We start from the raw sequence: 144,179 nt of genomic DNA on the forward strand, positions 1-144,179 counted from the left end.
GAAACGAGTTTGAGAAGAAATACCACTTCAAGATGGGGATGGGAGGCAAAAATGCTTCAGCCAACTAGGAGGTGGGCAAAAATGCTCTGATTCCCTTTGTTTTCATATATCATTTCGTTGAAGGTAATGGGAGGGATTTAATAGAAAATATGCTGATGACAAATCAAGTCAATATTAAAGGAATACTCTAGGCCGAGCACGGTGTTTCACGCCTGTAATCCCAGCACTTTGGGAGGCTGAGGTGAGCGGATCACCTGAGGTTGGGAGTTCGAGACCAGCCTGACCAACAAAAGAAACCCGTCTCTACTACAAATACAAGATTAGTCAGGCGTAGTGGCGGGCGCCTGTAATCCCAGCTATTTGGGAGTCTGAGGCAGGAGAATCACTTGAACCCGGGAGGCGGAGGTTGCAGTGAGCCAAGATCGCACCATTGCACTCCAGCCTGGCCAACAAGAGTGAAACTCCATCTCAAAAAAAAAAAAAGAATACTCTATTATTCTGAATATTCTGAATGACTTTCGTCATTTCTTGAGTTCTGACTCAGCCAAAACATGCGAGTGAGATTTCTAACAGTAAAAACTGCATCTCTAGGCCACTGACCACACTGCAGCCCTCTGACAGTGTCACACTGGCATTATTTTGCTGCTTATGGACAAAAGAATGAGCAATTTCCTGTTAGCTGGCTCTGAATACCTTTTTCACTAGAGGCTGAGATGGAGTCAGTACCGCTGCTACAGGAATACGAGTCAACATCTCTTAAATGTTGTGTGCCAGACTATGCGAAGAAAGGGCCTTAAAAACATTCTCTCATGTAATCACCATAAGCCTTCGAAGTAGACGCTATTATTATCCCCACTTCATAGATAACTGAGGAGTAGAGAGGTCAGACACTTGCTTCAAGTCACAGATCTTGTAAGTGGCAAAGTGAGATAGCTGGTTGATTCGACTTCAAAAGCCGAGCCCCCGCCTGCTTCTATCTGCTTGATGCCAATTTCCAAAAGTCAAAGGCTTCTGAATTCGCACTAATTCCTCAAATCCCTCCTCTCTTATCCTGGTGCAGTCTCAGTTGGAGTGACAGCAAGTTTAGATATGAGTAAGAAAACAGAACCTGACACTCAATTAACAGGACAATTGCTTCCTTCAGAGACAATCTTACTTTATATTAAACTTCATTTCTGAAGCTCTCTGATTCTCTAAAATAATCAAAATGTTCAGCCCAAGATATGTCAAAATGGTGAAGAAATATCTTAAAATCCACTTTTTATCCCTCTAACAATAAAGTTAAATCCTCCCCTTTAATGGGTCTAGTCAGTGAAAGAACATTTCTCTCATTTTAATCATTTTTCTCCTGATATTTTCTCTCCTTTTAATCATTTCTTCACAAACATCTGAATGTTTACAATGCTCCAGGGAAGAGGAGAGAAAATGAGAATATCCTTATCCCCAGGTGTGAGGAGTAATTACTCCATTGCCCTTTTAAATACCTCTGAGGTTTATTTCTTAATTTTTTCCCTCCAACTTCAGTTTCACAACTTCTTCATGAAACAAGGAGCTTGGTAAAGGAGGCCAGCGAGTAACAGGTTGGCTGTGAGCGTGACATGAATGCTCAGGCTGTCTTCCTCAGAGAGCAGTGACTCCAATGGTCAGTGACATGCAGGAGGGAATGCAGGATTAGGACCGACTTTCCTTAGGTGTAGACTCACTTGTTTTAATCCCTGAGGTATGTTGTAAATGGGCAGTGCATGAACAGGTGATCAACTCAGAAGACGAGCTTCAGAAAGGTTGCCATAGAACTTTAGAATATGCCTAGGGATGGCCAAGTTACAACCAGAATTGAGTCCTTAATCACTGACCCCATGTGTGTTTCTATGGAAGAGATATGGACTATGTGCTCCAAAAGTTCTGAAAAACTGTGTGTGAGTCTCCTGACTGTGTAGCAAGCATTATTTTGTTGCTTATAGACAAAATTTCTCTCCTCTATCCAAATCAGTAGGCTATAGGCCATTATTTAAGAAAAATTTTTGAGTACAAAAAAATTCGTCTTTTATATACACACATGCACACATATATAGGGTTTGGGACAGACTCCACACCCCTAAAACTAGAGGAAAAACAAGGCCCTCTAGCTGGTCTGAACATGATGTAATCGCTTTTTCCTTTACTTATGTAAAAGGTACCCTTTGTCAAATCAGCACACTTCTGGCAATAATTCTGGCCCCAAATAAATAGAAACTCTAAGGTGAAACTTAGCAATTGTGAAATTTCCAAATAATTAAAAGGTAAATTTTACAGTAAAGAGATTTTTTTCTAATTCCATATGGCCATAGGCTATAAAATATATATATAAGTTCCCTTAGGTGTTACCAAATGTGTGTTGAGGTCCTCAGCTAGGGTTGAGGGACCCTAACTAGGGTTAATACATCATGCAAAGTTTTCCACGTATTGGAAGAAACATCAGAAGTCAGCTTTTGTGTGCTCCTTAAGCCAGTTTTAAAATAGCTTTTAAAATACTCACCTTCCAGCTGATTAGCATGAAAGGTTTGAAAAAAATACAAAAGCAGAGTGCTATGGATTGAATGTTTATGTCCTCCCAAAATTCCTATGTTGAAACCCTAATCTCCAAAGCAATGGTATTAGGAGGCAGGGCTAATATAGTGGGCCTTTGGGAGGGGAGTAGGTCCTGAGGGTGGAGCCCTCATGAATATTAGTGCTTTTACAAGAAGGGAAAGGAGAGCTTGCTTGCTTCCTTTCTCTCTCTCTCTGCCATGTGAGGATGCAATGGGAAGACAGCTATCTGCAAACCAGGATAAGGGTGCTCACCAGGAACTCACCTTGATCTTGGACTTCCCAGCCTCCAGAATGGTGAGAAGTTTCATTTAAGCTACCCAGAGTATGGTATTTTGTTATTGCATCCTGAGCTGACTAAGACACAGAGTAACTTACAAAATCAATAACATCAAGTATCATTGGCCAAGCCAATGAGCGGCCATACCAAAAGTAGTTTACTTTTAAGATGTCTATCTTCCACAGAATCTCCAAGGAAGTAGCTTGCAGTAGTCTCATCCCCACAGAAATGATGCAGTGATTTTATGAACAAGGGTAGGAGCAAAACGTGAACTAATGGTCTACAAAACTAATCTCATCTACAATAGGAGAAAACAAGTCAGGCCTACTTCTCCATACCATTCATGCCTATGGTAGCAAAAAGGCAGCATGAGTCTCATGTTTTGCTGGTGACATTCAAGTGTCAGACGGATTTACTTACTCGAGCTCTTTGGGGGATGAAAAGTTTTGTGTCAACACCTCAGGGTTTGCTGCAATACTACAACCTAAAAGTGAATGCTGATGGTCTTCCAGGGAAAAAATTTTAAAAAGCAAGCCCACAAAATAGATTCTACAATTTCAGGTTTGGTGTAGAAACAACTGAGAGAGAAATAGAGATAGAAAATGGACAAATATATAGACTGAAACACTACTTAAGGAGGATACAGGATTTCTTTTAAAATACTTCTTCTGAAAGAGATGGTACCCCCCCCGACCCACCCCATCAACAAGAGGCAGTTTTGGAAATGTGAGCACGTTAGGGGTGCCACTGATGGGCGGCCACTACTGAGATTTAATGTGTTGGAGCATGCATACTCCACAAGCCCTGCAGCCTACAGCCCTCACAACAAAGAACTGACCCCATCAACACAACTTTCAGCTGCCCCACCAAATATTCATATAGATGGAAACTCAGTTTACCATAACAAATCTATGATCTCATTTCTTTCTATATGTAAACACACAGAGAATTTTTAGCCCAGTTTTAATATGCTTTGGATTTTTCAAGAATGCAATGAGAGGATTCTGTAAATGGAAGGAAGCCTGTACAGCCAAGTGATTATGAGCAAGGAAGCCAGAGCCAGGCTGCTTTCATTTTAATCCCAGCTCTACCATTATTAGCAGATAACCAGGATAACCAGCAATAACCTGGATAATTCCCTCATATGTAAAATGGGACTAACAGCAGTACTCACCTCATAAATTTATTAGAAAGGTATTAGAATAATGCCAGGCATACCACAAGCACTGTATGAGCGAAGCCATTACAGACTTGGTATGCCTCGAACTTTATCAAGAATTGGCCACATTTTAGAAAATCATACTGCTGACATCAACCCCGTTCCTGGTATTGAACTGCCAATGCAGCAGGTCTGAGTTGATAACTACCACATTCATGGTGATTTTTCATCTATTTATATTTATACACACACATAGGAAGTATGTGCCCTGCTTAGTAATTTAATTACGTCTTATAATATAACCATGCTAGAGCATTTACATATGAAAATAATTATTTCATTATAAAATATTTTATCTGTTTCAGTTAGAACATCACTGATGTGTATATTTTAGAGGCTGGTTGTATTACCTGCTAGTTTCATTTCAGAATAGTAAATGGAGCGATGTTTTTATGAGTGAAGGTAAGCTTTATCATCCACGATTTTCATCTGAAGATTGAAAAGTGATGCTATAAAATATTATAATAGGGGTAAGGTGTTGAGTTGTGTCTGGTAGAGTTTTAAAAATCACTCTTTTAAAGTATCCTGTCAAGGAGTTCAAGATCAGCCTGGCCAACATGGTGAAACTCCATCTCTACTAAAAATACAAAAATTAGCCAGGTGTGGTGGTGCATGAGCCTGTAATCCCACCTACTTGGGAGGCTGAGGCAGGAGAATTGCCTGAACCTGGGAGGCAGAGGCTGCAGTGAGTCGAGATTGTACCACTGCATTCCAGCCTGGGCGACAGGGTGAGACTCCATCTCAGAAAAAAAAAATTTTTTAAAGAAATAAAAATAAAAAATCTTGTCAAAAAGCATCATCAAGCAACTTCACATGTCAACACATGTCCACAATTAAACCTGGATTACTACTGAGGCAAGCAGTTTCCATTAATTTCTAAGAAATCTTATTTATATATGTACATACGTAGAGGTGTACAAAGGTTTTTTTTGTTTTCGTTTTTGTTTTGTTTTTTTAGCAGCAATATATTTTTCAAACACAATTCAGGAGAAAACCTCAAATAAAAAGAAAGCCAAAGCTGTGGAGGGTGGCTGAAGGTAGAGGAGCCAGAAACTTCTCTCACGGGTCCTGGGACTCCAGGGAACAAAGGCTGAAAAGCACCGATCTGGTTGGCCACTGCCTATAATGAAGACTGCCTGCCGAACATTCGTTTAAAGGATGGCTATTCAACTCACAAGTGGCATTTTCCCCACAGAAAAAGAGCTCACCAGCCAGCTAAGGCCTCCAAAGCGATTGAACTCAGTTATGCAGCAGAACTACAGCTCGGAGTTCTCCCCACAATCTGGGGAGTAAGAGGAGATGTTGCCACCCACTTCCTCGGCATAAAGCCAGCTCAAGACAAGAGTAAAACAGGCAGGGCTGGCTCGCCCCTGGTACACAGCTCCCTCCTCAGCACCAGCGCCCTACATGAGATCTCCCCAGCCCATACCCCACCCTCCTAGTGTGCTGAACACCCTGTGGTCACACAGCGCAAGGCTCTTCCCTCCGTCTGCCAAACACCCTTGGGTCTCCATGAAATACCAGACATTTTTTTCTTTCTTTTTTTTTTTTTTTTTTTTTTGACGTGGAGTCTCCTTCTGTCACCCAGGCTGGAGTGCAGTGGCCTGATCTCGGCTCACAACCTCTGCCTCCAGGGGTCAAGTGATTCTCCTGCCTCAGCCTCCTAAGTAGCTGGGACTACAGGTGCCCACCACCACGCCCAGTTAATTTTTAGTAGAGACGGGGTTTCACCATGTTGGCCAGGCTGGTCTTGAACTCCTGACCCCAGGTGATCCACTCACCTTGGCCTCCAAAAGTGCCGGAATTACAGGCATCAGCCACTGCTCCAGGCTGAAATACTAGATCTTCATGGAAGTTCTCTTAAGAGGTAGAGAGGAAAACAGCCTGACTGAGCCGGGCGTGGTGGCTCATGCCTGTAATCCTAGCACTTTGGGAGGCTAAGGCCGGCAGATCACTTGAGGTCAGGAGTTCGAGACCAGCCTGGCCAACATGGTGAAACCTGATCTCCACTAAAAATACAAAAATTAGCCAGGCACGGTGGCAGGTACCTGTAATCCCAGCTACATGGGAGGCTGAGGCAGGAGAATCACTTGAACCTGGAAGGTGGAGGTTGCAGTGAGCTGAGATTGTGCCACTGCACTCAAACCTGGGTGAAAAAGATTGAGACTCCATCTCAAAAAAAAAAAAAAAAAAAAAAAAAAAAATCCTGACTGAATTCAGTCACAGTAGTAATACATGAGTGGTTGCTAGTTCCTTTAACCACACCAGAGGCATTTTAAAGGGAAGACGTTTCCTAACTCCAGTGATTTTCATGGGCTGAATTCCAGGCAGTTCAGCAAACTCGACAATTCGGTGGTGTGAGAAAGGGCATTTTGGAGTAGGGTATTTCAGCTCTGCCTAGGAAGATACCTCGGAAAATTCCCCTCGTGCAATTTCACTTCGCACATGCTTCTCCTGTTCTTCCATTTCTAATCCATAAAATCCCAAAATGCTTGGGAGGGTTTATTTTGATTTTTTTTTTTTTTTTTTTTTTTTTTTTTTTGAGACGGAGTCTCGCTCTGTCGCCCAGGCTGGAGTGCAGTGGCCGGATCTCAGCTCACTGCAAGCTCCGCCTCCCGGGTTCACGCCATTCTCCTGCCTCAGCCTCCCGAGTAGCTGGGACTACAGGCGCCCGCCACCTCGCCCGGCTAGTTTTTTGTATTTTTTAGTAGAGACGGAGTTTCACCGGGTTAGCCAGGATGGTCTCGATCTCCTGACCTCATGATCCGCCCGTCTCGGCCTCCCAAAGTGCTGGGATTACAGGCTTGAGCCACCGCGCCCGGCCCATTTTGATTTTTTTTTTAAACAATAGTGCCCTGCTGGTAACAGCCACAGTCACTTGCTAATCTGAAGATACCTCGCACTTTCTCTTTCACTAGCTTCGTGTATGACGCGAAACAGAAATATTTCAATTACAGGTGACTAAGAGTAAGAAAAATATACAACTATATTTAAAATACTTAAATTAACAAGATAGTACTTTTCCATTCTAACAAAATATCATACATTCAGTTTAAACAAGAGTTAATATCCAGACACACGTTTTCAAAATACCTGATGCTAGTTGAAAATTAGTGACCATGAGGCTTTCCAAGATATTTCTAATTAGCAAACTGCGTACAATTTTGAAGAACTGTACACACTGTGCTGGAAGACAGACACTGAACAGGTCAAAATGCAAACTGATGTATCTTTCATCAACCTAAATCTTGTTGCTTCACTTTTCTAAATGATACTTTGGCTGTCAGCGAATCTTATCGCTTCTTTTCCTTAAAGACAATAATATATAACAACACCCCACACAAATCACCATAAACTTCTTTGTGTGAAATAAGCCCTATCAAAATGTGTTCATGTGTTTCTGTACCAACTGATCTATACTGAGACTGTCATGAAAAAGGTATCAAACAAGTGTAACAGGCCTATACTTAAACTTCTGCCTCAAAGGAGAAATCGGATACTTGCCACGTTATTGCAAAGTCAAAGCTGCTACACTTACAAATATGGTACATAGTTTAGAAAAATCAAATCAAGGCTGGGCACGGTGGCTCAAGCCTGTAATCCCAGCACTTTGGGAGGCCGAGACGGGCGGATCACAAGGTCAGGAGATGGAGACCATCCTGGCGAACATGGTGAAACCCCGTCTCTACTAAAAAAATACAAAAAACTAGCCGGGCGAGGTGGCGGGCGCCTGCAGTCCCAGCTACTCGGGAGACTGAGGCAGGAGAATGGCGTAAACCTGGGAGGCGGAGCTTGCAGTGAGCTGAGATCCGGCCACTGCACCCCAGCCTGGGCAACAGAGTGAGACTCCGTCTCAAAAAAAAAGAAAAATCAAATCAAAAATATTTTCTCACTGGCTTTTTCAGATAAAGAAGTTGGACCACAAACCAACATATCTGTGTGAAAATAGCCACCAATTTTAGTCCCCCCAGCCCCTCAAAGAGGAACAATGTCACCAGTCCCTCACAATGATCATAGTATCTCTGGCCAGGGCTGCGATTTCTAGTGTGTGTCTCCACATTTTGTCTCTGGGGAAGCAAGACAAACAGGCTCTACCCGTTTTCCTCCTTTTGTCTCCACAAGCCAGCACCTAAGATCCTCTGAATTTGTTCCCATCCAATTCTGCAAACTTCCAAGAAGGGCAGTAGGTAACTTTTCAAAAAAAAAAAAAAAAAGAAATGACATAAGGTCACTACATAATACTGAGGCTGAAACGGGAAGAGGCTGTCCACTGTAAAAGCAAGGCACTTGGGGAGGAGCCAGGCAGGTGGCCTGAGCAGGGTCCCTCTCAGTGAGTCAACAGTTTCAGGCGCGTAAACCAGCTGACCAGGAGGGACGGTTCTGTGGACGAGGACTTCGTAGCTGAGGAGCCCGATTTCTTTTTGGTCCCTTCCTCCTGGAACGGAATCGTGGCGCTGCTGTGGAGATCTGAGTTGACGTAGCACCTGCTTCCTCGGATGTAGTCCGCACCCCGGACCAGATGCCGCTCGGTCGTGGGTCTGGAGAACCGGTATGGGTGAGAGGAGCTCTCTTTGATGATCGGGGGAATCCGCTCGTTACTGAAATACCGACAAAGGGCGTCCTCCCCTGTTGACGGACAAAGTCCATTAAAATCACAATCCCGGTGGGGCGCGGTGGCTCACGCCTCTAATCTCAGCACTTTGGGAGGTCGAGGCAGGTAGATCACAAGGTCAAGAGATCAAGACCATCCTGGCCAACATGGTGAACCCTCATCTCTACTAAAAATACAAGAATTAGCCGGTGTGGTGGCGGGCGCCTGCAGTCCCAGCTATTCAAAGAATCATTTGAACCCAGGAGGCAGAGGTTGCAGTGAGCCGAGATCGCGCCACTGCACTGCAGCCTGGCAACAGAGCGAGACTGGGTCTCAAAATAAAGAAAAAAAAGTCACAATCCCCTGCACAGTGCTCTTTAGAGGGCCCTCAGCCTGCCCAGACTTCTGCCACCACCCTGAATGTGGACACCGTACCCTGCTCTCCTCCCTGGATTGGCCACAAGGTCCCACATGTGGCTGAGCCCACCAATGGGTGCTCTGGAAGCAGAAATGGGAAAGGTCCCTCCCACTTCAGGCTGCTTTAGCACCTGAGAGGTAACACACGGGGCTCCTTTAATGGGTGGGGATCAGAGACTGTAGTGCCCTGCGATGGCTGAACAAGAACTGCTCATGCACTGTTTAATGCAGGGCATTCAGGGACATTCCTGAACAAGGAAAAGAGTAGTCCTGCCCTAACTGCCAGCAGACCCCCTGGGATGGCGATGGAATGTTAAGAAACTTAATACAAAGTTAAAATACAGGACACTTTGGTAACATGTAGCATCCTTGTGAAGCACAAATTCTACACCCCAAAATATCAAAGATCTATGGGCATGGATGCTCACTGAAACATTTATTTTTATGCTTATTTTTACTTTTTGAAACAAGGTCTCACACTGTCATTCAGGCTGGAGTGCAGTGGTGCCATCTCAGCTAGTTGCAGCCTCTATCTCCCAGGCTCAAGAGATCCTCCCACCTCAGCCTCCCAAGTAGCTGGGACTACAGGTGCACACAACCACACCCAGCTGGTCTCGAAAATCCTGAGCTTAAATGATCCGCCCGCCTCAGCATCCTAAAGTGTTGGGATTATAGGCATGAGCCACGACACCTAGCCTGAAACATTTAGAATTTGAAAAAAACAAACAAAAATAACCTAAATTTCTAACAGTGGCACGTTGAATAAATAGGCGCTAGAGCCATAAGATGTCTTACTAATACGGCTATATTCTTTTAAAATATGTCTAGATAATATTCATTTTTACATAGTATTATTGAATATTTACTTCTCCATTTTTTTTTTTTTTTTGAGACGGAGTCTTACTCTGTTGCCCAGTCTTGAATGCAATGGTGCGGTCTGGGCTCACTGCAACCTCCACCTCCCAGGTTCCAGTGATTCTCCTGCCTCAGCCTCCCAAACAGCTGAGATTACAGGCACCCACCACCACACCTGGCTAATTTTTGTATTTTTAGTACGATGGGGTTTCACCATGTTGGCCAGGTTGGTCTCGAATTGCTGACCTCATGATCCACCTGCCTCGGCCTCCCAAAGTGCTGGGATTACAGGTGTGAATCACTGTGCCCGGCCAACTTCTCCCATTTTGCACTTTTTTCTAAGTATATAAATGTGAATACAGGAACAACTGGAAATCACACGAAACATTCACAGTGATTATTTCTTAGGTTGGAGAAACAGATTCCAGCTGAGTTTTATTTTCTCATGCCTTCCACGTTTTTCAATGTACTTGCTTTGCTTTTGTAATGAAAGGGGAACAGTCACATCTAAAACGTGCCCATTTTCAAAAAGCCACATGTTGTGTAAGTCTATTTATATGAAATGTCCAGAACAGGCAAATCCACAAAGTAGATGAATGCCTGTCAGGGGCTGAAGGAGGATGGAATTGGGAGTGACTGCTAAAAGGCACAAGGTTTCTTTTTGGGGCGACAAAAATGTTCTGGAATAGTGGCAAGTGGTGCACAAGTCTGTGAATATACTAAAACCCACCTGATTGTATATTTTAAAAGGCTGAACCTTATGCAATGAGTTATATCCCAATAAAGCTGTTATTTTTAAAGTGGCTGTGTATAGATAGATACCTTTATTCCAAAACAATCATGCAAGAAAAATATGGGAGGAGGTGTGGAGGGAACAAGTATTTTTCCACTTCCCAATTTCACACCCTCTAACCCCGACACTTCATCTCTCCATGTATAAAATAAATTAAAGGCTCAACCCGGGCTCAGAAGAACGGTAAGGAAGATGTTAACGTGTCTAAATCTAAACAAAGGACAGCCCTGCCACCTGCTGACTGCTCCACAGATACACGTTAACTAAGGGGATCTTGAATGGTACCCAGGCATCTCTCCCTTTTTCACTTTAGCATAATACAGGCGATCTGCGTACTTAGGTGACAAACTTTACCAAGTCCCTAGAAAGGGTCAGGGGTCAATCAATCCCTTTGGAAGGTTAGGCCTCCAGAATTTTTTCTTCTTCCCTTTACTATCTAAAGCCTATTGTACTTAACTTTTCAACTGCCCTTTGTTTCAACAACTGCAAAAACAATGTTATAGTGTTCTGCCAATGATGATGATCAAATGCAATCTGGCAATCAAATGAGAATGTTTTAAAACATTTCACTCAAGACTAGTATAATAACCAGTGACTTTGATTACAGGGTGAATTAAACACAAATTTCTTTTCAAGTAGTAATTACCTTCTAACACAAGAAGGACTTGGAAGAAAACAAATCCATGTTTGTTAATCAGAAATCAGAGAGACTCAAAAAATAAAAGTAACAAAATTTAGAATAAGATTGTTTAATGAAAGCTGGGCGGCCGGGCGCAGTGGCTCACGCCTGTAATCCCAGCACTTTGGGAGGCCGAGGCGGGCGGATCACAAGGTCAGGAGATCGAGACCACGGTGAAACCCCGTCTCTACTAAAAATACAAAAAATTAGCCGGGCGTGGTGGCGGGCGCCTGTAGTCCCAGCTACTCAGGAGGCTGAGGCAGGAGAATGGCGTAAACCCAGGAGGCGGAGCTTGCAGTGAGCCGAGATCGCGCCACTGCACTCCAGCCTGGGCGACAGAGCGAGACTCCGTCTCAAAAAACAAAAAACAAAAAACAAAAAAAAAAAAAAAAAGAAAGCTGGGCATGGCGGCACAGGTCTATAACACCAGCTATCTCAGGAAGCTGAAGTGGGAGGATCACTTGAACCCAGGAGTTCAAGGCCAGCTTGGGCAACATAGTAAGAACCCATCTCAATTTTTAAAAATAAATTTTAAAAAAGATTGTTTAATGAATAATTTATTTCTATTTATTAAAAAATTAGACCACTGGCTGGGTATGGTAGCATATGCCTGTAATTCCAGCACTTTGGGAGGCTGAGGCAGGAAGACCACTTATGGTTAGGAGTTTGAGACCAGCCTGGACAACATATTGAGACCCTGTCTCTACCAAAAAAAAGAAAAAATAGCCAGAAGTGGCAGCGTGGACCTGTAGCCCCTGCTACTCGGGAGGCTGAGGCAGGAGGATTGCTTGAGTCCAGGAGCTCAAGGCTACAGTGAGGTGTGATCATACCACTGCACTCCAGCCTGTGCAACAGAGCAAGACCCTGTCTCTAAAATAAATGGAAAAATAAAAATTAGACCATTAAAGTCTACAGCCTTTTTACAGCACTCAATGCTAATTAGGATATTTACAATCACTAACTAGGATGACATAATTTTGCTATTCTAGAAATAAGTAGGATCTTAAAGATCTTCTGCAGTCCTGATTTTATAGACGAGAAAATGAGGCTCAGAGAGGCCAAATATTCAGTCTACTTATTATAACACATTTACAAATAGAAGTGAAACCAGGGCCTGGGTCTGTTCACTCCCCATTTGCTGCTCCTTGGTTCGCTTGGCTTAAACGTACCTTTCCTGCCATGACCTCGAGGTCTGGCAAAAGGGTCCACAATCCCCATCCAGTTCCCATCAGCAGGCATGGACAAAGGCCGCGGCTTGCCTTCAGAGGGACGAGAGAGAAGGTGACAAGTTTGACGAGTTCTGGAACTTTAGTGAATCCTTGCCTTTATTTATAACGTAGACCCCACAATATCGCACCCACTTAGACAGAAGCAATAACAAATTTTAAAATAAGAAAAGTATTTTAAAGCACTGTATTTCCATAGCAGGCAATTAAGATAGAGGCACATTAAACTTGAGCCCGTGAGTCTACAGAGCAAAGCAACTCCAAAGCTAAAACCCAGGCACTGAAAGTTGAAACTGTAACATGATCTCACCCAGTTGGGCTTTGATGCCAGGCAGAGTAATGACTCAACAAGGATCCGCTTGAGAGAGATGAATAAAGGTCTCATACTTAGAATTTCATTGAGGTTTATGTTTTCCTCAGATTACTCTTAAAGTCTGCCAAATTCATCCAACAGTTCCAACTAAGGCAGGGGGCGGGGAGGAGAAGTCAAGGCCGACGGCAGAACAAAACAAACACTCGAAACTTACCATAAGATGGTGTTTTCTCTCTCATTTTTGTGGGCAGAATGTTGGTTTCCACCGAATACCCAGGCAACTGATCCGAGTCGGCAATGGTAAATCTTCGTCTCCGGCTTTCCTGGTCCAAGAAGGAATTCGGGGACTCTGAACCCTTAGAACCAGGCAGTGGTTGTTTGCACTTACTGGACCCTCCATACACAAAACTGCCATTCTCATCCCTGGAAGATAATATGCGCAATACTTAAGTTGTTTACAAAGATGTTCTCCTACTGAAGAATTCCAGCAGTCCTGCTACCTCCGCACACAGAAGGTAACTTAAATTCTCCTTTTCCACTGGAGAAGCGTTCCTTTTGTCAACCCCAGTTGCCACTCAAATACATACAGATCCTATTACACAAGAGCCAAATACCATGATGTGATGAAATATAAGAATAAATGCAGGCCGGACATGGCAGCTCCTGCCTATAATCCCAGCACTTAGGGAGGCCAAGGCAGGTGGATCACCTGAAGTCAGGAGTTCAAGACCAGCCTGACAAACAAGGTGAAACCCCCATCTCTACTAAAAATACAAAAATTAGCGGGGCATGGTGGCGGGCACCTGTAGTCCCAGCTACTCGGGAGGCTGAGACAGGAGAATTGCTTGAACCCAGGAGGCGGAGGTTATGGGCAATGGAGCGCCAACCTGGGCAATGGAGTGAAACTCCACCTCAAAAAAAAAGAAAAAAAAAAGAGTAAATGCAGGGTTTTAAAAATATATATATATCTAAACAAATATACCTTTGAAAAGACAGCTCTAGTTTTCCTGTGCTTCTGTGTGTAGCTGAATATCCTATTTACTACAGCAATCACATGTTAAGGTGTGCTCTAGCAAACCATGTTGCTCACGCCAAGAGCTGTATCTTTGCCAAAATCCAGCAAAAAAGACTCTTGATATATAATGAAGTTATTATATTTGAAAACCATGTCAAAAGATACCAAGGAACCTTTTCTTTTTTTTTTTTTTTTTTTTGAGACGGAGTCTTGCTCTGCTGCCCAGGCTGGAGTGCAGTGGCATGATCTCGGCTCACTGCAAGCTCCGCCTTCCGGGTTCACACCATTCTCCTGCCTCAGCCTCCCGAGTAGCTGGGACTACAGGCGCCCGCCACCACGCCCGGCTAATTTTTTTGTATTTTTTGGTGGAGATGGGGTTTCACCGTGTTAGCCAGGATGGTCTCAATCTCCTGACCTCATGATCTGCCTGCCTCGGCCTCCTAAAGTGCTGGGATTACAGGCGTGAGCCACTGTGCCTGGCCAAAGGAACCCTTATATTAACCAATGGAGAGTGATTCTTCTCTGAACCAAATACTACAAAACCAGCAAAAGTTGGATCACCGATTCCATCCTAATTCTATCTACCTGTCAGTTTAAAGTGTAGGATTAATTTGAGTCCAAGTTACCAGCTGATTAGACTTTTTTGCACTTGGTAAATTCCATTAGGCAAATCAGGACAAAAACTGCTAGACAAAATACAGAATCAGCTGAGTCCCAAAGCCATCTACTAATCAGCCATGCCTGTGTGTGGTATTCCCAGGTGGGATGGCACCCACCTACCCCTCCCACCCACAAATATATCCCTTTCCATACCTTTAAACCTGGCATATAACTCCCCATTCACAAAGTTTCCATGACTCATGACTGGTTTCTCGGTAATCCATTCACGTTTTTCATTCCTCGGAAAATCCTTCATGAGTGGTGTGTTTGTGCACTCTCAAAAGCGTCCTCCCAAGCAGTTTAATCCAGTTCTCTTTCTAGCCCCAGGTTCCTTTATCTCTCACTATGTACACACCACTCCTTTTCTTGCTCCCGCAACCCAGACAAGAACATTCTGGATCAAGGGAGGGCATCCTCCTCCAGTTTCTGATAAAACAATCCACACATTAGTCATCGTGGAATGCTGTGCTCTCTATATGCAGAGGCAAATACTACCTGTAACTTTAAACACACTTAAGATCTCATGAACCAGAATGCCCCGATCACCTGAGGTACATTCGTACATGCTGTAATAAGTTCTGAGTAAACCAAGACTCAAGGAAACAAAAAACATCTCTGCACCCAAAACAGAAGAAATACAAGGAAGCAAATACCTCAGCTTCAAATGAAAACCAGTAAACAACAAATTCTGATATACAGTAAAATGTCACTGTAATAAAATCCAGCCCGAACTTTGTTTTATGAAATATTATAGCCTAATCATATATTTCTCAATATATGCTTGAATTGCTGAATAAGACCCTGGTAGTTCTGTAGGGTCAAGGACTGAGTCTGTTTTGTGTCAGATGGTAACCCAGACCCAATACTCAGGAAAGATATGCTGAATAAATGAGCCAGACTTTCTAGTTTTATCAACATATATAAATATGTGAGTTGATTAAAATAAGCCTAGATCACACCTAAATCATCCTGTACACTCTATATACCACCCTCATTATGCCATATAGTATTTAAGTTAGCCATGAAGAAAGCAACTATCTTTTAAGAATTTATATCGAGACCATCCTGGCTAACACGGTGAAACCCCGTCTCTACTAAAAAATACAAAAAATTAGCCGGGCGCGGTGGTGGGCGCCTGTAGTCCCAGCTACTCGGGAGGCTGACGCAGGAGAATGGCGTGAACCCGGGAGGCGGAGCTTGCAGTGAGCTGAGATCCGGCCACTGTACTCCAGCCTGGGCGACAGAGCAAGACTCTGTCTCAAAAAAAATAAATTAATTAATTAAAATAAAAAGAATTTATGGTACACACACACACACACACACACACACAAATATGAAATGTTCATACCTACAGTCACATGGGTTTGCGTTTTCTTGTTTTTGAGAGTAGGTCTCACTGTGTTGTCCAGGCTGGAGTGCAGTGGCGTGATCAAGGTGTACTGCAGCCTCAACCTCCTGGGCTCAAGTGATCCTACCACCTCAGCCTCCTAAGTAGCTAAGACCACAGGTGCACACAACCACACCCAGCTAATTTTTAAAATTTTTTGTAGAGATGGGGCCTTACTATATTCCCCAGGCTGGTCTTGAACTTCTGGGCTCAAGCAATCCTCCTGAACCGTCCTTCCAAAGTGTGGAAATATCGGTGTGAGCCACCATACCTGGCCACATAGGTTTTTTTTCAAGTTCTATGAAGAACACATCTCTCTCAGCAAAATCAAGCTGCAACTCTCATTAATCTCACAGAAATACTTATTATCTACCCCCTCAAGATGAATTTACCATGGAGTTAATGAAACTTAACCTGCAAGGCCTCCAACAGACCCTTCCAAGGTCCCAGGAGAGCACATTTTCATTCATTTTTCAAAAGTAAGGTATTGCTATATCCTTTTCTTTGTTTCTTTTTTGAGACAGGGTCTCGCTCTGTCACCCAGGCTGGAGTGCAATGGCACAAACTCTGCTCACTGCAACCTCCACCTCCTGGGCTCAAACGATTTTTCTGCCTCAGCCTCCTGAGCTAGGACTACAGGCATCTGCCACCACACTCGGTTAATTTTTGTATTTTTTTGTAGAGATGAGGTTTCACCATGTTGCCCAGCCTGGTCTTGAACTCCTGAGCTCAAGTCATCTGTCCGCTTCAGCCACCCAAAGTGCTAGGATTACAGGTGTGAGCCACCACACCTGGCCAATATTGCCATATTCTTTTCTCAAAAGGGCCCTCCCCACCAAACTGTATAGCTTCAAGCCCCACAGAACCTAGATCTGTCCCTACACTCCTATAAAGTAAGGCTGATCATACTTTTAATGGTAGTTCAAGATTCAGCCCTGTCATACTGTGGCTCAGCAACTTCCTCTCTCAAGATCCTCTTTTCACACCACCATTTACAAATACCACCAACAGGAGACGAGCATACCATGACAATGGATAGCAACATACCGGGGAGAGTAGGGAACAGCTGGTGGAGGAGGAATATAAAGATCCAGGATGGCTGACTTCTCCTTCTTCAGGGAGGTATCCATAGTGCTTTCAGGGGACTGGGTTGTCGTAGGTGGAGGTGAGGTCTGAAACATGAGTAACACAGCAATGCAAAGAGTGGAGATCAATTCAGAGATGATTCTTGGTGTTCATTTCCCTTTCCCCAAACCAACACCAACCCCGTGTCTGAACAGGGACTGAGGTCATTCATGTGTTTACAGATATTTGCAATATTTAACTTACATTCTTCTTTGAAACCCTTAGAATTAGCTGAGGGATTTGAAAGACGATGCATGGTGGCAAGAAGCAGAGGCTTAGGAGCCAGGTGCCAGGGTTATGATTCTAGCTCTGAGGAAATCACTTAAACATCTGTGGCCTCCCTTTCCTCCTCTGTAAAGGAGTGATACTGATAATATCTCTTGCATAGAGCTGCAGTGAGAATTAGATGAGTTCGTTCATGAAAATTACTAGCAAGGTCAGGTATGGTGGTTCACGCCTGTTATCCCAGCACTTTGGGAGGCCAAGGTGGATGGATTGCTTGAGCTCAGGACTTCGAGACCAGCCTGGGCAACGTGGCAACCCATCCCTAAAAAAAATATAAAAATCAGCCAGGTGTGGTGACACATGCCTGTAGTTCCAGCTACTTGGGAGGATGAAATGGGAGGGCTGCTTGAGCCCAGGAGGGAGAAGCTGCAGCGAGCCAAGAGTGTACCACTGCACTCCAGCCTGGGTAACAGAGCAAGACTCTGTCTCAAAAAAAAAAAAAAAAAAAAGAAAGAAAGGAAAGAAAAGAAAAAGAAATCAAATCAGTAGCAGCGCTACTATTGACTAGAAGTATTGCTTGGAACTCTGGATGTGACCCTGGCTAGACTTACTAGCTGTTTTTTTTGTTTGTTTTGTATTTTTTTTCAAATGGAGCCTCACTCTGTCTCCCAGGCTGGAGCGCAGTGGCGCGACCTCAGCTCACTGCAACCTGTGCCTCCTGGGTTCAAGTGATTCTCCTACCTCAGCCTCCCAAGTAGCTGGGATTACAGGTGTGCACCACCACACCCAGCTAATTTTTGTATTTTTAGTAGAGACAGGGTTTTGCCATGTTGGCCAGGTTGGTCTCAAACTTCTGACCACAGGTGATCCGCCCACCTCGGCCTCGCAAAGTGCTGGGATTACAGGTGTGAGCCACCACGCTTGGCCCTTATTAGCTGTTTATTGTTGGGCAAGTCACACAATATCTCTGTGCCCCATCTATAAAATGAGAATAAATAGGGACAAGAATAGTACCAACATCGGGTGCCTGTGAGAATTAAGATCACACATGTAAACAACTTAGGACACTGCTTTCCCATAGTAAATACACAACCTTATACCGTTTGTTTTAGTACTATATATACATATATGCATTCATATATAATCTTAATTTCAAATCCACATGGCTGAATTTGAACTATGATACTGGTCTCAAAGGGCATGGTTTTTAATGTTTCACATGAGACCTTCAATCTTACCTTTCTACAGTCTAACAATGACAACAATGATTTTTCTGGTTGGTAAAGAACAGCAAGGAAATCTTGGAGTCAAGGCAGGGAAATATTTGGTGATGGCCAGTGAGACTGTGCTAAGCCCTGGGCAGACATAAAAAGCTACCCTGGCATGTGGGCGCACACCTGTAAAATCCCAGCACTTTGGGAGGCGGAGGCAGGTGGATCACTTGAGCTCGAGAGTTCAAGATCAGCCTGGAGAAAATAATGAAGCCCTGTTTCTACTAAAAAAAAAAAAAAGCTACCCTTCAACACTGGTTGTGATGGAAGAGCTCCCTGAAGTGAAACTGTGACCTGATTCTAAGGATTGAAAGGACTGACTGGCCAGTGTGACGGAGCTAGACATGGCCACCAGGAGGTTCACAGAGGACAGCTCATTTTCAGGAGAGATAGCAAGTCACAGGGGCAAGGACTGAGCTTTCGGTCTTCCAGAGTAGAACCCCATATTTTAAACGTTGGTCATTAATGCATAATCTATCAATTCTATTCAATTTATAATTGAAATCTCAACATGTCAATCTTGGATCATATCTGAAAACATGAGGCCAGGATCCAGATTCTACAAATCTTAGAAGCAAAAGTAAACTAGAACATTTCCACAAAATTGATACTCACTGAAAATACATATATGGATCATTACTTCTATATCAGTAACTCTCATTTACCAGGAGTGTGGCATCAAAACAGAATGGTGAATGCCTTTTCTATGACAGGTCAACAGAAATGATGTTGAAAAACTTAAGAGCTCTCTTCTGGGAAGGGTGGGTGTCCAGGCACAAAGAATAATGAAGAATGGAACACAGAGAAACCCCCAGGGCTGGGGGCTAACTCTACAGAGTATTTGTCTACCAGAGCTTATATTCTGAAAATATCCTGGGCACAAGAACACTTGGTAGCTAAGCTATAAAATGGTGTCTGCATTTTGATGGTCATTATCTCCCTGGGTCACAGGGAAAATTAGGTGTCTCTATCTCTTACCACCACCTCTTCCCCAAACTGCACAGTTAGTGGGACTTGGCAGGAAAGTAGGCAAAACCAGAGAACATCGCAGAGTGTCCCTTCTTAAGTGAACTTCCAGGGACCAACACTAGCCTGTACTTAAAAATTATTTTCACTCATGTTCTGAACAGATCCATGTGAATTTTCCTCTATTGCCTCAAACTCAATTATGCTCAAAATACCCAACATCTCTTCCTTCCAAATGGCCTCTTTTTTGATTTTCCAATTTTTGTCACCACCCAGGTTCCCTGTCACATTGGACACTTGCTTCTCCCTGGCCTTTCTCACCCTTACCCCAAAACTTTTTCTAATAGTCAACACTATTAAAGAGCAGAGCATGGCTTAGAAAGATTACATACCTTGACTAAGGGTCCCACAACAGCTAGTAAGTGGCAGAGCTGGGACCTGAACTCAAGTGGTTCAACTCAGAGGCCACATTTATAACCACCAGGCTGTGCTGCTTCCTGAGCCCTTCTGATGTGCTTCCCAGTGGCCTCTGGCATTCTTAGTCTTTCACTAAATCACCCGTCACCAGCCTTGCCCAGGACCACATCGTATCTACCCTTATACAGTAGCCTCCCTTCTGGTGGTTCTTATGTTTAGATGTTGTTATGTGCTGAAACTGTGTTCCCTAAAATTCCTGTGTTCAAATTCTCACCCCCAGTACCCAGAAAGTGACAGTATTTGGAGATAGGGTCTTTAAAGAGGTGGTTAAGTTAAAATGGAGGTCATCAGGGTGGGCTCAATCTGACATGAATGCTGTCCCATAAGATTAAGACACAGACACATTGTAATCCCAGCACTTTGGGAGGCCGAGACGGGTGGATCACGAGGTCAGGAGATCGAGACCATCCTGGCTAACACAGTGAAACCCCGTCTCTACTAAAAAATACAAAAAACTAGCCGGGCGAGGTGGTGGGCGCCTGTAGTCCCAGCTACTCGGGAGGCTGAGGCAGGAGAATGGCGTGAACCTGGGAGGCGGAGCTTGCAGTGAGCTGAGATCCGGCCACTGCACTCCAGCCTGGGCGACAGAGCAAGACTCTGTCTCAAAAAAAAAAAAAAAAAAAAAGACACAGACACATATGGAGGGAAGACCACATGAGGACAGAGGAAGAAGACTACCATTTGCATGCCAAGGAGGGTCCTCAGAATGAAGCCAACTCCACTGACACCTTGACTTTGACCTTCTACCACCTTGTACGGCAGCCCTAGCAGAGTAATAGAGGTATTAATGTCAAAGCAGCTGTCAACCTGTCACCTGTGGGAGAAAGCCCATGCTCCTCAGCCTGACACTCCATACCTGCCATGATAGTCTCAGGCAACCAGTCCAACTTTATCTCCCAGCCCCGGCTCCAGAGTCTGAGCCACTCATTCCTTCTGGTAGAAGCTCTGGAGCCCACCCAGAGTCTCACTGCCACCGCTACCACCCCCCGCTGCTGGGAGTGCCAGCCGCTAAGGCTCACGGCTTAGCGTGAGCCTTCTTGGAAGAATGGCCCTCAGCTGACAGAGCTGCCTCGCCCGAGCAGGGCCACCAGAGCCCGGAGCTGTGTGGCTCCACCAGGATGCTTCATCCTGCATAGTAGGTCAAGGCTACGCTGCCCCTGAGAGGCATCCTTGCTGCTTCCCCGTCATCATTCTGCCTTCCTCTCTCCCTTACCAGTTTTATTTGGAGCACATACCCTCAAAAATTGCTCTCACAAGGTTGTGCATCTCAGACTCTGCTCTAGGAAACCTTATCTAAGACACTGCCCTTCTCCGATGGTGGTCTATCTATGTTTTGTGGGTGAGTGCGTTTAAACAAAAGCATTCATCTCCTCTGTGATACACGCTCCCATCTGCCAATGCAAATCCCACCTACCCTCCCAGGCTCCCACCTCCCAGTCCATACCTCTCTCTCCTTCAGAACCCAACATTTATCTCATGCAACTATGAGCAGGCAGAGCAAGCATTTGGCAGGAATCCATCAATTACCTATGTGGAATTAGCACCTTTGTAATGTTAAGTATCATATTCTGAGAAATCCAAAAAAGTCTAAGCACGTTTAAATTTTACACTGACCAATGCAAACAGAAGCAGCTGGGATATAATCAATAGGCTCGGTTATGGGCAATGATTTTTTGGCTCTGACCGCAAAAGCACAGGCAACAAAAGCAAAAACAGACAAGTGGGATTACATCAAATTAAAAAGCTTCTACATAGCAAAGGAAATAACTGACAAGACAAAGCGTCAATCTAGAAAGTATCTGCAAACCATACATCAGATAAGGGGTTAATATCCAAACTATATAAGGAACTCAAAGAACTCAATAACAAAAAAAAAAAAACCCACAAAGAACCTGATTTAAAAATGGGTAAAGGACCTGAAATGACATCACTCTCTTGCTTTTTTTTTTTTTTTTTTGGAGACAGGGTCTCTACTCTGTCACTCAGGGCGGATGTAGTGGTAAAATCAAGGCTCACAGCAGCCTCCCAGTCTCAAGCAATCCTCCCACCTCAGCCTCCCAAGTAGCTGGGATTACAGGTATGTGCCACCATACCCAACTAGTTGGTTTAAAAAAAAAATTGTTGTAGAGACAGGATCTTGCTTTGTTGCCCAGGTTGGTCTTGAACTCCTGGGCTCAAACGATCCTGCTGCCTTGGCCTCTCAAAGCGCTATGATTACAGACGTGAGCCTCAGCAGCCAGCCCCGACTAGACATTTCTCAAGAGGAGATATACAAATGGCCGACAGAGATATGAAAAAATGTTCAACGTCACTAGTCATCAGGGAAATGCAAATCAAAGCCACAGTGAGATGACTGCGGGCACCTGTTGGAATGGCTACTATCAAAAAACAAAAGGTAAGGGTGATAAGGACGTGGAGATGTAGAAATCCTAGCACATGGCTGGTGGGAATGTAAATTAGCAGAGCCATTATGGAAAACATTATGGAGGTTCCCTGAAAAATGAAAAAGCAGCCTCACTAGTGGATACACATCTAAAGGAAATGAAATCAGTATGCTGAGGAGGTATCTGCACCCTCATGTTCACTGCAGCATTTTTCAAAATAGCCCAGGCATGGAGTCAACCCAAGAGTCCATCAACAGATGAATGGATAAGGAAAACATGGTGTATATACATAGGGGAATGCTACTCACCCTTAAAAAAGAAGGAAATCCTGGCCAGGCGCGGTTGGCTCACGCCTGTAATCCTAGCACTTTGGGAGGCCAAGGCGGGCGGAACACCTGAGGTCAGGAGTTTGAGGCCAGCCTGGCCAACATGGTGAAACTCCGTCTCTGCTAAAAATATAAAATTTAGCCGGGCATGGTGGCGGGCACTTGTAATTCCAGCTACTTAGAAGGAGGCTAAGACAGGAGAATCGCCTGAACCCAGGAGGCAGAGGTTGCAGTGAGTGAGCCAAGATCGCGGCACTGCACTCCAGTCTAGGCAACAAGAGCGAAACTCCATCTCAAAACAAAACAAAAAAAAGAAGAAAAGAAGGAAATCCTATCATGTGTGACAACAGGGAAGAACGTGGAGGACACTGTGTTAAGTGAAATAAGCCAGGTACATATAGACAAATACCACATGATCTCACTTATATGTGGAATCTAAGAAAAAAAATCTAACTCTTAGAAGCAGAGAGTAGACTGGTGGCTGCCAGAGGTTGGAAGGAGTGGGATTGGGGAATCCTGGTCAAAGGGTACAAAGTTTCAGTTAGCCAGGAAGAATAAGTTCAAGAGATCTATTGTATAGCATGGTGACTATAGCTAATAAAAATGCATTGCATGCTAGAAAATTGCTAAGTTGCTATAACACGTGTAGATTTTGAGTGTTCTTGCCACAAATAAATGTAAATGGTAAGCATGTGAGGTAATAAATGTATTAATGACCTTGATTTAGCCATTCCAAAATGTAAACATATTTTGAAACACTGTGTTGCACAATATAAATATACACAATTTGTATCTGTCAATTAAAAAGTGAATTGTAAAATATGTTCGGTTATTATTTATAAACTGTAATTATGGTCCCCTCTTGCCCTACCTTTATTTCTGCGAGTTTTTGTTTGTTGGTTGGTTTTTGTTTTTGTTTTCAGACAGGGTCTCACTCTGTCACCCAGGCTGAAGTGCGGTGGCGTGATCTCGGCTCACTGCCACCTCTGCCTCCTGGGTTCAAGCAATTCTCCTGCCTCAACCTCCCGAGTAGCTGGGATTATAGGCACATGCCACCACACTCAACTACTTTTTGTATTTTTAGTACAGACGGGGTTTTGCCATGTTGGCCAGGCTGGTCTCGAACTCCTAACCTCAAGTGATCCACCCACCTCAGCTTCCCAAGATGCTGGGATTACAGGCGTGAGCCACCACACTCGGCCTCTGAGTTATTTATTTTTAACCTCTCCTCTGTGACACCATAATCTTTCCATAATCTCTCCAGTACCTTGCCTCAGAAAGTTTCAAAACTGATGGTTTAAGACTATTGTTCTTCCATGGGAAGACATACAATAACATCAAATAGTTACAAACAAACCATAATCTCAATCTTATAAAAGGGCACTATAAGGTTATTGCTTTTCATTCTCAGTTTATGAAACAAACACTAAGGACCAATGGCACAACAAGGAGTGTGACCAGTGAGTGTGATCCACCCAGGTGTCAGCAATAAGGGGGTATATTGTTTGAAAAGAATTTAAATAAAACTCAGTCAGTTTGTCTTCTATTATCAGCACAGACTGGCAATACTACATAATGCCTAAATAACGGTGTGATACGGCTCCCCATGGGGTGGGCTGCACTCACCGCCCCCAACCCTGCCTTGGTAAAGCGCTGCTGAAGACTCAACCCCACGTGGTCTCTCCAGCATTAGTGTTCAAACTGTATACAGTTATGTAGGTATGTGTTTGAAACGAGAGAGGAGAATGACTAAAAGGAGCTTTTGGCAGTGATGGAAATGTCTGTATCCACCTATCTGATATGGGAGTTACTAGCCGTATGTGAATATTCTGCACCTGAAATGTAGCCAGCGATCCTGCAGAGATTAACTTTTAATGTCATATCATTCTTTTTTTTTCTTTTCTTTTCTTTTCTTTTTGAGAACGGACTCTTGTTCTGTCGCCCAGGATGGAGTGCAGTGGCGCGATCTCGGCTCACTGCAAGCTCCGCCTCCCAGGTTCACGCCATTCTCCTGCCTCAGCCTCCTGAGCAGCTGGGACTACAGGTGCCCGCCACCATACCCGGCTAATTTTTTGTATTTTTAGTAGAGACGGGGTTTCACCATGTTAACCAGGATGGTCTCGATCTCCTGACCTCATGTTCTGCCTATTTCAGCCTCCCAAAGTGCTGGGATTACAGGCATGAGCCACCGCGCCTGGCCTTATTCTTTAAATAGTCATATATGGTTACTGGCTACTATACTGTTCCATGTAGATCTAGAATTTATATTTTCACATAGGCAGGATTATAGGATAATTACATACAAACTCCCGAAACCAATCAATCACCTTCAAATTTCTATCTCTTTTTGTTTGGAGACTAATGAGATACTCGACATTGTTCAGGTGCTGATGCTAGACGGAGGCTTACAGTCAATCCCAGATACCTGTACAAGAGGTGGCTTCCAACGTAGGTTTTTCAAGGGAGCAGGAGTAAAGTTGAAAGACCCAGTGGGGCGCTTCTTAAGCAGTAACACAACTCCTGTGGGATTCTCTCTCAATTTCTTCACCAGATTTTTCAGCTGCCATCCCACCTTCAAATAAAGAAAATGGAGAGGGAGGACTTGAAACTTCCTCATGAATAATGAAAAACTGAACCTATGAATTTATCTCGAGGCAATCTGAGTTGTGAGCAAATACCTAGAAACAAAATAGGCAGGCACAAGTATGTTCATGTTAGCACAACCTAAAATAATGAAAAATGGGATGTAAGCAGAAAATTTTAAAACTTTAAACAGAACGGTTTTAGATTTAATTAAAAGTTCTAAAGAGGAAAATTGAGTCTCAATAAACAAACTCACCACAGTTTGCTGATTAACTTGAATGACTTCATCACCAGCATGAATCTTCTGAGATCTGTCTGCAGGAGACTGTACAGAAACAAAATAACCTGCCTTAATTTTTTTAAACCTTCTATTTCTTTCTGTTTTTATTTATTCTTTCTTCTGTAGACAATTAGCAACTGAAATAACATTTTCTCAGGAAAAATAAACAATGCACTTTATTTCCCCGAGACTACACAGTCTATAGGACCTTCCCCATGAATCCTGTGTTATCCATTTTATTAGTGTCTGTTATAACTGATAATTTGTCTGTTAGAATAGCCAGGTTCATCTAATCTATCGGGAAGAGACTGGACATACTGTCTTTTGTTTTGTTTTGCTTTTAAGACAAAGTCTCACTCTGTCACCCAGGCTGGAAGGTAATGGTGGATCTCAGCTCACTGCAACTTCTGCTTCTCGGGTTCAAGCAGATCTCCCAACCTCAGCCTCTCAAGTAGCTGGGATTACAGGCACCTGCCACCACGCCCAGCTAATTTTTTAGTAGGGATGACGTTTCACCATGTTGGCCAGGCTGGTCTCAGACTCCCAACCTCAGGTGATCTGCCTGCCTCAGCCTCCCAAAGTGCTGGGATTACAGGCGTGAGCCACTGCGCCCAACCTGGACATATTGTCAAAATGATTGGCTGATAGAAGCTATTGGCTCACTAAAAAATTCTTACACATATCCTTATCAAAATTAATCCCATAAAAGCTGACCAACTGTTCAACACGGAAAATCATCCTTGTAACTCTGTCATCTCGTTTCCTTATTAAAACTAAATGTCATTCTTATTCTACTTTTCCATATTATTGCAATGCTGCTAAAATAGAAAGTTGGTGGGAATAGAAATTGCTTTAAAGAAAATGAATTTAGTTTTCTTTTCATTTTCAGATTACATTCAAAAATGAGTTTTCAGTGTCAAAACAAAACCCGAACTTTTTTTCCTTCAAATAATGCCTGGTTATTAATTTACCATTGCTGCAACAAAAATATATATAAAGGGATATAATCCATTTGTCAAATATTTTGCTCACGGTGTTCTTGTTCATATAAGCCATCTAGAACTCCTATGTTGAAGGTATCTCACATATGACTAAGAGAAGAAGAAAGGACAAACCTTGGATTTCAAATTCTAATCAAACTTTATCTAGAACAGAGTATTTAATTTTCTAACTTACATCACTGGCTGAATCTTCAAACAATTTCCAACTATCCAAAAAATAGCACTTTTGAACACGGGGAGAGGGATAGCAAGACCCAAGACACACTGGCTGAAGTTTCTCTAAATTGTTGTGACAGGCTCAACGGGAAATTAACAAGCAGCCCTAAACTGTAGAAATATTCCCTTTGATTTTATCTAGGTCCATACAAGGCCCTGGTAACTGTGACAGTTATTTGTGAAAACATTTAAACTCCTATAGTACCCCGCAGTGCTCACCTGAGAGACCAGCCCATGTTCATCTCAAGTTTCTGGTTTTTTGTTTTGTTTTGTTTTGTTTGAGACTAACTCATGCTCAGTCGCCCAGGCTGGAGTACAGTGGTGCAACCTCAGCCCACAGTAACCTCTGCCTCTGAGGCTTAGCCATTCTCCTGCCTCAACCTCCTGAGTAGTTGGGATTATAGGCACCTGCCACCACACCCAGCTAATTTTTGTATTTTTAGTAGAGACAGGGTTTCACCACATTGGCCAAGCTGATCTTGAACTACTGACTTCAGGTGATCCGCCCGCCTCGGCCTCCCAAAGTGCTGAGATTACAGGCGTGAGCCACTGTGCCTGGCCCATCTCACGTTTCTCACATCACTTAAAAAATGAATTTATCTATGCTCCTTTTAGTTCCGTGTGTCAGATGCTGAACCCACAGTTACAGGCCTACTTTAGTAATTCTGATCTTAATCGGTCGACTCCAGTTAATCTTCCTGGGCAAGGAATTCATTTAAGATAAGCTTAACTTTACAAAAGTTAGCCCAAAGGCCAGGAAGTCCCTGTCTCTACATGTGCAATCTTAAAAAACATGCTCTGATGTCCTGAATTGACTTCCCTTCCTAAGGACCCTTTTGCATTCATTTCTCAAATGTCCAATCAAGTGATTAAGAGTTGTGTTTGGCAGAACACTGGTAAAGAGAGAGTTCGGTACCAAAATTCTGCCCAGGGCAGTAGCTCTTGCCTATCTTCACCATGAGGAGGACAACTGAAAAATGATGCTTGTGTTGGTTTGCTGCAGAAGGGTCATGACCTAGAGAATAATGCACCCATTCTTCAGAGGCTAATCTAACTCCCATTTGATCTGAGGAGTGGAGGACAGAAGTATGGATGAGGTTGTGTCAAGACTCTTGTCAAGGTCTAAAATAACATCAAAAAAAGAATTAAGATAGAGAAACATCAGACACGGTTGGGTCTGACTTTGGAATGATCCTGGCCTCTCGGGTAACTTACCTCAAAGAAAGGGACTGAAGGCCTTGCTTGCTTGCTTCAGCCTCAAGCAAGCATTGCTTCAGCCTCAAGTCCAAGATTGAAGAATATGAACATAATTCACTTGTGAAAACAATGGGTGATTTTCATCCACTGCTACCTACCATACTAGGCTTCTATTAAAACATTCTGACAGTGAAGTCATAGCAACCTTAAGTGACAGCCAAAAGCTGACCTGGAGCTGGCACTTTCCACTGCCATTTAAGTATATAATACCCAACATTAAGAATAAAATATCCAGGGGCCAGGCGCGGGGGCTCACGACTGTAACCCCAACACTTTGGGAGGCCGAGGCGGGAGGTCAGGAGATCAAGACCACCCTGGCTAACACGGTGAAACCCCATCCCTACTAAAAAATACAGAAAATTAGTGGGGCGTGGTGGTGGGCGCCTGTAGTCCCAGCTACTTGGGAGGCTGAGGCAGGAGAATGGCATGAACCCAGGAGGCGGAGCTTGCAGTGAGCCGAGATAGTGCCACTGCACTCCAGCCTGGGGGACAGAGCGAGACTCCGTCTCAAAAAAAAAAAAAAAAGAATAAAATATCCAGATTGAGTCGGGGAGAAGTGGGCTCTCACCTAACTTCCCACGCTTGTCTAGAAGACTTAGACTTACTTAGCCTAGTGTCTAGCACATTCCAGGTCCTCAATAAATGCAAACTGAATGACTAAAGGAATGAGTGACATTTTCAAGTGGATTACCAGATGGAAGAAGACAAGTTTTCTTTTTTGATCTCTAACAAGATGGTAGCCACCACTCCCTGAAATGACTTCCATACAGTCTTACATGGGAACACCAGGGCCGACCCTGAGTCTGTCAGCCAGTGTTACAATTCTGGTAGGAATTCAGGGAATATATCATTAATGACATATGACATTTCATTTAATTCAAGAGCAGCTTTGTTTAGTCTGTCATTGAACTCTTTTCTTTTTTTTCTTTTTTATTTTTTTTGAAATGGAGTCTTGCTCTGTCGCCCAGGTTGGACTGTGCAGTGGCTCGATCTCGGCTCACTGCAACCTCCTGGGTTCAAGCAATTCTCCTGCCTCAGCCTCCCAGGTAGCTGGGATTACAGATGTGTGCCACCACGCCTGGCTAATATTTTGTATTTTTAGAAGAGACGGGGTTTCATCGTGTTAGCCATGATGGTCTTGATCTCCTGATCTCGTGATCTGCCCACCTCAGCCTCCCAAAGTGCTGGGATTACAGGCGTGAGCCACTACGCCGGGTCCGAATTCTTTTCTTTAAAAAGGGGGGTGGTACAAGAGGAAGGAAAACTATGCCTTCCAGTAGTAATTCTGTAGTGCTCCAGATCCAAGATAGCAATTGCTTCAAGACTCAATAGAGTTGGAAAACACACTGGTCTGATTAAGAGAGACAATGCAATCATCAAATTGCTAGACTGCAGAACTTCAACTCTAAAAACTGAAATGACATTCACCATGTTTCTCATCTATACAGACATGACTGTGTTCTTATCACGGCTAAGCTGCAACGTACTGAGTCTCACACAAGAATGAAGGAAGAATCGTGTGTTGCATCTTGTGTCTTTTCTTCAGCACCATCCCCAGCCTAAAAGCAGAGCTTCCTGTGCTGTTATTATCTAGGAGGTGACACGGTATAAAAACTCCTAGTGACTCTTAGGGCTTCCTCGCTGTAGCTCAACAGAGAATCCTGAAAGACACTACCATTTCCTACCCATTCATCTACCAGAACCATGCAATGCATTTATAATTCATTGACTGCCTTAAGCAGTATCATTTTGTCAGTACAAAAATCAAGTGCTTATCACAGACACTCAAAGATCATGCCATTTTCCTTTATCGAAAGATCTAGGGGGCGGAGCAAGATGGCCGAATAGGAACAGCTCCAGTCTCCAACTCCCAGCGCGAGCGACACAGAAGACTGGTGATTTCTGCATTTTCAACTGAGGTACTGGGTTCATCTCACTGGGGAGTGCTGGACCATCGGTGCTGGTCAGCTGCTGCAGCCCGACCAGCGAGAGCTGAAGCAGGGCGAGGCATTGCCTCACCTGGGAAGCCCAAGGGGAAAGGGAATCCCTTTTCCTAGCCAGGGGAACTGAGACACACAACACCTGGAAAATCGGGTAACTCCCACCCCAATACTGTGCTTTAAGCAAACAGGCACACCAGGAGATCATATCCCACACCTGGCCGGGAGGGTCCCACACCCATGGAGCCTCCCTCATTGCTAGCACAGCAGTCTGTGATCTACCGGCAAGGCAGCAGCGAGGCTGGGGGAGGGGCGCCCGCCATTGCTGAGGCTTAAGTAGGTAAACAAAGCTGCTGGGAAGCTCGAACTGAGTGGAGCTCACAGCAGCTCAAGGAAACCTGCCTGTCTCTGTAGACTCCACCTCTGGGGACAGGGCAATAACAAACGCAGCCGAAACCTCTGCAGACGCAAACGACTCTGTCTGACAGCTTTGAAGAGAGCAGTGGATCTCCCAACACGGAGGTTGAGATCTCAGAAGGGACAGACTCCCTGCTCAAGTGGGTCCCTGACCCCTGAGTAGCCTAACTGGGAGACATCCCCCACTAGGGGCAGTCTGACACCCCACACCTCACAGGGTGGAGTACACCCCTGAGAGGAAGCTTCCAAAGCAAGAATCAGACAGGTACACTCGCTGTTCAGAAATACTCTATCTTCTGCAGCCTCTGCTGCTGATACCCAGGCAAACAGGGTCTGGAGTGGACCTCAAGCAATCTCCAACAGACCTACAGCTGAGGGTCCTGACTGTTAGAAGGAAAACTATCAAACAGGAAGGACACCTACACCAAAACCCCATCAGTACATCACCATCATCAAAGACCAGAGGCAGATAAAACCACAAAGATGGGGAAAAAGCAGGGCAGAAAAGCTGGAAATTCAAAAAATAAGAGCGCATCTCCCCCGGCAAAGGAGCGCAGCTCATCACCAGCAACGGATCAAAGCTGGACGGAGAATGACTTTGACGAGATGAGAGAAGAAGGCTTCAGTCCATCAAATTTCTCAGAGCTAAAGGAGGAATTACCTACCCAGCGCAAAGAAACTAAAAATCTTGAAAAAAAAGTGGAAGAATTGATGGCTAGAGTAATTAATGCAGAGAAGGTCATAAACGAAATGAAAGAGATGAAAACCATGACACGAGAAATACGTGACAAATGCACAAGCTTCAGTAACCGACTCGATCAACTGGAAGAAAGAGTATCTGCGATTGAGGATCAAGTGAATGAAATGAAGCGAGAAGAGAAACCAAAAGAAAAAAGAAGAAAAAGAAATGAAGAAAGCCTGCAAGAAGTATGGGATTATGTAAAAAGACCAAATCTATGTCTGATTGGGGTGCCTGAAAGTGAGGGGGAAAATGGAACCAAGTTGGAAAACACTCTTCAAGATATCATCCAGGAGAACTTCCCCAACCTAGTAGGGCAGGCCAACATTCAAATCCAGGAAATACAGAGAACGCCACAAAGATACTCCTCGAGAAGAGCAACTCCAAGACACATAATTGCCAGATTCACCAAAGTTGAAATGAAGGAAAAAATCTTAAGGGCAGCCAGAGAGAAAGGTCGGGTTACCCACAAAGGGAAGCCCATCAGACTAACAGCAGATCTCTCGGCAGAAACTCTCCAAGCCAGAAGAGAGTGGGGGCCAATATTCAACATTCTAAAAGAAAAGAATTTTAAACCAAGAATTTCATATCCAGCCAAACTAAGTTTCATAAGTGAAGGAGAAATAAAATCCTTTACAGATAAGCAAATGCTTAGAGATTTTGTCACCACTAGGCCTGCCTTACAAGAGACCCTGAAGGAAGCACTAAACATAGAAAGGAACAACCGGTACCAGCCATTGCAAAAACATGCCAAAATGTAAAGACCATCAAGGCTAGGAAGAAACTGCATCAACTAACGAGCAAAATAACCAGTTAATATCATAATGGCAGGATCAAGTTCACACATAACAATCTTAACCTTAAATGTAAATGGACTAAATGCTCCAATTAAAAGACACAGACTGGCAAACTGGATAAAGAGTCAAGACCCATCAGTCTGCTGTATTCAGGAGACCCATCTCACACGCAGAGACATACATAGGCTCAAAATAAAGGGATGGAGGAAGATTTACCAAGCAAATGGAGAACAAAAAAAAGCGGGGGTTGCAATCCTAGTCTCTGATAAAACAGACTTTAAACCATCAAAGATCAAAAGAGACAAAGAAGGCCATTACATAATGGTAAAGGGATCAATTCAACAGGAAGAGCTAACTATCCTAAATATATATGCACCCAATACAGGAGCACCCAGATTCATAAAGCAAGTCCTTAGAGACTTACAAAGAGACTTAGACTCCCATACAATAATAATGGGAGACTTCAACACTCCACTGTCAACATTAGACAGATCAACGAGACAGAAAGTTAACAAGGATATCCAGGAATTGAACTCATCTCTGCAGCAAGCAGACCTAATAGACATCTATAGAACTCTCCACCCCAAATCAATAGAATATACATTCTTCTCAGCACCACATCATACTTACTCCAAAATCGACCACGTAATTGGAAGTAAAGCACTCCTCAGCAAATGTACAAGAACAGAAATTATAACAAACTGTCTCTCAGACCACAGTGCAATCAAACTAGAACTCAGGACTAAGAAACTCAATCAAAACCGCTCAACTACATGGAAACTGAACAACCTGCTCCTGAATGACTACTGGGTACATAACGAAATGAAGGCAGAAATAAAGATGTTCTTTGAAACCAATGAGAACAAAGATACAACATACCAGAATCTCTGGGACACATTTAAAGCAGTGTGTAGAGGGAAATTTATAGCACTAAATGCCCACAAGAGAAAGCAGGAAAGATCTAAAATTGACACTCTAACATCGCAATTAAAAGAACTAGAGAAGCAAGAGCAAACACATTCGAAAGCTAGCAGAAGGCAAGAAATAACTAAGATCAGAGCAGAACTGAAGGAGATAGAGACACAAAAAACTCTCCAAAAAATCAATGAATCCAGGAGTTGGTTTTTTGAAAAGATCAACAAAATTGACAGACCACTAGCAAGACTAATAAAGAAGAAAAGAGAGAAGAATCAAATCGACACAATGAAAAATGATAAAGGGGATATCACCACCGACCCCACAGAAATACAAACTACCATCAGAGAATACTATAAACACCTCTACGCAAATAAACTGGAAAATCTAGAAGAAATGGATAATTTCCTGGACACTTACACTCTTCCAAGACTAAACCAGGAAGAAGTTGAATCCCTGAATAGACCAATAGTAGGCTCTGAAATTGAGGCAATAATTAATAGCCTACCAACCAAAAAAAGTCCAGGACCAGATGGATTCACAGCTGAATTCTACCAGAGGTACAAGGAGGAGTTGGTACCATTCCTTCTGAAACTATTCCAATCAATAGAAAAAGAGGGAATCCTCCCTAACTCATTTTATGAGGCCAACATCATCCTGATACCAAAGCCTGGCAGAGACACAACAAAAAAAGAGAATTTTAGACCAATATCCCTGATGAACATTGATGCAAAAATCCTCAATAAAATACTGGCAAACCGGATTCAGCAACACATCAAAAAGCTTATCCACCATGATCAAGTGGGCTTCATCCCTGGGATGCAAGGCTGGTTCAACATTCGCAAATCAATAAACATAATCCAGCATATAAACAGAACCAAAGACAAGAACCACATGATTATCTCAATAGATGCAGAAAAGGCTTTTGACAAAATTCAACAGCCCCTCATGCTAAAAACGCTCAATAAATTCGGTATTGATGGAACGTACCTCAAAATAATAAGAGCTATTTATGACAAACCCACAGCCAATATCATACTGAATGGGCAAAAACTGGAAAAATTCCCTTTGAAAACTGGCACAAGACAGGGATGCCCTCTCTCACCACTCCTATTCAACATAGTGTTGGAAGTTCTGGCTAGGGCAATCAGGCAAGAGAAAGAAATCAAGGGTATTCAGTTAGGAAAAGAAGAAGTCAAATTGTCCCTGTTTGCAGATGACATGATTGTATATTGAGAAAACCCCATTGTCTCAGCCCAAAATCTCCTTAAGCTGATAAGCAACTTCAGCAAAGTCTCAGGATACAAAATTAATGTGCAAAAATCACAAGCATTCTTATACACCAGTAACAGACAAACAGAGAGCCAAATCAGGAATGAACTTCCATTCACAATTGCTTCAAAGAGAATAAAATACCTAGGAATCCAACTTACAAGGGATGTAAAGGACCTCTTCAAGGAGAACTACAAACCACTGCTCAGTGAAATAAAAGAGGACACAAACAAATGGAAGAACATACCATGCTCATGGATAGGAAGAATCAATATCGTGAAAATGGCCATACTGCCCAAGGTTATTTATAGATTCAATGCCATCCCCATCAAGCTACCAATGAGCTTCTTCACAGAATTGGAAAAAACTGCTTTAAAGTTCATATGGAACCAAAAAAGAGCCTGCATCTCCAAGACAATCCTAAGTCAAAAGAACAAAGCTGGAGGCATCACGCTACCTGACTTCAAACTATACTACAAGGCTACAGTAACCAAAACAGCATGGTACTGGTACCAAAACAGAGATATAGACCAATGGAACAGAACAGAGTCCTCAGAAATAATACCACACATCTACAGCCATCTGATCTTTGACAAACCTGAGAGAAACAAGAAATGGGGAAAGGATTCCCTATTTAATAAACGGTGCTGGGAAAATTGGCTAGCCATAAGTAGAAAGCTGAAACTGGATCCTTTCCTTACTCCTTATACGAAAATTAATTCAAGATGGATTAGAGACTTAAATGTTAGACCTAATACCATAAAAATCCTAGAGGAAAACCTAGGTAGTACCATTCAGGACATAGGCATGGGCAAAGACTTCATGTCTAAAACACCAAAAGCAATGGCAGCAAAAGCCAAAATTGACAAATGGGATCTCATTAAACTAAAGAGCTTCTGCACAGCAAAAGAAACTACTATCAGAGTGAACAGGCAACCTACAGAATGGGAGAAAATTTTTGCAATCTACTCATCTGACAAAGGGCTAATATCCAGAACCTACAAAGAACTCAAACAAATTTACAAGAAAAAAACAAACAACCCCATCAAAAAGTGGGCAAAGGATATGAACAGACATTTCTCAAAAGAAGACATACAGCCAACAGACACATGAAAAAATGCTCATCATCACTGGCCATCAGAGAAATGCAAATCAAAACCACAATGAGATACCATCTCACACCAGTTAGAATGGCGATCATTAAAAAGTCAGGAAACAACAGGTGCTGGAGAGGATGTGGAGAAATAGGAACACTTTTACACTGTTGGTGGGATTGTAAACTAGTTCAACCATTATGGAAAACAGTATGGCGATTCCTCAAGGATCTAGAACTAGATGTACCATATGACCCAGCCATCCCATTACTGGGTATATGCCCAAAGGATTATAAATTATGCTGCTATAAAGATACATGCACACGTATGTTTATTGCAGCACTATTCACAATAGCAAAGACTTGGAATCAACCCAAATGTCCATCAGTGACAGATTGGATTAAGAAAATGTGGCACATATACACCATGGAATACTATGCAGCCATAAAAAAGGATGAGTTTGTGTCCTTTGTAGGGACATGGATGCAGCTGGAAACCATCATTCTTAGCAAACTATCACAAGAACAGAAAACCAAACACCGCATGTTCTCACTCATAGGTGGGAACTGAATAATGAGATCACTTGGACTCAGGAAGGGGAACATCACACACCGGGGCCTATCATGGGGAGGGGGGAGGGGAGAGGGATTGCACTGGGAGTTATACCTGATGTAAATGACAAGTTGATGGGTGCAGCACACCAACATGGCACAAGTATACATATGTAACAAACCTGCACGTTATGCACATGTACCCTACAACTTAAAGTATAATAATAATAAATAAATTAATTAATTAATTTAAAAAAAAAAGAAAGATCTAGCAGCTGAAGCTCAAAATTAGACACATATTTCTACCAAACAGATTAGAAAAGCAGCTACTAAAATTTCCCCTAATTTTAGGAATTATCTCCTCTTGTCTTAGCTGATTAAATAGGTTAATTCCCCCAAATCCATGGTTCTTTTACACAGACCCAGGGAAGCTATTCAAACATTTTTAGTTTCATATCAATGTCTTTCAAAAGCACGCCATATTGTAGGCTGCAAGAAGAAAGCATTCAACTAGCTCTACTTCTCACAAATTCAAAATGTTGAGGGGCTAAAGACAACCCTACACATAGCAGAATTTCCAGAAGGAAGTACACAGTGTACACAAGTCTCTCACAGTAGAAAACAGACCTGCTTTTCCTATTCAAAGGGCGGGGAGAGAGGACTAAATTTCAGTATCATGCCAAATGTTATGAAACACAACTATAAAAATATGTTGTAAAAAAAATCCTGAAATAGCTGCTTTGGAGACATAAAAATTCCATTAAATCAAAAAATATATATTTTATACACATGGCTACCAATCCCAGTTCTTATAAGAGTGATTCTCAAAAACAAAAAGATCATTGCTTTTGTATTTATGGCTTCACACTTCCAGGGTGCAAAAGCAGTAATTAACACAAGGGTAGCATAAAAACTGGGCAAGGTGTATGAACAAGAGCAATAAAGGACGATTTAAATAATAAATTGACAACAGTTGGTGACAAGCAGTACTCTGTCAACAGAAATAAACAAAGCAGGCACCCATGCTCTCATAATAATCAAATAGCATGCACACATTTAAATTCAAAGTATAGAGACTGTGGATCAAATTTGTTTAAACACACAACAGCTTTTACACTTAATGAATATACACTTACATTTTCTGTGGTTCCAGTAATCACGTGTAACCCATCGTAGGTTGATTTGATGTACATGCCCTGGAGTGAGTCACAAACAGATTAACTCATTACTCCAACATTTACAGACATCACCCCAAGCAAGACTTAAACTTATAAAACATTAACAACAGTCCCTTCAGAACAATACTCGTTTTTCAGCCTCCCGAAACATCGAGAAACAAGATCCAAAGGGTGGTGAAGGGGAGCTAAGCAAACTGAAATACTGGTGAAAGCAGTAAAACGTGTGATCTCTTTGATGCTATAATCTGTGTACCAGGCACACAGAATTATGCCACAACTCCGAGGATGTGGGCTTTTTCTTAGACCTACAGAATGAGTGAATGAGAGAGGCACTTCAAACAAGAACGGTTCTATTATGTTGACGATGAGACGGGGTCTTGCTATGTTGCCTAGACTGGAGTGTAGCGATGCCAACACAGCTCACTGTTACCTTGAACTCCTGGGCTCAAGTGATCCTCTCACCTCAGCCTCCCCAAGTAGCCAGGACTACAGGTGTGTGCCACCACACCCAGCTAATTATTTTATTTTTTTAATAGAGAAAGGACCTCGCTACGTTACCCGGGCTGGTTTCAAACTCCTGGGCTCAAGTGATCCTCCCACCTCGGCCTCCCAAAGTGCTGGGATTATAGGAGTAAGCCACCACACCCAGCCAAAGAACGGTTCTTTCTTGACCATTTCTTGGTCTAGGGACACAATATATTCATTTAAATTTGGTAACCGAAATAACCTCAGAGTGACTATTAAAGCTACTAATAATCAGACAAAGATACATGAACAAAGATTATTAAATAACAAAGCATAGGTAGCAAATTAGTAACAGACATCCTTCCTTTTAAGGGAAATGTAAAGATGAATGAATATTCTCTCTCCTAAGAGGCCTGAGAGGCAAACTCAGAGGCCATGCCTCACTGAGTGATACACCGAATATATCATTGAGGAATTATTTCTGCAGTTGGACTCACCACATTTAATGTTGTTTAATTAAACGGCTACAAGATGGGAAAAGAGAGCAAAAAGTAGAACAGGCAAAACGTAGTTGCTCACCCTGGTATCTATGCTGTAATAATGTGGACCCTCCTCAGACATTATGCTGCACCCAGCCTGCTCATTAACCTACACCAATTTATGATGAGAGACCCATCAAACACCAACGCCTTCAGGTTCTCCCCATTCCTCTCCTATCCTGTTACTTTCACTCACAGATTATATCAGCTTCTCCCCTACACATGGTACTCCCCTTCCCAGGGCACTGCTTGTATAACTCTACCATCTGAAATGACAACTCCATTTCTGCCTGCTCAGGGCATTTATCTGCTTAAATATTTGACTATAAACCTACCTCCAGGAAGTCCTCCCTGTTTAAACTTAATCTGTTATAATCCATCATTTGCCTTGAAGTCAAGCAGTACCAATATGCAAATTTCTGCTCACTAAGAATGTGGGCCTAAAACAGTAGGTTGATTTTTGTTTTTTTCTATCTAAGAGCAGAGACTACCTTAATAGCTCCCAACAGCTACCTATACATTAGATACTTCTCCCCCTCCACCTTCTCCTCCTCCTTTTTCACCTCCTCATCATCAATACCAGCAACAGTAGCTGCAGCCACATTAATGCACACGTACTATGTGCTTGGGGCCTGGCACTTGGCACTCACAATCTAATACAATACTTTCAACAACCCTATGAGGAAACTGACACGTAAAGAGGTTAAGTCCCTAAAGAGCTGGGACTTAAACCCAGCTCTCTCTGACTCAAAGCCTCTAAGCTAACTAATGGGCTTCACAGCTTCTTCATGAAAATTTCAGCAAATTAATCCCACAGGATGCACGCTAGGTACTAGGAGACTACCTGTATGTAGTCCCACAGCCTGTTATGATATAGCTCGTATATTACTCATGAAACGTTTCTAAACCCTTCTTAAGAATCACTGCCTTCAGCCAGTCTCTTCTGACATTCTTCTAAGTGCTAATAGAGACTTTCAGACAAATGTTGTTTTTGTAGCCAGAGACCATATTTCCTTTGTGTAAATGTTTTATATTTCCTTGCATTGCTAAGTCCTAAAAATAAAGTGTTATCTTCAAAATATGAGTATACAGTTTTAAAATTGTATTTATTTTTATACTTTGAAGGTAGAAAACATATCAACAGGATTCAAGATAGCACATTCCTAACTACATCACGGAAGGCGGTCTAACTTAATTCTACTTTTCAGAATTACAGTGAAAGCAATAAGGAATTTTTTTTAAAAAATTTAGTAAATGATGATATATGTTATCTGAAAATAAAACAAGTGTTATTAGAACTTACCAGGCCTTCCCCAGGTTTAATGTTTGGTAAGTGAACTTCCTCCAGACATGCACATTGGCTCATCACAGGATCTGTGGTAGATCGGATTGTTTTGTCACAGATGCCATTTAAAACCTTGACCTAGAATTGGAAAAGCAAATAGTCAGGAAAGTTCAATCATTAACCAAGTTTATCTCAAGCTGATTTTTAGAGAAATGCATTTCACCTATAATCTTTAGTTCTGGTCGGCAATCATTCTGATAATTCTGCTCAATGAATGCATGGCATTTAGACTCCATGTTTACCATCCGTGGGAATAGTGCCACTATTTCAGCTTTGTTTACAAAGGGCAGTTTTTATATTCACTCCTCCATGACCACCGAAGAGCACAGGCCAGGCAGAAATCCCCTTTCAGCAATGAAGTGGAATCATCTCTCCAAGGCCACGTACCTGACTTTTCAATGATTGCTCACAGTCTCTGAACACCAAATATTGACAAGGCAAAAAAAAAAAAAAAAAAAAAAAAAATTGTTTTGGGCCTAAACCATTTTTTTAATGGACTTTACTTTTTAAAGCTGTTTTAGGTTTATTTAAAAAATTGAGCAAAAAGTCCATTGAGTTCCCATATATCCCCTCCACCACCACCCTCCATTCCCAGCTTCCTCTATTATTAACATCTTGTCCTAGTGCAATGCATTTGTTACAAATGATGAACTAGGCTGGGCACAGTGGCTCACGACTGTAATCTCAGCACTTTGGGAGGCCAAGGTGGGTGGATCACCTGAAGTCAGCAGTTCAAGACCAGCCTGACCAATATGGCAAAATCCCATCTCTACTAAAAATAGAAAAATTAGATGGGCATGGTGGCGGGTGCCTGTAACCCCAGCTACTTGGGAGGCTGAGGTTGCAGAATTGCTTGAACCTCGGAGGCAGAGGCTGAGGCTGCAGTGAGCCGAGTCACACCACTCTACTTCAGCTTGGGTGACAGAGGGAGACTCTGTCTCCAAAAAAACAAAACAAAACAAAACAAAAACAAATGATGAACTAATATTCAGACATTAACTAAAATCTTTAATTTATATTAGGGTTCACTTTTTGTGGTGTACATTCTACGAGTTCTGACAAATGCCTAATGTCATGTATCCATCATTACAGTCTCATACAGGATAGTTTCAATGTCCTAAATATCCCCTGTGCGCAACCTAATTATCCACCACCCCATCCCTCACCATGAACCCCTGGCAAACATAGATCTTTTTACTATCTCTGTGGTTTTGATTTTCTAGAATGCCAAATAGTCAGAATTTTGCAGCATGTAGCCTTTTCAGACTGCCTTATTTCAATTAACAATATGCTTGTAAGTTTCCTCCATATATTTTCAGGACTTAATAGCTTATTTCTTTTTTATTGCTGAATAATATTCTATTTTATAGATGTACAACAGTTTCTTTATCCATTTACCTATTGAGAGACATTAAGGTTGCTTCCAATATTTTTGGCAATTTTGAGTAAACCTGCTATAAACATCCTGTGCACATTTTTTGATGTAAATTTTCAACTCCTTTGGGTAAATATTTAGGAGCACAACTGTTGGATCATATGGTAAGAATATGTTTCATTTTGTAAGAAACTTCCAAATTGTCCTCCAAACTGCCTGCACCATTTTGCATTTCTACCAGCAATTAATGAGCATTCCTGTTGCTCCACATCCTCAGCAGCGTTTGGTGTTGTCAGTATTTTATATTTTAGCCTATATAATAGGTGCATAGTGGTATCTCGTTGTTTTAATTTGCAATTCCCTAATTACAGATGACATTGAACATCTTTTCATAGGCTTATTTGCCATGTGTATGTAAGTACCTGTTCAGATCTTTTGCCTCCTTTATAATTGGGTTGTTTGTCTTCTTATTCTTATTTTAAGAGTTCTTTGTACATTTTGGATACAAGTTCTTTATCTGATAGGTGTTTTGAAAACATTTTCTCCCAGTCTGTGGCTTGTCTTTTCATTCTCTTACCAGTGCATTTCACACAGCGGTTTTTAATTTTAATGAAGTCCACGTTATCAATTTTTCCAAAAGCATGAATTATGCTTTTGGTATTCTATCTGAAAACTCATTGCAAAACTGACTGACAGTCACCTACATTTTCTCCTATGTTATCTTTTAGATGGTTTATAGTTTTGCATTTTACATTTAGGTCTATCATCTTTTTAGTGATCACTCACATTCTTTGAATGCCAAACACCGACGAGGTAAAACTAAAGAGACAATGAGAGGATCCCTATTAAGTAGTCTCCTTGTAGAAGTAACAGTGGTTACGTGTGCTATTTCCCCAATCAGACTCATCTAACCTTTCAAAATTAAACCACCAAAGAAATCAGGAAATTCCAAAGAGTGATTTTTCTTTCCAAGGGGGAGAATCCAAGAAGTGATACTTTTTACATTCCTCCAATTTGTTTGGCCTCCCTATTTATGGAAAATATATTTATAGCAGTTTCATTGCTAAATTCCTCAACATCAGTAGGAGGAAGGTCTTATCAAAAGAGCACAGGCTGGCTTATGTCAAAAGGAGGAAGTGATGATGAATAGTTACAAAATGCTCCTTAAACAGTTACAGCACATCCCCCCTCCATCATAAGGTTGTTGCCAAGAATTTTTTTCTTAAATCAAAACAGTCCTAAAGTGAAATTTGCACATCAGTTCAATCATGATTAGCAGGCTAGCTAGCAATGTACGTATAACTGTATCCTGATATAATGTTCAGAAAAAGTAATAATAAAACAGAGACTCAATGTAGCTAATTTAAGCACAGGAATTTTCACAGTAGTTGGTCTTGTTAAGTAACTTTTGTGCTTTCCCTTCCACCTAAATTTAAAAACTCATGTCCCAAAAGCCAATATTTCAGAGTATCTCCTGAAGTAATTAGCCACGGTGCATTTACTTAATGTGATTCCCACTGCCTTTGGAAAAGGAATTTTACAATAACTTTTAGAACGCATACTTACCACAGTCAAAACTTTATCCTCCATTTCTGCTACAAAGCAATCCTAAAGAAGGGGATGGAGAAAATGAACACTGAGTACAAGAGTTAAAAACCTTCAGAACTGTTGGCTTAGCTTTCTAGATATTTTCTGCAGCTCAAGGTGGTCCCTGACACAGCCCTTAGCCTGCACAGTCCTGCGGGACTGGGATGGGAAAGGGAGGGCACAGTGAGAACAGAGCTGACATTCTCACCTTCTGAAGGTCCCGCTCTCCCCTGACCCAAGGAGTTCTCATCCAAGGAACCCATTTGGCCAATTACTTAATTTGAAAACTTACAAAAATCATTGCACTGAAATCCACCTACTCTCCAGACTGTCCAGAGAGTAGTAAGTCAGAAATCCAAGTCAAGAAACCTGACGATGGCTCCCAGTGTGCCCCCAGGAACAGATAGCAGTGGGCCAACAAGCTGGCAGTCTTTAGCTCTGGACCTGCCTACAAGAATAGCTTTCAAATAAGGGCTTGAGTAAACTCAGCCACAAACGTTTATTTTAAGCACCACTGAGATTAAATCAGATATTTCAGTCCTTGATAGATGAAAAGAGTTCAACAAAACATTCATTAACACACTGCCAAAAAAGTGGTCTTGAGGTATGCTATTGATGACACGAAATAAAGGGCTGGAATGCAAAGCATTATTTATTCAGCTTAAGAACAAAAGGCTTGGAACACTGTATGAACTGGGTTAGCTGATTATAGGAACCACCATTGTCCTGTCTCAAAGCTGCCAAAGTGAAATTGCCAATGTGAAACTTTCACAGTTAACCTTCTAGAACTCATCCGTAGCAAAGGATTTCAACCTATACTGCAGAATGCATGCAGAAAAAAAAAGTCAATACAACTAGATTCTATAGAGTTTATTCAGCACTATTAACTGTAATCCCAAGCTAGGACAATCTTAAAGATAATGCTAATTCTTTTATGTACATGAAAAAATGTTAATCAACTGTGTTGGAATTGTCAGGCGAAGATTTTTCACTTCAATCAAAAAGTCATTTTTAGGTTATGTTTTACTACTTCTGAAGGAGGAAGATGACTACCAGTTTCTACTCTATATGATTTAATAATCAGACTTTTATTGTCTTCTTAAATTTGTTTAAACTTTTTTCTACTAGATAAAAATGTAGGAAACGATAATAAGGACTGCTCCTAAAATTTATACTGACTCTCAGGAAAAGAGCAGCCCAGGGAGAAAAGACTTAAAAAAAATAAATTTAGAGATGTATTTTTACATGTGTGAAGTTGATATTAACTTAAACTACAGGAGCAACCTCTGTAAATAGGAATAATTATAGCTAAAATGTGCTTTTCCAATTCTATCTTATAGATAAAACTAAACTGTCAACTACCGTTATGGCTCATCCCCCATTAATACTATCTGACAGATTTGTTAAATAAATTTCAACCTTGGAAACACCGTATACATATGTGACTGTGTGCTAGAAATAAAACTAATACTTTGTCTTTGTGTTTATCTTTCATCACAAATTTCTTTTTTTTTTTTTTTTTTAGACAGGGTCTCACTCTGTCGCCCGAGTGGGAATGCAGTGGTGCCATGTCAGCTTACTGGCAGCCTTGACCTCCCGGGCTCAACTGATCCTCCCATCTCAGCCTCTCAAGCAACTGGGACCACAGGTGCACGCCACCACGCCTGGCTAATTTTTGTATTCTTTGTAGAGACGGGGTTTCGCCATGTTGCCCAGGCTGATCTTGAATTCCTAGACTCAAGCCATCCACCCGCTTCGGCCTCCCAAAATGCTAGGATTACAGGTGTGGGTCACCACGCCCGGCCCACAAATCTCTAAATTAATACAAGCACTGTCACTCCGGGGAGACCATCACCTAGAGGCAGAGAGCAATTCTCAATACACCAGAGCTCAAGAACAAGGTAGACTTGTGACCGCATGGTTCCTACAACTTGATTCCTTGAGGGATCCAAGAGGTCACCAAGAATTTCGGCTCCCTGCGGTGGTGACTGCAGTGGTGATGGAGCCAGCAGCACGAGGAGCTTTCCGCCTCCCAAACTGTTCCAGCTGGCGTGTGAAAGGGCTCCCTCTCACCTCCCGCCACCGAGATCGTGGTTCTCACACCCATTCCTGCCGAGAGGAAGCAGCTGCAGGCATGACTTCACATTGTTTTCTGGCATGAAGGCAATGGAATGGAAAAATGAGTGCTGAAACCAAGTCACCCCCTCAGAGACTGGACAGTGAGCTGAGCTTCTCACAGCCCCGGGTCACCTGGCAGCAGAGGCCCAGCCTGGGTGGCTCTCAGCACCCCCCAGCCTCTCCTCCTATTCTGCCTTCTCAGGAACTGAGCAGCCTTGCGCAGCAGGTTCAACTTCTCTGAGCCTTAGTTGCCTTCTTTCTAAAATGGGGTGATAACAAAGCCTACCTCTGAGACCTGCTGAGAATTCGGTGTGATGATGACACACATCAAGTGTGGATGCACACCTGCTGAGAATTCGGTGTGATGACACGCGTCAAGCGTGGATATACACCTGAGACGCAGTCAGCACTCAGCAGTGGTCTTTTCCTCTTCTGCTTCCATGGCTTGCTTCCTTTTCATGTACGTGACACAGGGTCTCGCTCTGTCACCCAGGCCTCAGGGCAATGGCACGAACATGGCTCACTGCAGCCTCCGCTTCCAAAGCTCAAGCAATCCTCCCACCTCAGCCTCCCAAATAGCTGGGACTATAGGCACACACCACCATGCTTGCCTAGCTTTTTAATTTTTTTTTTTAATATAGCGTTCTCACTATATTGCTCAGGCAGGTCTCAAGCAATCCTCCCGATTTGGCCTCCCAAAGTGCTGGGATTAAAGGCGTGAGACATTCAGCCTGGCAGGCTTGCTTTCTTTCCATTCAGTTTTCTCAGGGACAAATATTGCTCATTTTCCTAATTCTTTTTTATTGTTGTTGTTAAGATAGTATCTTGTTATGTTGTCCAGGCTGGTTTCAAACTCCTGGGCTCAAGAGATCCTCCCATCTCAGCCTCTAGTAGCTGGGCCTCGAGGCGTGCACCACCACACCTGGCCTCATTCTCTATTTCTTTCCAGACTGAAACTCAGCACCTGCCAGTGCCATTGTGTCTCTCTTGCTGTCCCTATTTCAGTTTTCATGGCATCACGACATGAGGAGACTACAATGGAAATGCAGATCTCAATCCCTTCCCACCTTGGGGTCCTTCATCTCAAATTACAGCCTCAACACTGAATGGGAAGCTCTATCCTTATACTTGGTATAGGATGACAGCTAAACAAATGTTAAGAAATGAAGAAACTTCTTAAAAGAAATGTGCGATTTCCTTGCAGGAGAAAAGAAGCAGCAATATGTATCCTTCAAATTAGAGGACTCATAAATTATTATTGGAAGAAAGGATGCAGAGATGGATGGAAGGAAAAGGATGTCACCACAAAAGAAGAAGGGGGGACGGCAAGATGTAGAAGAGAGACGGGACAAGCAGATGTCTCTTCACAGGGACACCAAGAATAAAGGCTCAGGCAGAACATGTTCTTTGTCTGGAAAGAAATACAACTTTTATTTCTCCAATTCCCCAGTTAAAAGGAGTAAATGGCAAAGACAGATGTCTTCCCAGTCAACAGATCTTCTGTCAAGCAGCTGCAAGAGAATGTGAACTTCCCTGGCACGTTCAGTCTCATTGCTACCACCACAATGCACCTGGGGTAAGCCACACTCAAATCATTCATCGAGTTTGTGATTTCCAATTCGTGTATCTGAGCGCACATGTGCGCAAACATCACCATTTGCCAAAGCACCTATGTTCTTTCTTTGTTTTGTTTTGTTTGAGACGGAGTTTCATTCTTTCGCCCAGGCTGGAGTGAAGTAGAACAATCTTGGCTGACTACAACCTCCACCTCCCGGGTTCAAGTGATTCTCCTGCCTTAGCCTCCCAAGTAGCTGGGACATATAGGTGCCTGCCACCATGCCCAGCTAATTTTTGTATTTTTAGTGCAGATGGGGTTTCGCCATATTGGCCAGGCTAGTCTCGAACTCCTGACCTCAGGTGATCTACCTGCCCCGGCCTCCCAAAGTTCTGGGATTACAGACGTGAGCCACCACGCCCGGCTATGCACTTCAATTACTAGAGAACATGTGCTTGTCAACAGCACTTGTTAAGAAACATATTTTTCAATCTAAGTTCAGAAAATGATATCCTGATATGTATTTATGTATCAGTCTTACTGCTTCAAAACTGTTCAAATTTAAAATAAAAAAATACCAGAGGATGAGGGCAATATATTTGTCCAGTTCTTCACCTCAAACTATCAAATTTGATTTCAGAAAATAAGTACAAGGCAAGATTTTTGTATTTCCTCCCACAGTCTACTCCTTCTGAAGCAGGCACTGTGCTTTTCACATGTTATATCTCGATCTCCTGACCTCGTGATCCGCCCGCCTCGGCCTCCCAAAGTGCTGGGATTACAGGCGTGAGCCACTGCGCCCGGCCCACATGTTTATCTCATTTAATCTGCATAACAATCTTTTGGAGTAGGTATTATTTTAAGTATTTTATATTATTTATCTCTATCTCATTTTACATAAATGTGGTCATATACATGATTTTTGTAAATAAAAAACTTTTGTTCTCTTTTTTTGGCTTGGCTCCTACATTCCCTCCCTATTTCTCCCCCTGCCAGAGTAAATACAACTTTTTTTCCAAACTGTCCACTGTATTTACATATTAACTTGTATACAAGTTTGCATAGGATGTATGTTTTATACATACACACACAAACACACACACACGTGCATTTTAGGTATTTATGGTAACCATTTATCTTCATGCCACACTTACTTTTTTGCCTTTTTTTTTTTTTTACTCAACATTAACTTGTAGAAATCCCACCAAATTATCTGATAAGGTAAATATCTGTATTCCCATTTTGCAAATGAGAAAATTGAGGTTCAAAACTTGTAAGTGACTTGTCCAAGGCCCCAGGGCTAATTAATGTGTAGAGGTAGGATTTGAACCTATAGCTGTCTGTGAAGAATATGCTCTTAACCACTAGACTAACCTCCCTCGGTGAGCACCACGGGAAAAAGAGAAACTGAAAATGAACGTAGAAACAAAACTAATACCTCTTGTGTCCCTTGAGTTCTGATAAAAGCCATTCTCAGCAGCCTAACTTTCCAAAGCATTATTTCATTCATACAACACACATTTTAAAAATCACCATTCATCATGTCCCAGGCATTCTTAAGCCTCAATAAGCTGGGCAGGCGCAATGAGGATGCTCACAGGTACCCTTGTGATGTGACCAGATCAGGACGTGTACTTCCTATGGGGAGATTTTTTTTTTTTTTTTTTTGTCATCATCAGTTCCTAACGATCGACCCCTCTCTCCAATTACCAGGGAAAGTAGCACTTGAGATGATGCATAAGCCCATCCCATCAGACAAGCATAGACTTCTCCTGGCTGAATTACTCAAGTGTCACCTTCTCAAGGAGGTGACTCCAGGCACATATCTCAAACTGTATCCTCACTCCTTCCTGTGCACCTTCCCTCCCTAGCATTGCTTTACCTTTATATAACCACATATATTCATATATAAAAGTTTGCTTATCAATCCATTTTCTCTCTCCCAGAGACTGTAAGATCCAGAAGGTCAGGGACTTTTCATCTGTTTATTCACTCTGGTATCCCAGGGCAGCAGACACAGAGTAAGTGCTAAACAAAAATGTATTGAAAGAAGTGTCCAAATACCTAGAAAGCCAACATCAACTTGCTTAGACAGAAGTTCACCCCATGAAACAAACACGACCCCCTCTGCCTTTACTTTCATCCCTTTCTCTCCTCTCCCTACACTGCAGTGGGGACAGCCTCAATCAGCCACACAGTCAAGGACCCTTCACAATAAAACACAAGTGTACCAACAAGCAAAACTTTCCCATTTGCTAATCACAATATTTACCTCTTTCATTTAATTGATTGCTAGTAAACTCGGTTAAAAATCAAAACAGGGCCAGGTGCAGTGGGCTTATGCCTCTCAGTGCTTTGGGAGGTCGAGGCAGGAGAATTACTTGAGGCCAGGAATTTGAGACCAGCCTGGGCAACATAGCAAGACCCCGTTTCTACAAAAAATTTAAAAACAAGCTGGGCATGGTGGCATGCACCTGTAGTCCCAGCTATCCAGGAGGCTAAGGTGGAAGGATTGCTTGAGCCAGGAGGCTGAGGCTACAGTGAATCATGATTACACCCCTGCACTTCAACCCAAGCAACAGAGTAAGACCCTGTCTCTTAAAAATTAAAAAAAATCAAAATATGAGCAAAATATTATGGGAAGAGGGAAGCAAGGGAAAAAAAGGACACTCAAGGTAGGTATCAGGGATATGCCTTCAACCACAAATGCCATGCCTTCATAGCTGTATGACTAACGCATCACAACTGGTATCAGACTCTTTTTTGTCAAAATTACTTTATGCATCATAAAAAAGAGCAAAAACTCAGAAGCTACTTTAGTTGCTCTGAGCACCTTTCTAAGATCACGACCTCAAAAATCCATGTGCCTGGAGAACAATGGCTGCTCAGGACGAGAGCAAACAACTGCCACGTGCAGAGACAAAGTTCACAATTCACATTCCAGAAACAACCAGAAAACGCACGGCTTTTCAGAACTGCATCTCTGTAATGGCACGGTCAGGACAGAAGGGAGGATGTTCTTTGCTTTGCCAAATCAGCAGTAGAAACAAATGTGGAAACACAGAATTTTAGAACCAAGTGGGACATGAAAAAACAAGCAGCTCTTCCTTACATTTCATAGCCTCAGTTCATTTCAGAAATATTTGACAAGCATCTGCTGCATGCCAAGTAACAGGACAGAAGGTAGTCCTAAGAGCTGATGGTAGAAGAAGAATTTTTTTTTTAAAGTTAAGATCACAGAAGCTCAATCAGTTACAGACTGGCTAATATAAAACTTCCTGAGCCTTTACTAAGATACCTAGGTCTGGGCAATGAGCCATGAGTGAAACTGACATGTGTCACTTGCAATTCAGAACATCAGTCAGTGTGTGGACCTTCACGATTTTTACTTCTCTGCCTTGGGGACAAGCAACATGATATAACAGTGATTCTGTCAATCTATGTCCTATACATTTTGAAATGAGGAAAGTCAGAGCTGACTGTCCCCTGCCCCTGACCCATTTAGATGTAAATAATCAAGGAATAAACTGCCGAGGTTTGAGGTTTGGGGGGGTGTTTGCTACTGCACCACAACCTAGCCCATCCTGACTGGTAAATCCAAAAACGAGAGGCCAAAATGAAAAGAAAATTAAGAAGCAGATACAGTAAAGTACTCAGAACAAAGACTATCATGCAACTTAGTTACTCCAGAAATTTCATTAAAAAAAATTAAGTGTTCTAACATTTTAGGGGAAATACAGGAATTATTAGTTTGACTATTTTAAAACACACAAAAAGGTAATCTTTAATTCAAAGGCCACTGGTCAGTCTTCACAGAAACCATCTTTACAATGGATCTAATTTAAAGCCTTTCATCTCTCCCCAATTCTGATGGGAAAAAAACTGAGGTGGGGAGAGGAGAGTTGTACTTCGCACCTGCATGAAAATCCTTTCAAGAAGAGGAAGAGCAGAAAAAAAAAAAATTAGAAAGCGAAAATGACATACTACTGACCTTCTGGACTGTAGTGGTCAGGTCCAAGCAAAGCTGGATAATTTTGTTCTTCGTGACTGAGAAATCAGTGATCCCTGTAAAGGGAGCCCTGGAAGGTAACAACAATCCTCTTAAAAGGCGTAGGGAGAATCCACTGGGATCCCACTGTATGTTGGTAAGTATAGCTACCCCATGGGCTACTCTAAATTCTTTTCTGTTTTGTTTTGTTTTGTTTGAGACTGTTGCCAAGGCTAGAGTGCAGTGGAATAATCTTGGCTCACTGCAACCTTCGCCTTCTGGGTTCAAGCAACTCTCCTGCCTCAACCTTCCGAGTAACTGAGATTACAGGCATGCGCCACCACGCCTGGCTAAGTTTTGTATTAAATTGCTTTTTATTTAACTGGTTTCTCTCAAGTAACACATAATATAGGAATCTGAATAGAAAGAGAGGACTAGATAAAAAAAACAAATCAAAAATGACAGTTAACATCCCTTCTGAAGTCAACTAACAGCTTTCATACCAATCAAATCCTCAGCCATTAATATTTAATCTCAGTAAAACACAACCTTTAGCACAATTTCACTCTTCTCTAAGCTGAAGTTAATTTGTTCCTGCTATTAACCGTTTAAGTAACTGGCAAAGGAATCCTAAAATCTACCACCGATCAAGGACTCCTTAAGAGTTGGTAAAAGGCTGGGCGCGGTGGCTCACGCCTGTAATGCCAGCACTTTGGGAGGCCGAGACGGGCAGATCATGAGGTCAGGGGATCGAGACCATCCCAGCTAACATGGTGAAACCCCATCTCTACTAAAAATATTAAAAAATTAGCCGGGCGAGGCGGCGGGCGCCTGTAGTCCCAGCTACTCGGGAGGCTGAGGCAGGAGAATGGCGTGAACCCGGGAGGCGGAGCTTGCAGTGAGCGGAGATCCAGCCACTGCACTCCAGCCTGGGCGACACAGCCAGACTCCGTCTCAAAAAAAAAAAAAAAAAAAAAGAGCCGGCAAAAATCATACGGAAACAACAATGGTTCCTTTCCCTAACACAAAGCACAGCTACCATGCAGCTTGGACGCTACTCTTGCAGGGCAGTGAAAGGCACATCTCCAACTTACCGGTCCAGCCAGGCCAGCAGGGCCTTGGCGGCGCCGATGAGCTCCACCACAGAGGTCAGGAACTCATTGGGGGCCTTGCGGGAGGTGTTTCCATCGTAAGCGGGACTTTTCCGCCGGCTACTTATGTAATTCTGTAAATTGTGGGAGGATGCTCTCAGTTTCAGAACCAAGTTCTTCATGTTATCAGTTTCAAGGCCATAATTCTGTGGAAAATAAAATCAAAGGGAAAAAATTCAAAACAATTAACAATATTCAGCGGGGCGCAGTGGCTCACGCCTGTAATGCCAGCACTTTGGGAGGCTGAGGTGGGTGGATCTCGAGGTCAGGAGATCGAGACCATCCTGGCTAACACGGTGAAACCCCGTCTCTACTGAAAATACAAAAAATTAGCCAGGCGTGATGGGTGCCTGTAGTCCCAGCTACTCGGGAGGCTGAGGCAGGAGAATGGCATGAACCAGTGAGCCAAGATTGCTCCAATGCTCTCCAGCCTGGGCAACAGAGCCAGACTCTGTCTCACAATAAAAACAAACAAACAAACAAAAAACAATATTCAAACTCTCTGATAACACAAAAGCCCAGTTAGTCACTTGAAAAACTCTTACAACAACCACAAAACCCTGTGTGATCTATCCCCAGCACACTTCACTCATCCCAGCCATACCAGCCTTCTCTCTGCTCCTTCCACAGCCACTCGGGCCTCAGGGACTTTGTTCTTCATAGTTCTTCTTCCCCAAATGCTCCTCCTACAAATCTTGTCGTGGACAGCTCATTCTTTTTTTATTTTTATTTTATTTTTTCAGATGGAGTATCACTGTGTCACCCAGGCTGGAGTGCAGTGGCGCCATCTCAGCTCACTGCAACCTCTTCCTCCCTGGTTCATGGGTTCAAGAGATTCTCCTGCCTCAGTCTCCTGAATAGCTGGGATTACAGGCGCACACCATCACGCCGGGCTAATTTTTGTATTTTTAGTAGAGACGGGATTTCACCGTGTTGCCCAGGCTAGTCTTGAACTTGTGAGCTCAGGCAATCTGCCCGCCTCAGCCTCCCAAAGAACTGGGATTGGCTGGGCGCAGTGGCTCAAGCCTGTAATCCCAGCACTTTGGGAGGCCGAGACAGGCGGATCACGAGGTCAAGAGATGGAGACCATCCTGGCGAACACAGTGAAACCCCGTCTCTACTAAAAATATACAAAAAACTAGCTGGGCGAGGTGGCCGGCGCCTGTAGTCCCAGCTACTTGGGAGGCTGAGGCAGGAGAACGGCGTAAACCCGGGAGGCGGAGCTTGCAGTGAGCTGAGATCCAGCCACAGCACTCCAGCCTGGGCGACAGAGCAAGACTCCGTCTCAACAACAACAACAAAAAACAAAAAAAAACAAAGTACTGGGATTACAGGCGTCAGCCACCGAGCCCAGCCAATAACTCATTGCTATCACTCAGGTGCTGACCCAAATGTCCCTTCCCCTGCAAGGCTTCCCTGATCACTTACTTAATCTAGAACAAGGTTTCTCAATCTCAGTCCTACTGACATTTGGGGCCAGATAATGCTTGTGGGGTTGGGGGTCTCCATGTATTACAGGATGTTTATCAGCATCCCTGCTCTCTACCCATCAGATGGCAGTAGCACCTCCTCCCCCGGTGTAACAATCAAAAATGTCTCCCAATATCGCCCTGTGTCCCCTGGTGGCAGAATCGCCCCTTCGATTCACTCTCTAGCCCATCACCCACTTCTGCCCCATCTGAAGCACCGTGTTTGCGGCCTTCTTCCTCCACTGGAATGTGAGGACTACAGAAGCAGGGCTCTGTGAGTATGCCCACTATGGTATTTCCAGCACAGCGGACAATCATATAGTCATGGAGTGCGTGGATTTCCACCAGGCAAGATACTCACAAAAAAGAAAAAAACAAAAAAACAAAAAAAACACAGCAGCACTAACTAAACACCAATTCACTAAGCGTGATCTCCTGAGCTTGAAGATGTGGCTCCTGTCTGTACTCCCAGCTACTCAAGAGGTAGGAGGATCGCTTGAGCCCAGGAGGTTGAGGCTGCAGTGAGCTATGATCGTGCCACTGTACTCCAGCCTGGGTGACAGAGAGAGACCCTGTCTCAATCAATCATAAAATTAATTTCTTGCTCTTGTGCTTCTAACCTGTGTTCTTTTTGAACAACGTTCAGCTTACATGGGTGCTTCAAAAAAATCAATTTCATAAGCTAATACTGTCCTAGACTCCCTTTCAGAGAAAAGAGCCAATCCTGGGAAATAACACATAAGTCTGTGACATTAGAGGTGGGGTACAAATTTCTGTATTCAATTGCCTCTGTGTGTCCTAAATTGTTTTATCATTTTAAAAAAAAAAAACACCATATTTCTTGAGATAGATTATGCTGTCTCAATAGCATCCCAAGGCAAGAATCTGGTACCATTTAAAAACCGAGACTAACAGAATACTTAACATTATTGAACACTTTATGCGAGGAATTGGACTCAGTGTTTGACGTGTATTATCTCAGGAAAACAGCCCAAGAAGGTAGAAATGTTTTTATCTCTAATTTACCACTAAGGAAACTGAGGCATGAAAACAGTAAATAAATTCTCTGAAGTTACAAAGCTAATCAGCGGTAGTGCTGGGCTTCTGACCAAGGCAATCTGCATCTAGGGCACAAGCTTTTGATTACTCTCTCTGCTGTGTATGTCCCCTTCCACACAACCTGCCCAAAAAAGGGCCACATGATAAGACAGATGACAAGATGGACATTAGACAAGGATAAGGAAAACTGTCCAGCGATCCTGGATCCAGCACAAGCTGAATAGCTATTCTGCTTCTCAAAATTCTACACATCCCCTCTGAAGTGGAGAAACTTTTTTTTTTTTTTTTTTTTTTTGAGACGGAGTTTCACTCTGTCACCAGGCTGGAGTGCAGTGGCATGATCTCGACTCACTGCAACCTCTGACTCCCTGGTTCAAGCCATTCTCCTGCCTCAGCCTCCCAAATAGCTGGGATTACAGGCAAGTACCACCATGCTCAGTTAATCTTTGAATATTTTAGTAGAGATGGGGTTTCACCATGTTGGCCAGGATAGTCTCCATCTCCTGACCTCATGATCTGCCCGCCACAGCCTTCCAAAGTGCTGGGATTACAGGCATGAACCACTGCACCCGGCTGTGGAGAAACTTCTCTCAGCTGGCTTTAGCCATGTGGGCCAGAAAGAGGCAAGTCATGTGTCAAAATCAAGATACATAAAGCATAAATATACTCGGAAGTATGTAAGAAACTTTTTTTTTTTTGCAAGATGAACAATGGTAAGTTAAAAACCACAACAAAAGGCATTGACTTTAACAAAACAATTCTAATTTTAAATAGATTTTACTTGAAGTTTAAATTTATGTTACCTCCTAGTAAAATAAAAAATAATATTTAAAAGATTAGAAATTTTGAAAGAAGCAAAAATTAGCTGAAAAGTTTCTCTTCCAAGCTTTTGAAAAAAACTGAATTTCAAAATATAAATAAATATTCTATATTGGCAGTATTTTTCTATCTAAATGTGATATTCATTTTTTATGTTATTTTCTAGAGACTAAAATATAATCTTGTCCTCCAATAGAGAGACAAAAATAAGATGGATCTCCATCATAGCTTTTTAAATTCAAAGAATCAAAGACTCACAATTCAATGGATAAAGAGGCCACAAGACAGAGCTTGTTTTGAAGGACTTGTAACTATGATGAAAGGGAAGGACCCCCTCATTCAGTCAGTTTCTCAGCCTGCCAACTTACATGAAGCGTTTCGAACTAAAAGCAGGAAACCCAGCTTTCAATAACCAATGTCACCGTAAATTACTTGGAACTTTTATGACCATATACATAATGTTTACTTGTTGAACTCAAAGAGGATTAAGTGCATTTTATTGTTGCAAGAAACTTTAAACCTCCATCTTCTAAAAATGTACCACTTTTAATACTGAAATAAAGGGGGAGAGTGGCTTCTTGTAACTGGTTCTCTTCATTTTCCACTCAGTTTGCTCTTTTTTTCCCCCAAAACAAATAATGGACCTAGAAAGATGAATAAATATAGCTAGAATAGAATTTTTAAAAGAAGGAAAGAGGAAAAGGAAAGTTCCTTCCCTTCGACCCCATTCCACATTAAAGAGAGAACAAGAAACTGATTATATTAGCTCAAAAGAACCTCTACTGTAGAAGCATAATCAGGAAGGGATTATTGACTTAAGTGCCCCACAAAGAAACACCAAAAATAAATAATTTCTCAGACCAGATTAATTATTTTCACCAGTCTTTTCCCCAAAACCTGTCTCCTTCAGAAACTGCTTCGAGATAAGGCATCAAAAAGATACAGATTAAGATACAAAGTGAGTTTCTGAAAATCTATTCACATACTAAAACCCTTCCACAGAGATCTCACTTCCTAGGGTTCACCATCAGGGATCCTTTCCTGATCTGGCTAGAGGAATCATACACTAAATGAGAGAAAAGGAAAGCAAAAAGAGTCTTAAAATTATACACATTTAGCTAAGGACAAACCTTATACAACTTCTCTACCATCTTATCCGTTCCTACTAGCTCTGTTTGTGATCTAACATGTGTGATTAAGGTGTGCCAGAGACACAAAATCAAAGTCATCTTATTGACTTGGGTCAATTAAGAGACAGCCTAAGAAATATAGTTCACAGTCTTCCTAAGGCATTTTTAAATAAGCTCATAAGCAAGATCAAGTTAAATATAATTTGCCAGCAAAAATTCCTGTTCCTGCATTTCTTCTCATAAAAAAGATAACACGTTTAAATGATTTGCCATGGGTAAACAATAAGCAACGAATAATCTCAGAGGTATGCCAGTGTGCATATGCACTCTAGGCCCATAGATTCATTACAGGCACTTCATTTAACCCCAAGTCTAGGTAGCATCATTTAACACATGTATCAATTCCAACTGTTCACTTCTCAACCTCCTTCAACCTTCAAAACACAGCTGCCCATGCCTTGGTGTTCAGTAAACTGGGCCTCACTGACTTGGCAAAGAACACAGGTTATAGTCATACTTATCCTTTTTTTTTTTTTTTTGAGACGAAGTCTCGCTCTGTCACCCAGACTGGAGAACAGTGGCGTGATCTCAGCAAGCTCCACCTCCTGGGTTCACACCATTCTCCTGCCTCAGCCTCCCGAGTAGCTGGGACTACAGGTGCCCGCCACCATGCCCAGCTAATTTTTTGCATTTTTAGTAGAGACAGTGTTTCACACCGTGTTAGCCAGGATGGTCTCGATCTCCTGACGTTGTGATCCACCCGCCTCGGCCTCCCGAAGTTCTGGGATTACAGGCGTGAGCCACCGTGCCTGGCCACAGTCACACTTACCCTCATTGGTTATTCTTACTGGTTATTCTCAATCACATCCTCTCAACCAGTACTGGCCAACAGAACTCTATGCAAAGATGAAAATGTTCTTTTTCTGTGCTGTCCAATATCGTAGCCACTAGCCACATGGAGCTTCTGAGCACTTGGAGTGTTGCTAGTACAACCGAGGAACTGAATTTTATTTTACTTTAGTTGATTTTCATTTAGACAGTCACATTGGATAACAGCTATCCTACTGAAAAGAGCAGCTCTATAATCGGTCTCAGGTACCCTCTACCCAGAGAGAGGAAGAAAAACTGGATACAGATTCTAATTCAATCCTGGAAGGTGGTCCTGGTCTCATCGTATGATACAAATCACTCTCCTAAGCCACGACTGCCAGTCAAAGACAATATTCATGAAGGGCGGTTTCTCTCATTGCTCTCTATCCACGACCAGCTAATTTGTGAGCCACTGCTCACCAGTTTTGGAATCTTCATTAATATTTTATATTAATGTTTATAAGATTGTTTCCTATTTATTATTATTATATAATAATGTTTCCTATTTTAGGTTCCTGTCCATCTATCTGCCCCCTCTTTGCATTGATACTTTCCAGTGGTTTTGTTTCTCCCCTCCCCCTTCCTTACCTTTAATTCTATTCATTTCCTGTCTATCATAAAATCAACATCCACTAAACTAAGTTTACATAGAAACCTCTTTTATAACACCAAGGCCAACTGCATTTATACATCGACTGCCCTGGAGATGGTCTGTTCAAAGCAGCACCAATTTATACATCCAAAGATCTATATGCTACAAATGGATTAAAAAGATAGTATAATTAGTATATGAATTATAAGAATATTCAAAAAGGAGATTATATCAAGACTAAAGACATTTTAGTAAAACTCACTAAAATAATCCACACACTTTTGTGAACCCCTACGTGACCCCCCTGTCCAATGCAGTCACTGGTACAGAGCAGGTCCACAGTGAGTCTGAGGTCAAAGCTTGGTCTGCAAAGGAAATTAGAAGGAAATTGTAGGAGATAAAACACAGCTTTAGGTTCTGGCATTTGTCCAGCTTTGTTCATTTTAGTCTAATGCTCTAAGAGGTAGACAAGAGGAAAAAGCAGAGAGAATGCCCAGGGGCACCTGTTATATTTGTCATCCCACCCGATGTACATGATGCATCTCTAGCTGACCCTTCTGCCCTGCCTCTCTTACTTTGGATTTCCAAGTAAATTTACCTGTCCTCCAAGTATTACTGCAAAGTGAAAGAGACAATTTGCAAAACATCAAGCAGAAAAGACGGAAAAGCCATGCTCCCAGAAAGTATAATAAAAGTAAACTCAAACATGTTTGTACAAAAAAAAAAAAAAATACAGTTTCAGTAATAAACAGGATGCTTAGATGTCTGGGCAGTGCAAAGCACTTACACAATAGTGCACAGCCACATCTAAGGTGAGCGTTACTGTACAGATGGGAAAAACAGACACCACCATTTCCCCGGAGGTCACAGAGGGAGAAGGATGTAGCAGAGCCGGGATTAGAATGCAAATTCCTGCTTCCCAGACCCGTGCTCAGACTATTTGGCTGTAGCGTCTCCCAGACGGCGGCTCATTTATCAACTACAAATAATTTCCCCATTACTTTCCTAAACAAGAGCAGTGCATCTCAGAGCAGAAGACAAGGCTCTGTCCATTTTAAGAAGAAGAATACACACAATGCAGCAAGTGTTATATAATCAACAGTACGCAGACCAGCGATGGCAAAATCATCAGCAGCACATTCTTTCCCACCATTCTCAGTGATGTAATTGTATATACCCCTGGCTAGGGTTCAGGGCATTACTAACCCAGCCTGAATGCTGTCGAGTTTGTCCAAATCCTGACAGTTAAGTAAACTGCATCTTTAGCCTGGCACCGGGGCAGGCAGACTTGAATCCCACCCACACTAACCAATGTATAAACAAAATGTCCTTACAGGTGTTTTTGGCCCACACCTAACAAAGCTACCCATGTGATTCTAGTGTCAGGACCCAGCAGGATTTTACTCATTCGTGTTAAAGCCAAAATCCATCACCTACAAAATGTAATGAAGGCCACGTTTTTTTCCCATTTCATAGGTCATGTCAAGTGCAAATATCAGTTATTTAAATATCATAAATATCTGTGAAACTCAACCGCTTTTTATAGTAACAAAACCAGACATGAAAATCAGAACCTATTTCTCACTTCAATTTAGAAGATGACATTTTCTTTTCTTTTTTGAGACAGGGTCTCACTCTGTCGCCCAGGCTGGAGTGCTGTGGTGCGATCTCTGCTCACTGCAGCCTCCACCTCCCAGGCTCACGTGATTCTCTGAACTCAGCCTCCTGAATATCTGGGACTATAGGTGCATGCTAGCCACACCCAGCTAACTTTTTGTATTTCTAATAGAGACAGGGTTTTGCTACGTTGCCCAGGCTAGTCTCAAACTTCCGGACTCAAGCAATCCACCCGCCTCGGCCTCCCAGAGTGCTGGGATTATAGGCATGAGCCATTGCGCCTGACCAGAAGGTGACATTTTCATTCAGGACTATTTCCAACGTTTTTTCCTTATAAAAGAAAACTAGACTAACTTAGACTAATACAGAGATTTTCTGAAAAAGACAAACTCTTTCTGTAAAGGAAAAGTTAATAAATATTTTAGGCTTTGGGGGAACCATGTGATTCTGTTACAACTACTCAATTCTCACTGTAGCAAGAAAGCAGCCACAAACACATAAGTGAATGGACATGGCTGTGTTCCAATAAAACTTTATTTACAAAAATAGATAGCGGGCCAGATTTAACTCACAGGTCATAGTTTGCCAACCCTTAATGTAGAAAATAATTCATTTTTTCCCCTTCCTATAGTATCTTCGGCTCATGTTTTATTTCAATGGAACATTAAGAAAACAGTGATATGCTAAATCACAAACAATGAGAGCTTAAGAGAACAAGGCTCTAAAGAATGTCATCACGGTACAGATCACCTTCTCCTGAACTAACCAGTGCACAGAGAAGGTCCACAGCCTCCAACACAAGCTCCTGGTGTCCGATCCGCGTGACCCCCAGTTCCTCCAGATCCTGATGGGAAATCTGCAGCAGCTGCTCGCCATTGATCTTCTCCCGTTCAAACTTGTGGACATATTGTTGCAGGCAGTCATCCAACCCTGCCGAAAACAACCAGAAGTCCCATTATTGTCATTCTGTTCCTTTACCCCCACCAAACTGCCCGCATGTCACATCAATCTCAGCAATCACCAATTGTGATGCTACTATCTGATTATCCATGTGAGGCCTACTCCACCTAATGGGCACCTTTGCGTGACATCTCAAACAGATTTTCAAGTGCAGCTTAACATTCTCAAGTGATCCAGCAGACTTTTATGATAGTTACCTTTTCATTCCCTGTAAACTAAAGGAATAAACGCCAAACCCCTGCTGACTTAAAACTCTAATTATCTAGACCAGACATGTTGTCTGTTTGCTAAGCAACCCTTCTTTTGGGACATCATCCCTCCCATCCCATGTAATCCCAGGGAGCTTGCCACTCAAGACGCCTTGCCACAGTGGGTGGCACATGGCCAGGTCTCCTGTAGGGCTCTATACACCAGCCAGTCATAGGTTTAGGGATGGACGTGTGACTCAAGCAGAACCAATCAAAATCTTCCTTGATATTTGATATATGGCCACAAGAACTGAGAAGCTCTTTTTTACCTTCCAATCAGAAGTCAAAAGATAAACCTTGGCAATGCTGGCAGTCATTTTTCTCATCAGTTTTCTGAGAATAAATTCATTTGAGAAAGAGAGAGAGAAAATACCCCAATAATATCCTATATACCCCTGGATATAACTTTGCTTAATAAAGATACTTCTAGCCCTAGAATCTTTCACTTAAGTTTAAATAAGTTTTCTTTTTAGATTAAGCTTGTTTGTATCGAATCTCTGTCCCTCACAACTGAAAAAGACTCTAAAGGAGACGGATACCAGCAGTAGAACCATATAAAAAGGCATGGTAAATGGGTTCGCTTATGGCAATTTTTCCAGGTCAAACATTATGGCCAAAAGTGCCATATTTTAATGCTTGTATATATTGACTAAAATGAGTAAGCCAAACAGAACTTGAGAATTATGATTCCTGTACAGAGAACTTGTTTTAATAGTTTTACTGGAATAACATTTTACCCTGAATCAATTGATCTATTCAAGCCTAATAATAAAAGTCACCTTGGTGTTTTAAAAGACCCGAGTTATATAAACTCAATCCCAACACAAAGAATGAACACTCAATTTAACTGGAAAAGTATGTAGAAAGCATGCTGCTGCCCCCTCCCCACCAAACGCACGCACATGCACACACACACACACGTGCACACACACACATGCCCATACATGCACACACGCACACACACACGCACACATTTATTTCATTTCACCCTCACAAAACCTGTGTCATGTGGGTATCTCTGTGAGCTAGCACTTACTTTTTGGATTACTAAAGTCTGTGGATATTAAAATCTGATGTGTGAGGCTAAACTACATCTCTGCCCTACAAATGTTCACCATTTTCCTCCTAATAAGACAGGAAAAACAGTAGTTTTCTGATAACCATTTGGGGCTATTAAATATAGGAAGAGGAAGTAATAAAAAAAAAATCTATGGTAACCATTTGGAACCCAACTCATCCTCCCTGAAATGACATCTGTCTAGCCCAGGGGCTAGACATTACACAGCAAGCGAGGTTGGGAATATTGATATAAACCCAGCTCCGCTCTGACAGCCTTGAGCTACAGGTGGCCTTCACGGCATGTGAGTCGGGCAGGCAGTGGAGGCCAGGCAAGTCAGCAGGTGTTGAGACCGACACCCTACCTGGGCTGCAAATGCAACCTCAGCACCAGGACACTCAGAATCAATCATCTGCAGGGGGGGCGGTATCTATCTGTAGCAGGCAACCATGCCAAGGGACAAGATTGAAGGACAGCCTCCTAACTATTTTGTTCCCATCTTGTGGATGAAAGAATTAAGGCTCACCGAGGATACATAACCTGTCCACAGTCATATAGCTGGTCAGATGCCAAGAAAAGGGCTGATGCAGAAGAAAAGAGGTCAAATGCAAGTTAGGGTCTGTTGGACACAGCCTCGTTCTTCTGCATTTTCTCGCAAACATGACATAATAACCCAGGATTATAAAAATTCTTCTCCAGCAACTTCTTAAATGAGCAGTAAAGTCTAACCACAAGACAGTTATTAAAATAGAATTACAGAATCTTAGAGTCACTTAAAAGGCACTTCAGATCCCAATGAGTACAAAAAACTGAGAAAACACAGACAAAACAGAAATTACTGTGAAGTTTACCCAGAATCACTTAGCCAGTTCTAAGCCTGATCATGATCTTCTCCTCTCTCTCAGGACGCTGTCCTCCCTAGCCTACTTTTAAGCTTTAAAAAGAATTTTTTTGTTTTAGTTTGTCATACAAGTTTAGGACAACTATGTTATATATTTAAAGCCTGTTATGGCTAAACTGTGTCCCCACAAAATTCGTATGTTACAATCCTAACCCTCAGTACCCTGGAATGCATTTGGAGAGAGAATCCTTAAAGAAGGATTAAGTTCAAATGACATCGTTAAGGTGGGCTCCATCCATATGACTTGTGTCCTTATTGGAAGAGGAGATTACAACACAGACACACACAGAAGAAAGATATGTGAAGACACGGAAAAGACGGTCATCGTAAACCAAGGAGAGAGGCCTCAGAAGAAATCTACCCTGCTGACACCTCGATCTCAGACTTCCAGCCTCCAGAATGGTGATGAGACAAATTTCTGTTGTTCCAGCCTCCCAGTCTATGGAGCTTTGTTATGGCAGTCCAAGCAACCAAATACAAATGTATTAACATTTTCTTTCATATTAATCCACACGTGATGGACTCTCTTAAACAAGGCCCAGTGACCAATGGAACAGGTGATGCTTACTGTGCTAAACAAGCTCACTGCTCATAATACAAAGCATAACACTGAGAGATTCACATTCGTTTTCATGTACAGAATAAATCAGTCCATTAAAACTACAGTGAAAAAGTATATTGGATGTTCCTTAAGCTTCATTCCTGAATGCTAAGGAGAAATAAAGATGAGGCCAGATCATTTCTCTGTTAATGAACTGAAAAATTCACAGAAGAAGTGGGATTTCAGAAGTAGCTTTAGAATAGTAAGGAAATGTTTGGAGCACTGAAAAGGTTGAGATGGAAGGAATGGTGAGGGTTCTAGACAGTGTGCAGGCTACAAATGACTAGACATTGAGAATTGAAGAATACAGAGCATTTCTCTGAGAAACTAACCAGAATCTCCTTGAGGATTATGAGAGAAAATAAGCATTGTAACCTCAAATAATCACAAGTTCCCTGAGATGTAGAATTATCAAGCAGAAACATCACGTTACTACCCCTATAAGAATAGAATCTATTGTAGCCTCAAGACTTTGTCCTCAAGGCACACATATATTGAATATGCTAGGTTTTAAATAGTGTTGCCTCCCAGAGTTTTATTATTCCAATACATTATGACCTATTGTTCGGCAGTCCTATTGTTTAGAATACAATTAAACATTTATAAACAGCTAAATTAAACTATTACGCAGTCCCACAAAGGAGGGAAAAGCCTCAATTTCTAGTAAACTGATCTAATAGTCTTAGAATTTGCAATAAACCATACTCTTTTACTTATTTGTCAGATGGATCTATCTGCCAGTTTCTTGCTTCAAGCAATTTACAGAAAGTCTAGCAGGACCAAGAGAAACACATAATTCAGTAAAATTAGATTAAACACATTCCATTTATACAAATTAAACACGCAATTAAATGTGAAGGAAAAAGAGAAGAAATTCTCACAGAAGGGAGCCACAGGTCCCAGGCCTACTCTATTGTCATGAAATCTGGCTGTATATAATCCTAAACCTCCAAGGAAATCCCAAATGCAAGATGAAAACACAAACACACACACACACACACACACACACACACACACACACACACACACACACACAAGGATAAGAGCCCACAATCCAATAACAGTCTCCCTTCTCACTGACTGGATAACCTGGGGCAAGTTACTCGGCTGTCTCATTTGTAAAATGAGAATACTAATACTACCCACTACAGAGAACTGTAATGAAAATTTAATGTTAATGTTTATAAAGAGCTTAAAACACCATAGAACACATAGTAAATACTCTGTAAATTTGGTTAAATTTTAAAATGTGATTTATTCAGGTCCTCAGTTTTCTAAATGTTCAGAATAAAAGTTGCTGGCTGGGCATGCTGGCTTACTCCTATAATCCTAGCATTTTGGGAGGCCAAGGCAAAAGGACTGCCTGAGGCCAGAAGTTTGAGACCAGCCTGGACAACATAGCAAGACCCCATCTCCATTAACAGAAAAAAAAAATTGTTTGTTTGTTTGAGACAGGGTCTCACTCTGTAACCCAGGCTGCAGGACAGTGGCACGATCATAGCTCATTGCAGCCTTGAATCCCTGGGCTCAAGTGATGCTCCTGCCTTAGCCTCCCAAGTAGCTGGGACCACAGGTGTGTGCCACCACACCCAACTAAAATTTTTTATTTTTTGTAGAAACATGGTCTCCCTATTTGCCCAGGCTGGTCTCGAACTCCTGGGCTCAAGCTGTTCTCCTGCCTTAGCCTCCCAAAGTGCTAGGATTACAAGTGTGAGCTGCTATACCTGGCAGAAAAAATAAATAAATAAATTTTTTGAAACAGAATAAAAGTTGCTAAAGAGACACAGAAACTCCCAAATGCTTAGGTGGCCATGTATTACCTTCCCCAGAAAGTGTTCCCAAATGTGAGAACCTGCAATCATCATTGGTTTCACCTACAAAAATTTTATGATTTATATCAGAACATAAGCACCATAAAAGTAGTAACTTTGGCCGGGCACAGTGGCTCACGTCTGTAATTCCAGCACTTTGGGAGTCCAAGGCGGGCGGATCGCCTGAGGTCGGGAGTTCAAGACCAGCCTGGCAAGCAAGTTCAAGACCACTGTCTCTACTAAAAATACAAAAAAAAAAAAAAAAAAAAAAAAATTAGCCAGGCTTGGTGTCGGATGCCTGTAATCCCAGCTACTCGGGAAGCTGAGGCAGAAGAATCACTTTAACCCAGGAGACAGAGGTTACACTGAGCCGAGATCATGCCATTGCACTCCAGCCTGGGCAACAGAACAAGACGCCATCTCAAAAAACCAGAAAAAAAAAAAAAAAAAAAAAAAGCAGTGACTTTGTTTTGTTCACTACTCCCTCCACTGGCGTGGAGAACATTGCTGGTGTTCAATAAATATTTGTAAAATAAACACATGATGCATGAAGAAAGACAAAGCACTCCACATAAAAATTAATATCACACCAATGCACAAAAGTCATCTGCTTTTATTTTCTTTCTTTCCTTTTTTTTTTTTTTTCCCCAGTTTCACTCTTGTCAATTCTCCTGCCTCAGCCTCCCAAGTAGCTGGGATTATAGGCACCCACCAACACACCCCGCTAATTTTTGTATTTTTAGATGGGGTTTCACCATGTTGGCCAGGCTGGTCTCAAAATCCTGACCTCAAGCAATCCACCTGCCTCGACCTCCCAAAGTGCCAGGATTATAGGCATGAGCCACCATGCCTGGCCTGCTTTTATTTTCTTATACAAATAAGCAACTAAAGATAAACTGTTGATTGTGGTATCAGTTACAGATATTTGCTACACATCTCAACATTTCAAGATTAAAGGAGGTCATTTCTACACAAAGAGAAATATCATAAACAAAATAAAACTCCAAGCCTCTCAGTATCAGTCTTTGACAAGATACCTGCCTCGTACTAAGAATTTTTTTTGTTTGTTTGTTTTGTTTTTTTTTGTTTTGTTTTTTGAGACGGAGTCTCGCTCTGTTGCCCAGGCTGGAGTGCAGTGGCGCGATCTCGGCTCACTGCAAGCTCCGCCTCCTGGGTTTACGCCATTCTCCTGCCTCAGCCTCCTGAGTAGCTGGGACTACAGGCGCCCGCCACCGTGCCCGGCTAATTTTTTGTATTTTTAGTAGAGACGTGGTCTCACCGTGGTCTCGATCTCCTGACCTTGTGATCCGCCCGCCTCAGCCTCCCAAAGTGCTGGGATTACAGGCGTGAGCCACCGCGCCCGGCCAAGAATTTTTATTAATTAATTAATCTCCCCTAAGTGGAGAAAAGATTATATACCTGAAGACTAAGAAATTAAAGTAAATGCCCCAATGCAAAAAAAAAAAAACCAGAAACAAAACAAAACAATAACAACAACAACAAAAACCTATGGCTATTCTCATTTTCTGTAAAATAGTAAAATCAGATCATGAAGTAGGTCCCAAAAAACAAATGGTCATCAAGACTTTAGTGGAAAGTGTCCCACAGACCATACCCTTTGTGGCTTTGCTTCCAAGAGCTTGGCAAGCTCAAGTTGGCAGAAGCTACAGTTCTTCAAATACAGGAGCCCAGAGTGGTTCTTCCAGCATTTGCATTGAGTACTTCCACTTGAGTTGGGTTTTGTGCTTTTAGATTGCTTTTTGCTTTCTGTTTTTTTTTTTTTTTAATGATTAAATTCAGAAATCAGTTTAGCTAAAGCTTGCAGACTCTCATCTCACTCAAGACTTTTAAGAACCACAAGTGACATGTGCCGGGCGCGGTGGTTCATGTGTGTAATCCCAGCACTTTGGGAGGCCAAGGAGGGTGGATCACTTGAGGTCAGGAGTTCAAGACTAGCCTGGCCAACATGGTGAAATTCCGTCTCTACTAAAAATACAAAAAAAAAAAAAGCTGGGTGTGGTGGTGGGCCCCTGTATTCCCAGCTACTCGGGAGGCTGAGGCAGGAGAATCAGTTGAACCCAGGAGGCGGAGGTTGCAGTGAGCCGAGATCGCGCCATTGCACTCCAGCCTAGGTGACAAGGATGAAACTGTCTCAAAATAAATAAATAAATAAAGTGACATGTGATACAGAAATTTGCTCCCACAGGATTTTGGTAGACTATGTTCTTCCATGAGGAGAATCATCACAGACTCACACAAATTCAATTTAATTCAACAAACTTTATGAAGCAACTACTACATGTGAGATGTTCTCTACTGGGAATCAACCTCCACTACAAAGGAGATGGGGTTCAGGGGAAGGTCACTTTATTATTATCTGAACCAGAGGGAAGGAAACAAGATTTGGGTGGTACATGTACACCTGACCACAATATTCTCAGAATTCCCAATACTTTGAAAACCATTAAATGGTAAAGACCTGACACAAAGCTCCTTAGCCTTCCCGACTTACTGATACCACTGTCCAGTATATTATAACTTCCCCCATACACGACATGTTGCTAAGAACAAAAAGACAGTTTTCAAACAGAAGTGTGACATGGTTTGGCTTCTATGTGAGCACAGTAGGATTAATGGAGCGAGCAAGGCTGATGTCAGGGCACGCCAAAAGCCAGAAAGGTGGCTACTGGTAGGCCTCCGAGTGCCCTTTTGTGAGATGAGTCACCCAATGACATCACTTGGAAATGCCTTTCTTCTGTCACTCGTTTTGTTGATATCTTTAGGCCTTAATTTTCAGAACCAGTTGATAAAGAGTTGATTTAAATATAGCAATTTGAGGTTGTTCAATAATACTCTGTTTGAAACCCAGGAGTGGGCCAGATGCAGTGGCTCACACATGTAATTCCAGCACTTTGGGAGGCCAGGGTGGGGGGATCACCTGAGCTCAGGAGTTCGAGACCAGCCTGGCCAACATAGTGAAACCCTGTCTCTACTAAACATACAAACAGCAGAGCGTGGTGGCCTGTAATCCCAGCTACAGGCATTCTCTGCCTTCTGTTCTGTCATTTGTCTCTGCAGAGGATCCCTTCACCATGTCCCCTTCTGCTCGTGGTCACTGTCACGGCTGAACTTATCTCTTTCCCGGATTTCTGCAATAACCTAGAAAGTGGTGGCCATGCTCACTCCCTTTTTCCTCTTAATTCATTCTCTATCATTCCATCTGAGCAAAACCATCCTGTCCTTTACAGATCCCAGTCCATTAGCTCAACACAGCATCTCAAGCCCTTTGGGACCCGTCCTCTTCCAAACCTCCCTGCAGTCCCATCATGCTGTAACTCACCCTACTGGTGAGGACACAGTAAGTGCACCTGTTCCACTGAGTTTCTCCAAAAGTAACAAAAATGTCACTCACAAATTGGCAAAAACAGCACCCAGGCCAAATCCCGCTGGCTGCCTGTTTCTGCAAACAAAGTCTGAATGGAACACGGCCATAACTCCTTGGTTTACATATTGCCTCTGGCTGCTTTTGTACTACAATGGCAGAATTGAATAGCTGTGATAGAGACCTTGTAGCCCACAGAGCCTAAAATATTTACTACCTGGCCCAGGTTTACAGGCCCTTCGTAGAACTGACAGCAGCGATGAGTACAGAGTGATGATGACCTCTGCTGACCAGAAAAACAGACTCCACCAGTCCAGTCTGGAATTAAGGGAACGTGAGTTTTTCTTCTTTTGTTGTATTTTTTAAGGAATCATTTCATACAGTTACACTGAATTTAAAAGCATAGAAAATGTTACCTCCCCTCCCCCAATGAAAGACCTGAATGTTTTAGGAGGTTCCTTACAACTTTTTAGCCACTTTATTATTTTCTTTTTGTCAGTTCTCTTGAGGCATTATTCATAGACATTAAAAGTCACCAATTTCCAGTGTACAACTCTATGAGCTTTGACAAATAGGCAGTCATGCAACCACCCTATGATCATGATAGAAACATTCCTATTGCCCCCCAAAAGAGTTCCCTTGGGCCCCTTTGCTGCCCACTCCCTCCCCACAGCCCCATTCCCAGCTGCCACTAATCTGATTTCTACCTAAATGAGCCCAATTTCTCCTTCTGGCTGTACTCCCTGTCCTGCCTGGGTAACACTGGCTAACCCACTTAGTTCTGGTTCTCAGGCTTCCCATCCGTGGATTAGCAGGCTTCCATTAGAACTGACACCCACGCACACTACTAATTGCAGCTCTGACTTTATCAGCCATCCTTCGAGGTTTGTGGTTAAATTTAATTTGAAGAATGGGGACCATGATGAAACATAATGTCTGAAAACTGGATTGGAAAGCTGCAGTGTTTCTTACAGGTCTAAAGATCCATGGTCCAACATATGTCTGAGCTACTCAGAAGTTATCTTTACTTATAAGAGCAGAGTATGAAAAAGGAAATAAACTGCCCAGAAACTTAAATCCTAAATATCCTCAAAGCTACAAAAGAAAAAGAAAGAAGAGAGAAAAAGAAAGTGATAAAGAGAAAGAAAGAGAGAGAAAGAAAGAAAGAAAGAAAGAGAGAGAGAGAGAGAAAGAAAGAAAGAAAGAAAGAAAGAAAGAAAGAAAGAAAGAAAGAAAGAAAGAAAGAGGAAGGAAGGAAGGAAGGAAGGAAGGAAGGAAGGAAGGAAGGAAGGAAGGAAGGAAGGAAGGAAGGAAGGACAGACAGACTAGCAAATGAATGAACTTGGTGTTGAGAAAAACCATATAAAAACGATGCATTTTAAGTGAGGGTTTTGACCCTGATCAGAGCTGTGAGCTGGGACTGCTGTTCCCTTGGAAGCAGTGGCCACATGAAATCCAAACACATAATAAAGATCCAGCCACCAAGAACTCTGGAAGCCCAATTTAGAACCAGCAAAGTTCTTTCACTTTGTTTCTGAAATGGAATGACTGATTTTGAGGACAAGGGACACCCCACTGGCCATTTTTGGGGGTACCAAGCTGAAAGAACAGTAATGTAGAAGAGAGAATAAAAGTTTAGACTCTTACCCGTTTGAAAAAGCTGATCTACACATTGCTGAAGAGCTACCAAATATGTAGTAACGAACCCACAGCTTCAATTTCTTACAAAAGGCAAAAACAGGCGGAATGGAAGGACAGTCGACGCTAAAGCACTTTCTTATTCCCAAAGCAAACTCAACTTTCTTGCTAGTAACCAAAGTCCTCTGAGACTTAGGTCACCCTGAAGACATCAGAAGACGTAACCAAGGAACAACCACACTTTGAATTTCATGACATAAGTAGAAGACATATTATTTAAACAAAATTTGGAGCTAGCAAACACATCCATGCCAGGATAATTTAAGAAAGTAAAAATAGAAGGACTACCTTAGCTCAAGGATTCAAGTTAACCAGAAAACAACAGTCAGATGGGCTGCCCTCATTTGAGGTTTCTGAATGGGTAAGTAATGTGTCCCAAATGAAAACTTTAACCTGGAACCTCTGGCTCTCAAGTTGCAGGGCTCCCAAGCCTACGCTGCCCCAACCCCAACAGATTCTGTACAACTTCCGACCACTGTGAAAGGGACGCAGCCTGGCCCCCTCCCAGGACCCTGAGCTGCTGAACAAAGTCTAGCCATGGCGGGAGAAGTGCCCAGAGAAGGGACAGGCGAAAGAATAGAAGTTGGTGTTGTCTGAAAGCATTTTTGGAGGGAGGAGTTTACGCTGATCTAAATCACAAAAAAAGAACCGATATGCAAATCTTAAGTAAACTGAAGAGATCATCAGAATTCAGAATATAATGGCAGCCCTCAATATTCTCCTTTGAGTCCTCCTTCCTTGCTCCTCCATCGAAAAACAATGTATGAGGAGCTTGAAAGATACTACTAAGGGCAGGGAAGAAATACAACACTGACTTACGTGTGTGTGCGTGCATATGTGTGTATAAGCATATACCTGTATCTCACAGCAGACATTAAAAATGCAAAATGAGAGATTCTAAAGACAAAAACACAATTGTAGGGATGAATACAAAGCCTACACAACACTCTGGTAAACGTGTACTTTCCAAGGTTGTTTGTTGTAATTCAGTAACTAAACCATTGTATCCAATTTTGTAACAGACCTTGGACCAAACAAGGGGAGCGGAGGGGAAGAGAGAAGCCACATGTGAAACAGAAGGAATGCAACTTTACCCAGGAAGCTGTACTTTTTGCCTCATCTAGTGCAGCCTACTTTTGCCAAAACTGTAAATTTGATTTGGTCTAAAAGCCAAACACCGGCAAAACGATTGTCAGTTCATGCTTACACGGAACGACGGGTAGAATTAACTAGTTCCCCTGCCACACAGCAAGTTTACGTTTACAGCACTGGGGAGAACCAACTCAGCACAGATAAGAGACATACAGTGGCCGTGATGCTGCACCCACTGCTTGAGGGTCAAGTTGGGCAAGTTCTACCGTACGGAGGTGAGCGCATCCATCGCTTCTGCTCCATCTGAGCCGTCAGGATTTCCATGGAAAAACCATTCAGCCAACCCTCTCCCAACCCTGCCATCATCATTTCAAAGTGCATGGTCCAAATAGCCAGGTCTTGTATCAAATTAAACCCCTGCAGGAATAGGGGGCGGCTTGATTTAGTGGCTCATGGATCCCTGCAGTGACCCCACGGAGGGTCAGGTTATCATCATCTCCAGTTTATTGGTGAGGAAAGCAAATCTCAGAGACTATCAGGAAAAAGGCAAAGGTAAGACAGAATCCGGACCACAACTGGGCAAACGTACATCCCTGTGGGTTCTGAGGTGGTCAATGAAGAAATAAGTGGAGGGGAAGACAATTAAGTATGTTAATGTGCAGACCTTCTATTACTGAGTACTTACTATGTTTTTGGCACCATGCAATGCATTGTGGAAATGGCATAATTTACAGTTGCTGTTCAAGTAGCTGAAGATTAAACAATCGTAAACCAAGCAAGAAGAAGCTCTACGCCAGCTATACAGGCCAGGAGAAACAGTATGGCCTGTGGAGCCAGACGGCCTGGATTCAGCTCTACCACTTCCCAGCTGTGTGACCTTGTGCAAGTTACTTAACCTCTCTGTGCCTCACTTTCCTTATCTACAAAATGGAGAGGAGAGCAGTCCCCACACCTCATGGGATTAACTGGATGATTAAATGTGTTAAAATGTGTAAATGAGTTAATATTCTTAAAGCACTTATAAAAATTGCCAGGTATACCGTAAGCGCTATTATTTAAAAAATGAAAGAAACTGGGGCTCAGCTTGTAAGTAACTGGCCTAAAGTCGCACAACCAATAATAGGCAGAGTCACGATTTAAAGTCATTTCCCAGAACTGTGAAAGGAGAGCATGAACCCAGCATGGGCTTGGGAGATTTGGAGCTTTGATGGCAGGAATCTGACATTATCCTCAACCGATGCCTTTTACTTCCTGAAGTGGCAGGAGTTGGAGCAGGAGGGGGTGCTCCAATACAAGGAGGCTGGAAAAGGGCCGAAACAGCTGGGGACAGCTGCCTGGGACAATGGAGCAGGTTTGCCAGGCAGCATTAAAGTCTTTCTAAAATGTTTTAATAGCAGCTTTATTGAGACATAATGCATATACCATACAATTCACCTATTTAAAGTAACAATTCAGTGGATTTTAGAATATCCACAGAGCTGTGCAACCCTAACCACAATCAATTTTAGAATTTTTAACACCCCCCACCAAAGAAAATTCTGTACTCATTAGAAGTCCCTCCCCCCGAAATTATACAATAAAGTTGTATAATTTCCCCCCACCCTCTCAGTATTCTCTTGGGTAAACCTGTCTGACACTCAGCCCTGAACAACTATTCATCTATTTTCTGTCTCTATGGATTTGCCTGGATGTTTCACATAATGGATTCTGCACATTTCACATAAACAGAATCATATAGCATGTGGTTTTGCGTAATTGGCTTCTTTCACTTAGTATCATGTTTTTGAGGTTCCTTAAAGCCTTCTTAACACACAACTTCAATGCCCTTCCCTTGCTCCAAGCCCCGCTGGCTTCCCACTGCACTTGGGATCAAATCTACAGCCAAAAAAGTCCAGTGTAATCTTCCTGGACGCATCTCTGGCCACATGCTCCCCTAACCACTATGCTGGATGCTGGCCAAGCACCTCGAGCTCCTATCTCGAGGCCTTTCCCTGTGAGGTTCTGTCTACCTCGAATGTTCTCACCTCCTATGGCTCAGTGTCAGCTCCCTTCACATCCGCAGGGAGGCTTCAGATGACCACTGTATCTGAAGGAACCCAGCACTCCATTATTCGCTGTGCCCTCCACAAGCCTTTCCAAACCTGTGACTATTTCTGTGTTTGTTATGCTGCCGCGAGCCCCCTGCCTCCTGCCACAGAGGGCCGGGACCATGCATGGCCACATTATTTACCATTTCGCCACCTGCATTGCCCAGCACAAAGGAAGCACTTCGGGATTCGTTGAATGAAAGAGAAAAAAATGAAGGAAAAGTTCAGCTGAGGTTGAAGACAGCAGTTTGGAAACGTGTAAATCAATAAAGTTGTGTAATTTCCCCCCACCCTGTCAGTATTCTTTCGGGTGAACCTGTCTGACCCTCACCTTCTCACCTTTCTTTCATACACACATCACCAAATATTTATGCAACTCCCTGGCACATGGGCTGGGGGTATTCACCGTGGGACATGAGAAAGAGAAGATCCCAATCCTACAGCCTGCAGTACAGCAGGGGAAGGACGAATCCTTCAAGTTCTTCAATACAAAATTCCCACAAGTTTGCTATGCTCGTGGCTTCATGGGATATCAGCCCTGGTTACCAGAATGACTTAACTGAAGCTTTCTCTTGTTCTCCAGAAAACCCAGGTTTTACTACACTCCAGGGGCCAAGACAACATTCCCCAGATCCTATGCTGCGTGACATGAATCTCTAGGGCCCTCTCATCTTACAGAGTCACCTTTTTGCTGTGCTGGAGGAAGAGTATCTAGGCCCGTAGCTCTGGCTCTCCTGAGCTAAGTGACCTCAATCGGATCACTTGGCCTCTTCACCGCTGGGTAAAATGCAGGGGCTGGAAAGGTGACCCTGTGGTTCCCACTGGCCCTGCGTTGCTATGAATCTGTATGTCTTAAAGTGCTATCTTTTTTCCCATCTTCAAACTAATCAGGCACCACCTTCATGACAAACCCCTGACAGCAGAAAGTTCTCTAATAGCAAAGCCAGCTCCCATCAACAGGGCAGGAATTGGCACTATTTGTGTACAGTTAACTGACATGTGCAAAAGTCGTGTTTCCGAGGTTAATATATTATAAGATCATACAAGGCCAGAATTAGAGAAGAAGTGTAAAGCACTGTTACACTTCTTGATTTTGTTTCATGCTTAATAAAACAGAGTTGTGTGCATCGTGCATCTGATACACAGAAAACCAGATCCTGGATTGGCTCAGCTGGGACTGAACGTTAGGGTGGAGGGTAAAAGCCTCCCTGTGATCACTGCACGTTGTCACAGCAGGGACAGCAGTGCCCCCTCTGCTGTCCTTCCCACAGACGGCAAGAGCAGGCAATGCCACTGAGGTTCTCAAAAGAAAAAAAATTCTACTCTCGGAAACATTCACACTAACATACAATATACATCGTGGATTTAAGAAGCACACTAAAGAAAGTCAAAGGCCTGGGCTGGGCGCAGTGACTCACGCCTGTAATTCCAGCACTTTGGGAGGCCGAAGTGGGTGGATCATGAGGTCAGGAGACCGTCCTGACCAACATGGTGAAACCCCGTCTCTACTAAAATACAAAAAATTAGCCATGCGTGGTGGTGCGCACCTGTAATCCCAGCTACTCGGGAGGCTGAGGCAGGGGAATCGCTTGAACCCAGGAGGCGAAGGTTGCAGTGAGCCGAGATCACACCGCTGCACTCCAGCCTGGTGACAGAGCAAGACTCTGTCTATTAAAAAAAAAAAAAAAAAAAGAAAAGAAAAGAAAAAAAGAAAGTCAAAGGCCTCAGTGAGCCATAAAGCCCAGGCTACCAGTTGCACTCTCAAGAGTGACGTCATGGCACGGGAGGGAGAGGGCAGGGGAAAACTTCAAAGTGGTCTGTGGGCCAGGCGCTGTGGCTCACACCTGTAATCCCAGCACTTTGGGAAGCCAAGGTGGGCAGATCAAGAGGTCAGGAGTTTGAGACCAGCCTGGTCAACATGGTGAAACCCCGTCTCTACTAAAGATACAAAAAATTAGCCGGGATGGTGGCAGGCGCCTGTAATGGTGACAGGCGCCTGTAATCACAGCTACTTGGGAGGCTGAGGCAGGAGAATCGCTTGAACCTGGGAGGCGGAGGTTGCAGTGAGCCAAGATTGTGCCACTGCACTCCAGCCTGGGAGACCGGGTGAGACTCCGTCTCAAAAAAAAAAAAAAAAGTGGTCTGTATTTGGTGAATAAATACAAGAGTTTCCATCTTCAGATCTGCAAAATTGACAGCTTAAATAAAATTCTAAAGTCTTTAATGCAAAAGACAATAGGGTCGATCTATGTTACCAAATATGGTTAAGAAGAACTCAAATTTCCTCTAATATTCAAAAGGATCAACAAAAATTTGGGAAAATGAACATATAAAATTACACATCTAATTACAGAAAACAGGTACTGCTTTCTGTATGGCAGGTACTCTAAGACTTAATATATATATAACCCCTTAAGTCTCCTAGCATCCCCTCATATGTGTACTATAACTGTCTCACCTGGAGCTGAGGAACTGAGGCACCCAGAAGGAGGTAACTTGCTCACAGCCTCACCGAGCCCGGCTCACACCGGGGGACTCACATCCTCACTGCCAGATGCTACCCCCATCCTCCAACACAGAAACGTTCACAGATGTCTCTTTAGCTGATCTCTGGAAAGTACAGTTTTATATAACAGGAAATTATACACATCATTTAAGCTAACTTAGCTTACTGTCTGTGACTGCCATCAGAAATTTTCATGGCCATGTAAATATAAATGGCTCTCCCACCTGAATGGGTCAGACGAGAAAATACTTTTAACTTAAAGACATTATCAAAAGCCAGTATGTGATGAGTTGGGTAGCCCAAGTTTCTAAATAACACTCAACAATACAGCTGAGAGGGATTCTGTAGATTTTTTCCAGGAAATCTGGATGGAATTCTTTCCTAGCTCTTTCGTATTTGAATGTATCTCTAGAAACTGGCCCCCCAGGCCAGTAGGGACCTAAGCGGCCATATGCAATCGACTGTCTCCAAAGGATGAAACACTTGTGGAATTCACAAACTCTCTACCTATATGTTCCAATTTATTTTGAAAAAACTTTAGAAAAGGGCAAGTTACCGCTTTCTGGGACCAAATAAAAATATGGTACTTTAGGCTGTGTACTTCAAGTTTTCTGGGCGCCATTCACATTTCAGAAATAGACAAAAGCAGAGAGAGAGAAACAGTACTAGAGAAAGAGAATGTCAAGTAGTTGTCACCACAGGTCACCATGTACCTGTATATCCTAAGGGCTCCAGAAACAAAATACCTGACTAGTGGCTCGTAAGTAGAGAAAGGCCAGTTCCCTCGGCTCATGTACTGACTTGTGTTTCACCACGCAAACAAAAACAAAGGAAGTGCCTGCCCCACAGAACACGCACATGCATGAGCAGCAATACCGGCAAAATTTTGGAAATATTGCAAAACCTGAGGGTTCATACTCCCAGAGTCCAGGACCCAGCCTTGGCCCTTACGGAAACAGCTAGGTGATCCCTTACAGAAAACATGTTGGGGATGGGGGGATGGGGGGAACGGAAGGATGAGTTAAAAAGACCTCTTGAGCTATTGTCCTCCAATTGCTTTTTCAGTGTTTGTTTTGTTTTTGAGACAGGGTCTAGCTCTCTCACTCAGGCTAGAGTGCAGTGGCGCAATCATGGCTCACTGCAGCCTCCACCTCCCAGGCTCAAACGATCCTTCTGCCTCAACTTCCCAAGTAGCTGGGACTACAGGTACACACCATCATATCCAGATAATTTTTTTTGCATTTTTCTGTAGAGACAGGGATTCGATATGTTGCCCAGGCTGGCTCAAACTCCTGGGCTCAAGTGATCCACCCACCTCAGCCTCCCATAGTGCTGGGATTACAGGAGTGAGCCCGGCCTACTTGTATTTTTTTTATGGAAGAGAAGAAAATATGGGAGTGCCACTCCAAGGGAAAGAGCTAAGCAAAGAGAAAACAAACAGGACAGGCAGGCACGAGGCAGCAAAGAGGAAGGTCAAACTTTGGGGAAGATGAAAAGCAGATTAGAAGGCCACTCTGTTTCCAGTTAGAGCCCTCAAATGGCTTCCACAGCCATTCCCAAGAGCAGTCTTTAAGTGAAACAACAGTTACTGAGACCTTTCCCATGGAACCACCCACCGCATCCTCCCCAGATACCCGCCGGGAGTCAGGGATACTTAAATCACCTCCATCCCTCGTGACCCGTTTCATGTTTTGGAGAGGCACAGCGCTGCCAACTATATAAAAGCTTTCTGCTTGGGAGTCCTAAAAGAATGACATTTTCCCCAAAACAAAGAATTCATTCCATCTGAACCAACTTGTATTTATTTAGCCAGGACATATGCATCTACTAGATGCTACAACTATGTAACACTCCCCCATGTAGGGCTTACAGATGCCTTCAGGGGTTCTCATGATACACACTGTCAACAGGTGGTCCTGAAGAGCATCAACAACTGGAGATGCCATCTTCTCCTTACGATCGTCACAGCTGTTTAGTGACTTAAGCAAGAAGCAGAGGTCATATTCCTAAGAGGTAACTCCTTGAAGTGATTTTGCACGAGGCTTATGCCTTGATGGGAAAATCACACATTGGAATGACAGTCTTCTATTGAAAAAGAAGTATTTCATTTCAAGTTTGTTTTCATATGTTACTTATATACATATACCATATAAGTATGTAAAGTATGTGGTTAGGCCCATTATAAATATATATGCATGCATATATATATGTATATATATGTATATATTTGATTGTTTTGAGATGGAAACTCGCTCGTGTTGCCCAGGGTTGAGTGCAATGGCGCGATCTCGGCTCCCTGCAACCTCCGCCTCCCAGGTTCAAGCAAGTATCCTGCCTCAGCCTCCTAAGTAGCTGGGATTACAGGCGCCTGCCACCACACCTGGCTAATTTTTGCACTCTTAGTAGAGATGAGGTTTTGCCATGTTGGCCAGGCTGGTCTCAAACTCCTGACCTCAGGTGATCCACCCACCTTGGCCTCCCAAAGTGCTGGGATTACAGGTGTGAGCCACCACACCCGTTTTTTGTTTTGTTTTGAGACAGGGTCTCATCCTGTCACCCAGGCTGGAGTGCAGTGGCTCGATCTTGGCCCACTGCAGGCTCTGCCTCCCAGGTTCAAGTGACTCTCCTGCCTCAGCATCCCGAGTCACCAGGATTCAGGCACGAACCACCACACACAACTAATTTTTGTATTTTTAGTAGAAACGAGGTTTCATCATGTTGGCCAGGCTGGTCTCAAACTCTTGGCCTCAAGGATCCACCCTCCTTGACCTCCCAAAGTGCTGGGATTATAGGCGTGAGCCACCGCACCTGGCCCATATATATTTTACACACACACACACACACACACCCCGTGACCATCTAACCTAAAAAAGTCCACCTGTGTATCACAGTCCCTTCTATCATACCGCCTTTTAAATCTTTTTCTTCTGAAGACAACACTTTTTGAAATTACCGACTCTATTAGGATCATGGCTTCCTGTCTGTCACCTCCTCTAAAACGTCTGCACCGTAGAATTAGGGATCTCCTCTTTCTTATTACCTGCAGTATTATCTCCAGCTCCTAGAACAGATTCTTGCTGATAGGAGGCACTTAGTAAGTAACTACTGAATGAATGAAGAATGAATGCCTCAGCACACACCAAAGCAAAAGGAAGGCATTATGGAAAAATAGAGCGGACACAGAGTCATACAACTTGGGCTTAAGAGCGAGCTTGACTTCTTAATTTCCTATATATGTAGAGAAGTTCCTTAATCCCTAGACTTCAGTTTCCTCAGCTTTAAACTAAGATAGGGTGGGCATAGTGGCTCATGCCTGTAATCCCAGCACTTTGGGAGGCTAAAGTGGGAGGATCGCTTGAGCCCAGGACTTAGAGGCTGCAGTGAGCTAAGAGTGAGCTAAGGCTGCAGTTAGCACTCCAGCCTGGCCAACAGAGCAAGGCCTCATCTCTAAATAAATCTCTAAAGAAAGAAAGAAAGAAAGAAAATACGAAGTACTGTGTTTGACAGTTCTTTGCAAATTAAAGAGTACTTTATTATTGCTGTAAATGACATCTTGAGTCAATATTGATAGTGGCATCAAAGAAAAAGTTCACGAGCATAAATCCTTAAATAAGCGAGTTAATCTGGCAAGAGTGAACTTTCTCATCGTCAACACCATTTTGCAACTGATTGGCTACCTCTCAAGTGTGTGACAGTTTGTTTACAAATAACAGTAGAAAGAAAGTATAAAGACCAGGGTTCAGCTCCCTACTCTACCACCCAACTTTAAGCCCTCCTCCCTCAGCACCATCACATATGAATAATAAATATACGAATAATCCAGAGATCTCAGAGTGCTACTGTGATGATAAAAACCTAATATTACGCTTTGTCCAGCCCGTTGGAGCTTGCTAATGTCAGCCTACAATAGGATTCTGGCACCAAAAGCTACATGGGCACCACTGGGAAAAGCACCATCCTATTAAACAATGGGACAATGCCACCAGTCCCATTCCACTGGCAACGCTAGACAATACCTCCACAAAAAGCCTTCTATCACCAGTCATGTGTTCTTTTGCTACCAGATCTTTCTTATTAAGATGTAATTCACAAACCATAAAATTTGCTCTGGTAAAGTGTACGATTCAGTGGGTTTTAGTATTTTCACAAGGTTATGCAACAATCACCACTATCTACAGCTGACCCTTGAAATAACTTGGGGTTAGGCGTGCCTACCCCCTCATAGTAAAAAATCCATGTGTAACATTTGACTTTCCCAAAACTTAACTACTAATAGCCTACTGTTGACCAGAAGTTTTACGGATAACATAAAGTCTATTAACACACAGATTTATATCTACATATATTTTATGCATTCATGACATACCTATCTTTTTCTTAATTTTTTGATATTTTGAGACTATAGAGTTTTTTCAGATTGTTGCAAATTTCCAAAAAAATTTCCAATGTATTTACTGAAAAAAAAATCAACTTATAAGTGGACCTGTGAAGTTCAAACCTATGTTGTTCAAGGGTCAATTGTAATTTGAGAACATTTCCATCACCCCAAAAAGAAACACCCTACTCATGAGACATCATTCTTTATTTCCTATTCTCCCAACCCCTGTAATCAAGAACCTACTTTCTTTTTCTTTTTTTTTTTTTTTTGAGACAGGGTCTCACTCCTTTGCCCAGGCTGGATGGTTCGATCTCAGCTTACCGCAGCCTCCGCCTCCCAGGTTCGAGCAATCCTCCTGCCTTCAGCCTCCCAAGTAGCTGGGACTACAGATGCGTGCCACCATGCCCAGCTAATTTTTGTATTTGTAGAGACAGGGTTTCACCATGTTGCCCAGGCTGGTCTCAAACTCCTAAGTTCAGGAAATCCACCTGCCTTGGCCTCCCAAAGTGCTGAGAATGAATCTACTTTCTATCTCTATGATTTGCCTGTTCTGAACATTTCATATAAATCATTTCATACAATATGCAACCTTTTATCTTTGTCTTATTTCATATATCATCAGATGATCAAGGTTTATCTATGTTGCAGCCTGCACCAGTACCTCAGTCCTCTTCATGGCTGACTAATATTCTACTGTATAGATATACCACATTTTTATCCATTCATCAGTTGATAGACACTTGGGTGTGTTCCCTCTTTTCGGCTATTACAGATAATGTTGCTATGAACACTCATGTATAGGTTTTTAGGTGAATGTATGTTCCCAATTCTCCTGGGGTTATATCTAGGAGTGGAACCGTTGAGTCACGTGGTAACTCTTTAAGATTTTGAGGAACTGCCAAATTGTTCCCCAGTGGAGCTGCACCATGTTACATTCCTGCCAGCAATTTATGAAGGTTCCAATTTCTTCACATCTTCACCAACACTAGTTATCATCCATCGTTTTTAGTACAGCCATAATAGTGGGTAAGAAGTAGTATATTATTGTGTTATCAGATTTTAACAACCAATTTTTAGTAGGTCCTCAGAAACAGAAACTAAATACCAGACAGTGGAAGAAAAAAAATCCACATTACGCCAAGGCAGTATTCTCAAACTTCAGTCATTCAAGTACTACCCTCATGATTTTACCAAATCTGAGTGTCATGTCTACTATTATTTACTTATTTAACAAATCAATTCATTTTTAATTTCATTTTTATAAGAATCTTTAAGTCAATGCTATAAATATGTGTCACATGCCATAAATAGAAATATCATGAATACACACTTTGGGAGGCTGAGGCAGGCAGATCACTTGCGGTCAAGAGTTCAAGACCAGACTGGCCAACATGGTGAAACCCCATCTCTACTAAAAATATAAAAAGTAGCCAGGCATGGTGGCATGGACACCTGCAATCCCAGCTACTTGGGAGTCTGAGGCAGGAAAATTGCTTGAATCCAGGAGGCGGAGGTTGCAGTGAGCCAAGATCGCATCATTGTACTCCAGCCAGGGCAACAAAGTAAGACTCCCTCTGGATAAACAAATAAATAACATGAATATAAATATGAAAGCAAAGCAAAGTTAGCTAGATGGAACTGTCTCCCGGGGCCTGCTTCTTCATGTTCAAAGAAAAATTTGCAAATAAAAGGTGCTGGAAAAATGACAGCTACAGAGAGAATCTTCCCTTGACCTCATCAGACAGACTGGACAGCAAGGTGCTGGCACCATCAGTGACAGAGTAGTTCCCTGTCATGTTTGTGTCTCTTACAATGTAACCTCTTACTATCCCAGGTGAATCACTTTGAGAGACCCTGCTATAACGCTTCAGGAAATACCGGTCCTGAAAGAGAAGGCCAGTTCCATAGTGGTCATCATACTGGGGGTTTTGATGGACAGTTCTCTACATAGCCCATTACACTTGGCTGAGGGTGTCACTACTTCATGGTAACAAACCTTGTTCAGCAAATTTCCAATAAGTCTGCCCATTCTCTAGCTGCAAGCACCTGGCTTTTCAAGTTTCAACAAAAACAACTTTCAGAGCAAATACACGTAATACAAATTAAAATAAAGAGCACCTGCCCTGGGCAGGCAAGCCCAGGCAGTGCTATCCATAATGTGACAAAGTGCCTGGATGGGCTTTACTGACAGAACTGGCCCCAAGTATAATTAAAAAAAAAAAAACACAATGCACCGGTTGTGCTTAAATACAATTCAGCCTCCCTCACCTAGCCCAACACACGTACTATTTATAGTGAGATAAAAGCAGCCAGTGACAGCATATTTGGGTGCCTCCAGATTTTAAGAATAATTATCATCTGTCATCATCCAAGCTTAATAAAATACTAAATAGTATATTACATTAAAAGAAAAGGAGTGATGATTAAATCTGAAGGTATTCCACTGTCTCTGTACCTGGGTACTCCTCCTGGGCCCTCAGATCTCTGCTCACACGTCCTTTTCACTGGGAATACTTCCCTGGCCCTCAACTCTAAATCCCCCTTATTTCATATCTCGGGATACCTTTCATTTCCCTTCCTAGCACATCTCGCTATGTAGTTTACTCTATGGATGGCTGGTGTCTGTCTCCCAACAACAAAGCCCCATGTAAACAAAAACCAGGACTGTTTTGGTCTCCATCATGCCGCCAACAGCTACAACAGTTCTTGGGACAGAGGAGATAATTCAAGAATTATTTGCTGAATGGATGAGTTCAGAGGATGTCAAAATTGTATGACTGTTGTAAGGTCTGGCCATGCTTAGAACTACCACTAAGAGTATATCTCAAAAAGGCAAACAAACAAACAAAAAACAAAGCAAAACAACAACAACAACAAAAAAAAAACCATACAGGGCAGGACTCTACAACTTTCTAGAGTTCCTGCGAACTGACTACAACCCAGGCTATCCCATAAGATAGGAACCTCCCTTTCTTCTAGACTAAGTTAGGTATTGAGTCTATCAATGAGCTTTTATGGAGGGCCCGTTTGTCAGTGGAGGGAAGTTGGTGATGAGGGAAGGAAGAAGACAAACTAAAATGGACTCAGTGCTTACCATGATACACGTATTCCTCCTTCAGTCCCCAAAGAACCCTTCGTGATCACCATGATACATCTTGGGCTTGTAAAATGTAGTAACTTGTTCAAAGTCACACAGCTAATCTATGGTCAAACAGGAACAAGTATCAATTCGTTATAAGCCGAAGACGTTACACAAGTGCCAGAGGGCACATACACCTTGAAAGGGGCCAGAAAGAATGGACAAAGTTAGATGATAGAGCCAATGGGGTGGGGGGGATGTTATTGTTTACCATTTTCTATGCGTTAAGCATAGGACTAAAGCATTGACTCACAAAATTTTATGTATTCATCATATGAGCTCCAGGAGGTGGGCACAATGATTTATCGCCATTTTTTTAGGGTGAAACTGTAGCTTAAGAGAGAGACCTGGACAAGGTAATTGATGGCTGGAAAGTGGCTGAAGTCTGAAGCCCAAGCTGTCTGAGTTCACATTCAGAGCACTGACCCCTGCCTCCACCTCCTGCCACGATGCTGGGGGAGAGTGACATAAACGAGGCACAGAACAGGGAATGAGGGCGTTCCGTAGCACATGCATTTAGGGAGAGTCTACTCTACATCCAGATGGCACAGGGTAACGAGTAGAGGTGAACGACAGAGCCCTGCTCTTCTAGAGCGTCTAGAAGACAGTGAAGTCAGAGTGGATCTGAAGTATAGGGTCTGGAGTCGGGTTGCCTGGATTCAAACACTGACTAGCTGTGCAACTTAGACAATCACGTAATTTTCCCAGGCCTCAGTTCCCTCCACCTTTTTTTTTTGAGACAGAGTCTCAGTCTGTTGCCCACACTGCCAGACTGGAGTGCAGTGGCATGATCTCGGCTCACTGCAACCTCCGACTTCCAGATTCAAGCGATTCTTCTGCTTCAGCCTCCCGAGTAGCTGGGATTACAGGCACACGCCACCGCATCCAGCTAATTTTTGTATTATTTTTAGTAGAGACGGAGTTTCACCATATTGGCCAGGATGGTCTCGATCTCCTGACCTTGTGATCTGCCCGCCTTGGCCTCCCAAAGTGCTGGGATTATAGGTGTGAGCCACTGGGAATGGCAATAGCCATCATACCTACCTCATGAGGTTATAAAAAAAAAAAAAATGGGCTAGCTGGGCGCGGTGGCTCACGCCTGCAATCCCAGCACTTCGAGAGGCCGAGGCGAGCGGATCACGAGGTCAGGAGATGGAGACCATCCTGGCTAACACGGTGAAACCCTGTCTCTACTAAAAATACAAAAAATTAGCCAGGTGTGGTGGCGGGTGCCCATAGTCCCAGCTACTCAGGAGGCTGAGGCAGGGGAATCGCTTGAGCCCAGGAGGCAGAGGTTGCAGTGAGTCGAGATCGTGCCACTACACTCCAGCCTGGGTGACAAAGCAAGACTCCATCTCAAAAAATAAAAGGGGGGCCAATATAAAGTCCTTAAAGCATACCTGGCGCACATCAATATTAGCTATTATTGTTCTTGGAACTAATAGAAAACAAGGTTAGATGGGAAAAATATGGCCAAAGCAAAGGACCGTGGAAGGATTGAGTTCAGCAGGGTCTGAAGAACGTGCAAGATGGACGGGGGCTTGCTAAAGTCAGAGATGCCCTCGGGAAAGCAGTGGGGCCATCCGGATGTGGAGTGATGTGCACCCAGCACAGCTACAGACTATAGTGTCACAGGAGAAAGAAATGGACAGGATGAGATGATGGACTGCGACATCACGTGAGAGGCAAAAACTAGCCAAAGAGGGTGCCAAGGGTTTGGACCAGGTTCAAACTCTATACCAGACAGAAAACGTGGCACAAAAGAGAGAGGAGACGTGTGGGAAGAAGATGCGGTCATGCCTTTCCTCCTGTGCTTGCTGACTTGACAGTGGCTGTGAGTGAGTCAGAAAGTGGGCAGAGACTGTGGGTCTCAGGAGGCTCCAGACCAGGGCTCTGTGGAAGGGCTGGCCCAAGGAAACTACCATTTACTGAACATATACTATGTTTACATTGTTCATGGTTAAATCTAAGTCTTGTTTTTTCCTTCTGAAGAGTCTACAAGATCGCTCCTGATCGCCCCTGTACACATGAGGAAGTTGATGGAGAGGGACTGGGGACATTGCTGAGGATGACACAGCTAAAAAGTGGTAGAACTGGTCTTGAGGTCCAGGCCTATCTGATTCCAGAACCCATTGTCTTCCCACTGCCAGGCTCAGCCAGAGAAGCCAGGAGGTAGAACAAGTTCTGCTGAGAAGCCAGCGCCTCAGAGTTACAACACACACCCGGTCCTTCTCCACCTCGCCCCTCTTGGCCACCATCTCTCCCCTTGGCCGCCCTTCCCTCCCCTTCTCCAACCCAGCACTGTGCTCATTAGACAGGACCCAGCATTAATCCACCCTCATCCATAAAGTTTTCACGCCCCCTCCCCAGGGGAAATGGTCACCTCCTCCATCTGCTGCAGCCCTTGCTGTCCTCCCCACCCACCTGGCATGTGTAGACAAGCTTCGACTCAGGTGTGGTGTTCTGGCCACCTTATGCCACCCGCTGACAGACGGGGCTGATTCTGCTATTGTGCACTTCCCGGGGCCTCTTGCTCCCTCTCAGTTCCATCAAGTCCCCTTGAAAGCTGCACTCTCAGTCAAATGCCAGCCTTCTGGGGAGAGGAGGACTCCCCAGCCCTAGGGCTTCCTGGGGCTGAGCTACCCTGATCTCGACAAATTCCAAGTACTGTGGCTAGCTCTGCTCCACTACGTCCTCCTCCAAACTAGAATTTAAGTTTCTAGAAAGAAGTCACTTCCCTGTGCTGTTTGTAGTGCCTTACACGTGGCAGACGATCAATAAATAACCACCATTGTCAAAGCTGATGAAAAAAAACCTTTAGTACAGTAACACCTCACCTCACACACGTTGGAACCAAAAGGCAAGCCAGGGGGCCTCTAGGCAAACAGTGTAAGAAGGCTTGGGGGTGTTGTTTTTACCCTGCAAACCCAGCAGTGATGCCAGTTAAAGTAATAATATAATTATTTTTTCAGATATGGATGGTTCAGTGTTAGAAAGACTTGAAAAACAAAATGAGGCCTCTTTCTTTGAAATGTTAAAGATGTGATAAAACCTATGCGGTAAAGTACACTGGCTTGACTTAAGGCCTTCTAAGACAGACCTTCACCCAAGGCCCGTTTGTTCTCATTTTAGAAAGCAGAAAAGTTCTTTTGTTTCCCAGCCTTCAAGAGAGACAAGCTGAGTAAATCCACAAGAGTAGCCAGTGTGTATGCTGCTTGGAGCACTGGTTACCTAAAAGCCAAGGACAGTAACCGAGAAAACAGGGCATGCTGGGGTCACTCGCCAAAATAGTCATACAAGGATCGGCAGGCCCTATCATTATAGTAACCACACACTTCAGTGATTCTGAATAATTCATTCTTTCATAAGCAAGGAATCATTAACTTACGTTGAATGCATTCTGTAAGCCCCCAAAAATAAAAATTTATTTTAGAAAGATTTCCATCCAAAACTACAGGGAAAAATTAAATATACCCAGGTCTTAAAAATATCCAGGTTTAAAGACCTTAAACCAGGTCTTAAGGATCAGTTATCAGGAAAATTCCTATATATGAAACAGTTCATTCCCTCATGGGTCCAGCAAACAGGATGAGACCTCATACCATTTCTCTCAGAAGAACTGCAGAATGCCTACTTTCTTATCTTTTTTTAACTTTGCAAATAGCCCAACTATGAAGTGCACATGGCTATGGGGTCAGGCTGTCCTGAAGCCAATTTAAGAACCTAATAAAACCTATTTTTACATAAAGAACCAACTTTATTTCAAAGCATTAAAAAAAAAAGACAATTCCTTTGGATTTTTCAATCACTGAACTATCAAAAATGATTGTAACATTATAACATCATGACTTTTATTGGAATCCCTGGGCAGCTATCAGCTTTGCAGAGTGAAAAAAAAAAAAAAATTCTGAGCTTCTTTGTTATTTTTATTATTTATTTATTTATTTATTTTTGAGATGGAGCCGCCCAGGCTGGAGTGCAGTGGCACAATCTCGGCTCACTGCAACCTCTGCCTCCTGTGTTCAAGCAATTCTCCTGTCTCAGCCTCCTGAGTAGCTAGGACTACAGGCGCACACCACCAAGCCCAACTTTTTTTTTTTTTTTTTTTTTTTTTGTATTTTTAGTAGAGACAGGGTTTCACCATATTGGTCAGGCTGGTCTTGAACTCCTGACCTCAGGTGATCCACCTGCCTCAGCCTCCCAAAGTGCTGGGATTACAGAAGTGAGCCATGGCACCCAGCTGCTTCTCTGTAATTTTTAGTAGTTTCAGAATGTCACTGATGGAATGACATTGATACTAGCTATTGGTAATTAACTAGGCCAGCGAAGCTTGGGCCCACCCAAGGTAGCCTGAAGAGCGTGACCACTAACGGACTCCCTTCCCCTCAATGTGCATGGAGGCTCTCCCTAAATACTTGTCTTCAGCTTTCCTGCCATCCACACTGCTCTTCAAACACCCAGATGCACTCAGGTGACTCCCGATTTAGACCTTCAGTGATCCTCCCATCATTCACTACGAAGATGAGTCCAAATCCCCTAACATCACTCACCGCGAGGCACCAGGAGAGCCGTCACAGAAGAATGTCCCTGCTCTGCTGGGGCTTCTGTCCTTACGACAGAAGACAGGCAGCAAACACCAAACCCAGAACAGGGCAGGCAGTAAGTGCTAGGAAGAAGGCTAAGGCAGGCACAGGGGCTAGAGAATGGCACTCATCCAAGAAGGCCTCTCAAGAAACGTGAGTATAGCCTGAAAGAAATCACATGACCACATGACAAGCAAAGGCCTCCCAAAGCTGGCCCAAGGCCTGCTGGCCAAGCTCCTACTCTGCCCGTCCTCCTCTTGCAACCTGCACTCCAGCCTCAGAAGCTGGGATTCCTTCTCCCAACGCACCTCACTGCTTCACACTCCATGCGTTTGCATTTGCTCTTCTTCTGCCTACATCATCACCCACACACCTATCTGGTCTGGCCAACTCCTCCTGATTCTCCAAGGCTCCCCAGAAGCTTCTCCTCCTTTTTGAGGCCTTCTCTGGACACCAACCACATACCAGCTTCCTCACCAGCAAGATCCATCACTTCTCCCTTCTGCCCCTCTGGCCCGCACTGTGTTTATTCATGTGTCTGACGCCTGAGCAAAGTGAAGCTCCTAAAGGTCCCGGAGCTGTGACACTCATCTCCATAGCTGCAGCTCCTGGTCCTTCAAGACAGCCGTCCCCGAGGGCCTCCATTAATAAAGGAATAAAACGCACATCCTCCTTTTACAATGCCATCTTTGAAAAGGTCTGCCCATGGAGAAAGCACAAACAAATGCCTTTTTATTTGAAACTCCCTTTGTAAAAATCGCTCTCCTTTTTCCCTGAAACCTGCATGTTGTAAAAGTCTTTTGGGTTCTTCCCCCTATAAAACTATCTTGACACCTAGCCATGTATCACGGCGCATGAAGCAGCTATAAACATCGCAGTTGGAAAAACATTATGCTGTGAAGGAAGAAACTCTATCTGCCAAGACACCGAAAGGCTTGCTACAGATATCATGAGAATGTCATGCTGGACACAATGAAAGCAGCTTTAGACACTCCTTTATAGCCTGTGATCATTTTCACAAACATTTCCTAAATCCTACATAGTAAAACTTTCTTTCCAAGGAGGACAAATTGTTTAAAAAGGGGGAGGAACATACTCTTTTCTGGTTTTGCTTTTGTGTAGTTAAACTCTGAGCTTTAAAAACACAGCCTACACCTCCCCATCCTTAAGACACCCAAAGAGAAAGTCAGTTGGAGGAAAAAGGGAAAAAAGGCAGTGGCCAGGACGCAAGACATACAGCTCCCAATAAAGGAGATGAATTCAGAGAGAAAAAAAATTATTTCAGTGCAGATTCCACTATTGTTACTTTAGTTTCCATTCTGTTTTCAACGTGGGGCAAATAAGAGTTGTAGAAGTGAGAACCTCCCATGTGGGTGGAAGGGAGCTGGATTCAGAATCAGGTTGTAACTGCAGAAACACCAGCCAGATCTCAGAAAGACCAGCCCAAGCCATGCTGACAGCTGGCCCTCCTCAAGCCTAAACTAGAGCTCCAAAACTGAAGACCCCCTAAAAATAACAAAGAAAGAGAATTCAGCTGCTCCGTCCGAACTCGAGCACAAAAGGAAGAGGGGGGAGAAATCGTTTCCATATTTCACATAAACTTAGATCTCACTGCGACAGTTAGGAATGCATGAGTCAACCAAGGACTGACAATAATTACTGCACACATCAAGCCCCCCGCCACAATTCAAGACGAGAATGTGCAACACCGAACGAAAACTATGGACGTCTCTATTGGGAAATGTTTGTGCTTACATATTTCAAAATGGCTTCGTAAAAAAAATAAAGTGTCCTTTTACGTGAGCTTTTAACTGTTTTCGTTGTTGTTCTTCCAGAGAAAGCACCTGGAAGAGACTTTAAAATGTAAAACTTGTCCCAAAGTCATGTGAGATTTTATTCTGGCAACTTACTGTAACTGTACATGAGTGTTTTCTCCCAGCCCCCAGATTCCCTCACGCGGTGGTTAAGATTCGTTCTCCCCTTGAACAGACTGGGGGTTTAACTGTACTGCAGTGGTTATTGTGAGGGAGGAAAAGAGGCAAATAAATCACAGAACGGCTGTAATTCTAGAAGAATAATTTTGGGGGAAGTAAACTTTCTCGTTGTTGGCTGTCAGGAACGGAAAGTTATCTATGGTGTACAGTGTTGAGAATCAGGCACCAGATGTCTGGTGCTGGGGTCGTCTCATTTCATGAAAAGGAATGTTTTGTTTAAAAATGTCTAAACAACAAGTACCATTTCCCGAGCCTTTCTGTATTCCACAACATGAGCTGGGCACTCTCTCCTGGTGTTTCGTTCAGGCTCATAACAACCATGTGATATATTATCATGCCTATCCTACAGATGTGAAAGCAAGCTCCGAAGGGCTAAATGCTCAAGGTCGTACTATCACTGAGTGCTAGAGTGGGGATTCAACACGGGTTATTTCACTCCGCCCCAGTCTGGCTCTGCTTTCTCCCTACAGCAGGTGGGGCACCTGTTCTGGCGTGTGACTTCCCCAGGCAGGTAACGCCTGTGAGCGCAGCAGAGTCTCATGAACAGGACGGAGACAGGGAAACAAAGCTGGCTCCCTGGCTCATTCTCCACACGATTAAATTAGTCAATGCTTACTACATGGATGAATGCAGAATTTAAATCTAGTGTCTGAAGAGCCTTTGTTAACCAACGTGTGAGCATGTCCCTGGGTGCCCACTGTCAAAGTGGCACTACTGAACTATAAACATCAATTTTACATCCAACAGAAGATATACCATGTTCCTGACCTCCTTATGATCCCATAAAGCCCAGTTTCTTTGAAACCTAGATTAAAACAGTTCACTGAGCATGTGCCACCATGTCTCGCAATTACGATTTCTTTTAAAGCCAGGCGTGATCCCATATCTTTCAGAAATTTATTTAATAGCAGTCTTATGCTTATTTGATAGCAGTCAGTTCTAATTTATTTGATAGCAGTCTTATGCTTATTTTTTATTTATTTATGCTTATTTGATATTTATTTTATTTGATAGCAGTCTTATGCTTATTTGATATTTTTTTGCTTCTGTATTTATTTCCTTATTTATCTATGCTTGTTTGATATTTATTTTATTTGATAGCAGTCTTATGCTTATTTGACATTTATTTATTTTGCTTACGTATTTATTTGCTTATTTATTTATGCTTGATATTTATTTTATTTATAGCAGTCTTATGCTTATTTGATAGCAGTCAGTTCTAATACAGTTTCTAAGTCACTGAGCATGAAATCATGTCCATCTCTCCTCAAGAAGTTCCCTCTTTTAGGTAGCAACTGGCAGTGTGAAATATCAGAGACCTGATGCCTTCAAGAGTAGATGAGGAAAATAGGGACATGCTGCCCTGTCTCCCTGAGAATGACATCATCTTTTTATGCTGTATGATTCTATGCATGTCTGTGTTTTGTTATTTTTAAAGGAGACCTGATGACCAGGTTCTGGTCACCTTCAGAGCACTGAAGAAAATGACTGACAGCAGGTGGCTGTCACATTGTCAGGCCAAGAAGGCGGCTTCCTCTTTTTCTAAATAACATGAGCCAAGGTAATAATGACAGCATTCCAAGAGCATCTTCTACTCCCAGAACAACTGCCACTGCACTTCAGGGAGTAACTGAAACACCAAGTCCCATCAGTGGGTTTGCTGGGGTGGCCAGCTCTAATGCACAGTACAGTTCTACCAATCTGTCATCAAGTACTTTCCAATGATGTCATCAGCCCATGAATGTAACAGAACAATGATCTGCCCCATGACCCCTTCCAAAAGATTCCCCCTTATTAATTCTGTGTCCTCCTTCTCGGCACTAAAATCCAAAGAAGTTACCTTGCCATTTGGGTCAACCTTACCAACTTCTCTCAATAGGCTTTGTCAAATTATGAAACAAGCTTTGGAGAAAGATACGAGTCCCACATTCTCCCTGTGCCTAAGAGATCTCACAGATTGTTTATCAGGCCACCTCCCACTTTAATATAATCCTGGCCTTAAAAAGAAGACTAAATGTTTGTTTTAAGCAGAACTGGTGCCACAGTAATAAACTTTCAGGGCAGGAGATCAGTTCTCCCTTGTTAGACTGACCAAAGATATTTTGCCAGGTGCAAGCCAGCCTGCCACAAACCATCCTAAATCCACCGTCCAGTCCCAATGTGGGTGGGCCATGACACCTTTCTGTTCCTAAGAGGCACTTAGATTTTTAGATTAATTTTTAGATTAATAAAGTTAATTAAGTTTGACTGCATAAGCACTACTTCTAAAAATTTGAGGTTTATCTAAGTATAGTGATTCAGATAAATCATTAAGACAGTATTAAATGTAAAAAGAAACAGATTCCAACTGTGCAGAAATCCATTTATAAAAAGACAATGATTATGCGTAAATAAGAATAAACATGTACGAAAATGTCTAGGAAGGGTTCCAGAAGGTGCTGACCTCCAGCTATGGGAAAGGAGAAGGATATAGCAGAAAGGGGACTATCTTTTCCAACCCATCTAGAGTTCTGTTGTTTAAATTTTTTTTTACAAGAAGCATTTCTGTATTATTTGACAAATAAAAATAAAATCTACAGGCAACGGAAAGACAATGGGGGGAAGGATGAATATATGAAAGTAAATCACATTCCATAGCTCCTGAATGTTTAATCAGAGACGATTTTCCACTAATATTCCTGTGATGACCACATTGCTCCATGAGGATGCATTTCTGCCTGCCACGTTAGAAGCAGCTGTTTCCTATCATTCATTATCTGTTTCCTCCAAGGCCATGAAAACTGAAAGGCAGTTCTGTCTGGTTCCAGAAGCTGAACATGCAAAGCTGCATCCACACCTTTACCCCAATGGCATCTTGGACGAAGGACAGGAAGTCTCCAAACAGAGCCTGCTGTCTTTCTGTTTCTGAGTCTAACCAAAGCGTTCTCCCTAACCCTTCCTCCTGATCACACCTAGGCCACTGAGCCTCTAGGTATCCAACAATCCACACTAGTCACAGCCTGTTCATCGTCACATCAGCCATCATATGCAGACATTTAGCGTTCTTCAACCTATAAGAAAACAGAAGATCACTGATGCGCTCTCGGCAGCCTCTTTCCATTCTGAATCAGGCTGGAGAAGAGGAACGGTGGGAGTACACCTAGTGATTTCTGCAACTTGCCAGTGATTCTGCAACTCGCCACGCACGACCAACTTCACTGCCCAGCACTACCAATGGGCAGAATCCTCCTAGTTTTCTAAATCACTTCACCTAGCTGTCCCCTACCCTCACCCCTCATCTGGCTGGCATTTATCCTCTAAAACCATCCTCAAGCAACTGTCTTTAAAAAAAAAGAAAAAAAAAAAAGCTTTACTGCTTTTTGTGGAGCATGGCCAACTCCTAGGCAGGACAGAGTCAGCCTTATTATTTTTAAAATACTTTACTGCTCCTTGTGGAACAAACAACTAACTCTCTCTCTCTCTCTCTCTCTCTCTGTCATTCATTTGTGCTCCTCTGAACAGCTCCTAGAGCTGTAAGTACATCTGAATGCATCAGATCATATTGTGTAATAAATAGTGCTGGCATTTCTCCTGCTAGACGGAATGTCCTTACCAGTGGATCCTCGAAACCCAACACTGAGTCTAGTCTAGTCCATCACACAGAAGGTTCATAAGGCTTCTTGATTGGGAGTGTATTACAGAACAGGAAAAATGCTAGGATGTGCCACATTATTGCTGGTGGATGGGACCTACAAAGCCATAGGTTTTATGGGATTTGGGGAAAGGGGGCCAATTAGGGCAAGGTGGGAAAATAGTATAATCACAAACCTTCTGAACTGGGGGTCTAGAGAATTTGGTTCTGGTCTAGGTCCTGCCACTTAAATCTCTGTGCCACAATGTCATTTACGACAAAATAATTTATTCACACAAAAGAAGATGTATTTGGACTGAATGATTGAAGGTCATTATCAACCCTCAAAATTAGAGTTAATGATGGAAGAAAAAACATGGAATCCATAGTGCTGAAATCACAGTCCTAGGAAAAATGCGTGCTCTTGTTATATAACCAACCGAAGTCAAGAAACATCTCAATATGCCTAATACACAGGCTGTCGTCTGGTTCATCGATGTGAACAGGATTTGTATCTGAGCACTGCCTCATACCCAGTATTTGTTCACTATAAGGATACTCCTGGCCAGGCGCGGTAGCTCACACCTGTAATCCCAGCATTTTGGGAGGCTGAGGCAGGTGGATCACGAGGTCAGGAGTTCCAGACCAGCCTGATCAACATGGTGAAACCCCATCTCTACTAAATACAAAAATTAGTGGAGCGTGGTGGTGTGTGCCTGTAATCTCAGCTACTTAGGAGGCTGAGGCAGGAGAATTGCTGCAACCCGGGAGGTGGAGGTTGCAGTGAACCGAGATCGTACCATTGCACTCCAGCCTGGGCAACAGAGTAAGACTCCGTCTTAAAAAAAAAAAAAAAAAAGATACTCCTTGTCTCCATCATCTCAAACCTAAACATGATTATCCCCTCCCTCCTCCCCGAAAGAAAATGAATAAATGCTTGAAAATAAAAATCAAATGTTGCCATCTGGATGGAGGCAAAGCTTCTTTGAAAGTTTAACCAGCACAGGAACACTGACAGCCCACGCTGGATCTTTAAGGCTTGAAAGCTTGAATAGCCACACAGGTCTGGTAGCTACTACTGACCTCCCTGTCTCAGGCCTTTGGAGAGGTGGTTTTTAGCTTGATTCACCATCACTGCTTTCTCGGACAGCAAGCCTGCCAATTCCACTGAAGGCAGAGTTGCCAATTAGCTTGGATTTTAACTTCTCTATATGCGAATTTTTGGTGAATTTTTTCAACTTTTAAGTTCAATGTACAAGTTTGAAAACTGACAGCATCTAAAATATGCTGTACATGAATCCATCAATTACGAATCATCTCCCTACACAGAGTTCCAAACCTATAATGTTTGAGAGGAGGAGGATTGGTCTAGGTATCTTACAAATATCTTTTGAAAAGCGCTACTCAACACACAAAAATTAGACAAATATTAACTTGGAAACGGATCCAAAAGAAATTATATGTGTTTCTAAAGGGTTGGAAAGGGGCTTCTTTGGCGCATACAGATTTTTCCAGTTTTAAAAGAACTTTTCTACATTAATCACTTACTAAAGCTCTGTTCCGGAAACAGGCACACACTGAATAAAATATAGAAACAGTTTTTTCCCCTGGCTCAAAGATGCCTTACAAAAAGTCTCCTTCATCTATAAAAAGGCAAATCAGGTCAACTTTCAAGTTTTTTATTTAACACCCTGCATTTCCCAAAATGCATCAGGTATGATGAGTCCTGCTCACCATAAGCCCAAATCTCCACTTAACACTAACAGCGTGATTCACGTCGCTCCAGGTTACTATCTGCAAGGCGCCTGTTTGACACAGTGGGTGTCATTATTTCTCCTCGTCGCACAGGCAATCTAAAAGTCCCTTGAGAAGTGTGAGACCTTCTGTGATTTGGAAACGGAGGAAGCAACTCTGGTGACTAAGGAACAGGGGTAATCACCCTTCTGATGGTTGCTTCTGTAAGATCTGCTCCTGTAAGTTACTCCCACAGTGCTGATAGGGGCAGATCTTTCGAAATAACCTCTTGGCTCCCAAGAAGAACTGGGCTGGTTTCCTTAATTGGGCTTGGCATGACGGGACACCTTCCATCTGGGGTTGTTTTGCCAGGACAATAACTCAGTGGCATACACACTACATCGTGGACACACCCATGTATTACTGTCACACCCACCAGTTATCAAAAGCAGCAGTAAAGCAGGAAATGTAGTAAGTGTTGGGCATTAACTGTGATAAAACAATAGATATGGACTTCAAGGGCGTGCCTTTGTGGATGCCTCCCCTCTGCCATGTAATGCCTACTCTACATGTCAATATCACCAGCCCTCAGGTCTCTTTATGCTAGTGGAAGAACTGAGGAAAGACATTTAAGAACTCATTTACCATCACCCCTCCACAGCACGACATTTTAAAAGGTATAACTGTCCTCTTTTCTCTCTCTTTTTTTTTTAGATGGAGTCTCACTCCATCTCCCAGGCTCCTGGAGTACAGTGGTGAGATCTTGGCTCATGGCAGCCTCCGCCTCCTGGGTTCCAGTGATTTCTCCTGCCTCGGCCTCCTGGGTAGCTGGGATTACAGGCACAGGCCACCATGCCCAGCTAATTTTTATTTTATTTTATTTTATTTCATTCTATTTTATTTTATTTTATTTTATTTTATTTTTTGAGATGGAGTCTTGCACTGTCACCTAGGCTGGAATGCAATGGCACGATCTTGGTTCACCGCAATCTCCCCCTCCCAGGTTCCAGCGATTCTCCTGCCTCAGCCTCCCGAGTAGCTGAGATTACAGGTGCCTACCACCACACCCAGCTAATCTTTTGTATTTTTAGTAGAGACGGGGTTTCACTATGTTGGCCAGACTGGTCTCGAACTCCTGACCTCAGGTGATCTGCTTGCCTCAGCCTCCCGAAGTGCTAGGATTACAGACGTGAGCCACTATACCTGGCCATCTTTTTAAAATATTTTCTAATGAAAATTTTTTACTTTTTTAAGTTAAAATAGAGACAGGGATCCCACTTTGTTGCTCAGGTTGGTCTTGAACTCATGGGCTCAAACAGTCCTCCTGCCTCAGCCTCCCAAAGTGTTGGGATTACAGGCGTGAGCCACTGTGCCCAGCCTTCTCTTTTTTTGGGGGGTGGGGGCCATTTCAAACAATTCTCCTGCCTCAGCCTCCTGAGTAGCTGGGACTACAGGCGCGTGCCACTACACCCAGCTAATTTTTGTATTTTTAGTTTCAACACCATTTCATATTAACACACTGCATAAAGGATGTGGCATCCAGTTTTCTCTTTACCATTCCTCTCAGCGATGGGCAATTTACTATTTACAATTTATCCTTGTTTGATTTGAGATTGAAACTACCCTGTTGGAAGATGTGAATTTTTTTTCCAGGATATGCCTGGAAAAAGTAGCACCCAGTGCTTTATTAAGCACTTCAAATATGGCTGATATTATGATAAATGCTTCACTCACATTATCTCATTTAGCCCTGAAAACAAACCCTGAAAGTTTAGTAACGGCATGATTCCAAGTTTAAAGATGAGCTAGTTGACTAAACAACGTACATAAATTGGCCAACATCAGGCAACCATGAGAGGCAGTAAAGGATCCAAACTTGGGCAGCTCCTTAAGAGCCCTGGTTCTCCAGTACTGTGTCACCTGCAGCAGCCACAATGTTTCAGAATGAGGAGCGGCCCACCCACAAACACACGGATTTATCCAGCCCCAACAGAGACAGGAAGAGACTATGAATGAATGGATACATGAATACATTTTCTCTCCAGGCAAAATCCCTAAAAGTAAAACAATTATTCTCTATTGCAGGCAATTAACTACAGGCATGGGCTCCCACCTTCACCCAAAACAGACGCGCTGAAGCCAGAGCCATGATTTTTATAGGCTGATTCCAACTTTGTTGGACAAAGAGACTTTAGGGGTTTACCTTCTTCCCTATCAAATATTTACCAAAGACATTTATTAGGAGGGCCTTAATTTGAATAAACAGATGCCATCCTTGACCATCTCAAGGACAAAGTTAACACTACTATCATTTGGCTTTGAGATGAAAATAATCATTTTTAAAAGAGAAAAAGAATGCTAACTACATGAAACAAAAAACAAACCAAACAACTCTAATCTAAACATCTTATCAACAGTATGTCACTTTCACTACAACTTTAGATCTGTAAAGCGCAAACAAAACCAGCAATAACAACGATAAGATCTAAACTATGCAATCTGTTTTCATAAGAAAAGGTAGTCTTAAAATGTTTTTAGAATGTTATAGTTACATAATTACCACCAAAGACTATAATTACCAACCTTAACCCACAAAATTGGTGTGAGATCTTTTGAGGACAATTAAGTCATTATAACAGATTGATTCCACATCATTTACCACTCCCAGGAAATCTACCACAGCTCCATTTAACAAGGCAGATTCTTCTTAGATTTCTTCCTGAATTCCTAAGGTTGCTTATGGACATTTGTACTTTTTTATTTCTTTGTTATTAGTTACTCTTAGGAAATATTCCTTTTCTCCTTAATTCATTAGACCATGATTTTAGGAGACGGGATTTCTACAGCATGACTGGAACATTACATATCAAGTTAAAAGTTCATTTTAAAATATGAAAATATGAAAAAGATACTAATACACATGCTATCTTAAGGAAATATTTTTTCAATATTCATTCTAGGGATGGATCTTTTTAAAAGATGAAAGAGGAGAAACAAGAACACCCTCAGGATGTGAAAACAAGGCCACTGATACCAAAAAAAAGTTACAAAACAGAATTTCAAATTGCTAAAATATACAGATGAGGATGCTAAATTCAAAGTTAAAATAACAGCTATCTATGTCCTCCAAGAGATCATATATTCAGAAATCATGACTGGGGTCGGGGATGACAGGAGCAGAAAAATTGGGACTGTTTTTTAAAAAGGTAACTATTAAAAACTTAAAATGTACCTTGTGAAATTACTTTCAAATCACATTCCACTGAATTCTAACTTTGGACTGTTGAAAATGGAAGCTTTCCCAGAACTGAGTGTGCGTTTAACCCCGGGAATGATGCGACAACCCCGACCATGAGAACAATCTGGAAAACGACACAAAGGGGAGGGCGAGCGGCCGCACCCTTCAGAGGTGGGGTCTTGTGGGTTTGGGGTTTTTCGTCATTCTGCCTAATCAATTCCCATTCATTTCAAGTATAACCTGTGTGTTCCTACAGGGTTCAGGAACTCAGAAATAAATACCCACATGGCTGCTTGTGGATCTGGTACAACAAATATATGATTCCCCCTGGGCTTGTGTCTGAGATGCTCACTCCGTATTTTCTTTTTTTTTTTTTTTTGAGACGGAGTCTCGCTCTGTCACCCGGGCTGGAGTGCAGTGGCCGGATCTCAGCTCACTGCAAGCTCCGCCTCCCAGGTTCACGCCATTCTCCTGCTTCAGCCTCCCGAGTAGCTGGGACTACAGGCGCCCGCCACCTCGCCCGGCTAGCTTTTTGTATTTTTTAGTAGAGACGGGGTTTCACCTTGTTAGCCAGGATGGTCTCGATCTCCTGACCTTGTGATCCGCCCGTCTCAGCCTCCCAAAGTGCTGGGATTACAGGCTTGAGCCACCAGATTTCAGTGTAAAATCACCCTATTGCTGCTGGGCACAATGACTCACGCCTGTAATTCCAGCACTTTGGGAGGCTAAGGTGGGCAGATCACTTGAGGTCAGGAGTTCAAGAATAGTCTGGGTAACATGGTGAAATCCCATCTTGACTAAAAATACAAAAATTAGCCTGGCGTGGTGGCGCACACCTGTAGTCCCAGCTACTTGGGAGGCTGAGGCACAAGAATCGCTTGAACCTGGGAGGTGGAGGTTGCAGTAAGCCGAGATCCCACCACCGCACTCCCCCTGGGTGACCGAGCGAGCGAGAGTCCATCCAAAAAAAAGTCACCAAAAAAAAAAAAAAAAAAGTCACTCTATTGTATATTAGCATATGTGTATAAATACTAATAAATACTAGGTATAGTGAAATGGGAGGGAGGTGGGCAGTGTTGTGTTGGAAATACTGGACTATGTTGTTTATCTTAAGTGTACCCTTCTTTGGGGGCATGGGATGGGGGAATCCTAACCCTTAGATGATTGTTATTTCTGACCACTTCCAGAGAAAAAATACCAACCAATGCTATGCTTTGGCTTCTCCCACTAGAGTGAAGTCTCTGAACATATAAAGATTAAATTACATCCTGAGCTAGAAACAATTACTAACCGTTCATCAGCAATGGGCAGCGGATCACAGGTAATAACACAGAAAACACCTACAGCCCAAGGTGTGACCTCCAGGGAACACTTCCGTCCAAACTTCCGGGCTCCTCCGCCCTCCCCGCCCCAGTCTCCCTCCTCTCCATTCATCACGGCTCCCCTTTCCTCTCCCACTCCCTGTCAGCTCAAACTCCCATCCCTTTTTTTCAGCTTAGGTCAATGTGTTAGTAGTTCCTTCTTTCTTTAATGAAGAGTTTTTAATGTTTTCTTATGCTTAAAGTCAGCTCAGTTTTACATTTCACAGATCAAAGGAAATAAACACCCAGTCAGTCAAGTTCCTTTTTGCACAGAGCCTTTAAGTGACTTTTCCTTCGGAGATCCAGGAGCTTCCCCTACAGTAGGGTGACTGGGCCACTCCAGGTCTAAAACCCATTTAGTGCTACATCCCATTAAAGAGAGGACAGTGCCTGCCTGATAGAATTCTGAATCAAATAATGAGCCCTAAAAAATAAATACACATATATGCATATTTATATGTATATATCTAAGTATATGCTTACATGCATATATATCATTGTATTTATGTATTATGCACGTATTATGATATATACATATTGTATATGTGTATTGTGTGTGTATATATGTGTACAATCTATTTACTATGTATAATGTATCTATTATATGTGTGCACACACAATATATACATACTAATACACAGTTCCTCTACAAAGGAAGGCCACGAAAAGATCTTCATTCCTTCCTTGCATCCCACCTGCTTGGAGGCTTACAGAGGGGCTTGGTGATCTAACACCCGACTCCCGACTCTCCAGCCTCATCTAGTTCCATTCACCTCACAACAGATCCAGCACATCGGCTTCTTTCAGTGGCTGACAAATGTCAAAATGCCATGCTGTTTCTTGCCTCCCAGTTTTCTGCCAAGAACATTCTCCTGCCCTAGACCTAGCTACCTCCTGCTCATCCCACAGGTCTCTATTTATTTTATTTTTATCTTTTTTGAGACGGAGTTTCGCTCTGTTGCCCAGGCTGGAGCACAGTGGCATGATCTTGGCTCACTGCAACCTCCGCCTCCCAGGTTCAAGCGATTCTCCTGCCTCAGCCTCCCAAGTAGCTGGGATTACAAGCGCCTGCCACCATGCCTGGCTAATTTTGTATTTTTAGTAGAGGTGAGGTTTCTCCATGTTGGTCAGGCTGGTCTTGAACTCCTGACCTCAGGTGATCCGCCCACCTTGGCCTCCCAAAGTGTTGGGATTACAGGCATGAGCCACCGCACCCGGCCCAGGTCTCAATTTAAATGTCCCTTCCTCCAGGAAGCCTTCTCTTGCAGCGCCCATTCATATATGCGTGAGATACTCCTCCTCTGCACTTCTATGATGCCCTGTAGCCTAAATGCCTGTTGATTTGTCTGTATGCCACTTACCTGAAGGCACCAAACAAAGAGGGCCCCTGTCTTATTCATTGCACCTAGAAAAGAACTTGACAAATGGTAGGTACTCAATAAACAGTTGGTAAATTCTATTTCAAGTTGACTGGTTTCTCTCCAGTCCCACCAGTTTTCCTGCTAACAAATGCCTTCCACCTAGAGTCTGTACCAAACATGACATATGTATGATTTCATGGCATTCTGAATGTTTCAGATAAATCTTGAAAGGTATAAAGGTAAATCATTAGTAACAAGGAATTCTTCCAAGGTTTTGGATCTGTCCATAACAAATCTTTTCTACTTACATGGGCAAGGTATAGACTAACATCAAACTCAGAGGGAGAGCTATTTACTCATTTCCTGCTCTTCATTTCCAAAATGATGTGAAAAAAAAAATGAAGAGATAATTTCTGCTGAATAACTCTTCTCTGTAGAAACCACCAGTACATAGTCATTCACTAAATGAATGGCATTGTTAGTATTAAAATAAGGGATTGTATAATCTACAGTGTCCTGTTACCCAGTTCAGGGAGGGCATAACAGGTCCCCATTTATCAGATATCTAGTTACCAAACAGTTGATTACAGATTTTAAAGGAATTAAAAGGCATTTAGCACAAATGTCATCCTGAGAATACAAAGAGCTATGTGCATTCAGGGAGCTGTTTCACGAGCAGATGGTTTCTTAGGACATCAATTCCTCTCCTCCTGTTTGTTCTTGAATTTACTCATCAGCTGTGTGTCCCTGTCCCACCAACCCACCAAAACCACCCTGTCAAGTTCACCAACCTGCACACAGCTAACTAGATCCAATAGTCAATTCTCAGTCATCCTCCCACTGACCTCACAGCAGTATTTGCCCCAGTTGATCACTACCTCCTTCTGGGAACACCTCCTTCGCTTGCCTCTGGCCATCACCCTCTCCTAGTTCTCTTCCTACTTAACTGGCAGCAACTTCACTGCAATCCTTGCTGGTTGCTCAGCTCCCACATTTCTAAAGGCTGCGATGCCCTAGATTCCTTTCCTTGTCTCCCTACTCTCACTCACTTGGTGAGGTCATCCAGTCTGAAAGATTTAATACCATCTGCACCCCAATGGCCAGCAAATTTGTCTCCAGTATCAACCTTTCTGGTCAATCCCAACACATATATCCCACCATCTCCCTCACTTGGTGGGTGAATGGGCACTGCAAAATTAAAAGCCAGATCTTCCCAGCACTTCGCGAGGCTGAGGCAGGCAGATCACTTGATGAGCTCAGGAGTTTGGGACCAGCATGCCAACATGGTGAAACCCCATCTCTACTAAAAATACAAAAATTAGCCTGGCGTGATGGTGCATGCCTGTAATCCCAGCTACTGGGGTAGCTGAGGCAGGAGAATCTCTTGAACCCAGGAGACGGAGACTGCAGTGATCAGGGATTGTGCCACTGCACTCCAGCCTGGGTGACAGAGTGGGACTGTCCCAAAACAACAACAACAACAACAACAACAACAACAAATCTTTCCTTAACCTGCTTCTCCCACCTCTCAGGAGATGGCAACTCTATCCTTCCAATTCCTCAGATCAAACACTTCAAGGGTATCCTCTTACACTAAATTCCATCTCCCAGTAAATCCTACTGGCCTCTCAGAATACCTGGAACCTGGCCACCTCCCAATCTCTTTCATGTGACTATTGCCATGGCATCTGAACTGGTTCCCTGATCCCACCCTTGCACAGCCACCGTTATCATTTTTAAATGTAAATCTGATAACACTTCTTGGCTCAAAGTCCCCCAATAGCTCCCAAACACTGACTGTAAGCCAAAGTACTGATCAGGTCTCTAGGGCTCCACACTCTCGGCTTCCCCCTGGTCACGATGCCTCAGGAACACTGGCTGTCTCAGGACACATGCACTCGCTGTTCCCTTTGTCAAGAACATTCTTCCCCCATTAGCCACATTGCTCTGTGAAATCTTTCCCTCGTCACCCTAGTTAAAAACTGCATCCCCACTCCTCCAAATCCACCTGTGGCCCTTCCCAATGGCATCTATCACATCCACGTGCTATGAATTTTACAATCATCCTTCTACCCTACCAGAATATCAGCTCCGAGAAGATAGGAACTGCTGTCTCTTTCATTCATTGCCACATCCTTAGCTCTCAGACAGTGCATGGCACACAGCAGGCACTCAATAGATGTGTTTAATGAATGCACAGTGAATAGCAACCTTCTCCAGCCTTAGTGGAAGTGCCAATTAACTGAGCACTTTAGTTAACAGGCAATGAGTGAGGGGAGTTGGAGTTGGCCTGTATTCATCCATTCTCACATGGTTATAAAAAACTACCTGAGACTGGGTAATTTATAGAGAAAAGTTTAGTTGACTCATAGTTCTGCACGCTGTACAGGAGGCATGGCTGGGAGGCCTCAGAAACTGACAATCATGTCAGAAGGCGAAGAGGAGGCAGGCACACATGGCAGCAATGGGGAGACAGCACCAAGGGGAAAGTGTTACACTCTGTCAATCAGATCTCGTGAGAACTCACTCACTATCATGAGAACACCTGGGGGATATGTGCCCCCATGATCCAATCACCTCCCACCAGGTCCCTCCTCCAACTTTACTAAGGATCACAGCTCGAGATGAGATTGGAGTGGGGACACAGAGCCAAACCATATCACAGCCCCTAATGTGTTCCAGTGACACTGAACCCCACTGAAAGCTTCGCTTTCAGAGCTAGCTAGGATTAATAAGAAATCATTTCATAATATCAGGTAAATTAGTATATCAGTCCGTTCTCACACAGCTATGACAACATACTTGAGACTGGGTAATTTATAAAGGAAAGAGGTTTAATTGATTTGCAGTTCCACATGGCTGGGGAGGCCTCAAGAAACTTACAATCATGGCGGAAGGGGAAGCAAACACGTCCTTCTTCACATTATGTCAGGAAGGAGAAGAATAAGAGGCAAGTGAAGCAGGAAGCCCCTTATAAAACCATCAGATCTCATGAGAACTCACTATCACGAGAATAGCATGGGGGAAACCGCCCCCATGATTCAATAACCTCCCGCTAGGTCCCTCCCATGACACGTGGGGATTATGGGAGCTACAATTCAAGATGAGATTTGGTTGGGGACACAGCCAAACCCTATCAATGGGGTTTGTTTTAATTTTAAAATCAGACAAGAGAAATTAGCAAGTTTTAATAGAACTGTCAAGGAAACAGAACATGGGGGAAGAGAAATATAAGAAAAATAATTTATAAGAAAAATAATCTATCATTTTGTAGCTAATCCGATTAAGTAAAGGATTTATTAACCTAACCTGAGAGAAGGCATAGAAGAAATCACCTCTACTTCTAAGGTCTTATTGGGCCAATGATGAATAAGAAAACAAGCCACCCTTCCACCCTCTTCCTTCAGCACCAAACCTTGAAGAGCCCTACACACCCCTGATCCTCCCGTCAGTATTCCATTCACCCTCTTGCCTTGGCAATCCTAAGGAGGCACAAATCCCAGGGAAGTGGCTCACCCACCCAAACAGCAACTGCAGCCAGTTATGTTAGCCAGAACTGCTTATCTCACCAAGCACTGGACGAGACTTCAGGGATTATGCCAAGATGCATTTTGCATTGATCAGCACTGATTTTAGATCTCCATTGACATGCTGTCCTGTAGGTCTCTAATCCTCTGATTTTATTTTGTAGTCTATGACTTAGGATGCACTGTACAGAAATAATTCTGGGTGTCATATTCATGTATATTGCATCATTTCACACTCAAGCTTGAGGACTTGAATTTCAACTAACACTGCCCTATTCTAACACATTTCATGTGCCAGGCTGCATGATACTTGCACCTCATTAAAACATGACACAATTAGAATGCTGTAGTAAGAGAGGGCACTGCATTTTCTTAAACGTTTGAATCATGGAAGTATCCTTGTTGCTATCAAGGAAGATGTATCATCTACAAACTAGAACAGCTTTTGAGATTGGTATCTGTAAATTGTCCACACTCTTAAACCCACATAGCAGTTCCTTCCCAGAATTCAACCCTTTTTTTTTTTTTTTGAGACGGAGTCTTGCTATGTCGCCCAGGCTGGAGTGCAGTGGCCGGATCTCAGCTCACTGCAAGCTCCGCCTCCCGGGTTCACGCCATTCTCCTGCCTCAGCCTCCCAAGTAGCTGGGACTACAGCCGTCCGCCACATCGCCCGGCTAGTTTTTTGTATTTTTTAGTAGAGACGGGGTTTCACCGTGTTAGCCAGGATGGTCTCGATCTTCTGACCTCGTGATCCACCCGTCTCGGCCTCCCAAAGTGCTGGGATTACAGGCTTGAGCCACCGCGCCCGGCCGAGATTGGTATCTGTAAATTGTCCACACTCTTAAACCCACATAGCAGTTCCTTCCCAGAATTCAATCCATTTTTTTTTTTTTAAGAGATAGCTTTTGGGCTTTTCTGTCGCTCAAGCTGTAGTACAGTGATATGATCATAGCTCACTGTATCCTCGAACTCCTAGGCTCAAACAATCCTCCTGCCTCTACCTCTCAAGTAGCTGGGACTATAGGTGTGCACAACCACAACCACTCATCTTTCAATTTTTTTTTTTTTTTTTTGTAGAGACAGAGTCTCACTATGTTGTCCAGGCTGGTTTTAAACTCCTGACCTCAAGCTATCCTCCTGCCTCAGCCTCTCAAAGTGCTGGGATTACAGGCCTGAGCCACTGTGCCCAGCCTCAATGCATTTCTAATGATATATGGCCACACTAAGTCACTGAGGTACAAAACCTTGAGTTACAGTTCTCCCTCTCACCACTCCCACGTGCATTCAGACCCTGCCAGGGCACACAGAGGACTCCTATGCGGCGCCTCTCTCTGCATCCTTTCCCACCTTTCGGTTCCGAGGCCTCTGCTTGAGTTCAGGCCCTTTCAACTCTCACCAGGAGACAGGTCCAACAGCCACCTCCTCAACCCTCCCCATCGCCACGGCTCTGTCATCAAGACATCACCTTTCAAAGCTCTGTATTATATCCCTATTATCTAGTGAATTCAGAACAAACTCGCTAACAGTCAGTGTCTCACAAAGTGTGATTCACAGATCACCCCAAAAGACTTACCTGGCCACCTGTTAGACATGCAGCCCTCACTATACATGACGTTACCAGAATTTCTGGGAGTTAAAGCCAAGAACTGTTTCATCCTGACTAGTGACTCTGATGTCCACTAACAGCTAAGTACCCACACCCTAAATCTTGCATTCAAAAGACATAGCTAGACATATCTGGCTATGATGGACTAACATCTATCAAGCCAACCCCGACAAAACTAAAAAAGAAATAAAGACGAGCTGGCTGTTTGAAGGTAACAGAGAACAGCTAAGGCAGCCAGGACTTGAAGGGTCACAACCCTGGAAAGACATGAAAGTGAATCCAACCTTCTCTCCCACATTTCCCTTTAAGGCTTTTCTGGTTCCACAGCAGCCCAGAGGAGAGGCCAGGCAGGAAGCAGCCAGGGCTCTGAGTACAGGAGAAGCACCATCTGATTGCTTTAATAGGAGCAAACAAGAGAATAAAACCATCTTTCATTCTGTCCTCTATAGATAACCAATGTGGGCATTTTGATGTATTTCCTTCTAGTCTTTTTTAAACGTACAGTCACATAATCTCAGAATTTTAACACATGAGAGCATTAGAACCTAAAAACATTAAGTGACTACCCAAAGGTCAAATAGTCCCCATTAAATATATTTTAAAATCCACCTTGTCCCATTTACAAGAGCCCAATCATATATCAAAAAGAGAAAAGAAGTAGATACACTATTCCCTAGAATTTTTGAGTGGTAAGATTACAGGTTAAAATTAAGTAGATCGATTTGATTCATAATGCTAATGATGTAAATGTTTTTCCCTCGTCCTCAAAACCTTTTACCAGGCCAAACTTACATTGGTACCTCCTAAGTGCCTCTAGGGGAGAGGTCAGGCTCTGGAATCAAATGCCTCTTGATTCAAACCCTATTTGCTATCTACGCAAGCTCAGACACATCAGGGTTTGGTTTCCTTCACTCTAAGATGAAGATGATAAAAGCACCCGATATCAAATAAGCATTGTGAAGGCGAAATGAGATAATGCATGAGAAGCCTTAGCAAGAGCCTGGCCGTTAAAGCATCATGATAAAGGCCGGGCGCAGTGGCTCACTCCTGCAATCCCAGCACTTTGGGAGGCTGAGGCAGGAGGATCGTGTTGAGCTCAGGAATTTGAAACCAGCCTGGGAAACATAATGAGACCTCGTTTCTAATAAAGTTCAAAAAAAATTAGCCAGGTGTGGTGATGCATGCTTGTGGTTCCTGCTACTTAGGAGGCTGAGGCAGGAGGATCTCTTGAACCCCGGAGGTCAAAGCTGTAGTGAGCCCTGATTGTGCCAGTGTACTCCAGCCTGGGTGACAGAGGAAGACCCTGTCTCGAAAGCAAAACAGAGAGAGAGAGAGAAATGCTATACATCTCAGCTGCTCACTGCTGCCTCCCTACTAAATTGCCAGCTTCCTGGACACGGATTTCATTTACACCTACTCACCTGCCTGTCCCTAGCATAAAGCAGAGTAATTGGTACAAAAAAGGAAATCTGTACTTTTTTTGCTTTTAGCTTTTAGAAAGGGAGTTAATGGTTGAAATAAAAACCTAATGAAGGTTTATCAAAATGTCATCCACAATAAATAAGTATGGTATGTTTATCTGTATATGTGTGTATATAGACTTATGTATCTATATAGTCTGTATACTTACAATGCAAACTGAAAGGCTACAATATTCTCTAGGGTTTAAGAAGTTTTGTAAATTGTGTTTTGGGGTGAGTACTATTCTGGATTAAGAACTGAAGCTGGTATGTTTCTTGTTTGTTTCATTTCCCCATGCAGAGCACCTTGAAGATGGAAAGAACCTTGAGTCAACAGATAACTTACTAATTGACACAGGACCCCACTAACCAGCATGGAGATCGGGGGGCACACTTCCTATTTTAGGTGATATGTGAAAACTTTCTGTGCAAACACAAACAGCTCCTGTCAGAGGCCAATATTATACAGCCACTATGGGGAGGTAAACTCAACCAAGAGAAGCCAAATTCCTGTTTTTACCCTGAAGAGTAACTATTAAGTGGCTTGCTGAGTACATCAGGACATGAGTGTTTCTGGCTAAATAATACCTGCATGGAATTACACGTTGCAATTTTAGGAATAACGGAATTAGGTAAATAGGAAAAACAAATTACACATTAAAAAAGGTTTACTAAATAGCTGATGAATTACCATGTAGCCAATTTTATTCACATCTTACAGGTACGTTTCTCACTGGACAATTAACACCTGACCACTGCTGTCCACAGAGGAAATTGCAAACTGGCAGATACGTTTTGTTTGGTCTGTGTCAAAATAAAAGCTATAGACAATTTTGTGAACACTGGGAAATGTCACATAGAAACCCAGATTTACAGCTTCATTTGACAAGAACAAAAAAATGACAAAAATCAGAAGCTCTGGAAACTTTATATCCACAATCAGCAGAAACCAGACAACACATGGCTTTGGGTTTGCCGCAGTCTCCACCACTCCCTACTGTCACATGCCCCCAGACTGCAACTTCTGACATTGCTTCCTAGCCCCTGTAGGCATCCGTGTTTGCAATTCCTGTTACAAGTCTCAGGGCCATTCCCGGTCTTTGGTGTTCACTTCTGTAGTGTCTTTTTTATTCTGGATTCTCATGGGTTTTGCCAAAACTACAGGTTCAAATTCCATCTACACTGATGCAACGTTCACAACGTCTACCTACTAAGACAAAAGAGCTTTTTGCTTTGAAATGCAACGTGTTTGTGACTCAGTATTTCTCTTTTCTGATTTTTCTTTCCCTCACGTCTCATCTCCATGCTTTGTTCAAAGCCAAATCCTGAGTGCTAAGTGAGGAAGCACAACTATCTTCTTGCAATGGAGTTGGCAGGGGTGGGTGTTACATTCTGCTCCCCTATTTGAGTCAGGTCTGGAAATTCCACATGAAAGCTAAACAGGTCCTTTCAGACCCATGAAACATGCCCCTCCTGTGTGTTCCTGGGCTGAGCACTCACAGGGACACAACGGAAGGATGCCCTGGGCTTGGGGTTTAGCAGGTGGCTAAGAGCCCAAGGGGATACCAGCTTTAACTCTTCCCTGTCTATTCTGCAGAAAGGACACTTACAAGCCAAGGTGCATTACTCATCCACTTAAATATGTCACCACTGTCCTTACTGGAAACATTGTCTTTCTTAATCAGTCATGACGTATTGGCAAAAAACTGTTGACAGGCATTATGAGGAAGAGTCTGGTTTATATCACCTATTTCCATAGAGTCCACATGAGTGGTGCAGACCACTGCTTCTCCCATTTTAGCCTGTACCAGAATTCCCTGAGGAGTCTGTTAGCTTCCTGGATCCCACCCCCAAGTTTCTGATTCTGCAGGTCTGGGGTGGGGCCCAGGAATTTACATGTCTATATTCCCAGGTGAGGCTGGTGTTGAAGAAGTGAGTTTAATAACAATGGTGACAGGATGTTGAGAAGCCCCACATGTACGTGCCTGGGAAAGAGTCTCTTCAAAAGCTCGGTTTAAACACTTCAGGAGGCAGGTACAACCATCTTATATTTACAGGTACTCATTAGTTTCTCCATTCCATGGTGCCAATCTCTGCTGGGGTTTTTTTTTTTTTTATTTGGGGGGTTCTTTTAGTAGAGACAGGGTCTCACTATGTTGCCCAAGTTGATCTCGAACTCCTGAGCCCAAGCCATCCTCCTGCCTCAGCCTCCCAAAGTGCTGGGATTATAGGCGTGAGCCACTATGCCCGGCCTGTCCATCTCTGATTTGATCCAAGAAAGAATGAAGAATTTCTCCAGGTCCAGGAAGGGTTTTTCTTTAATCAGCTTTATGTAAAATTCTTCAAATTGGCCTAGAGGTGCTTAGAATCAAACCACTTCAAACCATGTGTCTCTAGGCATCTTACTAGCAAAGAGTATTTATGTTTTCTTAAATACTTATTAGTAACAATTTAAGGCTTTAGTGTACAGAGTTGTTTCCTAAATGCCACCCACAGTTGTGTCATCTGCTCATGGTTAGTTTAAGACTCCAGTTGGAATCCCTGTTAAGATGGTGCTGACAACTTTAACAGGTGTTACATGAAGTCTGATCCACCCTACATATTAAGCTAGTTTTCCTCTATTTCAAAGATCATATTCCAACTAGTATTTTGACTTGATTCTCCTGAAGACATTGTAATGTAAAATTACTGAAAGAACATGCAAAATTGTTCAATTAATGCATATGTAAGTAAAATTAGAAACACACACACACACACACACACATCCACTCCCAAACCCAAAGCACTGAATTTCCCCTCTCTGCAAATCTCTGAAAATAGGAAATAGAATGCTTCCTTTCACTAAAAGGTTATCCTCGGGAAAGCATGATTCAGATTATCATAATCGCCGCCTTTTCTGATAGAAAGCACGTAGGGGTTTTCCTCTGATGGAACTGACAGACTGGCTCCTTTCGGGGGACTCACAGCTGGGTGTGAGCAAGGGATTAAGGCTTCCGGGTTATTCTAATATCAGCCTCCCCTCCCTCAGCTCCCTCTCCCACTCCTTCCGCGCTATGGAGAAGTGATATACTATGTGTTTAAAACTATGCCCAGCTTCTGTTGAAAATGTATCAAAATACCATCTATTCCACCAACAGTATGGAAGCTACAGTTTCTAAAGCAAAAATTAGGATAGTCTGTCAGTAGAGCAAAATATTTTAAGTCAGATATACCAGTTTCTTTACTCAAATACTTTAAAAGTTACCACACAGAAAGCTTTCTAATTTCTCCATCTTATTGACTCACATTCTAAGGAGCTGCTTTGCCTTAATAAACACAGCCGCATTTGCCCTTCTGATCCCAGGTTTAAAAATGTTCCATCAGCCATTTGATGTCAAAGAAAACAAAGTAGGCTAAGTCCAATTTCACAAAAACCCTATTCATAGATGAATAAACAGCTTCAGAAACTGTAGCCCCAGCAAAAAGTGCCAGAAAACAATGATATGAACAAGGCAAAAGACAGAGGGCGCTCTCTATTCTAAATGACCATCATACACGGCCAGAGAGGAGCCAGCCGCAAAGGAAAGGAGAGCATCTACCTACCTTAGCCCTGGCAGGAGGGGAAAGAATGGGCAGACATCCCAACTTCGAATCTAACGTTTACATTACTGAGATTGGAAGTTGTCAATGACCCAGCTGCAACTAGAACTTCGTTTCACAAAGGCTGGAACCACCAACACCTGAATCCAAGACACCATCGCCTCCAGAATACTGCAATGCCTTCCGGCTGGATTTCCTGAATTCACTTCTGCACCAAAAGCCTGACTGATCTTTCAACACACAGATCAAATACTGTCACTCTCTGCTTTCCAACACAACTATAAAAAATATTGTACCTCCCTGACCACGACTTGTAAGACCCTACATGATCTGGCCCCTGTGTGTGTCTCTCTCTCATCTGCTTTTCATCCACCACCCCCACCCTCGCTCTCATGACCCCACCACAACTTCCTTTTCTCAAACCCTCCAAGCCCATTCCCACCTCAGGGCCTGTGCATGAGTTATTCCCTCTCCTACAATGCCCTTCTCCCTAATTTTCTGATCGCCGGTTCCTTCCTACCTTTCATGCCTACATGTCACCTCTGAAAGGCTTCCCTGATGACTTCATCCAAAGGAGTCCCCCACCCAGTCCCTCTCCCTCACCTCTCTGCTTTATTTTCTGATTCATGCTTATCAGTAGAAATTTTCTTATTCATCTGTTTTGTGGTTGGTGGTGGCGTTTGTCACCCACACATCCACCACACTAAAGCAGGGACTATGGATTCCCAGCACTTAGAACAATACCTAAAACCGAGAAGGTCCTCCTAAGAACAGGGCGAAAGCGTCCAAGGAAACAATGAGAAAACAGAAGACGGACTTAATTTAACTTACCTCTGTATAACAACAAAAGGGTGAATAGAATTGTCATAAATTATTAGTAAGCACGTGAAGGGTGACACTCAGCCACAACAATATTAAATATTTAAATAAAAATACCCCAATTACATTACCAGTTAACTTGAGTTATTATTGATTATGAATAATAAGTGGGTGAACACATATGCCATTCGTTATGCAAGAGGCATTCCCTGTATTTATTTCCTCTTTTAATTCCACACATATGCCATACGTTATACAAAGGGCTTTCCTTTTATTTTGGAGATGGAGTTTTACTCTTGTCGCCCAGGCTGGAGTGCAATGGCACGATCTCAGCTCACCGCAACCTCTGCCTCCCGGGTTCAAGAGATTCTCCTGCCTCAGTCTCCTGAGTAGCTAGGATTACAGGCGCACGGCACTACGCCCAGCAAATTTTTTTTTTTTTAGTAGAGACGGGGTTTCACCATGTTGGCCAGGCTGGTCTCAAACTCCTGACCTCAGGTGATCTACCCGCCTCGGCCTCCCAAAGTGCTGGGATTACAGGCGTGAGCCACCACACCCGGCCTCCCACACTTGTTGGTTAGGAAGGAACTAGAAGGTACCATCTGGATAGAGGAGGAACCAGGGACGGGACAGGACCACAGAACAGAAGCCTTCTGTGAAGCCTGGTCCCAGCTCCTCACCTCTGGACCTTGGACAACTCATTTCACTTCCAAAAGCCTCCTCCATGCTGCTCATCTGCAGTGGAAACTGCCTTCCTGTGCATCTCCAGGCTTGGGAAGAGTCCAATGAGAACAAATGCAGAAGTGCCCTGCAGAGCTCATGAAAATAACATCTGATTTTTTCACTTAAAGCCTACATAATGGGTAAGCCAGTGATGACACGCCAGAAATAACATAAATGAGAGGACAGAGGGAAAGCAAGGCAAGAACACTCAGGTCGGGGAGCTGGAAGACAACAGGCTGGGTGAAAAGAGAGGCAGTGACACAGGCATGGGGACACAGACGGGAGGGCCCCTCTCGGTTCCTCACAACAAGGGGAATGCACAAAGGAGCCAAAGCAGGAACTGTCACTCGCCAGTCTCCATGGATAAAGGATGGAGACACCCCAGCCTCAGTGCGACACGTAGATTTGTGCCAAATTTTGAGACCTGCCACGGTTATTTATTCCTGAAAAGACATTCGGTGTCATTTCCCATCAACAATAAAATCTCCACCAAAAGTCAGCTCAGTGTAGTAAACGCCGTGTGGTCACCAACTATAGGACGGTGTGACTAGCCAAAAGCCCATCTCATCCTCCCAGGTCCTACTGAGGATCCTGAGAACAAACTTCAACCACAGTGACCACTGACCACCCCACAACTCCCTTCTGGCTACTTGTGTTAAAGATTTTTTTAAAGGGGGGCAGGGGGCAGTCTGAGCATGGTGACTCCCACCTGTATAATTCCAACACTTTGGGAGACCGAGCAGGGGGGATCACTGCAGACCAGGAGTTCCAGAGATCAGCCTGGGCAATACCACAAGACCCATCTCTACAAAGATTTTTTTTTTTAATTAGCCAGGTGTGGTGGCATGTGCCTGTGGTCCCAGCTACTTGGGAGGTTGACACAGGATGTTCACTCAAGCCTCAAGCCCTGGAGATTGAGGCCACAATAAGCTATGATCGTGCCACTGCATTCTAGCCTGGGCCACAGAGCAAGACCCTGCCCTTATTTTATTTTATTTTATTTTTTTTTTTTTTTTGAGACGGAGTCTGGTTCTGTGGCCCAGGCTGGAGTGCAGTGGCACGATCTCGGCTCACAGCAAGCTCCACCTCCCAGGTTCACGTCATTCTCCTGCCTCAGCCTCCTGAGTAGCTGGGACTACAGGCACTTGCCACCGCGCCCGGCTAATTTTTTGTATTTTTTTAGTAGAGACGGGGTTTCACCATGTTAGCCAGGATGGTCTCGATCTCCTGACCTCATGATCCGCCCACCTCGGCCTCCCAAAGTGCTGGGATTATAGGCATGAGCCACCGCGCCCGGCCTTTTTTTTTTTTTTTTTTTTTTTTTTTTTAAGGCTGTTATAAGAACTCTTCAAGGAATAAGGAAGAAATCTCAAGGGAAATGTCTCATTTATTTTACTAAGAATTGCCTGATGCTGTTGCTAGGTGGTGCTTATAAATATAAGCACACACCGTAAGACTGGTTTTTTGCCTTAATTAGTGGCCAAGTCAAGCATCCTCAAATTAAGTGTCATCATTCCAGAATGTAAATGAAACAGCTGGAGTACATACCAGACCAGATAGCCCAACACTACAGTAGCAGGACTCCAGCAAAGTTTGAAAACACGTCTGCAGCTACATGCTAGAACAGTGCTTCTCTAACTGTGATGGGTGCATGAATCGCCAGGGGATCTTATTAAAATGCAGATTCTGATTCACCAGGCCCAAGCTTCTGTATCTCTAACGAGCTCCCAGGTGATGCTGAAGTTGCTGGTCACAGACCAGGTGCCAGACAGGGGCCAACAGTTGACAGCAAAAACCATCCTATGCCATCCTCACTGCAAGCCCAGGTACAATTTTTTAGAAGTGAGGAAATATGGCTCAAACTAATTTACCCAAGGAGAGTTCATGATATTTGCAAGAGGTATTTATCACTCCAATAATCAAGAACCTTCCTGATCAGCTGCAAGTTCTGCCCCGGATCCTCTGACCAGCTGGCAAATGGCGGAGAAATCTCTTTGACACTGACAGGTGCTCCTGGATGATAAGAATGCACCTTATGAAAGACCTGACTGCTCAGAGAGAACAGTTTGTGTCCTGGAGCTATAGGAAAAAGGAAGAGAGGAAGCAATAAAAACAAGGAGTAGAAATTTACGGAGAGCTTACATAAGATCACACAGTCAAAAGCAGAACTGGGATACTGAGTCCATGCTCTGAACCACTCAGCTCCACCACCTGGTACAAGTAATCAAAGTGACAAAGTGATGGAGTTTGGGAGAGCCCCAGAGAGACCACCACTAATAATTAGGGGACCCTGAGCAAATTCTCTCTCTCTGCTTCAGTTTCTTTAATATGGGCTGGAAATGATTCATACACCTCACTGGGTTTTCTAAGGATGAAATGAAAGAGGCTGGACGGGGGCAGTGCCTCACATTTGTAATCCCAGCACTCTGGGAGGCCGAGGTGGGAGGATCACTTGAGCTCAGGACAAGATCAGCCTGGGCAACAGAGTGAGACCCCATCCTGCATTAAAAAATAATAATAAGTAAAGAATTTTTATAATGAGGGAGCCTAAATAAAGCACTTAGAACAGCGTCTGCCAAGATAATAAATGCATCAATCAATGTTTCTCTGTTACTAAGAGAATTTTATCACTGGAGTGCAGGAGAGAGAATGGAACCAAGGAGAGGGTGGAATGAAGAGCTTTTCTGAACTATGGCCAAATGGTAGACCTACAGCTGCTAAAAGAAAAAGGCCTCCCTTTCCCAGGGACCACAGAGGCTAAAAGAAAAGGTATAACCTAAACTGGAATCAAGGTAACAAAGCCTCTGTCTGGACAGAGGCAAGAAGGGCCTAACCGTGCAAGGTAGTGTATTGCAGTTGACCTATGATGTATCAGATCTCTATAGTTAACTTGGAAATTCCAGCCTTTCCATGACCAAATAGTGAAGCACCTTAAGATTGCTATGCGTCATAAACAAATAGACATGACAGGGAAAGAGCAGGGCCCGAGGCTTAGACCTTCAGCAAGCAAGTCCCCTTTTCTCTTGGTTGGTGATGGGGACTGCGACCAAAACTAGCAGCACCAGAAGCTGGCCAGAGAGACTTCTCTCCTGGGACCAAAGCTGGGTGTTATAGACGTGCTGACTCAACTACACAATTTTATTATTATTATTATTTTTTTTTTTTTTTTTTTTGAGACGGAGTCTTGTTCTGTCCCCCAGGCTGGAGTGCAGTGGCGCTATCTCAGCTCACTGCAAGCTCCGCCTCCCGGGTTCACGCCATTCTCCAGCCTCAGCCTCCCAAGTAGCTGGGACTACAGGCGCCCGCCACCACGCCCGGCTAATTTTTTTGTACTTTTTAGTAGAGACGGGGTTTCAGCGTGTTAGCCAGAATGACCGGGATCTCCTGACCTCATGATCCGCCCGCCTCGGCCTCCCAAAGTGCTGGGACTACAGGCGTGAGCCACTGCGCCCGGCCAACTACACAGTTGACAGCCTACCCACTCTAGGCTGATCAACGGCCAAGGCTAGGACAGTTCTGCTGGGACAACCAGTCCCACTTCTTCCTCCTCCAAGGCACTCCCCAGTGGCCTTAAAGCAGAAACATGACTTGTGGTAGCTGCATTCCAAATGAAATTTCTCATATTTAAATCAAGCTTAGAGAAAAGGACCTCATATAAGTTCAGATTTTGACCTAAGAAGATTGAACAGGAATGAAGATATAACTCTATTTCTAAAGCACGGCTGGATGTAAGTAGGGAATGTGGCACATGTCTACTCTGAGAACTGAGCTATGAAAATCAGTGCATGTAAATCCCTGTTGCCTGCCTACCAATATCTATTCTCCCCTTTTTCCTCTCTGACCAAACTCCAAGTTTTTTTTCACGGTCACAATGTACCAAACTTAAAAAAAAAAAAAAAGAAAGGAAGGGAAAAAGAAAAAAGGAAGAAGGAAAGAAAAAGAAAGGGAGCAAAGGGAAGGAAGGAAGGAAAGAAGGAAGGAAGGAAGGAAGGAAGGAAGGAAGGAAGGAAGGAAGGAAGGAAGGAAGGAAGGAAGGAAAAAGAGAAAGAAGAAACAAAAGAAGGAAAAAGAAAGAAATTACAGCGACCAGCCTTCCCTGCTGCATGAGGTGGCCATGTCACATTTCTGGCACCTGAGATGTAAGCCAGGTCACTTGATAGTTTTTCAAAGAACTCTTTAAAGGGGAATACTTGGCTGCTATCTGTCTTCTGTCTTCCATGAGTCTCCCTTCTGCCTGGAATAGGAAGACAATCATGCAGGAGCCGCCACCTTGCACTGAAGCACTAAGTATGAAAATGAACACCATGTGCCAGGCCATACCCTATGCCATGTGCTACGAATGGCTGAACAAGATGGCAGCACCATGGAACCCCCTACATGTTGTAAAAGATCATTTGCTTTGCAAAGGCTTTTACTGAATTGACTGGCAAGGTGCCATGAACTAGGAATAAATTTGATTTACAAATAACTTTCCGACAGGAACTAAAGACAGAGAATAACACAGACATATACTGGATGAGTCTCCTCCACTAACATATGCTATTCAGACCGAATCCTGAAGATCTATTCACAAATGTAAAGATTCTCGGTGTGGTCTAGGTGTGGCCTTGGGAAGAAACTCCTGAGAAAATGGAGTGGAGTGAAGCCAAACCACCTGCTCTGCTGGGTGACATCTGTCAATCACTCTGTGACTCAGTTTCCTCAACTGCAAAATGGAAATAACTGTTCCTACCTCAAAAGTGGTTGTGCCTATTAAATAAGCTGATATTTGTACAATGCTTAGACATGTGCCTGACACACTGCTTAATAATTACTGAGGATCCACTAACATTATGGTAAAATTGGTGACAGTGTAGCTAAACACTAATAATAAAAGCCAGACAGATTAATTCATTCTGTAGACAACAACTTATTTCCTAAGGCACACATCTGTCAAATAACAAGGACATGAGATCCAGCTGTCGACTGTGGCCAGGTTTAGACAGTTTTAAATCTAAGGCCTTCAATGGTTCTCATAATCGCCCTACCCAGATTCATGCAATACCAAGAGTCACAAAGTCTACATGAAGAGCTGCTTATCAGTAGCATGTATTTATAAAATAAAGGTTGGGTAAAGAGATTAGCAAAGAGCACTAAAAATAGTCCTATAAGCAAACAAGCTTTTGTAAGTCGACAGTTCATTAAAAAGTCAATACTTGAGCATCATTATTGTGAGAAATATTGAAGTAATGGGTCATGCAACTTGGAAGATTGCAGCCTCTTATCATCTTAGCCATCTTTTTTAGATTGGAACACAGAAAGTATCCAGATCTTTCTACAAGGCTGTATTTCAGGGTCCAAAAGGGCACAGGCAAATGTGTAATGTAGCCAAGTGCCAACCACAGGTATGTAACCTAATAAGTATCGTAGGTATTGAGCCAGCCATAGATATTCGTTTCAGGTCAGGAGAAAACTTTTCCTAGATGAAAGTAATCTCAACTAACTCATAACATCAAGGCAACTGGATACAAAAACATGCTTTAATCTACTCTCCCTTTTAAATACTCAACAAACATAACAGGATGTGATTTTACACTTCTCCTTTTCCAATCCCAAGAGGGACAAAAAAAAAAAAAAAAAAAAGACAAAGTCTTGAGGGTGTGAAGATCTCACTCCATCATCTTCCTGTGTGCCTGTTACCATTTTTCTGGTTGTACGTTATCAACTAAGCTGGCAGAGGCTCAGAAAAGCCAGGGTGATAAGATGTAACCCTTTCTTTCCTCTACAGCAGAATAGAAATACAGTGGAAGCCACAAATATGAGCCACGTGTAAGTTTAGATTTTCTAGGAAACATATGTAAGAAGGTAAAAACAAACAGGTGAAGTTTATTTTAGTAATATCTTTTATTTAACCTATCAAAATACTATCATTTCCACATATAATAAAAAGTATTAAGATATTTCGTGTTCTTTTTTTTTTTCATACCAAGTCTTCAAATGCCATGTGTATTTTAGACTTACAGCACATTGCAATTCTAACCAGCCACATTTCAAGGGCTGGAGAGCCACATGTGGTACTGGTTACTAAGCTGGACAGAACAGTTCTAGAAGTCAATAGTAGGTGAAATTTGCAGTGTCTCAAGTTGACTTTATGAGGGACATACAGATAAAATAGATATCAACTCAGTTTCAGCAAGTTGCCAGCCTACGGAATTTGGTAGCATCTTGAATGAAGGAACACACCTCATTTCAAACTAGTGTGGGCATGGATGGCTTTTAAGCTAATGCTTCCTACCAAGTACTGGCAATGCCACTTACTCTTTGGGAAACCTAGTCACCAATGCAAAAGCATGTGTTGTTTTTAGCTTCATTTTACATAGGAGTCCAGGAAATTCTGCTCACTTGACAAACCCGTTCTCAAGGAATTCTCCCAGAGGAGCAGGAAATGGTCAGACATACCCGCTGACACACCCCACACACCTTGGACATCCTATTCCACGTGGTCTACGTGTAAGTCACAGGCATGAGAAATGAGATGTAGCGGTGATCAGCTTTCATTATGCTGCAGCTATGGGTGGGACGGTTTGAAAGCTGACCTGGTCTTACCAGTATTACCTACCTCGCAGGCTTACTGTGATGACCAAGGGCAGTAACAGAGAGAGCTCTTAGCAAACTGTAAAGCGCTATAAAATTCTAGTTAGTGCTGAGAAAGAACACCATTCCTCACCTGGAAGAGCAGATAGAAAAACAAATACTACCTCGAAACAGAGATGTTGGGGGTGGGGGGAAACCATGAAAATACAGATTGTTCTTGGTGGACTTTGTTCTCTTGCAAGTACAGAAAAAGGTTGAGTAAACTCTAGTACCTTTCCCTCGAAATCGTGGGAGACACTGAAAAGTAAGCGAGCCAGCTAGGAGGACAAGCTTCTACCTCTGCTCATTCCCCCCACCGCCCCAGTCCCACTGCCTTCCTCATCCCAAATACTGTATGAATCAAGACAGTGATTCCAAACAATTAGATTTCTCCTTCCCAGGGCTTCCTTGTGGCCTGAAAATGCAGCGCCACCGGGGATACTGGCGCCTCCCGCAGCAAAAGTCACTGCCTTCCCGGGAGTCCTGGCTGGAGGTCTCTCTCCGGCGCAAATGCCACGGTGTTGGCTCTTGCGCCGCCCTCTCGCCTTCTCCAACAAAAACAGACAGGCTTGGCGACCCGCCGGAGTCTCCCTCTACCTGTCCGACCGCCCCGTCATGCCTGCGGACGGCTCTGGGCAGGCGGCATGGACGAGGTCCGGCGGGAGTCACCCACACAAAGGCGCCTTGTGCCTCTGCGCTCGGGTCCCCGAGTCGCCGGGCACCGCAGCCGGGCCAGGCAGGGAGAGCGCCCCCCGGCCCGAGTGCCGAGTCCGGAGATCCACATCACCAGCCCTCAACCTCCACAGAAAGGCCACCCCTACGCCCTGGTTTAAGGATGGGGCTCCCCTCGGTTTGCCACAATCCGCACCCCGGAAAGGAAGAGCTCGAAGCAGGTATGAGAGATACCGGCGCACAGGCCACTCGGCAGAAGTTTGCATTGTCACCGGGCTGTACCCTCACCGCTTCTCGCCGGGAGGAAGGGCCAAGCACCCCCAACCCCAGTTCCCCGCCCAACCATCCCCGAGGCTGGAGGACTCCGGACACTCCCCCCGCAAGGCCCGCGCACCTCTAGTCCAGTCCACCACTTGTTTGGGGCTCCACTTGGTCACGGGTTCCATGGTAAACGGCTTCGCCTCTCGCTGGGTTGAAGAGTCGGAGATAAAGTGTTGCTGCCTGTGCTCCGGTGGCCCTTCCCGGGAGGGCGCGCCCACGGCTGCTCCCTTGCGCCCGAGCGACTTCGTCAAGGCTGCATGGCCGCGGTCAGCGGGTCGTCCCAGCGCAGCTCCGCCAGGGGAGCCTGGCCCTCTCCCTCCAGCTGCCACAGTCCAGCTGCAGCTCCTTCTTCCCCCGCCGCCGCCGGGATCCTGGGCACAGCTGCTGCTCCTGGGCGACGGCAGCTGCAGGCACGCCGGGCTGCGACCCCAGACCCCTGGCCTCGGCTCGGCACGGGAGCCTCCCGGCCCGGGACCACTTTCTTAGTTCTCCTGAGGCGCGATCGGCTCTCCCTCCGCCCGTCTTCTCGCCGGCTGGTTCCCCGGGGTCCCCGCTCCGCGTGCGCTGGCGTCCCGGAGCCTTCCCGGCGCAGGTCCCACCTCCTGCGCCGCCCTCCCGTGCCGCACTGGCAGGGAAGAGCGCAGAGCGTGCGCGCTGGGGTTGCAAAGTTTCAGCTCCGGTCACTGCAAACCGAATAAAAGAGAGGGCGGGGCCGAGGGGCCAAGGAAACTCGTGGGAGGGGGCGGGTCCGCCCGAAGCGGCCGACTCCGGTTACTTTCCCTCTCTAAGCCGGTCTGGCTCACACCCGCAGCGTCCTGGGCCCTGCTTTCCTTTTCAAGGGGCGGGTTGTAGATCGCGCGCGCACCCTGGAGAGCCTGCTGGCTTGTGTGAGGCCCTGGCCCTGTGGGTAGCGGAACACTCTGTCTCGCTGTGAGCAACAATACACTTAAAAAAAAAAAAAGTAAGATTTGCATGTTCTGTTCATTTCAAATGCTTTATGTCATAATATTACTCTGCCATTAAGCCGTCATTTTAAGTTTCTTAAAGTAGAACAATTTTTTTTTTTTTAGATGGAGTCTCCCTCTGTCGCCCAGGCTGGAGTGCAGTGGCACGATCTCGGCTCACTGCAGCCTCTGCCACCCAGGTTCCAGCGATTCTCCCGCCTCAGCCTCCCGAGTAGCTGGGATTACAGGCGCCCGCCACTACGCCCGGCTAATTTTTGTATTTTTAGTAGAGACGGGGTTTCACCATGTTGGCCAGACTGGTCTCGAAATCCTGACCTGAGGTGATCCGCCCGCATCGGCCTCCCGAAGTGCTGGGATTACAGGCCTGAGCCACCGCGCCAGGCCAGAACAATTTTTTTTCATTTATATGTTGACTGAAATCGTAACAATGTAACTCTTTTAATGCTATTGCTATGAAATTTCAACTTTGCGACTAAAATTAGATTGATGGCTTTTAGCGTTATATTTTGCTATATTATAATTTCATATTTACAGCGTGAGCTAATGCTCCTTTGGATTAGTCATTAACCGTGAAAGGAAAGTTGTTAGCCAACAACAACAACAAAAAATAGCTCGTGCACAATTTCAGCGCCTGGCAGGGGGAGGGTCCTTCCATATTCATGGACTCCAACTGGGGCCAGAGTTAACGCTAAACTGGGGGAAAATCTAATTTGAATGCCTGCCTCTCCTTCAAGTTCTCCCTGCATCCTAACTGTCTCCCCCACCCCTGCCACCCTCGACACCACCCCTCCCCTCACCCCCCAACACCCCACCCCAACCCCCCCGCCCCCCCCAGCAACCTCTACCTCCCACTCTTTTTGGCACTGAATGATTCTTACTTTCAATTACGGTTATTTATTTACATCTTCCTCTTGGAGACTATTAAGCCCGTGAGGGCAGAACCTACTTGATCTCATATAGAATTTTCTTTCCTCCCTTTCTTCCTACTACCTAACTTGTAGCAGCCAGCACGGGACCAAAGGCAAGGTTGGTATTTATTCATTCAATAAATATCTGGGACTGCTTCCTATGTGCCAGCCACTGTATTCAGTATTTGTTGAAGTCGTGTGATATGTGCTGCTTACACAGGTCTCTTTGGACGCACATGTGGAAAAATGGCTAGCAGCCAGCCTAGCATGAGATGAGCTGGAGCAACCAAGCAAAAGAAACATTTTTAAACAGCAAAACATCAGACCCACCTCCCATTCAACTCCCCTAAAGGACTGGGCAACACAGAGACACACAACTATCAAATATAGTGATTTTTTTTTTTCCATCTAGCGAAAGTGACTGGGAGACCACGAAAGTTGGCAAAGGCAATGACAAAATTCCTGATACAGTAGTTATCCTGTTAAAAAAAAAATGACCTTTAAACTTAATGACATCTGGCATTAACCATCTTTACAGCAGTCGGCAGGGAGATGGACCTTGACATTGGTTCACTGGAAAGTGTCAGCAACCTGATGCACACCTTTGGTTTCAGCAATCACTGCCTGTTGTGTCATTTCTGATTATGATTAGGGTGACCACATAACTTACCTCCAAATCAAAATATTCTTGAGCATGAAAGAAGAGACTATCAAGAATTCCATTGGAATAACATGAATAAACTGGGCCATATGGTCCACACAATTATAAAGAAAGGTCAAATATTAATGATTTTGCCATGGAATTTTACTTGATGTTTTCACGTCTTCAGATTCATTGGCAGTAGTCTTTACCAGAAGAGCTAAAACACTAAAATTCTGCGACTCAAGCAAGAGTTTGCAAAACATCCCACGGAGCCAACACACTATCTACACTTGATACATAAATACAGCATAGCTAAAGAGGAAGGCCACGCTAAGATCTCTAACCCGGAAGACCAATTAACTATCTAAATGAATTAGCATTCTGTTTACACTTCAACTCCTGGAGGCTAATTACTATTTAAATAAAGCCTTCTACCTTAATTACTGCTGTTAGCCTGTGAAAGTTTTAGGGAGGCCTGCCTTCCTAGCTGAAATGCAAACTGGAGGACATGCAAAGCTATTAATGGCATACAAAGCTAATAAAGGCAGAACCTTAAGTAAATGGCTTTAAAAATTAAGTACATATAAAAGGATAATTTGTAAATTTGCTAACTTTTCTATCTCTGCTAGCTAAAATCTGTAGCTATTACACCATATGTTCACGCACGACACCAAACTGCAGCTATGCCATCTTCCAGATAAGAACTCTTCATTTGTGCCTTGATGTTTACTACAATTCCTCACACATACATAATAAGCCTTCTTAAAATTGAATTAATATGTAGAACTGATACTAGACCCCAGATCTTCTAGATTTCTTTCCAGCTCTTTCATTTTTCTGACTCTTCTCCTTCTTGCATGTTTAAGTCATTTATTCAGTTGATGAAAGACGTATTAGGTACTTATTAGGCACTAAACTAAGCACCAGGAGGATTCAGAAATGATGAGTAACCTCTTAGATCAAAAACACCATGTGACTTTGTAAGGGTGGATTTCTTCTGTAGTCTTTCATCCAAGGAAAGTGACCTGGTAAATAAACCCAAACAAGGGAATTCGAGGACCAATGTGATATTAACATTTTAAGCTTGTTCAAAATTTATTACTTCTTTATGTGAGAACAAGGGATGGAGTATTTTGGATTAGTGGTTATAACTATAATTTGATAAACACAGAGGAGCAAATTAAGCAAACTTTTAAGCAAATTATTAATCTGTAAAAAGCCAGTCTCCTTCCCCAGTTAAAAACAATGTTTTCCAGAATAAAAGAAAAAAATAAATCAAGTTGCTCTAAATATTCAACTTTATTTCACAATCTGAGGTTCTTCTCTGATTTTCTTTCCCTCATATTTCTTTTTAACTATTTTCAGAATATTCAAAATTATTTAATTTTTTCACATATAATTGTCTCGTGTATGTTCTTAAGTTATCTTTCATCTTGAGAGATACCAAAAAAAACCTGCAGTTTTCTGCCTGGAAAATATCCTACAGTCAGAGCTAAGCATTCTTATCTATGACATTACATCACTGCGAAGTCATCACTGGTTAACTAAATTATCCCGACTGCTCACGTTCTTGTCTTTCATTTAATTCCATTTGGTCTGAATTCTTCACACCATAGTAATGTAGTTATCTCCCTAAACATGCCAGGTTCCCTATCAGATAATTCAGGTAGTAAAGACTTCAAGCTTTATTATTTTTTTATTTTTCAAGTGCTGCCTTATTCAAATTCTTCTGATCATTCAGGAACATTAAGTCATTCTACAGTTGGAAAGCTGGTATTTGGCTTTCTTTTACTGACCCTATCTCTAACTCAAAGATCAATGTCAATTAGATAAATATTCAAAAACCTCACCTACTTTAAATCGTACTTGGAAAAGTTGATTAATCTTTTCTAATAAAAAGAGAAACATTGACGTTGCTAAATTCTATTTTCAAGGCCTTATCGTTGTACCTTGGAAGAGTTGATAGATGAGGCAGTACCCACAAAAGAACTGTATGTCCTTGCCCTGAAGTGCAGAAGCTACTAACGAAGGAGGGTGCTGCAGACAAAGAGGGAACAATCAAGCCTACATTTTTTTCCTGTGGATTTCTGTTACTTTTTGTACCCCCTATGAAGTTGCGGAGTATCCAAAAAGAACAGAATGCCATTTGCACCAGCTGTTCTTACAGTTCCAATTTAACTTTATGGACTCCTAATCTCAGAACAAGTCAATATAATACCAAGAGTTTCAGACTCAGTGATTTTTGTTTCAATCATAATTCCTATGTTGATAAGGACAAAGTCTCAGGGTGAAAAAAGATTAATGAACGTCACTCTAAACCTAAAAATAAACCAATAATTAAGTTAGGCAATGTAAAAATATAACATTTGGAAATAAAATGCAGATTTGGCCCCGTGCCGTGGCTCACGCTTGTAATCCTAGCACTTTGGGAGGCCGAGGCAGGTGGATCACTTGAGGCCGGGTGTTCGAGACCAGCCTGACCAACATGGTGAAACCCCATCTCTATTAAAAATACAAAAATTAGCCGGGTGTGGTGGCAGGCACCTGTAGTCCCAGCTACCTGGGAATCTGAGGCAGGAGACTTCCTTGAACTCAGGAGGCAGAAGTTACAATGAGTTGAGATCATGCCACTGCACTCCAGCCTGGGTGAAGAGCGAAACTGTGTGGAAAGACAGAAAAAGAAAGAGAGAGGGAGGGAGGGAGGGAGGAAAAAAGGAAGGAAGGAAGGAAGGAAGGAAGGAAGGAAGGAAGGAAGGAAGGAAGGAAGGAAGGAAGGAGATGCAGATTTGAGTATCCTAAACACACTAAGCTGAAATTTCAAAAAATCTCTACAATGTTAACAAGAAGAACATAAAAATAATTGTTTATATATTGTTTTATGTATGCAAGACACTTCTGGTAAAAAAAAATTAAAAATTAAAAATATGTTTTGTTTTATATTTTCCTAACTTCAGTTTGGCATAACAAATATTTAATATTCCTATTTCAAATAAAATAGAAATATATACACAAATGCCCCAGACTATAATTAAGCAAGTTTAATTAACTTTGAACTCAGTCTAAAAGTTGTCTGCTCCTCCATTACTTAACTACCATTCCATACAGAGGAGGAGATTTTCTTCTAGTTTCAACCTACCGAAGGTATTTAGATTCTGCAGCCACTGCTAATCAACACATCCAGATTTTTACTAAAGGCACATATATGTTTCCCCTTTGGGATCCTTAGACATTTGAGCCTGTAACAGGAGACTATGTCTTAATTTTCCACAACTAGCTCCTTGCATTTGGAAATACTATAACCATTTGGGATGGGAGAGCGGTGGAAAGAAAAAGAACGTAGAAAAGCAGGAAGTGTTTCAGTCTACTTCGACATCAAAAGGGAAAGGATGAAAATTAATACCAATCAGGGTTTCCTGTAGGCAGTCAGGTGATTCCATAGGATTTTGAGAGCACTCCCAAAGGTCTCATAGAACAGGAAGACTCACACTTGCTGCCAAAAAGTCAGCAAAACGATTATTGAAATCCACAACCAGCTCACAAATGATAGCGACAGTCATTGTTTTACAGTAATTGTTTTAATACACTCGCATTCCATTCTGGGAAAACTCCCAGATCAAATCATTTTTTCCTTTTGAGTTTCATGGAACTTTCGCTTTTGGTTACAGAGTGATGGGCTTCTATCCATTCTTTTCCACTATTTTTCCCTTTCTCCTGGGCCCAGTCCTAGAGAAACAGGTGGGGTAAGGGGCAGGTGGCGGGAGGGATTTCAGGAGCTAGAGGAACCTCAGTTTAGGGAGCCACAGAAAGCCCTGGGTGGTTAAACCAGTTCTACCTGAGTCGGAGGAAATCTCTGCTGCTAGTGGAGAGAACCTAAGGGAGAACCTGAAAAACACCGGGAAGTTAAGGCCACAGCCTTCACTTCTGTCCTGCTCCAAGTTACATCCCCTGGGTGTGCCGCTCAGTGACCAGCCAGATGGGGTATGGAGTTTCTGTCTATTTAATATTTCTCCTAGTACGAAAGGACAGGAGAAATAGGGCCCACTTCATAAAGCGCCTTCTTAAGGTTTAAGAAGGACAGGAATACAAACGTAATGCTGGTCTCACCAGGGAGGACCAGGCAGTGCCTCTCTCCTTTTCCAGAATCACCTCCTCTGCCTTTGCGTCCATGTCTTCTTGTGAGATAACTTCATTTCCACTAAAGTGCTGGCCTAAGATTTCCCTTTCCTTGGAAAATTCATGTTTCCAAGAGGAACACTTCGAGACTCCCAACTAACTTTATTATCCTGATCTCTTACCCAGTCCATAACTGGCCCTATAACCTTGAGCAAGCTAGCTGCTCTGGGTGGAAAGGAACATTAAGGATCCTTCTAGCTGTAACATTCTCTTTTCTAATATTGAGATATCAGTTGTTGAGGGCAGCTAAGGAAGGGGCTTTTATTTTTTCATTTTTTCGAGAGGGCTCTGTCACCCAGGCTGGAGTGCAGTGGCATGATCACGGCTCACTGCAGTCTCAAACTCCTGGGATCAAGCAATCCTCCCACCTCAGCCTCCTGAGTAGCTGGGACTTTAGGCACGTGCTACGATGCCTGGCTAAGCTTTTTTGTTTTGTTTTTATAGAGACGGAGTCTTACTATGTTGCCCAAGCTGGTCACAAACTCCTAAACTCAAACAATACTCCTGCCTTGACCTCCCAAAGTGCTGGGAAGTGTGAGCCACCCTGCCTGACCAAGAAGGCATTTTTGAATGAGAGAACTAATGAATCCCTTCCTGTCTGCCGTGAGTTCACACGGCTTACTGTAGTTGTATAAACTCACTTGCTGAACTGGTTTTGGAGACATTAGGTTTGAAAATTGGAAATGGTCAGGCGTGGTGGCTCATGCCTGTAATCCTAGCAATTTGGGAGGCTAAGGCAGGTAGATCACTGGAGCCAGGAGTTTGAGACCAGCTGAGTCAAGAGGGTGGAACCCCATCTCTACAAAATAAACAAACAAACAAACAAATATAATGAGCCAGATGTGGTGGTGTGTGCCCGCGGTCCCAGCTACTCAGGAGGCTGAGGCAGGAGGCTCACTTGAGCCCAGGAGGTCAAGGCTGTGGTGAGCCATGATTGTGCCACCGTACTCCAGCCTGGGTGACAGAGTGAGACCTTGTTCTCCGAAAAGAAAGAGAAGAGAAGAGAAGAGAAGAGAAAAGAGAAATGAAAAGAAAAGAAAAGAGGGAAGGAGGGAAGGAGGGAGGGAGGAGGGAGGGAGGGAGGGAGGGAGGGGAGTGGAGTCGGGGGAGAGGGAGAGAGGCAAACCGGGCGCGGTGGCTCACACCTGTAATCCCAGCACTTTGGAATGCCAAGGCGGGCAGATCACAAAGTCAGGAGTTCGAGACCAGCCTGGCCAATATAGTGAAATCCCGTCTCTACTAAGAAAAAAAATTAAAAAAGAAAAAAATTAGCTGGACATGGTGGTGGGTGCCTGTAGTCCCGGCTATTTGGGAGACTGAGACAAGAGAATCACTTGAACCCAGGAGGCGGAGATTGCAGTGAGCTGAGATTGCGCCACTGCACTCCAGCCTGGGTGACAGAGTGAGACTCCAAAAAAAAAAAAAAAAAAAAAGAGAGAGAGAGAGGAAGGAGGGAAGGGGGGAAAGGGAGGGAGGGAGGGCATGGTGACAATGGGATAGCAAGGAGATTCAGGGTTCTGTATATAGTTTATATATTTTAATAGAGAATGAAGATATGCAATTTATCAGAAGCTATCAATAATGCAATGATAGCAAATCATACTTTGCATGTCAAACTGAGGCATTTCTGTCAGTATTAAAATAAAAATATTACATCCACAGAGAAACACTTATTGCCATTATTGGTCATCAGATGCCAACTCAGGCTCCACTTGGCTCCCCAAGAAAGAGACACCATCTGGTGTGATGGTTAATTTTATGTGTCAGTTTGACTGGGCTAAGGGATGCCCAGAGAGCTGGTAACACGTTATTTCTGGGTGTGTCTGTGAGAGTGTTTCTGGATGAAATTAGCATTTGAATCAGGAGGCTGAGTAAAGATCACCCGTACTAATGTGGGCGACCATCATCCAACCACTGAGGGCCCAAATAAAACCAAAGGCAGAGAAAGGGATGGATTTTGTCTCTGTCTCCTTGAGCCAGAGCACCTGTCAAATCCCATCCTAGACATCAATGCTCCTGGTTCTCTGGCATTCAGACTCCAGTACTTACACTAGTAGCCCACGCCCCCATCCCCCACCACCCCCTCCACCTCCACACACACAGGTTCTCAGGCCTTCGGACTGAATTACACCATTGGTCTTTCTGTTTTCCAACTTGCAGAGGACAGATGGTGGGACTTCTCACCCTTCATAATCGTGTGAGCCAATTCCCATAACAAATTAAAAAATTATTAAGCATACTAATATATACTTAAATATGTCTGTGTGTGTACATGTATGTATATGTGTGTATATGTATGTATGTGTGTATATATATGTATGTATATGTATGATACGTGTGTATATATAGATAGGGAAGAGTTAGCATCTTGGATATTTGAGACATCTCTAGTTTTACAGTGACACAGACTGAAGATGTTGGAAGCTCTTTGTCTCAGAAACACCTAATATTTTGCACAGTGTTTATATATATATACACACACACATATATACACACACATACATATATACACACACATACATATACATATATGTATATATGTATCCTATTGGTTTTTTTCTGTGAAAACCCCTAATACACCTGGTGTAAACAGAGGGGCTCCAATTTCACTTAGGACCAAAACCCTATCGGCCTTCCGGCGCCCTTTGCTCTGTCTTCCCCACAAACCTCACAGGCAAATGTTGTTTGAGCTTTAATTTCACTGGATTTTTACAGTTTGTATTCTGTTTAGTTCTGTGGTTCTCATTTCTTTTTTTCTCATAATGAAAACACAACTACAAAATGACCTCTAATGAAGTTATTATTTTACAAAGACTGAATATCCAAAACCAGTGGAGGCTTTTTTTCCCCCCAGAATAGTGTACTGGAAGGTGCTAGTAGCTTTCCCATATCCCTTCATCAAGTAATGATCCACCAAATCATTTCATCTATAATTAAATCACCTACAATGTCTTTCTCAGCCCTGTCATCATAAATTTAACCAATGCAATATTGCTTAACATCAACATAAATGCGTCTTAGGTATGCATCCTCTCACCCAAAAGGATTCTCAAATGTAAGTATTGCTTTAATCAGCACTTGGCCTTTGTTTATTTAGGGCTCTTTGTGTAAAATATTAGATGTTTCTAAGACAAAGAGCTTCCATCCTCTTCAATCTATGTCAATGTAAAACTAGGATGCTAATTCCCTCACCAGTGCTTTTCCTACTCCTCCTCTCTTTAACATCTGGCTCCATCAGCAGCTTCTTCTATTGAGTGTGGAATCTAGTACAAATGAAATCTCTACATAATTGACAAGGTCTGAAATTTGACTGATTATCTTTTATATGGTTTTTAAAATTTCTTCTTCTGATAGCATTTTTTTCTGCTGTTTTATTTGTTGGAAAAGTGGCAACAATTCAAGGAATGGTGTTTTCTTCAGTTACTAATTAATCCACTAAGAAACTTAAAAGCATTCCCTTCTGGGAAAAGGGAGCCTTATGTAGTTGACAAAAGTCCTTTATCCTAAAAGGTCCAAAGGCTTAATCATCGTCAACCTCCAGTAGAGCTGCCATACTTTTAAAGACTCCCTAAGGGCTTCTCATGGAAGACTGCTCAAAGAAGAAGTCCAGTCATGGAGAAAAGTTGAGCTTGATGAATTCCAAATTCAGCGTTTCAGCCACTTAGAGATAAGCCTTGTAACTGTCATCACATATGGGCCACAAAAGAAGAGTCTCTTATTTGTTCCAGTCAAGTATGCAAATATTATAGCCAAGTAGCCAAAAAATTACTCCTTCACCCACATTTCTTTAGATGTTATTGATATCCTCAGAACAACCATGCACAATCTCCCACCAGGTTTTTGGGCTAAAATGTAGCTGACTAAAAATGGAAACTTTCACTTCATCTTACAGTATTTATGTACAAACAATCCTGAGTGGTCTCCACATAGGAGCTGCACTTCTACAGACAATATATGCACCACAAAATTAACTTATTTGGGAACTGGAGGAGATTTTTTCAAATTGACAAATGAAAGTTGTAAATATTTATGGTGTACAATATGATATTTTGATATATGCACACATTGTGAAATGGCTAAATCAAACTAAGAGGGGATTTTATTTTACCCTGGACCATGTAATTCCAGTATAGCTGTCATTTAGGCAAATAGTCTTTGATACAAATGTAAAGTAACAACAAGTGATCTTAAATTCATCCACAATTTCAGAAATGAAAAAGAAAAATCTCAAATGTTTTTATTAAGGAAATGTTAAATGATGGTGGCAGCTTAGAAGTGACCAAAGTAGTAAGAAGAATGAGGCTCAAGAAATTGAAATTGTCAATAATTCTTTATCCAACAATAATATTAATCAATAATAAGCAACAGATGTAAAACAAGGCATAACATGGTATTATATGCTAACAAACAATATGAATAAAACAAGGCATGGCTAATTTAAAGGTCTCTGAAGCACACCGTTTTTTTGTTAATGCATCAGGGTAATTATGGTAATTTTTGAATATGTCCGCAAATTCTTTGATATTTCCCTTTTCAGAGGTAAAGCCTAATTTCCCTCCCCGTGAAGATGTGACTTGCTTCAACAGAATATGGGAGAAGTAAAGATATGTGACTATAAGACTATGTCATGAAGGACATTGTGGCTTCTGCCTGTCTTTCTTCTGGATCACACCCCAGTGGAGAAAGACAACCTCCATGTTGTGAGGACACTCAAGCAGCCCTTCGTGGAGGTCCACATGGTGAGGAATTGAGGCCTCCTGGCCGATGACTCATGCTAACTTGCTAGCCATGGGAGTCAGCTACCTTGGAAGCAATCCTTCATCCCCAGTCAAGCACTCAGATGACTGCAGCCCTGGCCAACATCTTGACTGCAACCTATGAACGACCCTGAGCAGAACTGTCCAGCTAAGCCACTCCTGGCTCACAGAAATGGGGTGAGATAATAAACATTTATTGTTTCAAGCTGTTAAGTTTGGGGGTATGTTACACAGCAAGAGATAACTAATATAGAATATTTCACTCATTTCTACATGAAGATTTCTTTTCCTTTTTTGGAGACAGAGTCTCACTCTGTCGCCCAGGCTGGAGTGCAGTAGTGTGATCTCGGCTTACTGCAACCTCTGCCTCCCAGGTTCACGCCATTCTCCTGCATCAGCCTCCTGAGTAGCTGGGACTACAGATGCCTGCCACCACGCCCGGCTAATTTTTTTGTATTTTTTTAGTAGAGATGGGGTTTCACCATGTTAGCCAGGATGGTCTCAATCTCCTGACCTCGTGATCCGCCGGCCTCGGCCCTCCAAAGTGCTGGGATTACAGACATGAGCCACTGCTCCCGGCCCTAAATAAAGATTTCTGTCACATAAATATACAATACTGTATTTATCAAACACTATGTGTTAATATATTCATTGTCAATCCCATCCCATTAGAATGTAAGCTGCATGAAAGCAAAAGTTTGTTTTGTTCAGTGCCATAGACTTACAGTGTTGATAAATCAATAAATATTTCTTGAATGTATTAATCACTCAATGAGTTCATCCTACTTTGTATCAGATTAAAAAGCGGAGAATAAAAAACTTTTTGGACTAGTGCTTAATCAGTGGTAAGCTAAATAAACTTCAGCAAAGGGGTTAAAAAGTCATCATATTTATAGTTGAAAGCTGGAATAACTTTTCTACTGTTGATTTTATTATTTAGATACAGTACCAGTGAAATCTATTTGTTGACAAAAGGAAAATGTTCAAGTGTAGATAAAATTCTACAATTTCTACACATAGTGTTTAACAAACAAGTATGAGAAGAGAAAGTACTATAGAAAAACAATTACCAAGCGCACACACGTAACACACACACACAAACACCCCAGAGTCTGGTGTGAAAGTGTACTAGAGGGTCTTTACATGATGAACTCTATCAACAACTTCAAAATGCTAAGGAGCTGTAACATGAGTACAATGTGGTAAGTCTTCTATGAGCCAAAATAAATAGTGTAGTGTTCATTTTCAACACTCACAAAGCTGTTGCTTTCCTATGTGTGCCATGGAGCAGACAGGTCAGTACATTTTCTTTCTTTCAGCAGCGTTCCTATTTGCATCTAAAGACCCATCTAATCAATCTAATTATTTTCCACCATGTCCAATTGAATCCTTCTCTACTAAATTGCTTCTTTATTCAAGCTGTACAATTTCCTCTGTGTTCTTCCACGGTCATCATTGTATCTTTTACTTTCTTTGCATTCACTGGACATTAAAGAAGTGCCTAGTAAATGGCTATTCTGTATTTTACCATTCAGGTCTAAAACAGCCTTAAAAAGCCTGTAGTTATCTCCTGATCAATCCAACAAGGAGTTGAATGTCTACCACCAGCTCCTACTGTTCTAGGTGATGTAAATGAGATAACATTTTTTAAAATTAGATCATCTTTTCCAAAAGAAAATATAATTCACCACAAAAAGATGGCACTGTAGTGAACAAGATTATCACACTAGTCTTATATTAGGCAATTGGTAAAACTATGTATGAGTTCAGCTTCCTGGCTGAATTGTGTCCCAGAGATGGAAACTATGGAAGTTCAGTGAAATCAGAAATAGGTAAAGATTTCAGAAGCAAGGTTAATACCAGGTCTGTATGGGTTGCTTGAGCTAAAAGCAGATTGACTTCCACGTCCTAAAGAAAGCAATCCCAGAAAATAAAAAGAGAAAAAGAGAATGAACAGAGAAAATAATAGTGCATGAATAAATCAGGGACATAATAACTGACTTAATAATGGGATTCCACCTTTAATAGAAAAAATGACAGTTGAATGTTTTATGAATTATTGATGCCTGGGACAATGAAAATAATAATTGTCTGACACTCTTCTGTTTAAGAGGCAATGGCAAGCTGGAGCTTGTGAGATATGTTGTCACTGGCCTGGGTCTAGTCAGGTGACATCCACTTTTCTCCCTTGCTCAGTTGTTTTAAAAGATAAATGTAGAGAAACATCACGTGCCAGGTATAGACAGCTTTCAAAGAATCATAATATTGGGAGAAAGAAAAATCATGGTAAGAACAAAATAAGATAATGAAGTACAACATCATAAGTAATCTTGACTCTGCCGCCTGTGTTAGTCCGTTTTGTGTTGCTATAAAGGAATACTCAGGACTAGGTAATTTATAAAGGAAAAGAGGTTTATTTGTCTCACAAATCTGCAGGCTGTACAAGCATTTCACTAGCATCGGCTCAGCTTCTGGTGAGGCCTCAGGAAGCTTTTAGTCATGGCAGGATGAACAGGAAGCCAGCATGTGATGACATGGGGAGAGAGGAAGCGAGAGAGAGATAGGAGAAGGAGGTGCCAGGCTTTTTTAAACAACCAGCACTCACTTGAACACTGAGTGAGAATTCACTCATGACCATGGGGAAGGCACCAAACTATTCAGGAGGGACCTGTCCCCATGACCGAAACACCTCCCACCAAGTTCCACCTCCAACATTGGGGATCACATTTCAACATGAGATTTGGAGGAGAAAAATAGCCAAACCACAGCACCGCCTCATCCCCCTTCCCACCCCATGGGTGCTGCAGTTCCCTGCTCTGTTACTGTTAACATCTTCAATAGGCATCACTCATGCACATATGCACCAGGCCTTGTGTTGGCTGGGGGACGCAGTGGTGCACTAAACAGGCAAGAATCGCTGTCACATGGATATCCCCCTTCTTCATGTATTTCATTTATTGTCTGCTTCTACCACCTTAAAAAGCAAGGTCCAGGAGTTTTTATATATACATATGTGTGTGTGTATATGTATATATACATACATGTGTGCAAATATGTATATATACATATATGTGTATATACATATAGATATATGTGTATATACACATACTTTTAAATATATGTGTATATATGCACACATAAAATTAATGTTGAGTTTATAGCAGCTCAACATCAATTTTTCTCACATTAAACAAATATCTTCTAATGAAATTTTAAAAGGACAGGGGAAAGCCTTTGATACTGGTCCACATGTTTGCCTTTCCTCAGAATTATCCTTTTCAAGGAGTGAGGAAGCCGGGGTATTTATACATCAACTCCCTGCAGTCATTGATTGAGAGTTGCTTCCAGGGAATTGTTAATTTCCTGAATTAGAGCAACTGTTTTGGCCAGAGAAAGCCCTCAGGCAAAGGGTTGTAGTCGTTAGCAGTAGGTCATAGAGCCAGCTTGCTCTCAAATGGTGAGGGCTCAGAGAAAAGGACCGGGTAGAGTTTGCCACAGTTTATAATTATACATGCTACGTTACAGAGTGCCTTATCCACAGGCACACTAGCGACGGTCGGTGCCTATGGCTTTCCTTGGCCATGGCCCTCCCTACAGGGGAGGTAAGAGGACATGACCACGTGGATCCCATGCAACCCCTTCTAGACCATGCTTCAAGGAGCTGGAATCCCAAAATTCCTTCCTGTTAAGGGTTGAATTTTTTCCCCCAGTAGAAAATACACTGGAGTCCAACCCCTAGTAGCTCAGAATGTGACCTTATTTGGAAATAGGATCTTTACAGACATAATCAAGTTAAAAATAAGACTGGGCATGGTGGCTCATGCCTGCAATCCCAGTACTTTGGGAGGCCAAGGCAGAAGGATCACTTGAGTCCAGGAGTTCAAGACCAACTTGGGCAACATAGCAAGACTCCATCTCTACAAAAAAATTTTAAAATAAGTTAGCTGGGCATGGTGGTGCTCATCTGTGGTTCCAGCTACTCAGGAAGCTGAGGCAGGAGGCTAACTTAAGCCCAGGGAGTTAGAGACTGCAGTGAGCTGTGATCATACCACTGCACTCCAGCCTGGGTGAGAAAGCAAGACCTTGTCTCAAAAAAAAAAAAAAAAGAAAAGAAAAGAAAAGAAAAAAACATTAAGGCTGGGCACTGTGGCTCGTGCCTGTAATCCCAGCACCTTGGGAGGCCAAGATAGGTGGATCATTTGAGCTTAGGATTTCGAGACCAGCCTGGATGACATGGCAAAACCCCGTCTCTATAAAAAAATACAAAAAAATTTAGCCAGACCTGGTGATGCACGCCTGTGGTCCCAGCTAATCAGGAGGCTGCGGCGGGAGACTCACTTGAGCCCAGGAGTTCAAGGCTGCAGTGAGCTGTGATTGAACCACTGCACTCCAACCTGGGCGAGAGAGTGAGACCCTCAAAAAAAAAAAAAAAAAAAAAAAAGAAAAAAAATTTTAAATGAGCTCATTAGGGTGGGCCCGAATCTAGTATGACCAGTGTCCTCATAAAAAGGAGAAATTGGATGTGGAAACAGATGTGGGAAGATTGTGTGAAGAGACACAGGAGAAGATGGCCATCCACAAGACGAGGAAGGAGTCCTCACTGCATTCAGAAGAAACCAACCCTGCTGGTATCTTGGTTTGGACTTCTACCTCCAGAACGGTGCAACAGTCAACTTTCATGGTTTAAGCGGCCCAGCTTGTGGTACTTTGTCATGGCAGTCCTAGGAAGCCTCAGAGGCAGGTAGGAGCTCTTTGGAAACCTATACGGGTATATTGGTTTCCTATCAGCAGCAATATCTGGTTTTCACTGTTTTTTTTTTATGGTAGCAGCTACTGGTGCTCAATGCCTAGATCTATCAATTAATTAGGTTTGCATACTAGTAATGTTCTAATTCTACTACTTTGCTTTTATTTATGCAATGGAATAATTTTATAAGATGATTCTTCCTGTCATCTATTTGGTCACCAGTGGTCTGGTTCACATGGGAAAAGCAGGACAAGTGTTCCCCTTATGTGGTTTTCATGATAAAAATTGGGTCTTTATTATCCTTAGAAGGTGATGAGTTTCTTACTTTTTATATTCATTATACTCATTTTCAAAGTTATGGTTTTAAACATATTTGATAGGTTTCAATCCATTGAAATTCTTATTCTTATAGAAGTTCAAATTTTCCCATCTTTGGCCAGTGAGAGCTTCAGATTGTCTCGCCAAGTCCTCTTGACATTGTGTCTGTGCCATTTAATCCTCAAAGCAATTCTTTGATGTAGATATTTTTATCTCCATTTTACAGGTGGGTTTACTGCAGTTAAGTGCTTTGCCCACAGCTACACAGTAAATGATGGAAATGGAATTAAAGTCTAGGCAACTTTTTTACAAAACTTGACCTCTTCAACACTACAATAACTCACTATTGACAAGAATATGTCCAGCTTTAGCTTTACAGGTCTTAACTGTGTCAGATAATATTACATATATACTTGTATTGGTTTGGGTTCTCCAGAGAAACAGAATGAATGGAAGATAATATTTTTACATCTATATATAATTTGTGTGTGTGTGTGTGTGTGTGTGTGTGTGTGTGTGTGTGTGTGTGTGTGGAGAGAAAGAGAGAGAGAAATTTACTATAAGGATTAACTTGTGGGATGAAGGCTTGTGTTAGCTCATTCTCACTCTGCTAATGAAGACATATCTGAGATTGGGTAATTTGTAAAGGAAAGAGGTTTAATTGACTCAGAGTTTTGCATGGCTGCGGAGGCCTCAGGAAACTTACAATCATGGCAGAAGGGAAAGCAAACAGATCCTTCTTCATATGGCAGCAGCAAGAAGAAGTACCAAGCAAAAGGGAGAAGCCCCTTATAAAACCATCAGATCTCATGAGAACTCATGCACTATCACGAGAACAGCAAGGTGGTAATTGCCCCCGTGATTCAACTGCCTTCCGCCAGGGCCCTCCTATGACACGTGGGGATTATGACAACTACAATTCAAGATGATATTTGGGTGGAGACACATCCAAACCATATCAAAACTGAATAATCTAATCTCTGCAGCTGGCAAGCTGGACACCCAAGAAAGCCAGTTGTACAGTTCCAGTCTGAGTCCAAAGGCCTGGCAACCAGGAACACTGATGGTGTAAGTTCCAGTCTGAGAAGAGGAAAAGACCAATGTCCTAACCCAGGCAGTCAGGCAGAGAGAGCACATTCCTCCTTATCTTGCCTTTTGTACTATTCAGGCTTTTAACCAATTGGATGAGGCCCATCCACACTGCAGGGTGGGGGTTGGAGGGCAATCTGCTTCACTCAGTCTGCAGATTCAAACATCAATTTTTTCCAGAAATACTCTCACAGACATACCCAGAAATTTTTAACCGATATCTAGGACTTTGTTACTCACTCAAATTGACACATAAAATTAACCATTGCAATATTCTTTTGTAATTAATGTTTAAGTGAACTTGTTGCAGACTGTAGTGCAGTCAGGCAATGAGCATAGATTTTGCCACTGGCCAGAATCACTGCCAGAAGAAGTTTTATGGATGGTCATGGCTTGGTGTTGGCCATATACAGAAGCAAAGCAATGTGGCATACACAGCGTTGAAGTGTAGGTGACGGTTCAACAAAGTCAGTCTCCAGACATTCCCGTGGCACCATCAGATTTGAGCTGTTCATTTCACAGGAACCTAAATACTAAACTGGATTTAAACTATTATTCTGTTCTACACATTGATGGTGGTCTATAACTTAAGAACAATGAGCAAAGACAGAAAATCATAATAGCAATATTCAAACAGTCAAAGGCTGAATGAAGCCTAGCGTGGTGGCTCACGCCTGTAATCCCAGCATTTTGGGAGGCTGAGGCGGGTGGATCACGAGGTCAGGAGATCAAGACCATCCTAGTTAACATGGTGAAACCCTGTCTCTACTAAAAGTACCAGGCGTGGTGGTGGGCACCTGTAATCCCAGCTACTTGGGAGGCTGAGGCAGGAGAACGGTGTGAACCTGGGAGGCGGAGCTTGCAGTGAGCCGAGATCGTGCCACTGCACTCCAGCCTGGGTGACAGAGGGAGACTCGGTCTCAAAAAAAAAAAAAAAAAAAAAAAAAAAAAAAAAAAAAGGCTGAATGAGAGCTATTATGGGTTGAATTGTGTCCCCACAAAAGATATGTTGAAGTCCTAACCCCCAGTATCTGTGAATGTGACCTTATTTGGGAACAGATTTGCAGATGTAACCGAACTAAAATGAGATCATTAGGGTGGATCCTAATCCAATATGACCGATGTCCTTAGACAAGGAGAAAGACACACAGGGGGAAGATGGCCATGTGATACTGGAAGCAGAGGTTGGAGTGATGCATCTACAACTAAGGAACTCCGGGGATTGCTGGCAAACACCTGGAGCTGTAAGAGGCCAGGAAAAATTCTCCCCTGCAGGCTTCAGAGAGAGTGTGACCCTGCAGACACTTTGATTTCAAACTTCCAGCCTCCAGAACTGTGAGACAGTACACTCCTGTTTTAAGCCATCCAGTACTTTGGTACTTTGGAACAGCAGCCCTAGGAAACTAAGACGGTACCTTTAATGGGTCCTAATTTTACCTATGAGAGGATCAAGAGCCAGTGAAGCTGGCCAGTGGCTCACACCTGTAATCCCAGTGCTTTAGGAGGCCAAAGCAGGAGGACAGCTTGAGCCTAATAGTTTGAGACCAACCTGGGCAATATAGAGAGACCCCATCTTTATAAAAATTTCTAAAAAATTAGCTGAGCATGGTGGCGCAAGTCTGTAGTCCCAGCTACTCAGGAGGCTGAGGTGGGAGGATCACTTGAACCTGGGAGATCAAGGCTGAAGTAAGCCATGACTGCACCACTGCACATCCACCCTGGGTGGCAGAGCAAGACCCTGTCTCAAACACAAAAACAAACAAAAACAGTCAGTGAAGTAAAAAGATTTGCCAAAGTCCTCACAGTACAGCCAACACTTGAATCCAGACCTGACTCTTATTCCAGTTTTCCATAAACAATAACATATTGATTGCCTCTTGATCCAAGCATAAAAATTAATTCTTTCACTCTCTTTACAAATATCCATTAAATACCCACCAGCTGGCAGCCACTAATATAGACAAAGAGATACATTGGTCTGGAAAAAGTTTTTTTCCTTCATGGTACTTAGAATCTACTGGGGAATGACCAAGCGCAGTGGCTCACACCTGTAATCCCAGCACTTCGGGAGGCCGAGGCGAACGGATCACCTGAGGTCAGGAGTTTGAGACCAGCCTGGCCAACATGGTGAAAGCTCGTCTCTACTAAAAATACAAAAATTAGCCAGGCATGGTGGCAGATGCCTGTAATCCCAGCTACTCCAGAGGCTGAGGCAGAAGAATTGCTTGAACCCAGGAGGCGGAGGTTGCAGTGAGCCGAGATCACACCACTGCACTCCAGCCTGGATGAGAGTAAGACTCTGTCTCAAAAAAAAAAAAAAGTCTGCTGGGAAAAATGGATAATGATTAACATTAACAATTAATAACAATAAAATAACTACACAAGAATATATAGCAAATATGATAAGTTCATATCCCGGTAAAGGGGGTGAAAAATAAAAGAATGAAAACAAGTTACAGTAATAAAATATTTTCATAAAAATAAAAAAATAAAATTAAGTGCAATGTCCTTGTAGCCATTTCACAAATAAATCAAAAATCAGGCTACACTGTAATAAATGTATAAAGATTAGACCAGTAGTTCTTAATAGGGGGGGATTTTGCCCCCAAGAAAACATCTGGCAAAGTCTGGAGACGTTTGTGATTGTCAAAGGGAGCGCTATCTAGCAGTTAGAGGCCAGAGATACTGCTAACTATCCTACAATAAACAAGACAAACTCAGCAACGTAGAATTATCCACTCAAAATGTCAATAGTGCCCAGGTTACACTGAACTAGAGTAAATAGAGGCATTTTTTAAACTGTATTCCTTAGTTTTATCACCACTTCCTTATTGAAAAGGACTTGAAGGTTGATATCTGAACCACTGTAAATCCACTAGAATTTGTTTACTGCAGGTCTGTAGAAAAGTACACTTATTTCTCATTCCATACTCAACGAATCCTTTCGTCTTCTTAATAATGTCATAGCCATTATTTTACACTGATATCTGTACTAGGTGAACTCATGACAATTGCTATCAAGATCCTGGAAAAATCTAATTAACAACACCTTTATATAATGCTGCCTTAACGAGACCCATTTCTGCTAGAGTACACTACGCATTTCGCATATATCAGAGACTGATGTTTCTATGTTCTCCATTGTTCATCAATGGCTTTTTTTTTTTTTTTCTGAGACAGAGTCTCACTCTGTCACCCAGGCTGGAGTGCAGTGGTGCGATCTCGGCTTACAGCAAACTCCACCTCCAGGGTTCAAGTGATTCTCCTGCCTCAGCCTCCCAAGTAGCTGGGATTACAGGTGCCTGCCACCACACCCAGCTAATTTTTGTGTTTTTAGTAGAGATAGGGTTTCACCATGTTGACCAGGCTAGTCTTAAAACTGACCTCAGTTGATCTTCCCACCTTGGCCACCTAAAGTGCTTGGATTACAGGCATGAGCCACTGCACCTAGCCATCAGTGGCTTCTTATATAAACCTATACGTTATTGACATGAGAATTTTTAGATTTGTTGGGCACCAAGAATAAACAGTTGAAGCTGAGACGAATGCCTCTGAGATGACCACAAGGATCAAACCTGAACAACGGGACAGAAAGCAGGCAGCAAATAATCATATGGGTATTAGGTTAAAGAGGAAGTGAGTGATACATTCAGTACAAGAAAATACACAAAATCAAAACCAGGGGAATCAGAACTTATACCATTATCCCAGCTGAGCAGAAGAATCAAGAGATAAGAAGTTTCATAAAAACAGATGATTCTGAATCTAGTATAGGAATGACAGGGCAGATGGATCAAGCATAAAAAGATAGGGCACATGGCCAATTCAAACTGGCTGACCTTGAGCTAGATATCCTGCCTCATGGCAAAGAAACCACAGATTTAGGAGCCAGACCCCGTGTTAAGGCTGACTGTGGACAGGTGCAAGGTGGAGAAGTGTGATTATGGAAGTCTAGCACAAACAACATTAGGCAGAAAAATAAGAAGACACAGTCAAACACATAAACCAATGGAACAGAACAGAGATCTCGGAAATAAGACCACACGTCTACAACCATCTGATCTTTGACAACCCTGACAAAAACAAGCAATGGGGAAAGGATCTCCTATTTAATAAATGGTACTGGGAAACTGACTAGCCATGAAAATTGAAACTGAACCCCTTCCTTACACCTTATACAAAAATTAACTCAAGATGGATTAAAGACTTAAATGTAAAACCCAAAACTATAGAAACCCTAGAAGAAAATCTAGTCAATACCATTTGGGACATAGGCATAGGCAAAGATTTCATGACAAAAACATCAAAAGCAATTGCAAAAACTATCATCAGAGTGAACAGAAAATGCAGTTGAAAACTGGTAGAGTAGTCTAGACTGTTTGAATGACCTTCAATGAGCAGATCATGATTGTAATTGAATACTCTAATGGACATTCATAATCACCCACTAAAAGGAAAATTTAAAAATTATTATTGACTTTCAAAATAAACCTTTGATTTATAAAGTAATGATAATTATAATTAGAAATAATAATAAGGGAGGCCGAGACGGGTGGATCACAAGGTCAGGAGATAGAGACCATCCTGGCTAACATGGTGAAACCCTGTCTGTACTAAAAAAAATACAAAAAACTAGCCGGGCGAGGTGGCGGGTGCCTGTAGTCCCAGCTACTAGGGAGGCTGAGGCAGGAGAATGGCGTGAACCCGGGAGGCGGAGCTTGCAGTGAGCTGAAATCCGGCCACTGCACTCCAGCCTGGGCGACAGAGTGAGACTCCGTCTCAAAAAAAAAAAAAAAAGAAATAATAATAAGTAAAACATACGCTTCTGTGGGCCAGGAACAATATATTATTCTACGTTCTCAGTTGAAGCTGAGACGAATACCTCTGAGATGACCACAAGGATCAAACCTGAACAATGGGACAGAAAGCAGGCAGCAAATAATCATATGGATATTAGGTTAAGGAGGAAGTGAGTGATACATTCAGTACAAGAATACACACAAAATCAAAACCTGATTTAATACTGACACTATTTCATACTATTAGAGTGATCTCTTCAGGTTCCTTTGAGTCTTATCATGATTTCATGTAGCAATTATCAAAGCGTATATAGTTTGGAGGCTCATGATGGTCCCCAAGACCTTCTCAGGAGCTGTATAAGGTCAAAATTATTTTCATAATAATACTAAGATGGTATTTGTCTTTTTTGCAATGGAGTTTTCTGGAGCCTACATGACGTGTGATGTTGCAACAGACTGAATGTAAAACAGATATGAGAATTCAGCTGTTTCCATTAAGCCAGACAGAAGACATTTACAAACGTGCGAAACAATGACATTCTTCTCATACATTCTTTTTGTTTAGTATAGTAACTTTTATTTTTAAAAATATGTTATTTCAGTTGATATTATTACTGCTATTGGAAATGAATTATAAATAAATATTTCACAACTCTCTCAGTTTTAATTTCTACTATGGGTAAATATTGGTAGATATAACCCACATAAGCCCACATAAGGGCTCTTTGGAGTCCTTGATAATTTTCAAGAGTATAATGAGATTCTAAGACTAAGAAGTTTGAGGACCACTGATGTAGTGACTTAGAGGTCTAGTTTATACATTATAAATAGCATAATCTTGGCCCTACTTACAGAAGAATGATCTAAACTTGGCAGTCACAAGGGAAGAGCAAGAAGCAAGAAAAAAGTCCCAAAGAAGAACAACTATTCTCTAACTGCTAAGAGTAGGGCGAGAATCTTTTATTAGCTAAAAACAACAGATTGTTTTATTCTATTTTTAAATGAACATTTTTTTATTTTAAAATTAGAAAAGAGCAAGATTAGCAGAAAAGCAGTCCAATATTTAATAATTTATGGCAGAATATTTTATAGATGATGTTAATATAAGAACAACAGAACTCAGCTATTCCAAGAGAAAGAGAGTCTTCCAAGATTTCCCAGAGAAGCAACATTGGACGCCAGATGTTCGTGCAGTTGAAGGATTTGCATGATCCCTTCAAATTCATTTATAAACAGAAATTGATGATATGACTAGAATGAAACCAAAGGAAAGGGTTCCCAAAAATAGGATAGACTTTTTTTTTCAGGTTTTAAAATTTGCAGCTAGTAATTCTTGCTGAGATGAAAAAGTAGTCACTCAAAGAGCCCACATTACCTTGGTGCATAGCTTTTCACTGACTGCAGAGATGGAGATAAACTGTCTAACGCAACAAAATGGGGAAGGACGCAGGTTTGTCTCGGGGATTTCCTGTCTTTCCTTTCTCTTTCCCTCACCTTCAGCAGCTCCTCCTTCCATTCCCACCCTGTTTCTATCCCTGAGTTCACCGCCTTCCTGACCCCAGCAATCTCTGCTTTCTTGACCTGAGTCGGGTTCTGACTTAACCACTGGCTGTCGGCAGGACCTAAGCCATGCCACATCTCCCCTGAGCCTCAGTTTACTCATTTATAAGATGGGAATGATAATCTGCCTGCCACCCCAGGTTATTAGGATTAAATGAAATCACTTTTTGTAAATGATATAGCTCCAGACAAAACCGTCAAATTATTAACCCCCTAATATTTATATCCACATAGAATATTTATGTGAGGCAGACCCCACACTAGGAGAGGGTGTCAGAAATGCCCCTGGCATCCTGGATGTCCTGAAAGGGAACCAGTTCAGAAGCCCAGTGGCTTTGTGTGGGTGGGTGAAAAAGCCGGGCCAGAGGGTTATTCTGGGCTTTGCCAGGCTCTCCTTTCTTCCTCACTCATCTTCTTCAACATAGCTGATCACCACTCAAGGACTGGGGGAGCCAGCCCTCTATCT

General features: G+C 42.9%; 1 protein-coding gene and 1 long non-coding RNA gene across 7 annotated transcripts; one reads left to right on the forward strand and one right to left on the reverse strand.

The window, feature by feature from the left end:
- Nucleotides 1-7,031: 7,031 nt before the first annotated feature.
- Nucleotides 7,032-120,400, reverse strand: LOC105478714 (CNKSR family member 3). Of its 5 annotated transcripts, XM_011736290.2 has the most exons (14): nt 97,707-98,085; nt 82,509-82,615; nt 59,460-59,623; nt 51,081-51,283; nt 49,990-50,077; nt 42,305-42,346; nt 39,322-39,441; nt 36,973-37,032; nt 25,614-25,682; nt 25,200-25,346; nt 17,048-17,172; nt 13,153-13,361; nt 12,569-12,658; nt 7,032-8,690 (listed from the first exon to the last, which is right to left on the reverse strand). In XM_011736290.2, exons 4-14 carry the CDS (start codon nt 51,257-51,259, stop codon nt 8,392-8,394), a joined length of 1,428 nt encoding a protein of 475 aa, XP_011734592.2. In that variant the 5' UTR covers nt 51,260-51,283; nt 59,460-59,623; nt 82,509-82,615; nt 97,707-98,085; the 3' UTR covers nt 7,032-8,391. The 5 variants fall into 5 exon arrangements, with proteins under 5 accessions (XP_011734592.2, XP_011734589.2, XP_070952734.1 ...); XM_011736287.3 differs by lacking the exons at nt 82,509-82,615; nt 97,707-98,085 and adding an exon at nt 119,828-120,400; XM_071096633.1 differs by lacking the exons at nt 82,509-82,615; nt 97,707-98,085 and adding an exon at nt 119,630-119,714.
- LOC105478713 (uncharacterized) lies at nt 95,027-107,413 on the forward strand. 2 transcript variants are annotated; one of them, XR_003017360.2, is made up of 3 exons: nt 95,027-95,151; nt 98,944-99,033; nt 107,330-107,413. It is a non-coding gene; the product is annotated as an uncharacterized lncRNA (long non-coding RNA). The 2 variants fall into 2 exon arrangements; XR_003017358.2 differs by lacking the exon at nt 95,027-95,151 and adding an exon at nt 97,930-98,016.
- Nucleotides 120,401-144,179: the final 23,779 nt, after the last annotated feature.

The sequence above is a fragment of the Macaca nemestrina genome, chromosome 5 (assembly GCF_043159975.1).
Source record: "Macaca nemestrina isolate mMacNem1 chromosome 5, mMacNem.hap1, whole genome shotgun sequence".
Lineage (NCBI taxonomy): Eukaryota > Metazoa > Chordata > Mammalia > Primates > Cercopithecidae > Macaca > Macaca nemestrina.

Coding starts and splice junctions, on each gene's coding strand:
- LOC105478714 (XM_071096633.1), bottom strand. CDS start 119,699: ATGCAAACTTCTGCCGAGTGGCCTGTGCGCCGGTATCTCTCATACCTG. Junction 51,284..59,459: donor TGGACCTTCTCTGTGCACTG/GTTAGTTCAGGA, acceptor TATTTTCCACAG/AATTATGGCCTTGAAACTGA. Junction 12,659..13,152: donor AGAGAAAACACCATCTTATG/GTAAGTTTCGAG, acceptor GTCCCTCTGAAG/GCAAGCCGCGGCCTTTGTCC.